The sequence below is a fragment of the Gossypium arboreum genome, chromosome 1 (genome assembly GCF_025698485.1).
Source record: "Gossypium arboreum isolate Shixiya-1 chromosome 1, ASM2569848v2, whole genome shotgun sequence".
Taxonomy (NCBI): Eukaryota; Viridiplantae; Streptophyta; class Magnoliopsida; order Malvales; family Malvaceae; genus Gossypium; species Gossypium arboreum.
This window is the reverse complement of record NC_069070.1, coordinates 105,138,420-105,282,598: the sequence shown is the minus strand read 5'-3', so window position 1 is coordinate 105,282,598 and position 144,179 is coordinate 105,138,420. Positions and strand designations below refer to the sequence as shown.

The 144,179-nt window shown below is 35.8% G+C and overlaps 4 protein-coding genes, 1 non-coding gene and 2 pseudogenes across 6 annotated transcripts; 2 read left to right on the top strand and 5 right to left on the bottom strand.

Moving 5' to 3' along the window:
• Nucleotides 1–55,111: 55,111 nt before the first annotated feature.
• Nucleotides 55,112–56,003, bottom strand: LOC128280682 (uncharacterized mitochondrial protein AtMg00810-like). The gene is made up of 3 exons (XM_053018909.1): nt 55,797–56,003; nt 55,539–55,686; nt 55,112–55,224 (listed from the first exon to the last, which is right to left on the bottom strand). The coding sequence occupies exons 1-3, from the start codon at nt 56,001–56,003 to the stop codon at nt 55,112–55,114; spliced, it is 468 nt and encodes a 155-aa protein (XP_052874869.1).
• A 28,960-nt stretch (nt 56,004–84,963) lies between these two features.
• On the bottom strand, nt 84,964–89,478 carry LOC108466605 (phosphate transporter PHO1 homolog 7-like). Of its 2 annotated transcripts, none has more exons than XM_017766990.2 (13): nt 88,745–89,478; nt 88,328–88,628; nt 88,042–88,090; nt 87,858–87,929; nt 87,550–87,679; nt 87,348–87,468; nt 86,762–87,020; nt 86,544–86,648; nt 86,398–86,442; nt 86,140–86,289; nt 85,777–86,055; nt 85,562–85,695; nt 84,964–85,430 (listed from the first exon to the last, which is right to left on the bottom strand). In XM_017766990.2, the coding sequence occupies exons 1-13, from the start codon at nt 89,256–89,258 to the stop codon at nt 85,331–85,333; spliced, it is 2,259 nt and encodes a 752-aa protein (XP_017622479.1). In that variant the 5' UTR covers nt 89,259–89,478; the 3' UTR covers nt 84,964–85,330. The 2 variants fall into 2 exon arrangements, with proteins under 2 accessions (XP_017622479.1, XP_052878385.1); XM_053022425.1 differs by having other exon boundaries at nt 88,328–88,637; nt 88,766–89,478.
• Nucleotides 89,479–91,102: 1,624 nt separating this feature from the next.
• LOC108466868 (uncharacterized) lies at nt 91,103–106,641 on the bottom strand. Its single transcript, XM_017767221.2, has 12 exons — nt 106,467–106,641; nt 104,789–106,246; nt 104,153–104,160; nt 103,224–103,399; nt 102,906–102,966; nt 102,693–102,791; nt 100,784–100,878; nt 100,534–100,647; nt 94,847–94,914; nt 93,162–93,272; nt 91,661–91,892; nt 91,103–91,304 (listed from the first exon to the last, which is right to left on the bottom strand). Exons 2-12 carry the CDS (start codon nt 106,162–106,164, stop codon nt 91,194–91,196), a joined length of 2,451 nt encoding a protein of 816 aa, XP_017622710.1. The 5' UTR covers nt 106,165–106,246; nt 106,467–106,641; the 3' UTR covers nt 91,103–91,193.
• Nucleotides 106,642–117,691: 11,050 nt separating this feature from the next.
• Nucleotides 117,692–123,064, bottom strand: LOC128280679 (uncharacterized; annotated as a pseudogene).
• Nucleotides 123,065–134,822: 11,758 nt separating this feature from the next.
• LOC128280678 (uncharacterized) lies at nt 134,823–136,062 on the top strand. The gene is made up of 2 exons (XM_053018898.1): nt 134,823–135,618; nt 135,890–136,062. The coding sequence occupies exons 1-2, from the start codon at nt 134,823–134,825 to the stop codon at nt 136,060–136,062; spliced, it is 969 nt and encodes a 322-aa protein (XP_052874858.1).
• A 979-nt stretch (nt 136,063–137,041) lies between these two features.
• TRNAR-CCG (transfer RNA arginine (anticodon CCG)) lies at nt 137,042–137,114 on the top strand. Its single transcript has one exon. It is a non-coding gene; the product is annotated as a tRNA-Arg (tRNA).
• A 710-nt stretch (nt 137,115–137,824) lies between these two features.
• LOC108465960 (putative receptor protein kinase ZmPK1) lies at nt 137,825–140,364 on the bottom strand (annotated as a pseudogene).
• Nucleotides 140,365–144,179: the final 3,815 nt, after the last annotated feature.

Genomic DNA, 144,179 nt, shown 5'->3' with positions numbered 1-144,179 from the left:
AGGAAGGAAAAAGCTTTTACTTCATAGAATTTCTACTTGTTCTGTTGTTAAACAAAACATAAGTGCCTTTATAAATTTATCCCTAAACTCAATCGAGTATGGGAATTACAGAGGTCTCTTCACTCTTTTTTACCACAAACAAGCATCAATCTATATAACCTAGATTTTATACACTCCATAATCATGCTTATACCTCTAGTGGCATAGCTCTAACAACTACAACTACAACAACCATCCAATTCTTTTAATCTTTACTAACCAACTAAATTCATTAAGAAGATATTTCTCTCTTGATGGTTACATGTACCTACTTATTTTACCACCAGCCTATGCAATCCTGGCTTCAGCTTCTTGTAAAAAGTAATTACTGCTCTTTTCTAGAGATATTAGTTACAGTGAAACAACTTTATTGAGCTCAAAACAGCATATATCCATTCAAATCACATAGAAAGAGAAAAAGAGAAACTCACAAGTGGCCATGGAGAAAGCAACGAATTTACAGAGTAACTAAAATACAATAACTTTGAAGAACAAAAATAATCAAAGTAAAAGATACTGATATACCTTGATAGGATTGGAAAGCTAGATTTTGGGGTTTCTTCAAAATGAAGACTTGGTAAGAACGACGAGATGACGAGACTCGGACAATAAATAGAGATGAGGAGGAGAGGCAGAGGCTGATGGACAGAGAGGAAGGAGAATGGCTGTTGTGAAGAGAGTGAAGGAGAACAATAATTTCACTTCAAAAAATCAAAGAAAAAAAAATCATACTAGAAAGGGTAATAGAAGAGCAAGCATAAACTTCAAAAATAAGACTTGATGAAGAGTGATGCAAAACCTAGTAACATAGATGCAAAATCCAAACAGATTCTTCAACAAAAAAAAGGAAGAAGAAGATTTATTAAAAAATTGAATGAAATAAAGGTAGATTAAATAAAGTATAAAAAAGTTACCTTGATTGAGATTCAGGAAGGGAAGTGGGTGAAGAAGGAGAAGGAAGATGAAGAATTGAAGGAGGAAATAATTTCTGGAAAATGTCTTACAGAAATAAAATCAGTAAGATGTTTTCCCTAAAAACCCATTTCATTTACCCATGTTTTAGAAAATGTTTTCCCATAGTAATTTATTTTCCATCAAAAAAACACCGTAAAATAGGGAAAATATTTTTCGAAAAATGTTTTATTGGCAAACAAACAGAGCCTAAGTTAATACCACAACAGCAATCATCAATATATTTAGTTATTTTTAAGCTAATATGCATGCTTGAATTGGTTTTAGCTTTGTTGATCGTTTTAATGTTTATTCTAGTTGTCTCAATAATTGTAAAGCCCTAAAACTTTAGAGTTTAATTGTGAAAATTTGCACTAATTAATCTTTGTATCTGTGGTTATGTACTCTATTCATGTGATTGAGTAAGGAGTTTGAGTTGTGTCATTAAGAGTTTTATCATTTTAGAATAGCTCCTATCCATGCATTACATAGTTAAGTGTAATTTTGTATGAATCTATGACAAGAATGAGTCTGTTGGTTCACTAGTTAACTATCTGTCTATATCTTGTCTAGTCTCCAGTTTGAATCCTAGCAAATGCGTTAAGAATATTTTTGCTAACTGTCAGATTTTTGCTTGAAAGTTAAACCAATTAAAATTATCGTACTCTCTCCTTTCTCTATTTTTTTCCTTTCTTTTTGCTTTATGTCCATTTTTTTTCTTCCTTCTACTTCTTTTCGCTTGTAATATTATCGATTCTATTATTTTTACTTCAGAGCACCTGCTTAGACCAATGTTTTTCCTATTACTGTGGTTAGTAAGTTGTTCCAAAAAAACTCCGTGAATTTAGTTGTAATTGCTAAACTTATTTGTTTTGTCAAGAAAATAGTTTTGTGATTAATGATAGAACCTATGTTTGTGTGTTTAATTTTTTTATTTAGGAAAGAATCTCGAGGCCAATGGTCCTTCTAACGCTTGTAATTCATCAACTTCATTGGACTGCGAAGGTAATAGTTATGTTGAATTGGGGTTTCGTGTTGACTTATGTCGATGAATTGTTAAATTTGATAGTTGTAATGATTTTGTGTTAATTGGTTATTGATCATCTATTTTAGGCCTCGGAAGGTCATTCCACTATTACTGCACAACTACTTTAGGTGCATGCCAAAAATCTTAATTTTTGCGAGTTTCGGGCTTGTTTCCAGGCTATGCAATTCGCTGTTTATGTTTCGAACCATATGAGCATGTGTCAAAGCCGTGTGAACCACACGGGCAAGGACACAAGCGTGTGTCCAGGCCATGTGGCATATAAATCAGGTCTGAATCTTGATTTTCTGAGGCCGTGTGTGTGGACTACACTAATCTTGACCTCTTTAATGTGTGAATGATCTGAATTTTATTGTATGAGAACTCTTTGATCCTCTATGATTGACATATGTATAGCATAAATATATGTGTGTTGTAATAACTATTTCTGATATTGAACCATACTCCATATATGTGGACATTTTTATACTACATATGAATAGGTTGGGATACTGTGAAAAAGGAAGTACTCTGATCCGAATTAGTGGCTAAGCGACTGTGCGGATATCTCTGAAACTGGCGCTTTGATGTATTCTGGTTTAGCAGCTGAGATGCGACTCTATAAAACGTGTTAGACAGACACTCTATGGTCTGTAGGGTTGGATAGGTAATGAACGCCCTAGCGGTGTGTTGGGACAGCCGAAGACAGTCTGTAGAGGTTGGGGGTAAGAAAACTTGCATATGAAACTGATATGTTTTGTAAATGAAACTGAAACTACTCTGCTTCTATAACTAAACTATTTTGTATCCGAACTGGAATGATTTTTGTTGGTTACTCGAATCTAGGGATTCAAAAATGCCCTTTTAATTGTGTTATACGTGAATGAACCTCTTTTATACAATGAGCTCATAAATCATTTAGTTTCTGTTTGAATTGCAAGTGGTTCACCAACTTGAATGGGTCAGCATTGTGGGAGCTAGGTCAAGCTTTAACTCTTTGTTTAATAATTACTATTAGGGTTTTTGGTATTTTATGATAATATGATGTTTTGGGAAATTGCATACTTAATTAACTGTGTGTTGGATTTTATATAGGGAATGCTTCTGTGTTATTGTGTGATAATTGTGAGTTTTAAGACTGATGATGTAATTCTCTAGACTTGGTCTAGACGTCTAGGTCAGATTTTGGGTGTTACAGTAATAGATGTGGCGTCTTGCATCCAATTAACTTCCAAGTTGGGTGTAGGATGTTCATTTATTAGTATAAAAATGTTGGTCGGGTTTAGTTACTTCTAGGCCCAAAATGTATCATTTTTGGTGTTTTGCCTAAGATACATGCCATTAGGTGCTTGAATTTAGTTTGTAGATAGTTTAGACTTGGATGTTGAATTTTCTTGTTTGTTATATGGTAGAGTTTGAATTGAATTTGAATGTTGAGGGAATCTGATAGGGATAATGCACCAGATTTAGTAGAGGTGTCGGTTGTAACACCCCTAACCTGTTTCTGTCACCGAATTAGAGTTACGGAGCGAGATTGATTCATGGGCCGTCTCGCGAAGATCTTCGATCCTTCGCCATCGCGAGAATATAGCGATCGAAGAGCTATCGCTCAGCTGCTTCGCGTATTACGAAAGTAGTATTGCCCGAAGGGGGCATGCTGCAAGAGCGTAGGTGACTGGTAAGCGTAGGAGGTGTGCCCGAAGGGCAGCGGCAGCAGTGTGGTTCCAGGTGCCGTCGCTAGATTGAGATCTGCAGGGTGGCGGGACTTACCGTACAATAAAAAATATTTAAACAACATAACATTCAATAATTTAAATATACCATAAACCACTCATTCTCATTCATTTTTTCTTTAAGTCGAGCCTTCAAGGCCCTAAAAATAGCTTGGATGTAATTCGGGACTAATTTGAAACAAACGGAAAGTTAAGGAAAAAGTTGCAAAAATTGGAAACAAGTGTCACACGACTGTGTGGCCAGGCCATGTGGAATCACCCTAGGCCATGTAACTTTTGAACAAGGGACACACGACCATATCCCAACCTATGTCCTCTCCCATGTAACTCACTGAGTAGGGTCACACGGCTATGTCACACGTCCGTATGCTACGCCGTATAACTTTTTGAGTTGCCCCACACGCCCGTGTATCAGGCCATGTGTTAGGCCGTATAACTTAGTAACTTGAACCCTAAGAAGATCCTCAAATCACACACAGTCGGGTGCCTCACACAACCGTGTGATACCCCGTGTCTCAAGCTGTGTGAACCCAAAATTCACCTAAAATCAAGCCATTTCATAACCTAACCATGCATAAACATTCAATCCAATTGTGCACACTTTCAATGGACCAAACCATCATCGAAGCACACATAAAATTTCTATTTCAAAGACCCTACTTCAACTAACCAATATGTCATTCAAAGGCACCACAATTAGCATCCAAAAATCACTTACCTAAACATGTTCATATACTACATTTCATGCATACAAACCTAGTTCAATTACTTACCAAAACATACAACAAATTTACCATTATCAATCCATTCTAAACATACCATAAAGAGCCTTGTTTACAAGCCTTAACAAGTGACTAAAAATGACAAGATTTGGTAAGCATTAAAGTGCACTAACCAAACATAATCTTCAAAACATAAACATGTCAAAGCACCATTACACAACATCCTATACATGCCATTATAAACCTTGGTCAAAATACTCGAAAACTATTGAATTGACTTTTGGATAGTGTGATAGATCTCCGACTAGTTTTCAAACCAATCAAGCTTTTGTAATCTATAACATAAAGGAAAGAAACTACGTAAGCAACGAGTGCTTAGTAAGCCTGTAAAAACCTTAAATATAACTTACCATTTCAACAATACAATATATAGATTAAACATAATTCAACACCAATGTCATAAGCTTAGCAAAGGTTAATCAACATCACCAACTCACAAGTTAGTATGTCTATCCATAACATAAATGAAATCAATCATAAAATATGTAAATTTCCATGTATACAACATCATTTAGTTCATCAATCCTTTCATTAAGTCATAATTCAATCTATTTGCATACTTACCATTTTGTTCCCTTTTCTTGCACATTGAACCATCTAGAATTACATCGAATACACGAGAAAGCTCACATGAAGTGTACCTTTACATATAACCATAACATTTCCTTTACATCAATGCTCACACGAGCTGTGAAATGGGCCTAATCATACAAGCTATAGGTCAAAATATAAGCTACACGATACTGCTCACACGAGCTATGGAGAATCCATAACAAATGTAAGACCTCAACCATCAGTAGGACATTCAAGACCAGCACCCGAAACATGAAATCTCTAATGACATGTCATTTGTATCCTAAGAATTCCTAAAGTTCAACCAAGACTAGGTATCCGTCAATTCATCATAGCATTGACACATTTGTATATTGATTCATTTATATCAAAACAACATAATAAATATTCAATTTAAACAACGTTTAAGCTATTATAGTTCATATGAAATTACCTCGATAACTAGGGAGTAGTGGTTAGATCGAACTAATCCAAAGCTTTAGTTTTTCCTCGATCTAAGTCTGAATGTGGTTTATCTTTATCTAAATAGGTAATTTCAATCAATTAAATACTTCTAGTATTCAATTTAATCCACATTTCATATATATGCAAATTTACCAATTTTCCCTTAACATTTTAACTTTTCACAATTTAGTCCTTAAGCTTATAACTTAAAATCTAACCATTTTAGTCTAAATCCATGTCAATCAAAGATGCAAAGGACCTTGAAACAACCCATATTTACCATAACTTTACAATAAAACCCAACAAATTAATCCCTATTTCTAGAATTCATCAAAAATTACTTAACAAAACTTATTTATTTTTCAACAAAGATTCATAATCTATAAACTAACATCAAAACTCATTCAAAAGCATTCATGGTAAGTCCCTCAACCTTTAATAGTTTTGCAAATTAACCCCCAGACTAGCTAGATTAAGCTAAAACGAACTCAAAAACATAAAAATCATTAAAAATAGGGTGAAAAACAAATACCATGCAAGAATTTATGCTAGCCGAAACTCCAAGCCCTAAAATGGCTACTTCTTTCTTCAAATTTCAGTGGTGATAACACTTAGGAAATATGATACTAACTTTACCTTATTTTAACAGTTAATTTATCAAATTGCCATTTTAACCTTAGTCATTAACTTTAAAATCACCTAAATCATGTCCATATTTTTCCCCTAACCTTAAGAATGATATAATTACCATTTAAGTCCATTAAATTCCCTTTCCAAAGCCATTTAGCCCTTTTTAATTAATAGAACTCAACTTTTACACTTTTTACGATTTAGTCCTTTTTACTTAACTAATTAAGTAAACTTCAAAATTTCTTGACAAAATTTTAATAAAACCTTAATATAATCTCATAAACATTAAAATAATAAAATAATAATTTACTCATCGAAATTGTGGTTCCAAAATCATTGTTTCCGACATCACTAAAAACGACTTGTTACATGGGTGGTTATTATCTTTTAGAAATTTCTTTTTTAAATTTTTTTTCAAAATTTCCCCAAAATTATTTCAAAAATTGACTTCCCACTTTTCCCTCTTTCCCATTTTTCCTTATTCTTGGTTTTTCACATTAGTTTTTCATTGAAAAATAAAATTCTTTGACTTTCTTTTTCCTAAAATTTCTCATTCTTCTTCTGTTCCTGTCTTTATTTCGATTTCCCATTTGTTCTGCACCATCAATCATTGTGCTCCGGTTGGTAAGTAGCTGCTATTTTGTTTTAATAGTGTATATATTTCTTCGAATCATTTGTATAAGTATACTTTTCGGGTTAGTTGTTAAATTGAGAATTGATCATTTTGGTTTTCCAATAGGAGAAGAAAGTGAGGCGTACAACGTCCCTTCAGCAACCTAGGCACCATTTTAGACTGTTGTTTTCTCAAGGGTAAGTGATTAATTTTCTATTTAAGGTCGAATCTCAGTGTTAGGATTGCATTATTGGTGTTTGTGACCAAGTTAAGGGCTCAGAATTTGGACTATCATTGTTAATTCTCACATTCTTAATGTCGATTTTAGGTACTGGAATTATGGTTGTAGTGTGGGCATTGAAAAATGATCAAGTGTGTAACGAAAACCTTGAAAAACAACAACGGCATGATACTGAAAAAGCCACTATCATCGCCACAAGGCCGTATGCTAGGCTGTGTGAGCCACACGAGTATGTGTTAGGCGATGTGGGCCATACAGGTGTGTTGGCCCATTTTTCGTAAAATTTAGTTATGGTCATATTTAAAGTGCAATTTGAGATTAGTCACTTCGTAGGTTCTAAAATGTGATATGTATGTATTAAGAACCTTTTTATTTATCTTTACAAAATTTAAACTTACTAAATTCATTTGTGAAAAGGGGTCCTAAAAGAATTTTATTGGATAAAATGATATATTTGATATATGATTAGTCATATAATCATGGTACATAGATATGTTTTATTCAATATCCTTAACAAAAGGTATAAGAGGATTGGCAGAACTAACTCATTTTTTTAATAGGTGAGTAATCAATGGAATTACAAATGGAGTAGGCATTATAAGTTTTTTTGTAGGAGAAAGTGTAAAATATCCAGGGGAAGTCGCATCTCGTTTTATCTATTATTGTATTTATTTTATGTATTAATTTTTTAGTAATTTACTACTTTATTTTATTTTAATTTTATGCAATTTATATATTAATATTTATATTTATAGATTTTCATTTTTTAGAATATTAAAAATTATTATTATATAATTTGAATAATAATATTTAATATTTAATTAAAATATTTTATCCGACCATAAAGATCGCATTGATTATCGTCATGTATAAGGATATTATGAAATCTGATAATTTGTCTCTGTTTATGTGATTTTTGAAAGCATGATATTATTATCTGATGTGTATAACATGTATAACATATGTGCATCTGATATCTATACAGTACTGCGTGTGCATTGGGGTGAGATAATGATATGACAGAGGAAGTGTTGGCAATTTAATGATCTGCATTATCTGGTGGTTTAAACCACATATTTGTTCTGGTGGCTTGGTCACACTTATCTGATTCTGGCATAATATCGTATTATTTCTGGCAACTTGACTGTACTATTCTGAAAAGTGGCATATGCTCACTTATAGGAGTGTGGGGTTAGATTGGTATTTATTATCCTAATTGGTCTGTAGGGATGGGGGTAGGATTTGACTTTGTATCTAAAATTGCATCTAATTTTGTATTTGAAAATTACATCTGTATCTGTATCTGCATCTGTTCTGTTCGATGGGTTGAGTTACACACTGAGTTCGTAAGCTCACCCATTTGTTTTCATCCTCTCAAGTAATTAGCAAACCTAGGCTGTCGGCATACAGGAACTCATGATTGGACTCTTTCAAAAAACAATTTAACATGAACTTTATGTTAATAATGGACTTTTGGGACTTTTAGACTGTAGCTTGTTTTGGACTTTTTTTTTTGTTTTGACTTTTTTCAAATTAAGTACTATTATATTTCTATCTGCAAAATTATTTTTTTACAATCAAGCCATGGTTTTCAAATTTTCAAAACTTAGAAAATTTAGCTGCAAGACGAAGATTTCACACAAATGTTTTCTATAACAAAACAAATAATCTTAATTAGTATTTTCCCTAAAAATTGGAAAACAATTTATCAAAAGTTAACATTGTTTTCTACATGATTAAAATTAAATTTATGAGTTTTAAACAAGTTATTGAAATTCCTCAAGATTCAGCCATAACGTCTAGGTTGAGCGTGGTGTGTTACACATCGAGTATTGCCTGGACATTGGAGAGTACCGACTTGATTTTTCCCTTTTCTAGTTTCAACCTCATCATTGTCAATCAACTATGCGATATGAGATGCCTCAATGGCTCTTAATTGATCATGTCGCTTGCTTGAAGAAGAAAACAAATTGATTATACCAATCATGTATGAAAAATATTGGCAAGTAGGAAAAACCTCCTTAGATGCAGCTAGTAAAGTTAACTAGAGATGATGAGCGAGGTAGTGAACAGAGTATGCAAATCGGATATTTGTAGCAAATAATGCTTGAAATTCATTCCATTCGCCACCCATATTACTTGCACCATCATATCCTTGACCATAAATATCATCCACATTAAGGCAATGACATAAAAGAACTTCACAGATTGCCTTCTCCAAAGCTAATGGTCTGGTCTCCTTCACATGAACCAAATCAAGAATCATTCATGTATAAATCATTCTTTATCAATAAACCGCATGATAATTGCCATTTGTTTTTCTTTGACTCATCACGAGTTGCATCCACCATAATACAAAACTTTGAATCTCCAATCTCTTCCCAAATGAATCCCTAGATTTTACTCGCCAAAATAGAAAGAATGTCCTTTTGAACAATCGAACTAACACTGTAACGCCCCAATTTTTGGGAATTCTGTAAAAGTCGTAAAATTTAAAATTCTGTGTTCTATTTGTTATGTGTAGGATTAATCATGTTGGTGGGCCTCTAGAAGGCCCAAGCTTAGGATAAAACCCGGTAGTTTAAATTAAATTTAATTCTATAAGAGAAAGGGGTTCTGATAAATTGGGCTTTTAAGAATTATTTGTGAAAAATGGATCACAAGGAAGCAAGTGGTAAAGTGGCATGTGACGCCACCGGGAAGGATGTAGTGGCGTGTGGAAGCTTGGGAGGACCTGTGTTCAAGTCACAATGACAACAAATTAAGTGATTAATTTTTATGTACAGAAAGGGAAGTAGTGGAACCGAAATAAAAGTCTGTCAGAAGAGTTTAAGAGGGTAAGGGATTGAATAAGGATAGAGATAAGGGAGGAAATCTAGGAGCTGATTAGGGTGAGCTGTGTTGGCCGAATTTTGGACTCTTGAGGAGCAAGAGGTGGCCGGCCAAGGAATTCTTTAAGGGGGAAAATTTCGGCTAGGTTAAGGAGCTAGTATAAATTCGGCACTTAGGGTAGTTGGTGCTGTTTCCTGACTTTTCTCCTCATCTTTTCTTTTCTCCTCTCCTCATCTACCTTTTTCTTCATCTCCTTTCCTCCATTGCCGAACCTTTCAAACCTCTTGTCCATCTCCACCCTACTCTACATCACTTTCCTCCATTAATTTTCTTAGACTAAAGCCGAACCTCAAATCTCAAAATCCCGAAAGCTATATTCTTGCGCCGTTTTTCCAAAGCCATATTCCTCAATATGTTTTCCTTTTTGACCAACATTCCTCTCACTAAACCCCTAGCATCTTTCGACAACATTACCCAGGGTTATAGCCTCAAATCATTATTTTCTATATCACCTAGAAAAGCCGAAACTACTATAGAGTTAGGGACTTGTAGTCGAAACTTCAAAGCTTCTAGATTCAAGTTTACCGTTGTTTAAAGGTTGAATCTGCATCAGATCTACGTGGAAAGTAGGAAGGAATAAGTGTTAAGTGCTCATCACTCCAAATCTAGTCTTATTTTTCAAGTTAGGAAAAAGTCGAAGTCCCTAAAATCTAGGGAGGCTATCGATTTGGGCATAGGGCATAAAGGGTCTTTAACCGATGATTTATTTTGATGATTAGTGTCTTCTCAAGGGTTGGATCAAGGCTTGGATCTTTGGAGTGATCGACTTGGATCTAACCATCGGATTTCGCAAGAAGGTAAAGTTTTAAAGGCTTTTAGGACGAGTCGAATATGGGTAAGTAATTATGGAGATTAGTGTTGTGATTTGCAATCTAAGAATTGTAGCAATGTAATTGTAGGCGCTTCGTGCGTGGATCTTGTCGAGAAGTTGTCACAAATCGGTGTGTAATCGACACCCTTTCATAGGCTAGATCGGAAAAGTCAAAAAGTCAAATCTTAAAAAAGCGGTATTTTGGGCGCTTACGAGTATGCGAATGCTCGTGAGACGTATGGGTAATTATTACTGGTAATCGGAAGTGATAAAACTGCAGTACGTGCGATTTCGTGTGTTTTGATATTTTGGGCTTAATGGGCCAAAACTGGGTTAATGGGCCAACGGGCCCAATTCGGTAAGAACACTCGGTAAGTGTTTCTGGCTAAAAATAATGGCTACGATATGCATGGAAACCTTAGAAATAGTTAGATGTGCTAATATACCCCTATGTATGCAAAATTACCATTATACCCCTATGTATGCAAAATGACCTTTATACCCCTAGGGTTAATTTTGTCTGAAAAGCATGATGAATTAAATCTGTATGATGTGTGCCATGAATGTATATCTGTTGCATGGGGGCATGGGCTATATTATGGAGGAAGCGTCCTGGTGGCTATGCCACAAATTATCTGTTCTGGTGGCCTTGCCACATATATCTGTTCTGGTGGCACTGCCACAAAATATTCAGATCTGTGACTCTGTCACATTTTCTCAGATCTGCACCATGCTACATATTTTTGTGGTGTGTAGCGGTTGGGTGGGTCGAGTAGTCTCCCCACATGGTGAAAGGATGGTATGGGGGTGTATGTGGTTGGATACGGTTGGGTTTCTGCATAAGCATGATATATCTGTTCGGTCATTACGGGCCTATGGGCTTTATTCGATATCTGCTCGGGCCGAGGCCAACTTATTCTGCTCTCGTGGTTTGAACTGATTTAGGCTATGGTTGGGTTGAATTACACACTGAGTTTCCCAAAACTCACCCCTTATTTTCATCCTCGCAGGTAATCCTCAACCATAGTGGGCTTGGAGCTGTGAGGGATTTGGACTGGCTACATGTTTCTACGAACCTGGTTTCTTTCTGGTGAACTGGACGTCCTTTTAAATTCATCTATGGTTTTGGGTTTTAAGTGTAATAAGGCCTTTTAATTGTTTTTTTATGGTTTTGTTTTACTTTTATTATTTTATTTTACTATGATGAAAAAACTATGATGACTAAGGAAAATGGGTTAGCTTTAGGACGCGTTTTCAAAAACATTAAGTGATTTCAAAATAACACGTTTACAAGTAAGACTTCCGCTAACAAACGTTTTCAAACTTAATCATTTTCTTAAGATAGACATAACCAAACGGTTTTCTCAAAATTACACGAGTCGTTAGGGTGTGGCAATGGTGGTGTGCATGTCTAGGATTGGATCCGAAGGAGCTTGGTACTTAAACAAATCCGACGGACTCACCTCCTCTTCTTCCGGTTTCCTACCGTGCATGACTTCTATTCACCTTAACTCGCTTTAAAAGTATCTTTACAACCCCAACTAAGTTTTCCAAACTAAGTAAACGGAACATTTTGAACGCATCGATGTGGCGCACGGATCCGGTCATAATGTCAGGCCGGTCCAGGGTGTTACATTTAGTGGTATCGAGCCAAGTTGCAACAACTCGGTACAGGAATGGGTTTACAAAACGAAGATTTTCAAAAAAATCGGTTTTAAATCGACTTCAAGGTGGCATTTGAATCTCCATTAAGCCCGTAAGTATTCTCAATTTTTCAATATATTCTAAATTATCTGTCTCAGATCAAACTTAACTAGAATACTCTAGATAGGATGCTACCGAAACCCTAAAAAAGCTTGCTAAAGGACTGAAACTATAGTTAAACGTCGATTCTACGAAAACAATCTCTGAATTACTATTTGAATCATAAAACATCTGTAATAATCACTGGAATGCTAAAATTAATGCATAAAATTCGTAATCAGATTATATGATATGAGTACACGAGCAGCTCGAGGTAGAGGCCGTGGACGAGGCCGAGGAAGAGCTCGAGCGAGATCTTCGTCTTCAGGACATATGCCAGCAGCAGAAGCACTGGTACCTTTGGCAACGAAAGTGGAATCTCATGATCATGGTGCCGGGGATGACGCCCTGTCGCAGGCAATGTTTCAAGTTCTGGAAAGTGTTGTCGGGGCAAGTTCGGGCAACGAAATTCGAGGGTCGATTTCTGAATGACTCCGGGCTAATGGAGCGGAGATCTTTAGGGGTGTATCTGGTGTAGCCCCAAATGTCACAGAATATTGGTTGGAGGCCACGGAACGAATTATGGATGACTTGGACTGTTCTGTGGAGCAAAAGCTGAAGGGGGCCGTATCGTTGCTGCGAGATGAGGCTTATCAGTGGTGGCTCACCGTGAGGGATGGAACCCCAGCTGATAGGGTTACTTGGGAGCTGTTTAAGACAGCCTTTAAAGGAAAGTACGTCGGGGCAAGTTATGTGGACGCCCGTAGGAAAGAATTCCTGAATCTGGTCCAAGGAGGCAAAACTGCTCTTTGAGTACGAGGTTTGAATTTCGAGGTGAGTAGGTATGTCGGGAATAGTTGCTACGGAGTATGAGCGTAGCATTCGCTTTGAGGATGGACTCGAGATGACCTTAAGGTGCTAATTGCTCCAGAGGGAGCGTGACTTCGCGGTTCGGTGGAAAAAGCTAAGATCGCGAGGAGGTAAAGCGTCTCGAGAGGCGTAACCGTGAGAAAGATCGAACCGCTTCCTAAGGATTCTCGACCTTCGTGGAGCAAACAAGAATGTCAAAAGGGCGAGAGTGGAGGAGCCGCTCGAGCCGTTCGATGAATGTGGTTAGACCGCCAATCTGTGGGGACTGTGGTAAGGTACACTGGTGAGTGTAGGAAACGCTCGGTGCTTGTTTCCGATGTGGATCTATGGAGCACGAGTTAAGGATCGCCCATAGAGAGCCGATCGGGCTCGTTCTTTGTCTGAGAGGTTGTTCAACCCATGAGAGGTAGACCACAACCACCGAGAGGACGTGGACAAGGTAGGGGTAGAAATGGGAATGGAAATGGTCGAGGTCGAGGAGCGCCTGGCAGGGGAGCCGGAAATGCTGAGGCTCGACAGCCAGCGTTGGTGTATGCAGCTCGTCGTCGAGAGGAGGCGACGCCTTTTGATGTCATAACTGATACGTTCTTAGTTTCTAATATGCCGTATACTTCCTTGGTGGATATTGGATCTACTCATTCTTATGTTGCGTGTGCCGTATCTGGGTCTTTGGGAGTGCATTCTGAGAAGATAGACAAGCTGTATAAGGATGTACCCTTAGAAACTCAAGGTAGGATCTTTCTTGGCGATCTAATGGAGTTGTCGTTTGGAGAGTTTGACATCATTCTGGGAATGGACTGGCTTGTTAAGCATAATGCGACTCTGGACTGTGCTGCTAAGCGAATGGTGCTAAGGACCATGGACGGGGATGAGGTTATGGTAATAGGTGAACGAAGGGACTATTTGTCTAATGTGATATCGGCATTGAGGGCTGAAAAGTGGATTCGGAAAGGTGGTGAGGCCTATTTGGCATTTGTAAGTCAAACAGATGTGGAGGGGCTGACGGTGGATAAGGTTAGAACTGTAAAAGATTCCAAGATGTCTTTCCGGAGGAGCTTCCAGGATTGCCTCCAAATCGAGAAGTCAAATTTGGAATCGACCTATTGCCTGGGACAGCACCAGTGTCCATTGCACCATATAGGATGGCACAAAAGGAGTTAGTGGAGTTAAAGGCGCAAATTCAAGAATTGTTGGATAGGGGCTTTATTAGGCCAAGTGTGTCTCCATGGGGAGCACCGGTGCTATTCGTGAAGAAGAAGGATGGGATGATCCATATGTGCATTGATTACCGCCAGTTGAACAAACTGACGATTAAGAATAAGTACCCTCTGCCAAGGATTGACGATCTGTTCGACCAGCTTAAAGGAACTTCTGTATTTTCCAAGATCGATATTCGATCTGGATATCATCAGTTAAGGGTCAAGGAGGCAGATATTCATAAGACAGCATTCAGGACTCGTTATGGTCATTATGAGTTTCTAGTTATGCCATTTGGACTAACAAACGCTCCTGCAGCGTTTATGGATCTGATGAATCGTGTGTTCCAACCATTTCTGGATCGGTTCGTGGTCGTCTTTATTGACGATATTCTGGTATATTCTGAGACCGAAGCAAAACATGATGAGCATCTCCGCACTATGTTACAAGTGTTAAGGGAGAAAGAACTTTATGCGAAGTTCAGCAAGTGTGAGTTCTGGTTGAGGGAGGTAACCTTTATGGGGCATGTGGTCTCTGCAGAGGGAATAGAATGAATCCTCAAAAGATTGAAGCAATTTTGGAATGGAAGACACCTAGGTCGGTTTCAGAAATTCGAAGTTTCCTAGGATTGGCAGGTTACTACAGAAGGTTTGTGGAAGGTTTTTCTGTGATGGCAACACCTCTCACAAAACTTATAAGGAAAAGAGTACCGCTTTGTTTGACGGAGAAGCGAAGAAGCTTTTGAGAGGTTGAAGAAAGTTCTGATCAAGCACTGTGTTAATTCAACCGTAGTCCGGAAAAGATTTTATCAGTATGCGATGATGCATCACACGTAGGTTTGGGTTGTGTGTTGATGCAAGAGGGTAAGGTGGTTGCTTATGCGTCTCGACAACTTAAGCCTCACGAAGGGAATTATCCTACTCATGACTTGGAGTTAGCAGCAGTGATCTTTGCGCTTAAAATCTAGAGACACTACTTGTATGGGGAAAGGTGTATTATATACACAGATCATAAGAGTCTCAAGTATTTGCTGACTTAGAAGGAACTGAACCTTAGGCAAAGGAGATGGATCGAGTTGCTTAAGGATTATGAGTGTTCAATCGAATATCACCCAGGCAAGGCTAATGTGGTGGCCGATGCTCTAAGTCGTAGAGCTGTATCTGATCTGAGAGCAATGTTTGCTCATCTAAGTCTGTTTGATGATGGAAGTCTGTTGGCTGAATTGCATGTAAGGCCAACCTGGGTGGATCAGATTAAAGAGAAGCAGTTGAAAGATGAGTCTTTGGTCCCTCGTTTTCAATAAGTTAAGGAAGGGGAAACTTTTGAGTTTGGGATAAATGATGAAGGGGTTCTGTGTTTCCGAGGAAGAATTTGTGTTCCGAAGGACTCTGACTTGAGACTGTCAATTTTGAAGGAAGCTCATGGGGGACTTTGTGCCATGCATCCTGGAGGGAATAAGTTGTACCATGACTTGTGAGAACTGTATTGGTGGCCTGGACTTAAGCGAGAGGTAATCGAATTTGTAGGAAATGTCGACATGCCAGCAGGTGAAAGCTGAGCATCAGTTACCTTTTGGATTATTGCAGCCAGTAAAAATACCACTTTGGAAGTGGGAGAGGGTAACCATGGACTTTGTAAGTGGGCTACCCTTGACACCATCGAAGAAAGATTCGATATGGGTGATTGTGGATAGGTTGACCAAGTCAGCTCATTTTATACCTGTTCGAACAGACTTTTCTCTTCAGAGGTTAGCCAAGTTGTATGTGGCAGAGATTGTGCGACTGCATGGAGTTCCGGTTTCGATTATCTCTGATCGGGATCCTAGATTCACATCTTGGTTTTGGCAAAAGTTGCATGAGGCGTTGGGAACGTGATTGAACTTTAGTACGACTTTCCATCCCCAAACTGATGGTCAATCGGAAAGAGTTATTTAGATTCTGGAAGACATGTTGAGGGGATGTGTTATTGATTTCCGAGGTAGTTGGGAGGATTACTTGCCTTTGGCAGAGTTTGCATACAACAATAGTTATCAGTCAAGTATTCGAATGGCACCTTATGAAGCACTGTATGGGCGAAGGTGTCGAACACCTAGTTGTTGGACTGAACTGGGGGAGCGACAAGTTCTTGGACCTGAGTTAGTGGCGGAATCGAGGATAAGGTCAAGTTAATTAGAGATCGCTTAAAGGAAGCGTCGATAGGCAAAAGTCGTATGCAGATCTGAAGCGTAAGGAGATTGAATACTCAGTGGGCGATATGGTCTTCTTGAAGGTTTCACCTTGGAAGAAGATACTAAGGTTTGGCAAGAAGGGCAAGTTGAGTCTGCGGTTCATTGGGCCTTATCGGGTTTTGAAGCGAGTAGGCCTAGTGGCTTATCAGTTGGAATTGCCTCCAGAGCTAGACAGGATTCACGATGTTTTTCACGTCTCCATGTTAAGGCGCTATCGTTCTGACCCTACTCATGTCGTGCCGGTTGCAGAAATTGAGGTGCGAGCTGATTTGACCTTTGAGGAAGAGCCTGTACAAATATTGGATCGAGACGTTAAGGTTCTGAGGAGGAAATCTGTACCATTAGTGAAAATGCTTTGGCATAACCATGGCAGAGAAGAAGCTACTTGGGAGCCAGAGGAGGCAATGCAACAACAATACCCTCATCTATTCGGATCAGGTAAATTTCAAGGACGAAATTTCTTTAAGGAGGGTAGAGTTGTAACGCCCCAATTTTCGAGAATTCTGTAAAAGTTGTAAAATTTAAAATTCTGTGTTCTGTTTGTTATGTGTAGGATTAATCATGTTGGTGGGCCTCTAGAAGGCCCAAGCTTAGGATAAAACCCGGTAGTTTTAAATAAATTTAATTTTATAAGAGAAAGGGGTTCTGATAAATTGGGCTTTTAGGAATTATTTGTGAAAAATGGATCACAAGGAAGCAAGTGGTAAAGTGGCATGTGGCGCCACTTGGGAAGGATGTAGTGGCGTGTGGAAGCTTGGGAGGACCTGTGTTCAAGTCACAATGACAAAGAAATTAAGTGATTAATTTTTATGTACAGAAAGGGAAGTAGTGGAACTGAAATAAAAGTCTGTCAGGAAGAGTTTAAGAGGGTAAGGGGATTGAATAAGGATAGAGATAAGGGAGGAAATCTAGGAGCTGATTGGGGTGAGCTGTGTTGGCCGAATTTTGGACTCTTGAGAAGCAAGAGGTGGCCGGCCAAGGAATTCTTTAAGGGGGCAAATTTCGGCTAGGTTAAGGAGCTAGTATAAATTCGGCACTTAGGGTAGTTGGTGCCGTTTCCTGACTTTTCACCTCATCTTTTCTTTTCTCCTCTCCTCATCTACCTTTTTCTTCATCTCCTTTCCTCCATTGCCGAACCTTTCAAACCTCTTGTCCATCTCCACCCTACTCTACATCACTTTCCTCCATTAATTTTCTTAGACTAAAGCCGAACCTCAAATCTCAAAATCCCGAAAGCTATATTCTTGTGCCATTTTTCCAAAGCCATATTCCTCAATATGTTTTCCTTTTTGACCAACATTCCTCTCCTCTAAACCCCTAGCATCTGTCGACAACATTACCCAGGGTTATAGCCTCAAATCATTATTTTCTATATCACCTAGAAAATTCGAAACTACTATAGAGTTAGGGACTTGTAGCCGAAACTTCAAAGCTTCTAGATTCAAGTTTACCATCATTTAAAGGTTGAATCCGCATCAGATCTACGTGGAAAGCAGGAAGGAATAAGTGGTAAGTGCTCATCACTCCAAATCTAGTCTTATTTTTCAAGTTAGGAAAAAGCCGAAGTCCCTAAAATCTAGGGAGGCTATCGATTTGGGCATAGGGCATAAAGGGTCTTTAACCGATGATTTATTTTGATGATTAGTGTCTTCTCAAGGGTTGGATCGAAGGCTTGGATCTTTGGAGCGATCAGACTTGGATCTAGCCATCGGATTTCGGCAAGAAGGTAAAGTTTTAAAGGCTTTTAGGGACAGAGTCGAATATGGGTAAGTAATTATGGAGATTAGTGTTGTGATTTGCAATATAAGAATTGTAGCAACGTAATTGTAGGCAGTTCGTGCGTGGATCTTGTCAGCAAGTTGTCACAAATCAGGTGTGTAACTGACACCCTTTTATAGGCTAGATCGGCAAAAGCCGAAAAGCCGAAATACTGAAAAACTGGTATTTTGGGCGCTTGCGAGTGTGCGAATGCTCGTGAGACGTATGGGTAATTATTACTGGTAATCGGAAGTGATAAAACTGCAGTACGCGCGATTTCGTGCATTTTGATATTTTGGGCTTAATGGGCCAACGGGCCCAATTCGGTAAGAACACTCGGTAAGTGTTTTTGGCTAAACGTAATGGCTACGATATGCATGGAAACCTTAGAAATAGTTAGATGTGCTAATATACCCCTATGTATGCAAAATTACCATTATACCCTATGTATGCAAAATGACCTTTATACCCCTAGGGTTAATTTTGTCTAAAAGCATGATGAATTAAATCAGTATGATGTGTGCCATGAATGTATATCTTGCATGGGGACATGGGCTATATTATGGAGGAAGCGTCCGGTGGCTATGCCACAAATTATCTGATCGTGGCCCCGCCACATATATTCTGCTTCAGTGGCACCGCCACAAAATATTCAGATCTGGTGACTCATCACATTTTCAGATCTGCCACCATGCTGCATATTTCGTGGCGTAGTAGCGTTGGGTGGGTCGAGTAGTCTCCCCACATGGTGAAAGGATGGTATGGGGGTGTATGTGGTTGGATACGGTTGGGTTTCGCATAAGCATGATATATCTGCTCGAGTCTGCTTCGGGCCTATGGGCTTTATTCGATATCTGCTACGAAATGAGGCCAACTTATTCATCTCGTGGTTTGAACCGATTTAGGCTATGGTTGGGTTGAATTACACTGAGTTTCCCAAAACTCACCCCTTATTTTCATCCTCGCGGTAATCCTCAACCATAGTGGGCTTGGAGTCGTGAGGATTTGGATCGCCACATGTTTCTCTGAACTGGTTTCTTTCTCGTGAACTCGGGCGTCCTTTTAATTTCATCTATGGTTTTGGGTTTTAATTGTAATAAGGCCTTTTAATTGTTTTTTATGGTTTTGTTTTACTTTTATTATTTTATTTTACTATGATGAAAAACTATGATGACTAAGGAAAATGGGTTAGCTTTAGGACGCGTTTTCAAAAACATTAAGGATTTCAAAATAATACGTTTACAAGTAAGACTTCCGCTAAACAAACGTTTTCAAACTTAATCATTTTCTTAAGATAGACATAACCAAACGGTTTTCTCAAAATTACACGAGTCGTTAGGGTGTGGCAATGGTGGTATGCATGTCAGGATTGGATCCGAAGGAGCTTGGTACTTAAGCAGTCCGACGGACTCACCTCCTCTTCTTCCCGGTTTCCTACCGGTGCATGACTTCTATTCACCTTAACCTGCTTTAAAAAGTATCTTTTACAACCCCAACTAAGTTTTCCAAACTAAGTAAAACGGAACGTTTTTAACGCATCGATGTGGCACACCGGATCCGGTCATAACGTCTAGGTCGGGTTTGGAGTGTTACAAACATGATGTGCAATTTAAGGGGCATTTTCTAAGACAATTTCCCCCACATCTTCAGTATAAAAAGTCAAGAGTTTTATTAGATCAAGAAAGTTACCTCGATTTCTTGAATCTTATGCTTCATTGCTTCCCCTAAAGGCACAACCTTGAAATACAAGCCACTTGACAACATTTACTTAGACCTTGAATTGTAGCCGATTTCTTGCAACTTGCTTAGAATTTTGTTTCTCAATAATCTTCTCAATATTTTGCAAGGAATTCTGAAGATTGAGATAATTTTTCATTGCATTCTTATGTAAAGAATTTGCATCCTTACCCACATAAGTAACAAAAGGAAATTTAGGTCCTTCATTGACCTTCTTCCATGATCGAAATTGATAGTCACTAAAGTAACTATACTTACAAAAAAGGCAAGCGCACCTATCGAACAATAGTATAGCTGTGGTGAGTAGGGAATATCGTATCAATAAGGACTAAAATTTCTAGTAATTACTATTTTTACATTATTTACCCGACAAGTTAATGGGATTGATTTTAATCTAAAATTAACTAAACTAAGAACGCAACAGAGAATGAATTGGGAAAATAAATGAATATAACCAATGAGATAGACAATAACCAGGAAAGAATCCACCTAGACTTCACCTATTATTTTAAATCTGAATTAAACGATTTATTCACTTGTGCCTTGATTGTGACACCCCTAATGTGACCCTAGTCGGAGAGTGGTTTCGGGACCACAAAACCGAGTCACAAGAATAATTAGGTGTTATATTCTGTGCTTATTGTATGTGGAATTTGTATGCGTAAATATTTCGTGCCTTGATTTTATTAATTAGGTGCTAATTCATAAGAAAGGACCCATGTGTTAGGACTTGAAAATGTGATAGGTGAATTTTAAGTGGCCAAATAATGCATGAAGTAAAGACATGAGGGATTTGCATGTCAATTTAGCCAACTATAGGAAGTGGCCGCCATGGTAATGAAGATGGGCAAAAGAAAACATGTCTTGAACATGTTTTGCTAATGGTGGATGTTAGAAATAATAAAATAAAGAGCATGGGCAAGGGAACATGTTTCAAACATGTCTAGTTAATGGATCATGTTAGAAAGAATAAAGAAATGGAGAAAAAGGGAAATGATGAACAAAAAAAAGAGTGTGGATGCCCCCTTGTTGCCGTGAGTTGAGGAAAAGAAAGGAAAAAAAATTTTGTTGTTCATCCTTTCTCATTTTGTTACAATTGCCATGGCTTGAGAAGAAGAAAAAAAAGTGTTCATGTTTTCTTTCTTTTGCTATAGCCAAACAAAGGGTGAAAAGAAGGAGATTTACTCAAGTCAATTCGCAAGTACCTTTGGCTACTAGGAGGTAAGCTTTGAGTTTGTTGATTTGGTTTTGTAATATGCTAAGTTGAATGGTGGATGCACTCTTGGTAAGGTCAAGGAAGTTGAGATTTCTTGTGTGTGTCTAGGCAAAATGCCGAATGATTTAGTGTTGGAGATAGGAGCTTACTTAGAATGATAAATTCTTCTCCTATGATTATTTTTCTTGCATGTTAAATGGCTCCTACTTAGCCATGCAAAAATTTGTAATTTGTATGGATGATTGGAGCATTCGGCTAGGGTATAAAGGAAGGATTTTGGTTGTTTCATCTAAGTATGGATGATGAATGTGCTATGGAAAGAAATCGGTCTTCCTATGAATATGATTCGTGAATGTTTATATTAGTAAAATAATTTATGTTCAAACACTTGAGGATTCGGCATTGTCCATGACTATTGTGTTTAGGAGGTGATTTTGATTATTTCAATATTGGAAAGTAAGAATAGGTGAGATCGGTCATGGGAATTTGAGATGTTGTACATTAGAATTGAAAATACTTGAGACTAGGTTACCTTAATAGTGATAATACATTCGCCTTGATGCATAAATTGAATGTTGGCTAAGGTTTTGATATTTTGAACAATGATAGTTGTGAATGGAGTGAAAACCATTAAATTATACACATAAGTATCCAGCAAGAAATTTAACTACTAAATGTATTTATACTAGGAGATCAAGACATCAAAAGGGGAGAATCAAACAAAGGCAAAGCAAAGATAATCGAGTAGTCGATTGGAAATCGTTTCATCCAATATAAGGTAAGTCATTAAGCATATATTTGGTATTGTTTTAAATGATCATAATATCTATGCAATTGTGTTTAATGAGATGATATGTAAATGAAAATGTATGTGTATGGAATGATGACATTGTTGAATGTAAAAGAAATAGTGAAATGTGTAGAAAGTTTGCTTTCGGCACTAAGTGTGCGGGCAATACGTGTGTACGGTGACGAGATTGGCACTAAGTGTGCATGCTGGAAATATATGGCACTAAGTGTGCATGCTGGAAATATACGGCACTGGGTGTGCGAGCTCGAAGGGTATGGCACTATGTGTGCGGGCTTAAATCACATGGCACTAAGTGTGCGAAATCGAGTATTAAGCACTGTGTGTGCGTACTCTATATATATATCTCCGATCGAACAATTATATGGAGGGTGTGTCTTCATCGAGTGGAGTATGGACAGCGGAAAGAGTAAGTACCTTGAGTTCGTGGCTAATAGATACTATGTTCATGCTCGGGGTTGAGTCGGTAAGTTTTAAATCTATGTGATGATTTCAATTGCATGATTGTTGCGAAATGAAATGATGAATGGAAATTGCTTCAAATATCCTATTGAATAGTATATGAAATGTAAATGTATGACTTGGTATGACATTGATCCGAAAGGTCTAAGGAACTATGGTAGTTCGGTATGGTGGAACAATGGGCCTTGTTTCATTATTTCATTTTATGATAATTTTAGTAACGGATGGTTGTGAAATGCTTATGACTTCTCGAGTTATAAACTCACTCGGTGTTTTCTTGTCACCCATTTTAGGTCTCTTGGACTCGTATTGTTTGCGTGCTCGGAACCGTCGTTGAAGGCATCACACCGGCTGGAAATCTTTTGGTATTGTCTTCGTAGTTGAACTAGGAGAACATTTGGCATGTATAGGCTATTTTGTTTTGTTGAATTTCGGTTGTAAACTTTAAGCCATGCGAAAATGGCCTATGTGGTCGGTTGAGTGTGAATCTAAAACCTATAGGCACGAGCCTTAGAAACCTTAATTTTGATAAGGTGGCCATAGTTTGTATTATGTATGATGAAATAGTTGGCCATGGAAGAATTATGAAATAGTCATTGTTTGCTTTAGTAACAGATGCTGCCAGCAGCAGTGAGGTGAGATGGAAAAATCACTAAAAATAGTAGAAGTAGAATTAAATAGTGAATAAATTATGAAATTGAACCATGATGAATCTATTTTCATATGGACGAAACGAAACGACCATATGAGCTGTATTTTAAGGGATAATCAGGTTTTCGCGAAACAGGGCCAGAACGGTTTCTGGATCCCCTGCTCCGACTTTGAAAATTTACTATAAATTAACCAGAGATAATTAGAAGTCATGCTCTATATGTACAGATTCCCTTGTGAGTCTAGTTTCTCTAGAAACAAACTGCATAAGTGTTGGAGCCCTTTACAGGAAGATATCCAAGTCGTAGTGCACAAAGGTCAATGTAGTCGAACCCTGAAACAGGGGAGACTTTAACTAATAAACTGTACTAATTGGCTTGACCAAAAATTCTAGAAAAAAATGTGTAGATGGGATTATGAGTCTAGTTTCAGGGAAAATTTACGAAACTGATTTTCGAGTTCTGGAACTTGAGATATGATTTTAAGAGGACAGTGATGCAGTTAGCTAGCTTTGCCTCGAATGTAAATTAAATATTTCCAAGAGAGAAATAAGGAAGTAAGCCCAGGTAACACCACGTGGTCAAATCCGGTGACGGTCACGGGTTTGGGGTGTTACATTTTATTGGTATCGAGAGATATGGTTTAGTCGGTTCTAGGACTACCATAAGCGCGTGAGTCTAGCTATACATGCCAAATTGTTAGTGCTTAAAAGGTGATGACTTCGACGGTTAAAGTTTTTGTTTTGATTAACAAATGGAACCCGGTAGAGAGACCCTTGGCGGATGACGTTGAAAGTGTAGCAGCTGCTCTGCGCAAGGGACGCCGCTGTTGAGCCTCGACCATCCGCGAATAATCAAAATGAAGGGCGAAACAAGCCTTCTTCACCATGATGAATGAGTGGGTCGCGCAATATGCCCGAACCAATCCGGCTGTCCAACCATTCCCGAATTTAAATATCGCACCCCAAGAGCCCGCAATGCCTCCGCCATCGATCCCGTGAGGCTGAGTAAACCACCAGAGACCTGATTAGGAAGCGCGGGTGAGGAGTTCAAGGCCATAGTTATTGATGATGCCGAAAAGGCCGAAGTTCGCTCGATAACACCATTCGAGTGTTAGATGAACTGCCATGCACACCGATGAATGTCTTAAGTGTGCTATATCCTTGTTAAGTAGACTCGACTTACTATTGGTGGAGGACTTTAATTTCCATAGTCCCAAACGAACGAGTTACTTAGGATTTCTTTCACTCGAAATTTGAAAGAAATACATTAGTCAACGGTTCATCGATCGAAGCGTAAGGAATTCTTGGAACTCAAGCAAGGCCGATGATCAGATCTGAATCTGAACATGAGTTCGTAAGACTTAGTCGGTATGCTCGGGAGTGTGTGGCTGATGAGGTTGCGATGTGCAAAAGACTTGAAGAAGGATTGAATGAAGAGTTAAAGTTACTAGTGGGAATTTTGGAGATAAAGGAGTTCGTGACACTAGTCGAACGAGCTCGCAAGGGAAGAACTTGGGAAGGAGAAGAAGAAGGCTGAATTTGAAGCAAGAGATTACCGTAAAAGATCGACGAGTAAAGCTCCGCTCTCGGTACAAAAAGAGGTTCGTGGAGGACACCAGTAAGTCGAGGACGACTGTGGGAATTTCCATTAGAGCCTGACCATTGACGGATTCCCGAGCTACTTCGGTAGCTAGTGTGGGCAATAATCATCAAGAGAGACCTGAATGCCCCCAATGTGGAAGACGGCACCTAGGTGAATGTTGGGGTAAGTCTGTTAATAAGGCTTGTTATGGATACGGTTCGAAGGACCACTTCATTAGAGATTGCACGGAGCTAGATGAGAGGAATAAGACGCAAGGTGCAAGACCTAGTGGAACGACGGCTGGAGGTAGGCCCCCGAGAATCTCTCGGAGGTAGGGGTGGTAATCGAGAGGAGCCTCTAATACGGCTGTCCGATCCGAGACCCGTGCTCTGTTAGAGCATATGCCATCCGCGCACGAGAGGAGGCATCCTCCCCTGACGTTATCACTGGTACTTTTACTCTCTTTGATACTAGTGTGATTGCATTGATTGACCCCGCTTTACTCACTCATATGTATGTGAAACCTTAGCATCCAAGAAGACTCTACCGTTGAGTCTCTTCGAGTTCGTAATTCGAGTGTCAAACCCTTTGGGTCAATACGTATTCGTTGATAAAGTGTGCAAGAGATGCCCCTAATAATTCGAGAATCCTGCTTTCCTACCGATCCGATGCTTCTACCATTTGATGAATTCGATGTTATTCTTGGTATGGATTGGTGATCAGACATGATGCAAGGGTGGATCGCAAAAGGAAAACCATTGATTTGAGGAGTGCAAATAATGAGGTAGTCCGAGTCGAGTCTCATCGATTTAAAAGGAGCGCCAATGATAATATCTTCTATGACCGCCGGAGGTATGTGAAAAGGGTGTGAAACATACCTTGCGTATGTGTTTGAAAGTAAAGAGATGGAAAGGAAACTCGAATTGGTACCAAAGGGTTTGTGAGTATTCAGATGTTTTTCACGAGGAGTTACCGGATTGCCACCGTTTGAGAAGTGGAATTCGCATCGGTTGTACCGGTACTACACCGATTTCAATAGCCCGTGTCGTATGGCATTAACGAATTAAAGGAATTAAAGGTTCAATTGCAAGAATTGACGGATAGAGGTTTCGCCGACCGAAGTTTTTCTCCATGGGGCGCACCAGTATTGTTTGTGAAGAAGAAGGATGGAATTATGAGATTGTGCATCGACTATCGCCGCTTGAATAAAGTGACGATAAAGAATAAATATCCGCTGCCACGAATTGACGATTTGTTTGATCAATTAAAGGAGCCTCGGTGTTTTCAAAGATAGATTTGAGGTCGGGTACTATCGGTTGAGGGTCCGAGAATCGGACATACCCAAAACCGCTTTTAGAACGAGGTACGGTCACTACGAATTCTTAGTGATGTCGTTTAGGCTCACTAATGCCCTACGGTATTTATGGATTTAATGAATAGAATTTTCAGCCATACTTGGATCGGTTCGTAGTTGTATTTATCGATGACATTTTGGTCTATTCGAGAGATGAAACCGAACATCTTTGAACACCGAGGCTAGTGTTGCAAATCTTATGAGATAAGCGATTATACGCAAAGTTCAAGAAATGTGAATTTTGGTTGAAAGAGGTTAGCTTTTGGGGCATGTGGTGTCCGCATCGGGTGTCAGGGTGGACCCGAACAAAATTTCGGCCATAGTCGATTAGAAACCTCCAAGGAATGTTGCCGAAGTTAGGAGCTTTTTGGTGCTTGCCGGATACTATCGACGATTTGTGAAAGGTTTTTCGGTGATAGCTGCACCGATGACGAAACTACTCCAAAAAGATGTTAAGTTCGAGTGGTCGGAACGCTATCAAGAAAGTTTCGATCGACTAAAAACCTGTTTAACCGAGGCCCCAGTGCTAGTACAGCCGGAGTCTGGTAAAGAGTTTGTCATATACAGTGACGTATCCTTGCTTGGGTTAGGTTGTGTGTTGTTGAAAGAAGGTCGAGTTGTGGCTTACGCGTCGAGACAACTAAAGCCGCATGAGAGAAACTATCCGACCCATGACCTTGAACTAGTAGCCATAGTGTTCGCCTTGAAGATATGGCGGCATTACTTGTTTGGAGAAAGGTGTCATATTTATTCGGACCATAAGAGTCTTAAATATCTGATGACTCAAGGAGATCTAAACTTGCGACAAAGATGTTGGCTTGAGTTGTTGAAGGACTATGAACTTGTCATTGATTATCACCCAGGAAAGGCCAACGTGGTGGTCGATGCTTTAAGTCGTAACGCACTGTCTGCTTTGAGAGCGATGGATGCTCATCTATCCGTTTCACCCGAGGAGGTGCTAGTAGTCGAATTAGAGGCCAAACCGTTATTGATTCATCAAATACTTGAATCTCGTAAGGTCGACGCTAAATTGGTCGCTAAACGAGTCGAATGTGTTTGAATGAGGAATCGAATTTCAGATTGACGACAATGATTGCTAGACGTTCAAGGGTCGATTATGTATTCCAAGGATTCAAACTTGTTTCGATGATTTTGAACGAGGCTCACAAGAGTCGAATGTCATCCACCCGGTAGTACTAAAATGTACAATGATCTCAAACGCCAATTTTGGTGGCCGGTATGAAACGAGACATTTCGAATTTGTTTCAAGTGTTTGACATGTCAACAAGTGAAAGCGAACATCAAGTACCATCGGATTACTTCAGCCAATCATGATACCCGAATGGAAATGGGATCGAGTAACAATGGACTTTGTGTCTGGGTTACCATTGACTTAGAATAAGAAAGACTCGGTCTGGGTCATTGTTGATAGATCCACCAAGTCCGCTCATTTTATTCGTGTCCGCACGGATTTTTCGCTGATAAATTGGCGAAATTATACGCCTCCCAAATTGTTCGATTGCATGGGGTACCTATTTCTATCGTGTCGGATAGAGACCCAAGATTTACATCGCGATTTTGGAAGAAATTGCAAGAGGCTTTGGGTACCAAGCTGCATTTTAGCACTACTTTTCACCCCCAAACCGATGGTCAATCCGAACGGATAATTCAAATACTCGAGGATATGTTGAGATGTTGCATCCTTGAGTTTAGTGGTTCATGGGAACGGTATTTACCTTTGGTTGAATTCGCACAATAATAGCTTTCAATCAAGTATTAAGATGGCGCCTACGAGGCTTTATACCGTCGTAAATGCCGTATCCCATTATTCGGACTGAACTTAGTGAAGGAAAAATCTTGAGGTTGATTTGGTTAAGGATGCCGAGCAAAAGTTCGAGTAATTCGTGAAAGTTTGAAAGTCGCTTGGATCGCCAAAAGTCGTATGCGGATTTGAAAAGAAAAGACATTGAATATCAGGTTGGAGACAAGGTCTTTCTCAAAGTTTCACCTTGGAAGAAGGTGCTTAGATTTGGTCGTAAGGGCAAGTTGAGTCCGAGGTTCATCGGGCCATATGAAGTATCCGAACGAGTTGGGCCAGTCGCATATCAATTAATTTTTCCCCTTGAGCTCGAAAAGATTCACAACGTTTTTCATGTCTCGATGCTTCGACGATATAGGTCTGACCCGTCGCACGTAATCACTCCATCTGAGATTGAGATTCAGCCTAACTTGAGCTATGAAGAAGAGCCGGTTCGCATTTTGATGCGTGATCAACTTATTTTTGCATGCATGATCAACTAGTCATCACACATTTCCCCATCATACTTTCAAAGTTCACTACTAGGTCCTTTCTAGTGAAATTCACATTTATAACACTAAATCGAAACATCAAAAATGTCACACACAAATTAACACATATCATAGGCATCAAAATAGATTTTAAATTATTTTTATGCCTCGGTTTTGTGGTCCCGAAACCACATTCCGACTAGGGTCAATTTTGGGCTGTCACAACTCTCCCCCACTTAAGAAATTTTCGTCCCCGAAAATCTTTCTGGTAAATAGGGTTGGGTATCGCTCTTTCATAGAGTTCTCGGTTTCCCAAGTAGCTTCTTCTATCCCGTGTTTGAGCCATAACACTTTCACTAGCGGAACCCGCTTGTTTCGCAACTCTTTCACTTCACGTGATAGGATACGAATCAGTTCTTCCTCATAACTCATATTGGCTTGAATTTCAACCTCCGATGGACTAATCACGTGCGATGGATTAGATCTATAGCGTCGAAGCATCGAAACATGAAAGACATCGTGAATCTTTTCGAGTTCGGGGGCAAAATCGCACGATATGCCACCGGATCGACTCACTTGGATATCTCATATGGCCCAATGAACCTCGGCTCAACTTGCCCTTACGGTAGAATCGAGTATCTTTTTCCAAGGTGAAACCTTGAGAAACACTTTATCTCCCACCGATGCTCGATGTCTTTATGCTTCAGATCCGCGCACGACTTCTCGACGATCGGAGGCTATCTTCGACTTTCACGGATTACTTTCACTTTCTGCTCAAAGATCTCTAATCAAATCCACCGAAAATTTTGCTTTCACCGAGCTCACCAAAACAATGGTGTACGGCATTTACGAATCGTACAAAGCCTCATAGGTGCTATCTTAATACTTGATTGAAAGTCGTTGTTGTGTTTAATTCAATCAAAGGCAAGTACCGCTCCCATGAACCATCGAACTCGAGGATGCAACATCTCAACATATCCTTAAGTATCTGAATTATCCGCCGGATTGACCATCGGTTTGGGGGTGAAAGACGGTCTTTGAAATGCAACTTAGTACCCAAAGCTTCTTGCAACTTTTTCCAAAATCGCGAGGTAAATCTCGGATCTCTATCCGACACGATGGAAATAGGCGCTCGTGTAATCTCACAACTGAAAACGTCATACAGCTAGTTTGTCCATTGAAAAGTCCATACGTCGGGACGAAGTGAGCCGACTTAGTCAATCTATCTACAACGACCCAAATCGCATCCTTCTTACTCATCGACAACGGCAATCCGGATCTGAAGTCCATTGTGACTCGATCCCATTTCCACTCGGTATCGTGATCGGTCAAGTAATCCTCAAGGCACTTGATGTTCCACTTTCACTTGTTGACATATTAAACACGTCGAAACAAAGTCGGAGATGTCTCGTTTCATACCATGCCACCAAAACCGACGCTTTCAAATCGTTGTACATCTTCGTACTCCGGTGGATTGCCATTCGGCTACAATGGGCTTCGCTCGAATTATCGAAATAAGTTCAATTCTTTGGAACACACGACGACTTTGGAACCTCAAACAATCGTCATCATCGATTTGAAACTCCGATTCCTTGTTCGGAACACACTCAGCCCGTTTTGCAACCAACTCATCGTCGACTTTCTTAGCTTCACAAATTTGATGTATCAATAATGGTTTGGCTTTCAATTCAGCTACTAACACATTGTCGGATCGAACGGACAAGTGCACGTTCATCGCTCGTAAAGCTAATAATGATTTACGACTCAAGGCATCCGCAACCACATTCGCCTTTCCCGGGTGATAGTCAAAGACCAGCTCATAATCCTTTAACAGCTCGAGCCAACGTCTTTATCGCAGATTTAAGTCTTCTTGAGTCATCAAATATTTGAGACTTTTATGATCCGAATACACATGGCACTTCTCACCAAATAAGTAATGTCGCCATATCTTTAAGGCGAATACGATGGCAGCCAATTCGAGACCATGGGTCGGATAATTTTTCTCATGTGGCTTTAATTGCCTCGACGCATAGGCCACAACTCGACCTTCTTGCATCAATACGCAACCTAACCCAAGTAGGGAGGCGTCACTATAGATGACAAACTCTTTGCCGATTCGGGTTGCACTAGAATTGGGGCTTCACCAAATAAGTTTTCGATTGATCGAAACTTTTCGACATTTCTCCGTCCATTCGAACTTAACATCCTTTTGGAGTAGCCGTCATTGGCATGGCTATCGTCGAGAAACCTTTTACAAATCGTCAGTAATAACCTAAGCAAGCCCCAAAAGCTCGAACCTCGGTAATATTTCTGAGGCTTCCTATTAAGTATGGCTGAAATTTTGTTCTGTCGACTCGAATACCGATGCAGATACCACATGTCCCAAGAAGCTAACCTCTCTAACCGTAACTCACACTTGTTTAACTTAGCATATAATTGCTTATCCCATAAGATTCGCAAGACTAACCTCGTGTGTTCAAAGATGTTCGGCCTCATTTCTTGAATAGACCAAGATGTCATCAATGAACACAACTACGAACCGATCCAAATATGGTCGAAGATTCGATTCATCAAATCCATAAATACCGCAGGGCATTAGTAAGCTGAACAAGATCACTAGGAACTCGTAGTGACCATATCTCGCTCAAGGCCGCTTTGGGTACGTCCGAATCTCAAATTCATGAATCGATAATAGCCCGATCTCAAATCTATTTTCGAGAACACCGAGGTTCCCTTCAGTTGATCGAACAAATCATCGATACGCGGTAACGGATATTTGTTCTTTATTGTCGCTTTATTAAGCTGACGATAGTCGATGCACAGCCTCATGGTTTCATCCTTCTTTTTCACAAACAACACTGGTGCACCCCAAGGTGAAAAACTCGGCGAGCAAAACCTTTATCCACCAATTCTTGCAACCGAGCTTTCAACTCCTTTAATTCGTTGGTGCCATACGATACGGTTATCGAAATTGGAGTGGTACCGGTACCAATTCGATGCCAAACTCTATTTCCGAACAGTGGTAAACCCAATCCTTCAGGGAAAACATCCGGTATTCACAAACCACCGCACAGATTCGGGTTTCTTTTCTAACTCCTTGTCATCTAGAACATGCGCAAGGTATGCTTCGCACCCTTTCTTACGTATTTCGGGCCAACATTGCGATATTACACCGGCAACCCTTTAAGTCCGTAGACTCATCCCGAATTATCTCGTTATTTAGCACCTCGGATCAATAGTCTTGCTTTTGCAATTTACAACCGCATCATGCATGGTCAACCAATCCAAACCAAGAATAACATCGAATTCGTCGAACGGCAAAAGCATCAAGTCCGCCGGAAAACAAGAACCTCGGAATACTAGGGACTTTTCTTACACACTTTGTTGACAAGCACGTAATGACCCAAGGGTTTGACACCGAATTACAAACTCGAGAGACTCAATGGGCAAAGTCTTACTTGGATGCTAAGGTTTCGCATATATAAGAATGAGTAGGACCGGGGTCAATCAAAGCAATCACATTAGTGTAAAGGAGAGTAAAAGTACCGGTAATAACATCTGACGAGGAAGCATCCTCACGTGCGCGTATGGCATAAGTCCTAGCAGGAGCACGAGCCTACCTCGAGTTGTGGTAGCACCCGGGTTCCCACTTTGATTTACGTTTTGTTCAGATAAACTCGGGCAATCCTTAATAAAATGATCGACTGATCCGCACTTGTAACCGGAGCGGTCACGAAATCTACAACTCCCAGAATTCCATTTGCCACAATATTGGCACTCCGTTCTGTCTCGTCGATCATTGCCAACACTGGCGATCGAAGTGACTCGCGTGCCCATAGGGGTCGATCGCGGTCTCGTCTAGAAAAGCTGAAGTGTCTCTAGACCGCCTAAGCCATCTCTAAATTTCTTTGATGATCGTGGGAAGGGCTTCCCAAGACCTCTTACTGAAACTCCCTTGCTCCCACTTCACTTTTCTTTTCTCCATCTTGAGCTCCTCGGCTTTGCACGCCGCTCGACAAGAGCCACAAACTCTCGATTTCCAAAATGCCAACATACAGACTTTATATCATCATTCAGTCCATCTTGAGCGTTTACATCACGACTTCAAGAAATGCATTCGCTGCAGCATCGCTAAGCCTCACAAATTTTCGTTCGTGAGTCGATGGCGACATAGAGCCTTGCTTAAGATCAAGAAATTCTTTTCACTTTTGGTCGATGAATCTCTGACTGATATACTTTTTTCGAAACTCGGTTTGAAAGAACTCCCAAGTCACTTGCTCTCTAGGCACCACAGATGTCAGAGTACTCCACCAATAGTAGGCAGAATCGCGTAGCAAGGAGATGGTACACTTTAAGCACTCATCGGGTGTACAAGATAGCTCATCGAGCACCCGGATAGTGTTGTCCAACCAAAATTCAGCTTGCTCGGCATCGTCATCATCCGTAGCTTTAAATTCAGTGGCCCCATGTTTTCAATCCTCGTCGATTGGGGCTTACTTGACCTTATTTGGTCGATTCTCGGAGGTATTGTAGGTCTGGGGTTGCATTTGTCGGGAATGGAGGTTGAGGAACAGTAGTGTTAGTTCGAATGTATTGGTTAAACCAATCATTCATCACACTATAAAAGGCTTGCCTAGCCTCATCATTCGGATTGTTGGCCATAGGTTGAGAGTCCACGGCACTGTCCCTTGCGCGGAGCAAAGCGACACACTCTCCACATCATCGCTATTGCTCGGTTGGGATCGGGATCCATTGCTATAAACAAACACAAAGTCAAATTGTCGAAATCACCACACTATCAATTCATCATTTAATGGCATGTATAGCTAGACCCCAAACATATCACGGTAGTCCTAGGATCGACTAAACCGTAGCTCGATACCAATAAATTGTAACACCCGAACCCGAGACCGTTGCGATTATTGACACGAGGTTAACAAGCCAAAACCACTTATGGCACCGACCAATTTAACATTCCCAGGCAAGCTGGAAAACTGCATCGCTGTCGCCTTAAAAAGCATATCTCGAGTTTCACAACTCGGAAACTGATTCCGTAAATTTTTCATGAATTTATACTCATATATCCATCCATGGATTTATTTCTAGAATTTTTGGTCGGTCAAATTGGTACAGTTTATTAGTTAAAGTCACCCATGTTACAGGGGTCGACTACACTGACCTTCGCGCGTTACAACTTGAATATCTCTCTGTAAAGGGTTTCAATACTGATGCGGTTTGTTTCTAATGAAACTAGACTCAAAAAGGAATCTGCACATATAAGGAATGACTTCTAATTCATTCTGGATAATTTATGGTAAATTTTCAAAGTCGCGACAGGGGACCCAGAAACTGTTCTGGTCCTGTCTCACGAGAACTTTAATATCTCTTGGTATACTGTTCATATGATCGTTTCGTTACTTTCATATGAAAATAGACTCGTCAAGGTTCGATCGTATAATTTATTCACTATTTAACACCATTCCTACAAATTTTGGTGATTTTCCACATCCACGTCACTGCAGCTGGCAGCATCTGTTTTTAAGGTAGGCTTTACCTATATTGTAGTTCCCATGGACCAACTATAGTCTAGTCATACTTAGGTCCAACATATGATCATATTTAGCCATTCCAATGGCTGATCATGTGACCAACTCTCTCATTCCAAACCATAATCACATCATGAAACCAAATATAATTACAAACCACATATGGTCAAATTCCATACTCCACTTTTACGAACCATTTTCGCATGGCCGTACACATATACATCACAAGTACTTAAAAATAACCGAGGGTAGTCCTATACATGCCATATCCAAAACTCAACTAAAGGAGTACCAAAAAGGGCTTTGATAGTGTGGTTGACTTCAACTTCTATGATCCCGAATCCGATCGCTAACGAGCAAAATCTATAAACAGAGAAACAAAGAAACGGAGTAAGCAATTTATGCTTAGTAAGTTTCGAGCCATAATATACACACAACCAAGGCATAGCATTCAAGTAGCTAAACAATAATTCATATGCACAATTTCTCAAAGACATGCTTACTTCACAATCCCAACTCTTATATTCATACACAAATAACGGCCTAGTTAATGCCGATAGCTCATTTATCATTAGAGCGAATATTCAGACGATTTACTCATAGTGTGCAAAGCACACACAAAACATACCTTGTTGGGAATTTCACAAATGCAATAACTGAAAATTTTCCAGCAGCTTATAAATTTCAAATCACATACCTTCGGAGTTTATCCGGATATAGTTACTCGTTCAAAACACCTTGGGACATAGCCCGGTTATGGTAACCCGCACAAATGCCTTCGGACTTAACCCGGATATCACAACTCGCACAATTGCCTTGGGCTTAGCCCGATATCATAGCTCGCACAATTGCCTTGGGCTTAGCCCGGATATCATAGCTCGCACAATTGCCTTGGCTTAGCCCGATATCACAATCGCACAATTGCCTTCGGGCTTAGCCCGGATATCACACTTCGCACAATTGCCTTCGCATCTTTGTTTCAATTTCATAACAAACTTTTATGCACATTTTACTTAATCAAAAATATCATTTCGGCTCAATGGCCATATACAAGGGCACAGTTTCGATTGCTTATTACTTCATTCAATCGAATCAAAATCTAAGTTTTGATACTCGAAAACTTACCTCGAATGTTGTCGAACGATTCCGATGGCTATTCGACTACTTTTTCCTTCCCTTTATCGGATTTGGTTCCCCTTTGCTCTTGAGCTTAATGTTAACAAATAAATTGATTTAATCGTTTTGAATATCGAAAAGAGGAACTCATGGCACTTAGCCCACATATATTCACTAGACATAATAGTCACATGCGTACGGAATTCATGAATCAAACTCAACACACAAAGCCTTCAACATGCTTACTCGTGGCCGAACAACACAACCTCTTAGGTACTCATTCATGGGCCGATTATGCATGTTGATGTTGAGGCCAATTACATGTTTAATACCACACATGAATGGCACACATTTTACTAGCTAATGCTTTACATATTGTGGCTCAATACACATCTATCATTTACCTCATAACCAAAACATAATCACAAGAAAATACATACTTTGAGATAGTATATATGTCATACCAACACATCATGTGAAAACATATATATACATATAGGTGCATGGCCGAATCTCAAGGTGTTCATAACCATCTAAAACACAAATTTTTACCAATCAAGTAACAAGCATAAATCATGCTCATGAATGCATCATGGCCGAATACATCACAATCATACCCCATTGAACTTCGGTCATGGTTAAACAAAGAACTCAATGTCTTACTCAAGATTGCTACAAAGAAATTTCAAGAGTAGTCAATCCATCATTGCATGCATCATTAGCAAGCTTCACATTTAGCATGCAATGGCTTTAATACAATAACAACCTTGGCCAAATACCATTTCCATGGCATAACAAGGATTTGAACCATGGCTAACATGAACATCAAGTTAGCAACTAAAACATGCATGAATCTCATGACACAACCTCATACATACCTTAATCTTGATGCAAGTATAGCCAAAATCTCCTTCTAGATCTCTTCCAAACCAAAAAAAATGGAGCAAAAATCCCTCCTTCTTCCTTAGTTTTGGCTCAAAGAAAGGATGAACAAATTTTTTTCTTTCTTTCTCTACAACTCACGACAATGGGGGGGGAATACCACACTCACACACATTTTTTTTTTCATTCTTTTCTTACCCATACACCTTTGTTTATTATTTCTCCCTAATGCACCAATAAAACATGTTTCATGACATGTTTTGCCCATCCTCTCTTGCCATGGCCGGCCACTTCATGTTGGGGGGGGGAAATTTGACATGCAAATCCCTTATTTTTGCATGCATGATCAACTAGTCATCACACATTTCCCCATCATACTTTCAAAGTTCACTACTAGGTCCTTTCTAGTGAAATTCACATTTATAACACTAAATCGAAACATCAAAAATTTCACACACAAATTAACACATATCATAGGCATCAAAATAGATTTTAAATTATTTTTATGCCTCGGTTTTGTGGTCCCGAAACCACATTCCGACTAGGGTCAATTTTGGGCTGTCACAATATGGATCTTGGAAATAGCTCTTTTTGTCTGATTTTGGCCCATTGTTTCACTCTTTTTGCTCCTCTATGCTCTCCTAAGTGTAGAAACATGAATTTAAAGGATTAGGAGCAACAAATTCACTAATTTACATAATAAATCATCCAAAAACACATCAAGAATGGGATTTAAAAAATGTTACTTTTATAGCGTATCAAAAATCTTTGGCTTGTAAAAGTATTTCCATGTTGCCCAAATGGTTTTTTGAAGAGAAAGCAAGGAAGGCAATATACAACATTCTTACTTAGTGAAAACTCAAGCCAATCAAGGAAAAACTTATACCAAGATGGGAGAAATCGACGTCTATTCTTATCAATATGCTGAAGAGATGTTAAAGCCTCACTTGGAGGAATTGATTGATATGGCCCAAACTTAATTTAAGCTCAACAGACTTCGTCCTATTGATTTGGAGGGCAATCCCAAATAGATTTTCGAAGTCTCGGGTCATGCTCTAAACTCCTTTGTTTCGACTCTTGGCACCTTACGAGGTTGTTCAAGAACTTGAGAAGACCCGATGTCTCGTTCAGGATCTTGGGAAGACTTGATATCGCATTCAGGAGCTTGGGATTAAGAAGACCTGATATCTCATTCAGGAGCATGTGAAGATCCACCATTGATTTTTCTCCACTATGAAGGTTGAAGAACTAGTTGATCATTATTCCTTTGTAACACCCTTTTCTTGAAAAAAGATTCGATTTTTTTGTTGACCATAATTGATCATAATTTTACTATTCATAGAGAATTTTACTATTCATCACAAAGAATCTTCACTGTTCATGTAACAACTTGAAAGTCAAAGGCATCAAGAAACATACCCTCGGGACTCTGTTTTTACGAGCTGGGATAGTAAATATTTACTATTATGTTTATTTTTTATTACATTAGAGTGAAATGAATGATAGCTAGATAATTTTAATTATTAATGTTTAAAATTAAGTATAAGGACTAAATTAAATGGGTGATAAAAATAGTAATTAATATTAAATTTCAAAGTGGGATTAGATTAATGGACTTATTTAATAAATAGACCAATATTTATATGGGTTTTGATAGTGGATGACTATTAGGGTATTATATATATTATATGTATGTTAATTATATTGAAACAATTAAGTTAGTAAATTATACTAGAATAAAATAAAATGATAATGATAATAAAATAAAAGAAAAAAATAGCTTAGTAGGGGAAGAGAAAAACAAATTTAAGCTTCATTATTTTTTGCCTGCCGAACTTGGGAGGGGGAAGAAGCATTTTCAGCCTTAATCTTCAACCTTGGAAATCAAATTGGTGAGTAAACTTTGGTCCTTTTTTGCATAAATTTTAGAATCTTGAGATCATAAGTTAGGATTGCCCATGTTGGAATTTTAAGAATTGTTAATGTTTTGGAAAAGGTTATCTTTGAGAAATTTAAGTTTTTGAAGTTGTTTTGATAGATTTTGCGGTTGGAAGTTAAGTGAGACCATCTTGTAGAGTGAATTTAGGAAATTTTGCATTAAGAACTAAGTTATATAAAAATTTGCTAATTGAGGGACTAAATGGATAAATTATGATAAATATATAGACTGTTTTGAGACTATTTATTTTGCTAGAAATTGTTGGTTGAGTTCTTAAGTTGTATGGTATGAGAAATTATTACTTTAAGTAGTGATTTAGTTTGTATTAGCTTTAAAGGAGTTAAGTGTTATAAATTAAAATGTCATGGTGTTAAATTACAAATTTAACAAAATTCAGGGATTAATAGTGAATTTAAATTACAAATTTAACAAAATTCAGGTATTGATAGTGAATTATATGTATATTCGATTAGCTATAGAAATTAAATGAGGATGAGATGACATTAATTTTTATGTTAAGAACTGAGTTGTGTAGTGACCAATTATTAAGGGTTAAATGTTGAAATGTGATTTTATAATTTATTGTTAACTTGAATTGTTGACGTTTTGAGTTAGTTAATTGAATTAGATTATTGTATTAAATCAAGAAAAGAGTAAAGTGATCGTTAGCCGAGGGAAGGAGAAAGTTGTTGATTAATCAACCTCGATCACCGGAAACTATCGTAAATTCAGTATGTTCGTAGTCTTTGAACTCAAACTCTATTTATTTAATTTAAATAACTATTTATTACTTTGATATCTTAATTGTATTTATATATATATATGCAAATGATTAAATTATGAAATGAGAAATTGTGAATTATATATATGAAATGTGGCATTATGGAATGAATCAATGAATGACTAGAATTTAAATTGCTTGAATGAAATATTATGGAATTATATTGAATGTTATGAAATTTGATCATGGGATATAGCATAGTTGATTAATACGAAAGATTGATTATGAATTGATGGAATGTGAAATTATGCAATCAAAATTGTCGATTTATCCAACTAGCATTGGGTGCAACTCATCATTGGTACATCCAACTAGTGCAGGGCACAACTATTATCGATTATCCAACTAGCGATGGGCACAATCTTTTTTTATTTATCCGACTAGTGCTGGGCACACCATTATACTTGTCAATTTATCCAACTAGCGTTGGGTGCAACCTTTTTCAGTTTATTTAACTAGTGCTAGGCACACCATTATATTTTTCGGTTTACCCGACTAGCGCTAGGCACATCTATCATTGGTTATCCAACTAGCGCTAGATGCAAATATCTGTTACGGTTTATCCATTAGGCACTGGGTGCCATCCACTAACTAACTCATACAAATCAGGTCTAATCAAATTGAAGAACATTGGTAAATGAGAATTATTAAGAAAGATATATAATTATGTATACTCGGGTTGAATTCAATAATAACCACATTGGATTAAGCTTTGTATGAATTAATTTATGAAATGATGGTTATTAAATGAAATTGTAGCTCTTTGAGTCAAGTAAAGTATTCGTTAATTGATCGTTACCTTATGTCAAGTTAGGTACCTACTTTTGATTGACATTTTGGCATCCAACATCAATCCCGAACTCAAGTATATATTTCTTTTGTATCTTGGCATGTACCTAGGTTGTCAATATTGAAACAATGATCTTTTAGTTATGGTTAATTCTAGTAAAGGTTACTTGTATTGAATGTAGTTCTATAAGTTGTGAATGATGTGTTGCTTTAAAACATAGTTACATATAGATGTTTGGAGTTATTTATGTAAATGCTTTGACATGGTGGTTATTCTAGTGAATTGGTCACTTTGGTAATTTATGCTATTAATGTGCTTGAATTAGTATTAGAAGAAAGTCTATATATATGTACTCAGTTATATATATATATTTGGTCATTGGGTTGATGTTAGAATGTGAGATCTTGGTTTGAGTTATGTGTCTACTTATCTTGCTTTATTGAATGTTAAAATCTTTTTGAGGTGCCTTTGAATGGCACATTGGTTAGGCACATGAATTGCAGGATTTTGATATGTATGTTTTTTTTCGAATTGTTTGAGGAGAATTTTGGTCATGGTTTTAATGTGGTTTTAGGTTTGGCTTAGGAACCAAGATAGATGTAAAAATTACTTGTTTTAGAAGTGAAATTTTGTGCACACAGCCTGGGATACGGGCTATCACACAAGCTGTCACACAGCCGTGTGTCTCACACAGTCTATCTACTCGGCCGTGTGTCGTAATGATTTAGCTGTAGATTTCACACGACCTGCGACACGGCCATGTGTCTTAAAACAGTTATTTACACAGTATGAGGCATGGCTTGCGACACGGCCGTGTGACCCAACATTGAATGCAGACACGGGCAGACACACGGGCTGGGACACGACCGTGTGTCCAAATTTTAAATGTCTACACGGTCTGGGTTGTGACACACGGCCGTGTGACCCGACATTGAATGCACACATGGGTGGACACACGGTCTGAGACACGACCGTGTGTTTGAATTTTAAATATCTACACGGTCTGGGCTGTGACACAGGGCCGTGTGTCCTCTATTTTCAAATGTTTCAACTTTTTTCCTAACTTTTCCGTTTTGTTTTGAATCAACCCCAGAATGTTTCCAAACTATTTTTAGGGCCCCATAAACTCGATTTAGGGCTCGTAAGTGTATTTTTTTATAATTTCAATGTGATTAATTGTTTATATTCATGGTTAGATATTTATGAGTAAGTAATGATAAAGGTTTAAATTGATGTCGTAATATTCTGTGACCCAACTTCGATTATGGAGACGGGTTAGAGGTGTACAGTTCATTCATCTTTTTCTTGTAGGGAATCTCCCCTGTTCATCTTTTGTCTTTGCTCAAAAATATTTTTTTTATTTTTTCTGGTTCTAGTGATAGTTACTGAAGTGGTATCGTATGCAAGATCAACTATTTTAATTGAAGACGTTGAGGATTTCTCGTCTTCTGATCCAAAATTCATTGAGATGAGCATTTCAGCAATGAGTTCTTTTAATTCCTTCTTGGTCTTGGCTTAAGCCAACATTGCACTAGCAATTAGTTTTGCTTGAAAGAATTTTGTTGTAGTTTGATCTGAGGCCATGAACTTACATAATTTTGGATTCTTGTTGAAAAAATTATCCAAGTACTTGGAATCATATTTTTCATCATTAAGTTTGTCCCACCATTTCATTCTAGAATTTCGAACTAATAATGGAATTCCAATACATGGATCCTATTCATAAGAGTAAATCTAGGAAAGAATCTAAGAAATGCACAATTTTGAGAAAAAATGCAAGTTTTATAGATGTGTTTTTGGTCCAATTCGGGCTAGAATGTGTCAAATAACTTGGGCCATAAATTTTGATTTTTTTTTGGTAAGATATGTAACATCCCTCACCCGTACCCGATGCCGGGATAGGGTTCGAGGCATTACCAGGACTTTACATTTTGAAACGTACCAAATTCAGTTACCAAGTTTTTCTCAAATTTTAAGCTTTTCGTCCATGAACAACTCACCCCTTATATAGGCCTTCGAGGCCTATAACATACCTAGAGGCAGTGCGGGACAAATTCGGGTATGCTCAATAAAACTTGGCTCCTTAGGAATTTTTTTCCATATCATAAAGTGTCACACACCCATGTGGGTGGGCCGTGTGGACTCACACCCCCGTGTGGCTTGGGGCACGTCCATGCCCTTCAGCCATGGGTAACACTGACTTATCAACACGATCACGGTACACATCCTTGTTGTCTGCCCGTGGACGACACTGACATTTTAACACGGCCATGGCGCACGCCCGTGTGGGTTACCCATGTACAACTTTGAGCTAAAATTTTAAGTACTGGGGACACACGGCCATAGCACACGCCCATGGGAGAGAACCGTGTGTCACACACGGCCTAGACGCATGCTTGTGTGTCTAACCATGTGGACTCTAATAGGCTATTTTCCAAGCCTTTAGTCACCCCTTTCCATTACTTGTGCTTAGTGATTGCCAAGTTTGAAGGAAAACATGATTATACACTTGTAAATAATCTTAATAAAACTAGTTGTATGGAAACCTCATATCATTGGTTACATACATGAAAGGTTATGTTCCATATAGTTTTTATGGGTTTCCATGTCACTTTAATTCGTCCGAAATTGGCTCGTTCATGTGATTCATCGCCAATTGGTAACAACCCATCACTTGTAAATAAAATCATGCATAAATTCGTAGGTCGTAGCCTACTTCAATTAAGCCAATTTTCGTGGCTATATACAAAAAGATAAACATATTTTTACTTGCCTTCATTTGGCAAATCAGATGATACTTATAAAAATAATACTCAAAAATACTATACATGCCATTGAACAAAATAAACAAAGTCTTTATACCAAAGCTTGTCTAGTTGACAGAGTGTTGACTCTCCAATCGTCTTCCAGTTCTTATGAGTCCTTGAGCTCTATGAGACACAGAAAAAGAGAGGGGTAAGCATTTTCATGCTTAGTAAGCTCGAATAACTGGAAAGTAAACTTACTGAGTAACTGGCATACATCCATATTTAAATCATGAAATCATCAATTATGAAATGATTCCCTATCACATGCACTCAATCAATAAGTCAGTCATATAATAAAGCATCATGTAATTTATGTAGATGAGCTCATCATTCATCATCTTATTGACATACTTCATATTAATCCCGTTGACTTTCTAGGAAATCCCGATGGAATACCCATAATCCGTCAATTCTTACGAATGATCATTTTACATACATGCACTCCTGCGAACCTCACATCTTATGGCAGGATTACCAGTACAGGCTAAATCCCCCATATCATGAACTCATAAGGTGATGTCGGGATTACCAGTCCAGGCTAAATCCCTTATAGCAACAAACACCCTTAATGAGCTCGGATCTGAATTACCAGTTCAGGCTAAATTCAGACCCTAATCGGATTACCCGTCCGGGCTAAATCCATAATGCACACATATTCTTCGATAGGCTTGATCATTCAATGTGACAGCCTTAAATTGACCCTAGTCAGAAAGTGGTTTCGGGACCACGAAACCGAGTCTTATAAATAATTAAAGGTTATATTCTGTGTTTATGATGTGCGTAAATGCTTGTGTGATAGTTCCATACTTTAATTTGGTCAGTGTATGTGAAATTTATTAGTAGGGACTTATGTGAGACAATTTAGAAATATGCTAGGCAAGTGTTAAAGTGGCCTATTAATATATGTGGGAAAGTGCTTGTCCTTGCATGTCAAATTAGCCAAATTAAAGCATAGTGGCCGGCCATGCTATGGGTGGAAACATGTCAAAAACATGTTATGTTAGTGATGTATGTTAGGAAAAATAAAATAAGGAGCATGGTAATAAAATAATGAAAGGGAATATGATGAAAACAAAGAAAAAAAGTGTCCATCCTTTTCATTTCTTTTGGCCGAAAGTTCTAAGGAAGAAGGAAGGAGCTCTTGCTTCATGTTCGGCTTGGAAGAGGATTAGGAAGAGGTTCAGCCATACTTGTATCTAGGTTAAGGTAAGTTTGATGTTGTGCCATGAGATTCATGCTTGTTTTAGTTGTTAGCTTGAGTTCTAACTAGCCTATGGTTTAAATCTTTGCTATGTGAGGAGATGATACTCGGCCATGGGTGTTGTCTTCTTGGTGGATGTTTGATGTTGTGTTGGTGAGGTATGAAGATGATAGAGTGTGTGTGAGAATTTGAAAAGGGTAGGTCTTAGCAACTTCATGAAGCAATCGGCCATGGTATATCCATAAGTATGATTTATGCTTGTTATGTTACTCATGGTTAAAATGATTCGGCTATGCTTCATGTAAAAATAAAATATACATGTGAATTCGGATATATGTTTATATTTGGTTAATGATTTATCCTTGTGAAGCATAAATTTGTAACATGATTTGAGTTGGAAGTTATTATAATGTATTTGTACATTCGGGTATATGATGAAAATATATGAAATGGTTATAATCGACCTTATGATTTGGCTCTTGCATATATATATATATATATATATATATATATATATATATGTTTGCACATGATGTATTGGTATGCCATTTATGGGTGGTATTAAGTATATAATTGGCCTCAACATATACATGCATACTCGGCCACATGAGAAGATTAGTGTTGCATGTATTCGGTTAGAGGCAAGCATATTGATGCCTTTATCTTGGTTTAGACAATCGGCTAAAAGGGAGTGTGGGTTAATATGTTGAGTTGATGCATGATTTCACATGTATGTGACTTTAATGTCTAACGTATATATATGGGCTAAGTACCTTGAGTTCTTCTTTTCGATGCTCAAATGATTAAATCAATTTATTTGTTAAATTAAGCTCAAGAGCAAAGGGGAACTAAATCCGATAAAGGAAAGGAAAAAGTGGTCGAATAGCCATCGAAATCATTCGACAACATCCGAGGTAAGTTTTCGAGTAACGAGACTTAGTTACCGATTTGATTAAGTCATGATGTATGAGCATAACAAATATACGGTGATATGATGATTCTACTTGAATCATATGTTGAGTTAATTAGTCTATACGTATGACGGGTAGCCGTATGTGCATAGAGATAGTGTCATAAAGCAAATTAAACCATGCTATTTGTATGTGGCTAGTGAGCCGAAAATGGGATTGCTTAATACGTGACGTGTGTTTGAACTCCAATTATGAAAATGAAATATAGATGTGTCATGATTTATTGATATGTGTATGAATATTTGGATGATAACCGGGCTAAGTCCCGAAGGCATCTGCGCTAGTGTCTAGTTCCGGGCAAGTCCCGAAGGCATTTGTGCGAGTTACTAAATTCGGGCTAAGTCCCGAAGGCATTTGTGCGAGTTACTAAATCCGGGCTAAGTCCCGAAGGCAATTGTGCGAGTTACTCTAACCGGGCTATGTCGCGAAGGCATTTGAGCGAGTAGCTATATCCGGTTAAATTCCGAAGGTACGTGATTTGGGATTGAGCGATCTGCTGTAATAATTTCAATTAATACGCTCGTAAAAACTCAACAACGAGGTATGTGTTGTACATGCATTGGATTAATTGATTCCTGTTAAATAGTATTCGCTCGATCGATTAAGGAGCTTAGGTTTTGGTTAAGTTGATCCCTTATGTATGAATATAAGGGTTGGAAATGTAAGTAGGACTGATTTTTGAGAATATATGTGTATATGAAATTATCCGTTTAGTTATATGAATCCTATACTTCAGTTGAGCCTAATTCCGTTGCTCAAAACTTACTAAGCATTAAATGCTTACTCCGTTCTTTGAATCTCTGTTTTATAGATTTTGGTTCGACAGCTATCAGACTCGGGATTATTGAAGTCGAAGTCTCCCACACTATCAAAGCCCCTTTTAGTACACTTTTGGTTGAACTTTGAAATGGCATGTATAGAACTACCCTTTTTGTTGTTGGTCATGGACCCTTTGGTTTTGTATAAATTTGGATAGCCATGCGAAAATGGCTTATATACACTTTGAGCTTAGTATTATAATCGTCTTGTATGATGTTCATTAAGTGGTATGGAAATGTTTGGGAACGATTAGCCATTGGAATGGTTAATCATGATCATATCTTGTGCAATATATGCTAAAAGGGCTAGTTGAATCATGGAAACTATGTAATAGGTAAAGTTTACCTTAAAAATAGATGCTGATAGCAGCAGTGACGTGAATGTGAAAAATCACTAAAAATATTAGGAATGGAATTAAATAGTGAATAAATTATGTAATCGAACCTTGATGAATATATTTTCATAGGAAAGTAACGAAATGATCATATGAATAGTATATTATGAGATATTTAAGTTTTCGCGAAACAGGGCCAGAACGGTTTCTAGATTCCCTATTCCGACTTTGGAAATTCATTATAAATTAACCAGAGATAATTAGAAGTCATGCCATATATGTACAGATTCCTTTTCGAGTCTAGTTTCTATAGAAATAAATGGCATTAGTATTGAAGTCGTAATGCAAAGGTCGGGGGTAGTCGAATCACGAAATAGGGAGACTTTAACTAATAAATCAGTACTAATTGGCTCGTCCAAAATTCTAGAAAAATTTTAAGATGGACATATGAGTCTAGTTTCAGAAAAATTTACTGAATGTTTTTCGAGTTTTGGAACTCGAGATATGATTTTAAGGTGACGGTGATGCGCTTAGCCACTCGTCTCGAAATTTCAAAATGGATCATGCAAATAAGTGATTTAAGTCCGCAAACCCCTCGTGTCCGACTCCGGCAACGGTCTCGGGTACGGGGTGTTACATTCAAGGAACACCCGTCTGGGCTAGATTCCTTTTCATACTTGAGATCACGGATTACCCGTCCCGGCTAAATCCTACTACAACACATGCAGGATCTCAGTTTACCTGTCAAAAAGGGTTTGTCCATCGAATTCTCTTTTTCAACCTCAACCGAGACATTTTTCACATGTTATCATCAAATATGCATTTCTATGATATTTCATGCCAATAATAAATACAATCATCATGCATTCATAAATCATACAATTTACATATTAGGGGTTTACTTTAAGTTATCCGAACTTACCTGGTATTCGTTTCAGAGTTGTGTTTCGGTCATTCCGAAACCTTGCGTTTACCTCGATCGACCTTCGGAATTTGTTCCTCAGGGTCTATATCAATAAAATTAACTCATTAATACACTACATTATGCATTTCAAGTTTAATATCTACCTCCGGTCCAAATAACCGTTTTGCCCCTAACCTTTCACATTTTTACGATTTAGTCCCTAGGCTTGTATAATGAAACACTTGCACTCTTTATCTTACCCAAGCCTAGCACTATTCCTTCTTATGGTAGCCCAAATTTCCCATTGTTTTCTCATTTCTACCACACATTTTACAATATTTGCAAAATTGTCCCTATAAGGGTTTTGCATGAAAATCAACTAGGAAAAGATGTGTAATACACATTCATCTTTCATATCGCTCCATAATCCATCAAAATACAAGCAACTCATGCATGGGTAAATTTTTAAACATGAACCCTAGCATGAAATATGGGTAGAAATGGAGAGAGCAAGCTACCGGGATTTCAAAAATACAAAAAGCATGAAAAACGAGGCTTGGGAGCACTTACTATTGAGCTTAGAAAGCTTGAAAACCCTACTTGAAAACCATAGCTATGGTATCCCTTCAATTTTTGGTAGCCGTGGAGAAGAAAATGGTTGATTTTTGCCTTTCTTTTCCCATTTTATTTGATTAAAACACCAAATAACCAAAATACCCTCATGCCCTTTCTTTAAAATTTCAACCATGCAAGCCCATTTTTGTTCCAAAACTTAGAAATTGGGAAAATTTCACTCCAAGACCTTCTAATTCATAACCCAAAGCAATTTCATACAAATTGCTTCTAGAAATCAAGTTTTGCAATTTATTCAATTTAGTCCCTAATTTCCAATTGAACACCTTACTCAAAGAATTTCTTCATGAAACTCTAACACATACATATACGCATATTCTAGGCCTCATAATAATCATAAAATAACTATTTTGATGTCAGATTTGTGGTCCCGAAACCACTATTCCGACTAGGCCCTATTTCGGGATGTTACAAGATATGGAAAGATGATGGTCCATACTAGTTCCACCGTTCTTGAAACCAATTTGGGAATTTGAATTGGATACCATATTTGAAATATATAAGCCAGGAATGCCTCATATGTTGATTTTTCATTAAGAAGGCATTGTACCAGGCCGTTTGGTAATCTCAATAAGTGAAATATGGGTGGTGGTCTATTTTGGTGGTAAATTTGGCTGGAAATTTCTTTGAAGAACTTGGGTTTTCACTCCAATCTCTTGGTCAAAAAATTTTAACTATTTGGACTATTGAATGGGTGACAAAATTTGGATCTTTTGAGTTTGTATAGTGTTTGAACAATGCTGATCCAATTTGAACTGGAATGTTTTCATAATACTATAGAGGATTTTTAGAATATAATAGCTTAAAATGTCATCTATTGAAAAGTTCTGTTACAAGAATATGGGGAGGTTTTTCTGAAAATTCTTCCTCTATAATAATTTTTTTTGAAACACTTATATAGAAAAAATTGTGAGGATTTTTAAGTAACAGTATGTGAAAACACTACTACTTCTTTTGGGAAAACATCCTGGAGAGATGTTTCTGTTCAAATATTTTTAAAATAACAACATAAAAAATTACAGTTTTTTAGTTTGGATTTAAGTGACCCATTTTCATTGGTAACTGTTTTGAGGTTGAGAGTCATGGTAGTCATCTCGAGGAACTTAAGCAATGTGCTAGGGAGTTACTTGCTAGCGTGAAAGAGGCACGTTGCCAATTAGATTTGATGCAACGACTAGGAGTGGCTTACCTTTTTGAAAATTAAATCCATGATATTTTTGCTAAACTTACCCATCTGTAGCTATGCAATTCACGATTTTACGTCCGAATCATTTATTCATTTCCACAGGTTAATTGTGTTAAGCATTGGAGCTGAACCAAATGAAGCAGAATCATTTTGTTTATTTGTAACTTGATTTGGTTGCTTTGTAATTTAACTTTTAAGTTAGTAGGATTTGGTCAAGATTTGAATGTGATAGCTGGTATGTCAGCTACATTTTGTTTGTAATTTTAGCTAAGCTTTTGAGAAGCATTTGTGGGAGCAGTTATGTTAGGTAACTGTCAATTTTATTGTAACATATATACTTTTGTTAGATGAAATGAAAACTAAGAAAAATTCATTTTCTTCCTCAAGAATTTGTTTTTACTTCTATTTTAGTTGTTCTCTCTTGCAATTCTTAAGTCTTTAAAGCTCAAGCTTCTTTCATACTTTATCTGGGTTTATTACTTTATTGCTCTATTTTCATACAGAGCCTCATATTTCATCTGGATTACTTGGTTCTATTTTTCTTTCTGTGTAAAAAACCCAACAAATGGTATTAAGAGCCTGTCATCTTTGATGGCTTCTGTTATTGGTATCTTTCTTTGTGGAGAAAACTTAAAGAAAAAAGAAGCAGAAGCTATTTTTTGTTTGTCTGTTTGTTTACTGTAAGGATGAGCTTTACACCACCACCTGTGTTTGCTGGAGAAAACTACCACATATGGGTAGTAAAGATGAAGACATATCTCCAAGCACACGACTTGTGGAATGCTGTAGAAAATGATGTTGAACCACCTCCATTGAGGGCCAATCCTACCATTGCACAGATAAGGCAACATAGTGAAGATTGTGCCAAGAAGCATAACGCTATGGCTTGCTTACAAAATGGAGTATCCGATGTGATTTTTACTAGAATAATGGCTTGTGACTCACCAAAGTAAGCATGGGAGAAGCTAAAGGAGGAGTTTATGGGGTCAGACAAAATAAGACAGCAGCAACTAATCAACCTTAGGAGAGACTTTGGGAACTTGAAGATGAAAGACTCAGAGACTATCAAGTAGTACTCTGATAGGATAATGGTCATAGTCAACAACATTAGGCTCCTTGGTGATGATTTTAGTGAGAGCAGAGTTGTTGAAAAGGTCATTACAACTATCCCTGAAAAATTTGAGTTAAAGATATCTTTATTGGAGGACTCGAGGGATTTATCAGTCATCTCACTGTTTGAGTTGGTAAATCCTTGTATGCACTTAAGCAAATGAGGGCCAATAGGAAGAAAGAGCATCCTGAAGGAGCTTTTCAAGAAAAGGTCAAAGAAGGCTCAGGTTCAAGTCAAAAAAGGAAGAAACCTTGGCTTGATAAAAGGGAGAAATCCAAGAGAGATGCTGGTAAGAAGAGGTTTCCACCATGCATTCACTGCAAGAAGACCACACACTTGGAGAAGTTTTGCTGGTACAGGCCAGATGTCCAGTGCAGGAAATGTAAACAATTTGGTCTTGTTGAGAAAATGTGTAAGACCAAAGGAATGGCTCAAACTCAGCAGCAAAACCAAGCTTAAGCTGCTGAGGATGTTCAAGCTCAGGAGGAGCATGTTTACTCTATATCTTGTTATGCAACCTCAAGCAAAATTAGCAAGAACTGGTTAGTTGACAGTGGTTGTTCTCACCATATGGCTTCAGATGAAAGGTTGTTCAAGAATCCTAACAGAAGATTTACTTCCAAAGTAAGAGATGGAAATGGCAACCTTATTAATGCAGAGGCAAAGGAGATGCAGTGATTAGTACACATTCAGGTAACAAAGTTATTTCTAATGTACTTTATGTACCTGACATAGATCAAAACCTGCTTAGTGTTGGTCAGCTAATCAAGAAGGGTTATTCACTAGTTTTCAAGAATAACTCTTGTGTTGTTGAGGATTCATTTAGTCAAGTACCGGTTACAGTGCCTATGACTGATAGATGTTTCATGTTAGATGTAAATCAGTTAGAGAAGAAGGCCTATACTAGTGCTACTGACTGAGCTAGTTTATGGTAGAAGAGGTTAGGCCATGTCAGTTACAAATCACTTGGTTTGCTGTATAGTTGAATTTGGTTGAAGACATTCCAAAATTGAAGTCAGTGATGATGTTTGTGAAGTTTGCTAGCTTGGTAAGCAGGCAAGACTGCCTTTTTCCAAGTCAATAAGGCATGGAGAGGTCGAGGCAAGCTCGAATTAGTTCACACTGACATTTGTGGACCAATAAGGTCTTCCTCCTTAAATGACAGCAAGTATTTTGTGCTTTTCATTGATGATTTCAGTAGATTTTGATGGGTTCATTTTTTAAAGAAAAATTCAGAAGTATTTGAGGCATTTAGCAAATTTAAAGCCTTAGTTGAGAATCAATCAGGCTGTAAGATCAAGGCTTTGAGATCAGATAATGGTGCTGAGTATTTTTCTGAGAAGTTTTAAAAGCTGTATGAGCAAGATGGAATTCATCATCAGCTAACAACAGTCTATACTCCTCAGATAATTGGAGTATGTGAGAGGAAAAATCGAACAGTGCTTGATATGGCTAGATGCTTACTGTTTGAGAGCAAGCTACCAAGCAAATTCTGGGCTGAGGCTGTCAATACCTCAGTATATCTGCTCAACAAGCTTCTTACTACTGCTGTGAAGGAAAAGACTCCTTTTAAAGCTTGGCATGATCTCAAACCAATAGTGTCACACCTAAAGGTGTTTGGTTGTATCTGCTACACTCTTATTCCAGTTGAAAAGAGAACCAAACTAGACAAAAGATTTGTGCCTAGGATCTTTGCTGGTTACAGCAGCACCAATAAGGGCTACAGGGTATATGATCCCTCGACAAAGAAGATTTTGGTGAGTAGGGATGTTAGATTTGATGAAGAGAAGGTTTGGACCTGAAATGATGTAGATGCAAGGTTGATTGAAGAAGATCAGCTGGACAGCAGTTTGGAACGAGCTGAAGAAGGGCCAGTTGATGATAATTTTGATAAAGCACCTGTGAGAGGGACAAGGACTATTGCTGATATCTACCAAAGATGTGATGTTGCAATAGTTGAACCTTCAGATTTTGAAGAGGCTGCCAGGGACAAATGCTGAAAGAAGGCCATGTAAGCTGAATTGGAAATGATCCACAAGAATGACAATTGGGAATTGGTTAACAGACCTGATCATAAGAAAGTCATAGGTGCCAAGTGGTTTTTTAGAGCCAAATACAATGTTGATGGTTCATTAAATAAGTATAAGGCAAGGCTTGTGGTGAAAGGCTACAGTCAGTAATATGGCATTGATTTAATGGAGACATTTGCTCCAGTAGTGAGGTTAGACACAATTAAGTTTGCCTTAACTGCACAGAAACAATGGAGAATTCACCAGCTCGATGTCAAGTCAGCATTCTTAAATGGCTTCCTCAAGGAAGAGATTTTTATTGAACAACCAGAATGTTCAAGGTTCATAGTGAAGAGGACAAAGTCTACAGGCTAAAAAAGGCCTTGTATGGTCTGAACTAGGCACCAAGGGCCTGGTATGACAGGGTTGGTGAATACCTATCTAGGCTCGGGTTCGAGAAAAGTGTTAATAAACCTACACTTTTTATAAAGAAGTCAAAAAATGAAACTCTTCTGATTGGCTCACCTTATGTAGATGACTTACTTGTAACTAGAAGCAAGGAAGAGCTGATCAATGAGTTCAAAGTGCAAATGCAAGAAGTTTTTGAAATGACAGATTTGAGAGTTATGACATACTTCCTTGGAATAGAAGTGAACCAATCTGACCAAGGCATCTTTATTAGCCAACATGCCTTTGCTTTGAAGATTCTCAATAGATTTTGCATGACAAAATGTAAAACAGTCAGCACACCAATGGCTCAAAGAGAGAACCTGACTAGTAGTGGGAATCAAGAGAGGGTTGATGAGAAGGAGTATCGAAGCTTGGTAGGTTGTTTGCTTTACTTAACAGCTACTAGGCCTGATATCATGTATGTTGTTACTCTCCTATCCAGATTTATGCATTGCTGCGATATTCTTCATATTAAAGTAGCAAAGAGAGTTCTCAGATATGTGAAGGGAACTTTGAATCATGGTGTGAAGTTTGAGAAGGCAAAACAGCTCAAACTAATAGGGTATTCAGATAGTGATTGGGCAGGGTCCATTGATGACATGAAAAGCACCTCTAGATACTTTTTTACTCTTGGCTCAGGGGTTTTCTATTGAAGCTTAAAGAAGCAACAAACTATTGCTCAATCAACAGCTAAAGCAGAGTATATTGCAGCTACTGCAACTGTTAATCAAGCCATTTGGCTTAGAAAGTTGTTGTGTGATTTAAATAAAGAATAGACTCAAGCTACTGAGATCAGAGTTGATAATTAGTCAGCAGTTGCTATAGCTAAAAATCGTGTTTTTCTTGGCAAGACCAAACATTTTAAGATTAAATTCCATTTTGTTCGAGAGGCTGAACAATCAAAGGAGGTAAATCTAGTTAATTGTAGCTCAGAAAATCAATTTGCTGATATTTTAACCAAGTCTCTCAGTGCTACATGATTTGATACTTTAAGAAGAAAGATTGGAGTTTGTTGCATACAGTCCAAGGAGTAGTGTTAAGCTTTGGCCTGCAATGCAACATCAGGCCAGCATGGAAACCAGCATTGGAGCTTAACCAAATGAAGCAGAATCATTTTCTTTATTTGTAACTTGATTTGGTTGCTTTGTAATTTAACTTTTAAGTTAGTAGGATTTGGTCAAGATTTGAATGTGATAGTTGGTATGTCAGCTACATTTTGTTTGTAATTTTAGCAACGCTTTTGACAAGCATTTATGGGAGCAATTATGTTAGGTAACTGTTAATTTTATTGTAACATATATACTTTTGCTGGATGAAATGAAAAGTAATAAAAAAATTTTTTCTTCCTCAACAATTTGTTTTTTCTTCTGTTTTAGTTGTTCTCTCTTGCAATTCTCAAGTCTTTGAAGCTCAAGCTTCTTTCATACTTTATTCGAGTTTATTACTTTGTTGCTCTATTTTTAGACAGAGCTTCATATTTCATCCGGATTACTTGGTTCTATTTTTCTTCCTATGTAAAGAACCTAACAAATTGCTTACCTACACATTATATGCTATGTTTTTAACAAGTTTTATATCAATTTTGAGGACCGAAATGTGATATTCTTATGAAAGGTGAAAATGTAAATGCAGATGTGTTTAACAAGTTCATGAATAGAAATGGAAAATTGATGGATAGCTTAAGAGAAGATGTTGCAGGGCTTTTAAGTTTACACGAAGCATCGTACCTTGGGATGCCAGAAGAAGATGTTTTAGATGGGGCTCTGAACTTCAGTGCTAAACATCTGTCAGTACTAAAGAAAAAGATGGAGAGGAGAATGGGTGAGCAAATACAACAGTCAATGGAATACTCACAACACTGGAGAATGGTATGGACCGAAGCACGAGACTTCATTGGTAACTACCAAAACCAGAGAGATGATGATAATGATAGGATGAATTCGGTTTTGTAGAGTTAACTAAGTTGTACTACAACATCTTGCAATCCATTTATCTCAAGGAGCTACAAGAGCTAGTGAAGTAAGATCATTTTTTTTTCTTTTCTTTTGTTCTTTTTTGCTTTTAAATTTGAGTAAGATCATGCTCTAGGGAAAAAAAAGGAGGTTTTTTCATAAAAAATGATAAATTGTCCTACATGTATGGGCAGGTGGTGGAAGGACTTGAATGTTAAGGAAAGGCTTCCTTTTGTTCAAGATAGGCTAATTGAGTGTTACTTTTTGGGCAACGAAAATTTCTCCTTCGGGTCCCCAATTTTCCAAGTGTAGGAGGAATGTCACAAAATTTGGATCCCTAGAAACTCCATTAGATGGTATATTTGACACATATGGATTACTGGATGAGCTTGAGAAATACAAAAATGCAGTAAATCGGTAATGTATATATAAAAATCTAAATATGTGTAATGACTTGTTGTGATAAAAGTATTTCCATATTGCAGATGGGATCTTAAGGCAATGGAGGAACTTCCAGAGTATATGAAATTTCTCTACGAAGCCATCTACAACCATGTGTTAGTGTTAGAACAAAGCTTAGCAGGCAGAGTTGAAAGCTTGTGCAGCAAGCCTCATGCCTTGATAAAGAAACAAAAGCAGAAATTTGCTTAAGAACAAAAACAGAACTAAAAGCAAGAAATATAATGGAGCATATGGGAACAAAATCTGATAATTTCATTCAAAAAAGAAACTTTGGCATAAAGCCATTATATATACAAGACATAGTCTGATCATTACAAGTCAAACTTACCTAAACATCTACCTAACTCCACTAAAAATTACATTGAAACTTGTTAAACTAACTTGTTCATATAAACAAAACTGATTTTCAACTCAATCACTACCTAAACACATCAAATACATCAGCAACAAGTTGAAATCAAACCAAATTACATAACAAATACTTAGAGTAACAAAATAAACAAAATAAAGCAGTTTCTTCAGCTGTATCTACTAAGCTCGAGCTTCATAGTCTGTTGCTTGCTGGTCTTGGTGCCACATGCTGGCCAACTTCAACTCTCCTCCTTGGCTAGCATGTTGCATACTCCCATTTCAGCTCTCAAATGAAGGAATCGTGTCAAACTAAGGGCTTTTGTAAAAAATATCCGCCAGTTTCTCTTCTGAACTGCAATGAATCAGTTTCACTTCATGTGCTTGCTCCATTTCTCTCACAACATGAAGCTAAATGCTAAAATATTTTGTCCTACCATGAAAAACTGGATTCTTTGCAATTGCAACAGCAGATTGGTTGTCACAATAAATTTTTGTTGCTCCCTCTTGGTATAAATTTAAATCTGTTAAGATTTTTCTCAGCCATATGGCTTGATTTACTGACCCAAAGAGCTACTACATATTCAAATTTCAGTTGCTTGATCAGCAACCACATTTTGCTTCTTCGAACTTCAACATAAAATAGCTGAGCCTAGGGTGAAAGCATACCTGAAGTGCTCTTCATGTCATCTTTTGAGCCTGCCCAGTCACTATCAGTATAGCCAACTAGCCTTAGCCTATCAGTCTTGCTATACAACAGGCCATAACTCAGGGTACCTTTGATGTACCTAAGTACTCTTTTTGCTGCTCGAAAATGCTCCTCATTGCAACAATTCATAAACCTTGAGAGCAAACTGACAGAATGCATAATGTGGCAGTCAAATATAACAAACAACCTATTAAGCTTCTGTAGAGGTTCTCACTAACCTTTTCATTATCCACTTGACTTGATAACTTTGTTCCAACAACCACAGGTGTACTTACTGGCTTGCAATTCTCCATAGAGAACTTGCTTAGGATCTTTGCAGCAAAAGTTTTCTGTCCTAAGAAGATTCCATTTTCAGTTTGAAACACTTCCATTCCTAGGAAATATGTCATTTGGCCTAAGTCAGACATCTCAAACATGTTCTCCATTTTGGCTTTAAAATTAGCCACCATCTTTTGGTCTCCTCCTGTGACCAAAATATCATCAACATACAGAGACACAATAAGTTGTGTCACAGCTCCTTCCTTCTTAACATACAAAATTGGCTCGCTGAAGCTTCTTAGAAATCCCAGGCTGAGCAGGTAGCTACCAATTCTGCTATACTAGGCCCTTGGTGCCTATTTTAAGCCATATAAGGCTTTCTTGAGCCTGTAGACCATGTCTTCCTTGTCTGACACTTTGAAACCTTGAGGTTGCTCCACATAAATTTTCTCTTCAAGAAAACCATTGAGAAAAGCAGACTTCACATCGAGCTGGTGGATTTTCTACTCCATCTGAGCTGCTAAGGCAACCAGCAATCTGATGGTGTCTAGTCTGGCTACTGATGCAAAAGTTTCAAGGTAGTCCAGGCCATACTTTTGGCTAAAACCCTTCACAACTAGCCTAGCCTTCAACTTTTTCAAACTCTCATCTGCGTTGTGTTTGGCTCGATAGACCCATTTTACCCTAATGACCTTCCTATTGGTTGGTCTTGCAACTAACTCCCATGTCTGGTTCTTTTCAATCATGGCAATCTCATCAGCCATATCCTGTTTCCAGCCTTCATGTGCTTCAGCATCTTCAAAATAGCTAGGTTCTTCTTTGCAACATGAGCTCTCTCATATATTTCAGCCAAAGTCCTTGTACCTCTGACTAGTTCATCATCAATGTCCATTTTAGGACCATGTTGATCAGCATCAGTCTGATCAGCCATAAGTTCTTCAGAAATAGACTCTGGTTCATTTTTTTCATAGTTCCAACATGCCTTTTCATCAAAACCACATCTCTGCTCACATGGACTTTGTTTGTTAAAGGATCTAAGATCCTATAGCCCTTCTTGACCATGTTCCACCAAGATGCCAGATTGAGCCTTTTTGGACAATTTGTCCCTTTTTATATCTGGTATATGGCTGTAACATAGGCAACCAAACACCTTTAAATGAGCCAAAGATGGCTTGAACTTGAACCATGCTTCAAATGGAGTCTTGTGTTCAAGTGCTTTGGTTAGAAGCCTGTTCTGAAGGTACACATCAGTGTTAACTACTTCAGCCCACAAGGTCTTGGGTAAATTCTTCTCAAACAGAAGGCATCTGGCCATGTTCATTAAACTTCTGCTTTTTTCTTTCACTGGCCCCATTTTGCTGAGGTGTGTAGACATTGGTCAACTGATGTTTGATGCCAGCATCATTGCAGAGAGCTTCAAATTGAGTTGAAGTGTATTTAGCTCCATTATCTGATCTGATGGCCTTTAGTTTGCATCATGTTTTCGTTTCTGTTTCAACTGCAACTTTAAACTTCAAGAACACTTGAGCTACCTCAGACTTGTGTTTCAAAAAGAAAATCCAGCAATATCTGGCACAATCATCAATGAAAAGAATGAAGTAGTTGTTACCATTGAGTGATTCAGTTTTCATAGTGCCACACATATCAGTATGGATGAGCTGGAGCTTCTCTGAGGCTCTCCAGGCCTTGTTTGAAGGAAATGGCAGACTGGCCTGCTTTTCTAGCTGACACACTTTACAAACTTGATACTTTTCAACTGAACCAATGAAATTTTTAGCCAAATCTTCTCTGACCATCTGAGCCATTGCTCTAAAGTTTGCATGACCAAGTCTTTGATGCCAAAGCTTGGATTCATCAATAGAAGCTGTATAAGCTGAGTTTGAGGCTTTTTTATAGTCAACAACAAAGCTTTTATCTGTCATGGATACTGTCATGAGCATGGATCCAATTGGATCACAGATTTTGCACTCACTGCCTTTGAAAACAACTGAATAGCCCTTCTCCAGCAGTTGTGTTATACTCAGCAAGTTTCTATCAATTTCAGGAACTAACAAGACATTTGAGATGAGCTTGTTACCTGTGAGAGTCCAAATCAGGACATCTCCTTTGCCTTCAACCTTGATACAGTAACCATTTCCAACTTTAACTTTGGTTTTGTAGCTTTTATCCAATGACTTAAAAAAGGCAGCATCTGGTGTCATGTGGTTGGTGCAGCCACTGTCTATGAGCCACCCATTTGAGACCTTCTCTTGAGCAGTTGAGCAATGAAGACTTGCTCCTCATGGTCACTGCCTTTTTCAGCTATCCGAGCTTCAGCCCTTGGTTGCTGTTGGTTCTGCCTTGGTCTTCCCTTCTTTTTGCAAACCTTTTCAACATGGCCAATCTTTTTGCAGTATTAACACTCCACATCTAGCCTAAACCAGCATTTGGCCTCTGGATGACCAGGCTTCTTACAATGCCTGCATGGTCTATCCCATCTTCTTGAAGAATCTAACTTTGGTTTGTCTCTCTAAGTTTTCTTGCCCTTGTTGACAGAAGAACTTGAAACAGACTTTATTTTGGCTTGAAAGGCACCTTCTTAGTGCTCCTCGAGTCTACTAGCTCTTCTCTGCTCTTGTGCATAGAGAGCATTAATCAGCTTTATCAAAGAGATGCTGGTTAGGTCCCTTGAATCTTCCAAGGATGATATTTTTGCCTCATACCTTTCTGGTAAGGTAGAGATCACTTTCTCCACTATCCTTACTTCACTGAATTGCTCTCCAAGGAGCTTTATGTTGTTTACAATAGCCATAATTCTGTCTAAGTACTGCTTGATAGTTTCTTCTTCCTTCATTTTCAAGTTCTCAAAGTCCCTTCTCAAGTTCAAAAGCTATTGTTGCCTTGTTCTCTCAGTCCCTTGAAACTCCTCCTTCAGTCTATCCCAGGCCTGTTTTTGTGTCTCACAGTCCATGATCCTTGTGAATATCACATCTGAGACATAGTTCTGAATGCAGGACATAGCTTTATGCCTTTTGGTCCTTTCATCAGCATGTTGCCTGATCTAAGCCACCGTTGGATTGGCTCTAAGTGGAGCTAGCTCAGCATCAGTTTTCACAACTTCCCACAGATCGAGGGCCTACAGGTAAGTCCTCATCTTGACAACCCATATGTGAAACCCTTCACCATTAAAGACTGGTGGTGGTGCAGGAGAAAAGCCTGATGAAGCCATCGATTTTGTAGGTATATAATGGCAGGTCCACTAAGACAAAAGCTCTAGATACCAATTGTTGGTGTTAGAACAAAGCTTAGTAGGCAGAGTCGAAAGCTTGTGCAGCAAGCCTCGTGACTTGGTGAAGAAACAAAAGTAGAAATTTGCTTAAGAACAAAAACAGAATTGAAAGCAAGAAATATAATGGAGCATATGGGAACAAAATCTGATGATTTCATTCAAAAAAGAAACTTTGGCATAAAACCATTACATATACAAGACATAGTCTGATCATTACAAGTCAAATTTACCTAAACATCTACCTAACTCCACTAAAAATTACATTGAAACTTGTTAAACTAATTTGTTCATATAAACAAAACTGATTTTCAACTCAATCACTACCTAAACACATCAAATACATCAGCAACAAGTTGAAATCAAACCAAATTACATAACAAATACTTAGAGTAACAAAATTAACAAAATGAAGTAGTTTCTTCAGCTGCATCTGCTAAGCTCGAGCTGCATGGTCTGCTGCTTGCTGGTCTTGGTGCCACATGCTGGCCAACTTCAACACCATGTTAGTGAAGTGGCTCGAGATGCTTTGCTAGATAACAGCATCGATACTCTACCCTACCTTAAAGAACAGGCGCGACTCAATTAAACGGCAAATCCTAAAAATTTATGAAGTATATATATATACATGTATCCGTCTCCCCACTTTTATGAAGTATATATATTACACTTACATATTAATTGTAACTTATATGAATTAATAATTTACAATAAACATTTTTCTTTTTTGTAGTGGCAGTATTATATTAGAGCATATCTTAATGAAGCTCGATGGCTTCACAATGGATACAATCCAAGTGCAGAAGAATATCTAAAGAACGCATGGATCTCCATTGGGATAGTTTTAGCCATGGTATATGTCATTTTTGGAATGGTAAGACAATCCATAAATCAATATTTGCCAGAATTTGTGGAGAACTGGTTTCATTCTGACTTGGTTTGTATCCCTGCTTACTTTGTTCGATTCCTTGATGATTTAGAAACTTCCAAGGTTTGTGCTATAATTTGCTCGAAACAATTGCTTCTTCTTCTTTTTTACTTAGATTCTTTTAATTTCGTATTGAAAACTCTCGTTTTTTTTAATTTATTATTTCATTAATACATGTCATTTTGCTATGGCGTAGATCAAACACAAGTTTGTTGGGTTTTGCTCCAAAAAAATTTTAATTAAATTAGAAGCTAAGCTGGAGCGACCAAAATTCAACTATCCAAATATTCGACTTCAGTTGTTTGTAGAATTAATCAAAATTTTTATTTTAATTGGTTTTTGAAGTCAAACATATTTTATACCCAATAAAAAATACTAATCCAGCAATCTTAAACAACTCTATTTACACATCTGATTGAGCTTAGCATTTAAAAGTGAATCAAAGTTGAATACATCTTCAAATTCTAAAAGTCAAGTTTGAGCTCAACTCCCGGATTTCATTAATTATCTTCCTTATTAAATTTTAAAAACTACGCTAATAAAAGTACAAAGTTAGAATTTGAGTGTTAATTCTTTAAACATTATAAAGTGCAATTTATGAAATTTAAACTAATTGCATATACTAAAAATGTTGCAGACCACCATGATACAAAGATATTGATTTCAGTCCCAAAATGACCCCGAAAATCACATCACAGCCTTTTCTTCAAGTTACTGATCTCTCCACTTTAAATCCATATTGTTACATAGATATGGCATAAATCTAATGCGGTACGGTGATTATGTAGCAATTATGTTATGTTTTGGTATGGAAACAAGTTAATTGATAATTGGATAAATATGCACAAGTATAAGTGTTTTTGGTTGATGTTTTAGCCATTATGTTTTGACTTGTAAATTTGGTATTTTGACTATTTGAAATGGTTGATATGTGGATATATGTACATTATTGATGGTATTTTCCATGATTGATGTTGTGAAGTATTAGAATTAACTGACCCGAATTCTTATTTAATAAAATACGATGAAAATAAAATAAAAGTAAAATCCATATAGAACTAGACTTCTTTTATTTTATTTTAGAATAAGGTTTTTAAACCTTATTAAACTCCATCTATTTTATATTGATTAGGATAAGGTGTTCCAATCCTACTAGAATATGGCTTTACAAGCCTATAAATAGACATAGTCTATTCCTCTTGTATTGCTTCAAAATTTTCGACATAGTGAATTTTCTTCTCCTCTGCCCGTGGTTTTTCCCGAAAGGGTTTCCACGTAAAATTTGTGTGTTCTTTATTTTATTTTTTTATTTTTATTTTATTTTTCACAAATTGATATCAGAGCTTCCGGGTTGTTCATCTCAATCACAGTAATGGCGTCTTTGAAGTATGAAATTCTGCTGTTGGATCGCAACACCAGATTTGCATTGTGGCAGATTAAGATGCAAGCAGTTCTTGCGTAGATGGATCTGGAGGATGCCCTGCTAGGGATAGATAAGATGCCTTCGACATTAACAGATGAAGAGAAGAAGCGTAAGGATCAAAAGGCGTTAACAGAATTACATCTGCATTTTTCCAACAAAATTTTGCAGGATGTAATGAAAGAGAAGACTGTCGCTGCATTATGGAAGAGGCTAGAACAAATATGTATGTTGAAAACTCTAACAAGCAAGTTGCATATGAAGCAGCATCTTTATGCTCATTGTTTGGAAGAAAGTGCGTCTGTACACGAACACTTAACAGTATTTACAGAAATTCTCTTAAACTTGGAGGCCATGGAGGTTCAGTATGATAAGGAAGATCTAGGGTTGATTCTACTTTGTTCGTTGCCCCCGTCTTATTCAACCTTTAGAGACACGATTTTATATAGCCACGAGTCTCTCACAGTTGATGAGGTTTATGATTCTTTAACCTCTTATGATAAGATGAAGCATCTTGTGGTTAAACCCAACTCTCAGGGAGAAGGTCTCATTGTTCGTGGGAGACAAGATCAGAATGCTGATGATAATCGTGGTAGGACACAGGAACGGAATCCTCATGGTAAATCTAAGGGTAGATCGAAGTCTTCAAACAGGGGTAAAACTTGTAACTTCTGCAAGAAAAAAGGGCACATTAAATCTTAGTGCTATAAGCTACAAAATAAGATTAAAAGGGACGCCATTCTGAATCAAAAGGAAAACAACCGTAAAATTCGGTGAAGTCGATGTTCTAGAAGACTACAGCGATGGTGAACTTCTAGTCGCTTCTGTCAATGATTCTAAAGTAAGCAAGGAGTGGATACTTGATTCAGGCTGCACCTTCCACATAAGTCCCAATCGGGATTGGTTTGCAACTTACGAAATAGTGTCTGAAGGTGTTGTTTTGATGGGAAATAATGCTTCGTGTAAAATCGCAGGTGTTGGAACAATTAAATTTAATATGTTTGATGGAGTTGGCAGAACACTTAGTGACGTACGGTATGTTCCAGAATTGAAAAGAAATTTAATTTTGTTGAGTACTCTTGATTCAAAAGGGTACAGATACACAGCTGAAAGTGGGGTTTTAAAGATTTCCAAAGGGTCCTTTGTTGTGATGAAAGGGCAGAGAAAGATTACCAAGTTATATGTTTTACAGGGTTCTACTGTTACTGGTGATGCAGTTGTCACTTCCTCTTCCTTGTCAGATGATGATATTACTAAACTTTGGCATATGCGCCTAGGGCATATGAGTGAGAATGGCATGGCAGAATTGAGCAAAAGAGGACTTCTTGATGGGCAAGGAATTTGTAAACTGAATTTCTGTGAGCACTGTGTTTTTGGGAATCAAAAGAGAGTTCGATTCACTAAAGGAATCAATAACATGAAGGGAACGTTGGAGTATATTCATTCTGATCTGTGGGGGCCATCCAGAGTGCCTTCGAGAGGTGGAGCTAATTATATGCTAACCTTTATTGATGATTTTTCCAAAAAAGTTTGGGCGTTCTTCCTGAAGCAAAAAAGTGATGTGTTTTCCGCATTTAAGTCTTGGAAAATTATGATTGAAAAACAAACGAGAAAATAGATAAAATGCCTCCGCACAGACAATGGCTTAGAATTCTATTCTGATGAGTTTAATAGATTGTGCAAGTCAGAAGGGATCATGAGACACTTGATAGTTTGTCATACTCCACAGCAGAACGAATGAACAGAACGATCATGGAGAAGTTTGATGTATGTTGTCAAATGCCAACTTACCGAAGTCATTTTGGGCAAAAGCAGCCTCTACTGCATGTTTTTTTATCAATCGATCTCTATCCGTTGCCATTGAGAAAAACACTCCACAAGAGCTATGCTCTGGTAATCCTGCTAATTATTCTGATTTAAAGATTTTTGGGTGTCCTGCGTATGCTCATATTGATAATGGAAATTTGGAACCGAGATCTATTAAATGCGTTTTTCTTGGTTATAAAGCTGGTTTAAAAGGGTATAAGTTATGGTGTCCTGAAAATAGAAAAGTTGTGATTAGCAGAGATGTTGTTTTTGATGAAACTGTTATGCTACCTAACTTATCTCTAAAAGACTCTTCCAATAAAGAAAATCAAAAACAGGTGGAGCATCAGATTAATACAGAGTCAACTCCTCAAGCCAGAACAAAAATTGAGAATAGAGTTGCTTCTTCACCACAATACTCTATCGCCAAAAACAGAACTAGAAGAGAAATTAAACCTCCAAAGAAGTATGCTGAGGCTGATCTAGTTGCTTATGCTTTAAATGTGGCTGAAGATATAGATGCGAATCTAGAGCCATCTAATTATTCTGAGGTGGTTAGCTGTAAAGACTCAGAAAAGTGGATGTTTGCTATGCAAGAAAAGATTGAATCACTCCACAAAAACAGAACATGAGACCTTGTGAAACTTCCTAAAGGTAAAAAGGCTGTCCTTTGTAAATGGGTGTTTAAAAAGAAAGAAGGGACTTCAGGAGTTGAAGAACCCAGGTATAAAGCAAGGCTTGTTGCAAAGGGTTACAGTCAAATTCCAAGAGTGGACTTCACAAATGTGTTCTCTCCAGTTGTTAAGCATAGTTCGATTCGAGCTTTGCTTGGTATTGTGGCCATGCATGATTTGGAGCTTGAGTAGTTAGATGTAAAAACTGTTTTTCTGCATGGAGAACTTAAGGAGGATTTTTACATGCAACAACCAGAGGGTTTTATAGTCTCAGAAAAAGAGAACTATGTTTGCTTGCTGAAAAAGTCCCTTTACGGTTTGAAACAGTCACCAAGACAGTGGTGCAAGAAGTTTGATTCCTTTTTGACTTCTCATGATTTCAAAAGAAGTAGTTTTGACAGTTGTGTTTACTTTAAGAAAAACAGTGATGGTTCTTTTGTGTATCTACTTCTTTATGTTGATGACATGTTGATAACAGCAAAAGATAAAGGAGAGATAAGAAAGGTCAAAGCCCAACTAAGTGAGGAATTTGAGATGAAAGATTTAGGACTAGCAAAGAAGATACTTGGTATAGAGATTCTCAAAGATATAAAAGCAAGTAAATTGTACCTAATTCAGAAGGGGTACATTGAGAACGTTCTTTGTAGGTTCAATATGCAGAGTGCTAAGCCTGTTAGTACTCCTTTAGCAGCCCATTTCAGACTTTCATCGGCTTCGTCTCCACAATCAGATGATGAGATTGAGTACATGTCACATGTTCCATACTCTATTGCAGTGGGATCTCTCATGTATGCTATGGTTTGTTCACGTCCAGATTTATCATATGCAGTCAGTGCAGTTAGTAGATACATGGCAAATCCCAGTAAAGAACATTGGAAAGCAGTTTAGTGGATTTTAAGATACTTACGAGGCACTACTGATGTTTGCTTATAGTTTGGAAGAACTAAAGATGGAGTCATAGGGTATGTTGATGCTAATTTTGCTGGAGACCTTGATAGAAGAAGATCCCTCACAGGTTACGTCTTTACAATCGGAGGTTGTGCAATTAGTTGGAAAGCCACTTTGCAAACTACAGTCGCTTTGTCTACCACTGAAGCTGAGTACATGGCGATTACTGAGGCTTGTAAAGAAGTTATTTGGTTGAAGGTACTATTTAGTGAACTCAATGAAGACCATCAAATCAGTACAGTATTTTGTGACAGTCAAAGTGCCATCTTCCTTACAAAAGATCAAATGTTTCATGAGAGAAAAAAACATATTGATGTTCGGTATCATTTTGTTCGTAATATTATTGCTCGTGGTGATATTGTTGTGAGCAAAATTAGTACTCATGAAAATCCTGTAGATATGATGACTAAGTCACTTCCTGTAGATATTACTTAGACTTGGTTGGTGTTCATTGTTGAAGTTAAACCCTTAAGGGGTTTTATGGAAGAGGTGGAGAACTTGTTCATTGAAAGTTCGTGATGAAGAACTTGTTCATTGAGAATTTGTGTCAAGGTGGAGATTGTTAGAATTAAGTGACTCGAATTCTTATTTAATAAAATACGATGGAAAATAAAATAAAAGTAAAATCCATATAGAACTAGACTTCTTTTATTTTATTTTAGAATAAGGTTTTTAAACCTTATTAAACTCCATCTATTTTATATTGATTAGGATAAGGTGTTTCAGTCCTACTAGAATATGGCTTTACAAGCCTATAAATAGACATAGTCTATTCCTCTTGTATTGATTCAAAATTTTTGACATAGTGAATTTTCTTCTCCTCTGCTCATGGTTTTTTCCCGAAAGGGTTTCCACGTAAAATTTGTGTGTTCTTTATTTTATTTTTTTATTTTTATTTTATTTTTCACATGAAGTAAATGAGTTTATATTTTTGATAGTTTTGAAATGTAAACTCCGATAATGCTCCATAACCCTATTTCAGCAACGGATACAGGTTAGAAGTATTACACGTTTGTAATTCAAGACCTCGGCAGCCTTGCATTCTGAATAACCCAACTCAAATTAATGGCCTCAACCGCATTATACGTTTAAATCCGATCACTATTTCCCTTGACGAAAATCCCACTAGTATGACTCCACCAGGACATGCCAATTTGTTTACGAAAATCCAAATACATACGGCCAACTCTTCTTCACAACTGTACGCCAAAATGACTCCAACCTGAACACCCTTACCCGTTATACGTCGTTTAACAGATATAAGGTATTACCGTAACATAACACATACCATTAAACATAATCGAGATGTAAATATGTCATCCAATTTGATAGTGCATCGTATAACATATGTCTTGAACAATATTAGCCCACTTTAATGGCTTGTACAAAGTATCTGGTCGAGTACTGAAACTAATATTTTAACCTAGACAAATATGACACGTAACAAAATAATTAAGCCTACTATACATGCCATAATTCAAAACGTTTAGTTCAAATACCCTAAAGTATGATAGTGCGGATAGATCTTCACGATCCTTAACTCCTGAGCAAGCCGAAGAACACTATAAGACAAAAGAGAGAAACAAAGTAAGCTTATAGCTTAGTAAGTATGTAAATACTAATTAAAGAATCTAACATGTTTACACAACAATTCAAGTTTATCTACTTTAACTTCACTATTCATTCCACTTTGATTTAGCTGTCTCTACTGCATCATATTCACTAAATAAATCATAACTCGGGTTAAAAACTCGAAATTCAAATCCGTAAAATTTCCTGAATCTAGACTCATAAAGCTTTTTGCTAATTTTTTCTATAATTTTGGTTCAGCCGATTAGTACAGTTTATTAGTTAAAGTTCCCTGTTACACAGCTCGACTGATCTGACCTCTGTTCACTACGAATTGAATATCTCTCAGTACACAATTCAAACAACCCTGAGATCTGTTTCATTTAAAACTAGTCTCAATAAGGAATTTAGGCATGTAAACTATATTTCTTAATTTTCCTTGTACAATTTTTAATGATTTTTCAAAGTTGGAACAGGGGATCACGTATTCATCCTGAGCAAGTCACATACAATTGTAAATATCTCAAAATATAGAATTCCTTTGCTTGCTCTGTTTCTTTTATATGAAAGTAGACTCATTAAAATTTAATTTCACATCTCATTAAACCTCTAATTATATTCCTCCTATTTTTGGTGATTTTTCAAAGTCACGTCACTGCTACCATCTAAAAATAGTTTTAATGCTAATTTCACTCTTTCACACATTCTTTATGCTAACCTCATTTTATCTTATATATGTATATACCACAAATCATTTTCACCACATTTCATTCACCATAAGTGTAGGTCCAAACCACAATATCACCACAAAACCATCCTGTTGAACAATTCGGATCAATCCTCGATATTTAATGGTTTCAAAGACACACTCCACCATCATACTTCGCTTAGTTCGGCTCTCTTGTACACATGGTGAACACTTAGTACCACTCATGCGACCCAACCGATTTGTCTCGTAGCTCTCTTGTCTACATGGTGTCCTTCACTTGGAATCACGCATGCGACCTAGCTACATTTATCTTTCACGTAGCTCTCTTGTCTACATGGTGTCCTTCACTTGGAATCACGCATGCACCTAGCTACATTTATCTTTCACGTAGCTCTCTTGTCTACATGGGATACATCTCGTATCACACATGTGACCTAGCTACTACAGGGTATCTCGTAGTTTTCTTGTACACATGATGTGCACTCAAGATCATACATGTGACCTAGCTACGCCCTCTATTTCATTCGATCTCTCCAATGTTCAACCGGATCTCTCTCTATATTTATTTCCATTCTTCCAATAGTCGATTTATATTTTAACATCAGCTAGTATATTTATATAATAGGCTGAAATATAAGAATGTACATGAAATTATTGTAATATTTACATACAAACTTACCTTGGTGCAAAATGTGGAAATTTTGCAATTTAGTCAAAAACTTTTTCCTTCCCTGCTCGAGATCAATTCCGTCTTTCTTGATCTATAATAACACATTTAGCTCATTTAATACTCATACTATTTATTTCAATCCAAAATCACATCATGGAAAAATTACATTTTGCCCCTAACTTTTCAAAATTACAATTTTGCCCCTAGGCTCGGAATTTAATTTCAGCCCTTATTCTTATATTTTATGATATGCTGAACATTTTCTCTTCTACAACAACATCAAATTCTCACTCTATCATATAGTTATGAACAATAGGTATTTTTACCGATTATGTCGTTTTACTCGCTTTCACTTAAAACCGAGTAGCACAAGTTATTTAACATAATTTAAAACCTCATATTCTATCGTAAAACATCAAAATACACAAATTTCACCTATGGGTATTTTTCCAAATGTGAACCCTAGGTTAAATTATTACTAGCATAAGCTTAATCGAGCTTCCGGATTCCAAAACGTAAAGAACAAGAAAAGCGGGCTTGGAATCACTTACTATGGAGCTTGAAAGTTGAAGAAACCCTAGCTATGGAGAGAGGAGAATTCGCAGCAACTAAGGAGGATGATGACCAATTTTGTGTTATTTTTCCCATTTTATTTCATTTAATATCCAAATGACCAAAATGCCCTCCTTACTAAACTTTCAAAAATTCCTTCCATGTCCTAATTTTGTCCATGAACTTAAAATTGGTCAAATTGCTATTTAAGACCTCCTAATTAATATTCCAAAACAATTTCCTACTAAAACTTCGGGATGCAAATTTTGCAACTTATTCGATTTAGTCCCTACTTTCAATTTAAGCACTTTAGGCATAGAATTTCATCACGAAATTTTCACACAATCATGCAATCATATCATAAACCCCAAAATAATTATAAAACAATTATTTCTATCTCGGATTTGTGGTCACGAAACCACTATTCCGATTAGGCCCTAATTCGGGTTGTCACAATTCTCCCCCTTTTGAGATTTTCGTCCCGAAAATCTTACCTAGAAAGAGGTTTGGGTACTGTTTCCTCATAGCTTCCTCAGTTCCCACGTAGCCTCTTCTATCCCATGTCTGTGCCACAATACTTTCACTAAAGCTATACTTTTATTTCTTAACTGCTTAACCTCTCGAGCCAAAATCTTTATTGGTTCCTCCTCATAGGTCATATCCGATCGAATCTCAATTTCGTTGGAGAAATCACATGTGAAGGATCGAACGATAACGTCGCAACATTGATACATGAAACACGTTATGAATTCTTTCTAACTCTACCGGTAAGGCCAACCGATATGCCATCGGTCCAATTCTCTCAAGAATCTCAGACGCCCAATAAAACGCGGACTCAACTTGCCTTTCCGACTAAATCTCGAATCTTTTTCCATGGTGACACCTTCAAGAACACTTTATCACCCACCGAAATTCAATCTCTTTTCTTTTTAAATCAGATATGACTTTTGTCGATCTGAAGCGACTTTTAAGCAATCCCAATTACTTTTATTTTCTCTTCGGTTTCTTTAACTAGATCAACTCCATGAATCTGCTTCTCACTAAGCTCGGTCCAATATAAAGGAGTCCGACACTTACGACCATACAAGGCTTCAGACGGTGCCATTTGTATACTTGATTGATAACTGTTATTGTAGGCAAACTCAATCAAAGATAGATATTTCTCCCAACTACCTCCAAATTCTAAAACACAAGATCTAAGCATATCTTCGAGTACCGGATTACTCTTTCTGCTTGACCATCTGCTTGTGGATGAAATGCGGTACTAAAGTTCAATTTTGTACCCAAAGCTTCTTGTAACTTTTTCCAAAATCTCGAGGTAAATCTTGGATCTCTATCGATATTATAGACATAGGTACTCGTGCAACTTCACAATTTCAGCAACATATAATTCGCTAATTTATCAAGTGAGTAATCAGTGCGTCTTGGTATAAAGTGGGCTGACTTTGTTAATCTATCAACCACTACCCAAACAAAGATCCTTCTTTTTAGGAGTTAAAGGCAAACCGTTACAAAATCCATGGTAATCTTGTCCCATTTCCACTCGTGCACCATTATCTTGGTTGAAGTAATCCTCAAGGCACTTGATGTTCAACTTTTACTTGTTGATGATCAAACACTTGGTTACAAATTCGAAATGTCCTTTTCATACCGCCACCAATACACTTCTTTAAATCATTATACATTTTGTGCTACCAGATGAACCGATAAATGCCATTGTGCGCCTCATGTAATATTTTCTCAATCAATTTATCGCTTTTTCGACACATATCCTGTCTCGAAACATCAAACAATCATCCGGTCCAACTCGAAAATCTGAGTCGTAACTCGATTCGCATTGAGTTCTCTTGATCCGCAACTCACTATCATTCTTTTGAGCATCACAAATTAATCGGAGAAATAACGGTTTAGCTCTCATTTCGCTAAGATTGACCCATCATCGACAATGCTAACCCCGTGTTCATGGCTCTCAAAGTAAAAAGAAATTTTCGCTCAAGGCGTCAAGAATTACATTTGCTTTTCCCGGATGATAATCAATCACTAGATCATAATCCTTTAATAATTCAAGCCATCTTCGCCGTCAGCAGATTCAGATCCTTTTGATTCATCAAGTACTTCAAACTTTTGTGATCAAGAAAATTCGCATTTTTCACCGCACAAATAATGTCGCCAAATCTTCAAGGCAAAAACAACAATGCCGCCCAAATCATGTGTAGGATAGTTCTTCTCATGCGGTTTTAACTGCCTCAAGCATAAGCTACCACTTTACCCTCTTGCATCAACACACATCCAAGGCCTCATCAATGATGCATCACTATAAATTACTTAACTCTTTTCCGACTCGGGCTGTACTAAAATTGGTGCTTCATCAATCGTGCTTTCAATTTTTCAAAACTTTGTTGACATTTATCATCCATTCAAACTTAACATTCTTTTGCAACAACTTAGTCATAGGAGAGGCAATCATCGAAAATCCTTCAACAAAACGTCTATAATACCCGCTAAGCCTAAAAGCTTCTAACCTCGGATACATTCTTGGCGGTTTTCAATCAACGATCGCAGAAATCTTGCTTGGATCCACCGAATACCATCACCGAGACTATATGCCCCAAAAATCCGACTTCACGAAGCCGAACTCACTTTTACTAAACTTGGCAAACAGTTTCTTTTCTCTCAAGATTTGCAATATAGTTCTCAAGTGTTCGCATGTTCAGACTCATCTCGAGAATAAATTAAAATGTCATCTATAAACACTACTACAAACTTATCCAAATATGGCCTAAGATCCGATTCATTAAGTCCATAAATATAGTTGGAGCATTTGTTGTCGAAAGGCATCACAAGAAACTTATAATGTCCATACCTTGTCCTAAAGGCGGTTTTCGACATCGACTCCTTAACTCTCAATTGGTAGTAACCGCACCTCAAATCAATCTTTGAAAACACTGTGGCCCCTTTAACCGATCGAATAAATCATCAATCCTCGCAACGGTACTTGTTCTTTATAGTCACCTTATTGTCGACGGTAATCAATGCAAAGTCTCATTGAACCATCTTTCTTCTTTACGAATAATACAGAGCACCCAGGGAGAGAAACTCGGTCTCACAAATCCTTTGTCTGTTAACTCCTCAAATCGAGCCTTCAATTCTTTTAATTCAATGAGCCATTCTATATGGAGCAATCGAGATCGGTGCAAAGGCGGCAAACAAATCAATGGCAAAATCTATCTCTCTGTTCGAGGCAACCTGCAATTCCTCAGAAATACATCCGAAACTCACGACTATCGAGACAGTTCAAATTTCAGTTGAGGCAACTCAATATTCATTACATAAGCGATAAGCTTCACACCCTTTTCTCATGTATTTCGTGCAGACATGTGCGAAATCACCATAGGCAATTTATTTGATTCATCTGTTTCAACCCACGAATTTCTCCATTTTCACATTTCAACTCTAGTGTCTTTTGTTTACAATCTACCTTAGCATCATACAATGTTAACCATCCATTCCCAAGATAACGTCAAACTCACCAAATTGTAACAAAGATCAAGTTGGCCGGAAAAGCAGGACCTTGAATCATTAATGGGCAATTCGCAAACCTTGTCAACTAGCACATATTGGCCTAAGGGTTCGACACTTTAATCGTAAACTCAAGAATTCAACAGCAACTTTTTATTGGATACTAAATTCATGCAAATATAGGAATGAGTGGACCCGGATCAATTAATGCAATAACAATAGTATCATAGAGAAAATGTACCAAGAATAACATCGGAGATGATGCATCTTCTCGAACACGATAGCATAAGCTCTAGCAGTGCTCTAGCTTCGATCTTGCCGTTAAATCTTTCATCACAGCTTTACTACTAGTCCCACCTTCAAGATTTCTCGGTGGTCTACCTCTACTAGCGGTGGTATTCTCGCCTAGCGCTCGACATCTTTCTTCTTTAACTTTCTCCGGACAATCTCTAATAAAATGCTCATGAGAACCGCTTTTGAAATAAGCTCGCTCGGTCCCCAACACTCACCATAATGTTGCTCGCCACATTGTCGACACTCGGGCTTTCTAGGTCGCACATTACCCACACTTGCCACAAGTAGCTTGAGCTTTAGACCCGAATATGCTCTACCACGATCTCTGTGTGAATCCCCAATTGAAACTGTCATTCGAGGGTTTGTCTCTTTGGACCTCTTTGGTTGAGATTGAAATGGCTTGCTTATCTGTCTTTTTCGACATCTCGGGCCTCAATAGCGACTTTTCTTCTTTCTTTGTTCAATTCTTGACTTTAAGAGCTCGATCAACCAATACTACAAATTCTTTCAACTCCAAAATTCCTACAAGCACTTTAATGTCCTCATTCAGCCCATCTTCAAATCTTCTACACATAATGGCCTCGGTGGACACACATTCTCGGGCATACTTGCTGAGTCTTACAAATTCGCGTTCATACTCTTCTACAGACATTTTCCCTGCTTCAATTCAAGGAACTCCTTCCGCTTTTGATCAATAAATCGCCGACTTATGTATTTCTTTCTAAATTCTTCCGGAAGAAATCCCAAGTAACTTTTCTTTTGGCACCACTGCAACCAAAGTCTTCCACCAGTGGTAAGTCAATCTCTCAAAAGTGATACAAAGACACTTTAAGCATTCCTCGGTGTACATGAGAGCTCATCAAATACACGGGTAGAATTTTCAAGCCGAATTCCGCTTTCTCGGGATCATCATCGACCTTTGCTCTAAACTCTTCGACCCCTTGTTTTCGAATCTTGTCAACCGGAGGCTTGTTCATTCTTACCAAATCTATACCTTGAGCAGCTTCTGAGAATCGTCCGAGGTATAGGAGGGGTGGAGGAGGTTGAGCATTTGGATTTGCTCGAATAAATTCAAGATACCAATTGTTCATCATTTGGAGAAAGGCATCCCGAGCCTCATCTCCTTGTCTCAATGTCTCAGTCTACTTTTCCACAGCGCGGTCCCTTGTGCGGGAGCCACGATTACTAGCAAAGATCATCACCGCAGCCTTCTTCAGGATCCATTACTATATTAAAACAAGACACGCTTTAGAATAATCAGAGTCACCACACTATCACAATATTTTTATGGCATGTATAGCTAGACCTTTACACACACTTTATTAGTCCGAGAACCGACTAAACCATAGCTCGATACCACTAAATGTAACACCCTTACCCGCTACATCACACCGAAGCAGGATATAAGGTATTACCGTAACATAACACATACCATTAAACATAATCGAGATGTAAATATGTCATCCAATTTGATAGTGCATCGTATAACATATGTCTTGAACAATATTAGCCCACTTTAATGGCTTGTACAAAGTATCCGGTCGAGTATGAAACTAATATTTTAACCTAGACAAATATGACACGTAACAAAATAATTAAGCCTACTATACATGCCATAATTCAAAACGTTTAGTTCAAATACCCTAAAGTATGATAGTGCGGATAGATCTTCACGATCCTTAACTCCCGAGCAAGTCAAGAACACTATAAGACAAAAGAGAGAAACAAAGTAAGCTTATAGCTTAGTAAGTAAGTATGTAAATACTAATTAAAGAATCTAACATGTTTACACAACAATTCAAGTTTATCTACTTTAACTTCACTATTCATTCCACTTTGATTTAGCTGTCTCTACTGCATCATATTCACTAAATAAATCATAACTCGGGTTACAAAACTCGAAATTCAAATCCGTAAAATTTCCCTGAATCTAGACTCATAAAGCTTTTTGCTAATTTTTTCTATAATTTTGGTTCAGCCGATTAGTACAGTTTATTAGTTAAAGTTCCCTGTTACACAGCTCGACTGATCTGACCTCTGTTCACTACGAATTGAATATCTCTCAGTACACAATTCAAACAACCCTGAGATCTGTTTCATTTAAAACTAGTCTCAATAAGGAATTTAGGCATGTAAACTATATTTCTTAATTTTCCTTGTACAATTTTTAATGATTTTTCAAAGTTGGAACAGGGATCACGTATTCATCCTGAGCAAGTCACATACAATTGTAAATATCTCAAAATATAGAATTCCTTTGCTTGCTCTGTTTCTTTTATATGAAAGTAGACTCATTAAACTTTAATTTCACATCCCATTCAACCTCTAATTATATTCCTCCTATTTTTGGTGATTTTTCAAAATCACGTCACTGCTACCATCTAAAAACAGTTTTAATGCTAATTTCACTCTTTCACACATTCTTTATGCTAACCTCATTTTATCTTATATATGTATATACCACAAATCATTTTCACCACATTTCATTCACCATAAGTGTAGGTCCAAACCACAATATCACCACAAAACCATCCCGTTGAACAATTCGGATCAATCCTCAATATTTAATGGTTTCAAACACAGCTCCACCATCATACTTCGCTTAGTTCGGCTCTCTTGTACACATGGTGAACACTTAGTACCACTCATGCGACCCAACCGATTTGTCTCGTAGCTCTCTTGTCTACATGGTGTCCTTCACTTGGAATCACGCATGCGACCTAGCTACATTTATCTTTCACGTAGCTCTCTTGTCTACATGGTGTCCTTCACTTGGAATCACGCATGCGACCTAGCTACATTTATCTTTCACGTAGCTCTCTTGTCTACATGGGATACATCTCGTATCACACATGTGACCTAGCTACTACAGGTATCTCGTAGCTTTCTTGTACACATGATGTGCACTCAAGATCATACATGTGACCTAGCTACGCCCTCTATTTCATTCGATCTCTCAAATGTTCAACCGGATCTCTCTATATTTATTTCCATTCTTCCAATAGTCGATTTATATTTTAACATCAGCTAGTATATTTATATAATAGGCTGAAATATAAGAATGTACATGAAATTATTGTAATATTTACATACAAACTTACCTTGGTGCAAAATGTGGAAATTTTGCAATTTAGTCAAAAACTTTTTCCTTCCCCGCTCGAGATCAATTCCGCGTCTTTCTTGATCTATAATAACACATTTAGCTCATTTAATACTCATACTATTTATTTCAATCCAAAATCACATCATGGAAAAATTACATTTTTGCCCCTAACTTTTCAAAATTACAATTTTGCCCCTAGGCTCGGAATTTAATTTCAGCCCTTATTCTTATATTTTATGATATGCTGAACATTTTCTCTTCTACAACAACATCAAATTCTCACTCTATCATATAGTTATGAACAATAGGTATTTTTACCGATTATGCTGCTTTTACTCGTTTTCACTTAAAACCGAGTAGCACAAGTTATTTAACATAATTTAAAACCTCATATTCTATCGTAAAACATCAAAATACACAAATTTCACCTATGGGTATTTTTCCAAATGTGAACCCTAGGTTAAATTATTACTAGCATAAGCTTAATCGAGCTTCCGGATTCCAAAACGTAAAACGGTAAAAGCGGGCTTGGAATCACTTACTATGGAGCTTGAAAGTTGAAGAAACCCTAGCTATGGAGAGAGGGAGAATTCGGCAGCAACTAAGGAGGATGATGACCAATTTTGTGTTATTTTTCCCATTTTATTTCATTTAATATCCAAATGACCAAAATGCCCCTCCTTACTAAACTTTCAAAAATTCCTTCCATGTCCTAATTTTGTCCATGAACTTAAAATTGGTCAAATTTCTATTTAAGACCTCCTAATTAATATTCCAAAACAATTTCATACTAAAAACTTCTGGGATGCAAATTTTGCAACTTATTCGATTTAGTCCCTACTTTCAATTTAAGCACTTTAGGCATAGAATTTCATCACGAAATTTTCACACAATCATGCAATCATATCATAAACCCCAAAATAATTATAAAACAATTATTTCTATCTCGGATTTGTGGTCACGAAACCACTATTCCGATTAGGCCCTAATTCGGGTTGTCACAAACCCAACATGCACTTTGTGTTGAAATCGAACTAACTTTAAGGGATGAATTTGTATTATCCCATATTCTAGAGGTAAATACAATTATGAAAGATTTTTAGTGCGGATTCATTTCTCACTGTTCTTGATAGGAAAGAATACCAGCCTAAAGCTAAGTTAGAAATTTAGTGAAGCATGAAATTAATCATGCTTGATTGCTGTATGGAAATGGTTTAAATGAAAATGGTGGAAAATGGAAAGGAAAAGGGACTTGGGAAGCAATTAAGCGAAAATATTGAAATGGAAATAAAAGTTGGTAGAATGCTTGTACTTCAACTTCACGCATGAAAAGAAATGAAATGAATTGATTTTCTATTCAATTTCAAGGTATTCAATGTGTCTTTCAAATGCCACTATACACCTTATTTATACACAAACCATATACTAAAATTAGGCTAACCCACCTACCCACTAATTACATGAAATAAAATATTAGATTTTCTTTTCTAAATATGGCTTTTACAAAGTCAAAAATCTGATCAGCCCTTAAATGTCTCCAAATTTCTAATTCGGCCCCTCTTCTATTGCTCATGGTCCAATTTAATCCTTTTCTTCGTGCTTTGAATTAAAACATCCAAATTTCGTTCTTGAAAAAATTTAAACATAAAATCACCAATTTAGTAAGAATTATTTCAAGAATTAATTGATTTGAACACGTAAAATATGCAAAATAAACATACTATCACTGACTCCTAAACAACTAGAGGGATTTAGTAAAAGAGCGGCTATCTTGTTAAAAAAGGTGGTTGAAATGGTCAAGTTCAACCTTGGGCTATTGGTATTTGATGAAATTGTTAAGAATGCTAAGTAAGTTCATCCAAGATACATGTTGTCGTTTCCCTCTCTCATTTTCCAAATCTTGCATAATGCTCGAATTGTTAGAGCTACTGAACAGTTCAAGAAACCAATGCCAAAATTGAAGTCTTCCCATAAATGGTTGGAAGGGAAACATGCTATCAAACACCAAGAGAAAGAAGCCACTGATTCTTATAGTGATGATATAGAGAAGGAAGAAGCATCTTAGACTCAGAAAGTGCCCACTGTTTCAAGCCCCAAGGTTATTCTTACATGCATTCGCCAAAGAATGATTGATGAATCTCTTCCTAGTTTGAGTTGAATGAGAGGCAAGTTATCAAATTATGAGTAGAGACCAAGGTTGTAAAGAAGGTTACAGACAAGCAGAAGGCCCTGCGTGTTGATCTATTAGCTTTCTTTTATGAAGATTAGTTTGACAATTGTGTTGATCGAAAAGGGGGAGTAATGATGGTGGGTGTTGTTGAAGGGGAGAGGTTAAGATAAAGATGTTGCTAAAGAGGAGTGATTCTGATGATGATTTTTTATGATGATATGTTGATTTTTTAGGGGGGGTTAGTCTAGATTATTGTAATCCTTAAATCGTTACTTGTGATGCTGCTACTAATGAATTTTATTTTGATGAGTGCATGGGTATTATTATTTTTGCATTATCTTCCTTGTTTCATTGTTGATTATTAAATTTTAAACTTTCCATTGATGATTAATTTACTTAATTATTTTTAAATTATGTTTTTGAAATTAAGGGCAATGTACTAAGGAGGAGTTAAAATTATTTGATGATATTGTTTATGTTGTATGAGTGTTATTCAAGAAATTACAAAAAAGAGAGATTGTTGAAAAATATGGAATGGTCGAAATGTGTTTGAGGAAGTGTAAACTTGCCTACCCACTATGACAAATAAACAACTTTTCATATTTAAATTATTGGAAATTTATTAAACTATATCTTTAGCTTGTGCTAAGATCATGAATTATATCTAGTCCATCAATGAAGATCATATTACTAGGAGAAATATATTTGGAGCATCTAATCAAGTCTATCTAATCCTTTGGATCGAGGAAGTTGGATCTAATTAGAACGTTGAATTTTTAACTACTAATAGTCGTGTTTACCTTGTTTGTTATTATTATATTATTTTTAGTTAGTTTAGCTATTGCTTATAGAGATTGTGGTAGATCTTTATTGTATTAGCAAATCTCCAAATTTCTATACAATTGAGAGACTTATATAGATTGATGTACTTATTTTGAGAGTACTTAACATGTTCAAGGGAGGAAATTATTTGTGTGAGTGCAGTTGGTTGTAAAACCTTTGTTTCGCGGTTTTACAAGCTAAGTTCTCAATGGAGAATTTAGTGGTGAGAGTTCTAGTATTCAAAGGTGCAAGAGTTGTTAGTAAAAATATCTGGTGAGGAAAATCTCGAACACACGAACGGAACTCGAATAGAAGAAGAAATAGGACAAGGCTCCAAGGCGTGTATCAAGCCACTATCTTTAAGGTTATATTTGCCCTCACCTATCTTCAATGTGCAAACGAGTTCCAAGCAATTTAATCTCGAGGATACAATGAAGCCAATTACTATTTGCGTTTTGCACTAACGAGAATAGCCCACTACACACTGAGCAATGTATGACAAGAAATTCAATTTCTATAAAAGATTTCTGCAGTAATACTTTATAGAATAATCTAATAATATTAGAAAATGAAGGAAGGAAAGAAAGAATAGTAGAATTTGTTGGTATGATTTCCAAATGAAATTTCATTCCTATTTATAGGAATTTTCATGTCTCTTCATAGAGACATCTTTCATCAATAGGTGTCTCTCGAATAATAATATCTTTAAATTAAACACATAATTATTCATTTAATATTATAACTATTCAAATAATTTTATTTAAATAGTTATAATTCTTTTCAAAAATAAAATAACATAATCTTTTGATTAATTACACCCATTCATTTATAGTTATTAGAACACTATAAATATTTAAAAATATTCCAACAATCTCCCCCCATTTTCAAAATATTTTAGATTTTGATATTCTCGGAAATCAATTTTCATAAATAAAGGTATCTTACGATTGAACCTTCACTTAGTGAAAACATATTAAAGTTAATTGAAATTGCATGGTAGACTAAGCTTTGAACCAACTAGTTCATTTGATTAACCGAACATATCTCCCACAATGATTTCAACATCGGTCAATTCATAGTATCTAGGGACACTATTATGGCCATGTGTCTGTGTCCTCTTTCCATGAGTGCTGTCAGAGCCAAGCCCTTGAGCTCCTAGAAGCGGCCACACTTCCACTCACATAGGTAGATCCCATCAAGAGTGTTCCTATAATTATAACACTCTAACATGTTTATGTTATGGGTCCATTAAGAGTACATTACTTATCCTTCCCTTATCATTACGGGTACCTAACACTTTAATCTTCGAATAGATTTATTTATAGTGCTAACAGTTACATACTAATGATGTACTTTGTCTCACTGAACTCAAGACTTGACGTTATGCCAAGTGTTGAGTCGAGTTTCCATCATGGGTGACTCTAATTAATGGGCTTGAGTCCCATCCCTTTTGAGGTCCTTTTTACTGCATCTCTAGCAAGACTTTTTGTCAAAGGATCCGCTAAATTTTCACTTGACCTCACATAATTAATAGTGATCACTCCTTTAGAGATTAATTGTCAGACATAACTATGTCATAATCCAATATGTCTAGACTTTTCATTATATACTTGGCTATATGCCTTTGCTAGATAACTTTACTATCACAATTGATAGAAATAGGTGAAATTGGCTTAGGCCATAAAGGTACATCATAAAGCAAATTTTTTAATCATTCTGCTTCTTTAGATGCAGTGGCTAATGGAATAAATTCTGCTGCCATGGTGGAATCAGTAAAACATGTTTGTTTCTTGGAACCCCAAGAAATGGCTCCTCCACCAAGAATGAAAATTCATCCACTAATAGATGCATGATCTTCCAAACTTGTAACCTAACTAGCATCCGAATACAAATTATAAAACTAGAGGATATCTATTATAACACAATCCATAATTAATAATTTTCTTTAAGTACTTAAGTACTCTATTCAAAGCTTGCCAATGCAAATTACTTGGATTACTTGTGTACCTACTCAATTTCCTAACAACATATGCAATATCTGGTCTTGTAAAAGCCATTATGTACATAAGGCAACCAATTAGACTTGCATATTTTAATTGATCAATTTTCCTACCAGCATTAGATACTAATTTTATTTGAGGATCCATGGGTGTAGATGCTAGTATACAGTTGAAAAGATCAAACTTTTTGAGCACCTTTTCAATGTAATGTGATTGTGGTAAAGCTATAGTGCTTTCATCTTGGGTTATTTTAATCCCAAGAATAACATCTGCTACACTCATATCCTTCAGAGCAAAGTTGTTTGACAAGAATTTCTTTGTGTTTTCTATTTGTTCCAAATCCGTGCCAAAAATGAGCATGTCATCTACATATAAGCAAATTATGACACCTTTTCCATTTTCAAATTTGCTATACATACACTTATCAGATTCATTTATTTTATAGCCATTAGCTAAAACAACATTGTCAAACTTTTGGTGCCATTATTTTGGTGCTTGTTTAAGTCCATATAAAGATTTAACAAGCTTACAAACGTTATGCTCTTGTCCTGGAACAACAAATCCTTCCAGTGTTCCATGTACACTTCCTCTTCCAATTCACCATTTAAAAATGCAGTTTTAGCATCCATTTGGTGAACAACCAAATTATATATAGAGGTAAGTGATATTAAGAGTCTAATTATAGCAATTCTTGCTACTGGAGCATAGGTATCAAAGCAATCAATACATTGTTTTTGTGTAAAACCTTTGGCTACCAACCTTGCTTTAAACTTATCAATGGTTCCATCGACCTTCATTTTCTTTTTGAATATCCATTTATAACCTATTGGTTTGGGACCCAGTGGAAGATCAACTAAGATCCAAGTTTGATTTCCCTTTATTAAATCCATCTCATCATTTATTGCTTCTTTCCAAAAAATAGAGTCTTGAGACTTCATTTCCTCTTCAAATGTAATAGGATCAGATTTCGTATTATAACAATAAGGTATCTTATTGCATATACTTTCACATTTTCCTTCTACAAGAAACATAATGAAATTTGGTCCAAAATCTTTGACCTTTTTCATCCTCTTACTTCTTCTTAATTCTTAACAAGATTCATCATTATTATCAATTTGTTCCAATGGAATCTCATTCTCATTTGAAGAATGAATCAATTGTTCTTGATATAGAATTAAATCTATTTTCATCAAAAATAGCATCTCTTGATTCAATAACAGTATTAATTGAAATTGAATCATTTGGTTCAATTACCATGAACCTATATGCCTTGCTATTATGTGCATATCCTATAAATATGCATTCAATTCCTCTTTCACCTAACTTTTTACGTTTAGGTGTTGGAACTTTGAGAATAGCTCTAGAACCCCAAACCTTCAAATAATTAAGGTTTGGTTTCCTTTCTTCCATTGTTCATAGGGGGTTATTTTAGTTTCTTTATTAGGAACTTTATTCAATATATGACAAGCTGTTAGAATAGCTTCTCCCCAAAAACCTCGCCCAAGACCTGAATATGATAACATTGAATTTACCATTTCAGTCAAGACTATTTTTCCTTTCAACTACACCATTTTGTTGTGGTGTGTAAAGGGCTGAAACTTGATGGACAATCCCAATGGATTCAAAATAACTTGTATTATACTATTCTCCACCTCTATCCGATCTTAAGCACTTGATAAATGATTCACACTGAATTTCAACTTCAAATTTATAAACTTTAAATTTATCAAGCGCTTCATATTTTGAATGCAATCAATATACATAACAATATCTAGAACAATCATCAATAAAAGTAACAAAATATTTCTTTCCACCTAATGTAGGAGTATTATGCATGTCACATAAATCACTATGTATCAAATCAAGCAATTTTGTTTTCCTTTTAACCTTAGGGAAAGGGTTTCTTGTAATTTTAGTCAACATACATGTATTGCATTTTCAATATTATTATTAAAAATAGGAATTAAATCTAACTTATACATGTCATTCAATTTCCTATAATTCAAATGACCTAATCTATAATGCCATAAACAAAAAAATTCAACCATATAAGCAGAAATAGTATTTTTATTCTTATTAATAATATTCAGTTTGAACATACTCTCATACATATACCCTTTCCCTACAAAAATTCCTCCCCTAGACAAAATAAACTTATCTGCCTCAAAAACAAGTTTGAAACCAAACTTATTTAACAGACTTCTAGACACTAAATTCTTTCTTACTTCTGGTACATAATATACATCATGTAAGGCTAAAACCTTTCCAGAAGTGAATTATAGTTCAACAAACCCTTTGTCTTTAATTGCTGTAGTGGAAGAATTTCTCATGTACAAGACATTGTCATTTTCATATTGTGTGAACTTTGTGAACATGCTTTTGTCTTTGCATACATGTTTGGTTGCTCCAGTATCAATCTACCATATATTATTATCTTGTGCCATATTAATTTCAGATATCATTGCAATGAACTTTTTGTTATTATCAACTTTAAAAGATGATTTCTTCTTTAAAAATCGACATTCATTCTTGAAATGTCCCAGCTTACCACAATGATAGCATGAGCCCTTTTGTTTCTTTTTGAACTTAAGTGCTCTCTCAATCTGTTTGAACTTTCTCTTGAATGGTTTAGTAGTTTGTACTTCCTTCGTAACATGCACTTTGGCATTTTCAGAATTTAGATTCTGATCTTGCTTTCGTTATTCTTCTTCAATACGAAGATGATTTGCCAAAGCCTCAAGAGATATTTCCTCTTTCTTATGTTTTAGACTTCTTTTAAAATCTTTCCAAGATGGAGGAAGTTTGTCTATTATGGAGGATACAACAATCATTTCATCCATTTTCATATCATATTGCTTGAATTGATTCAGCATCTTTTCAATATCACGAAATTGTTCCATAACAGAACGACCATCAACCATTTGATAATTATTAAGACTGACAAGAAATTTCTTACTTGTAACATCTTCGATCATGTATCTTGTCTCCAGTTTGTCCCATAATTCTTTAGTGGTGACTTCATTTTGGTAGGTGCCAAACAAACCATTAGATAAATCATTCAGTATATGGCCTATGCACATGTAATCAGCATTGTCCCATTTTTGTCTTTCTTGGGTTGCAGCAACAGATTCGTTTTCAATCTCGTCAGTTCTTGGAGTATCCAAAACATAAGCAATCTTCAAAGTTGATAATAAGAAGTGTATCTTTTTCTGCCATCATCGAAAATTGCCTCCATCAAACCTATCAAGTTTGACAAAATTGGAAGCCAACTCCCTTAGTGTTCCACTTTCATGAGTTGTGGTAGTCATCATGAAATATAACCTTAAAATTGTTAGTACAAATCTCCAGTAAGGAAAATCTTGAACACACGAACGGAACTCAAATAGAAGAAGAAATAGGACAAGGCTCCAAGGCGTGTATCAAGCCACTATCTTTAAGGTTATATTCGCCCTCACCTATCTTCGGTGTGCAAACGAGTTCTAAGCAAATTAACCTCGAGGATACAATGAAGCCAATGGCTATTTGCATTTTGCACTGACGAGAATAACCCACTACACACTGAGCAATGTATGACAAGAAACTCAATTTCTATAAAGGATTTCTGTAGTAATACTTTATAGAATAATCTGATAATATTAGAAAATGAAGGAAGGAAAGAAAGAATAGTAGAATTTGTTGGTATGATTTCCAAATGAAATATCATTCCTATTTATAAGAATTTTCATGTCTCTTCATAGAGACATCGTTCATCAATAGGTGTCTCTCTAAATAATAATGTCTTTAAATTAAACACATAATTATTCATTTAATATTATAACTATTCAAATAATTTTATTTAAATAGTTATAATTTTTTCAAAAATCAAATAACATAATCTTTTGATTAATTACATCCATTCATTTATAGTTATTGGAACACTATAAATATTTGAAAATGTTCCAACAAGAGTGAGGAAATTGTCACTGGGGTCTGATAGATTTAGGTTAACTTGTTGTAAGTGTTTGAAGATAGTGGAAAATTCTCTTTGAGCCAAGCTCCGCAAAAGTGTCAACTTTTTAGTCACTTCTGCCAGCACTTAGCTTGTTATTTAGCAACTACTTCAGGTCAACAAATTGAATCGAGTGAGATAAAATCCAAGTTGAGTTGAATAAATTTGTCCAAGTTAAATTTAAAAAATTAAACAAATTAAAATTAAAATCTTGTTCACAATATGAGTAAATTCCAAGCTAGACCATATAAATTTGAGGTTATGTATGGTTGAAAACTCTCTCAAATGTATGGCAAAAAACTCTTTCAAAGCAAAATAAGAGGGAAAAAAAGGATAATTAGTATGATAAACTTAATTTGGTAATTTAATTGTTTAAGGCTTCAAATTTATGATTTTAGAATATTCAAAAAATTATTATTTTAGATAATATTTTTAAATTTTTATAATTTAAATAATATTTTTAAATTTTTATAATTTAACACTTATATATATATTTTTAAAATTTCACATTATGTTTATCTTTTTATATTTTTTACAAAATATTTTTAAAATAGTTGAATTTTTGAAGTTTATTTTAAATTTCTGTAATTTTTCAATAGAAACAATCTGCAAACAAATGAATATTTTAAAATATTACATCAACAAATTTAATAAAAATATTACAACAAATTAAATTTGGATTTTAAAATATTAAAAATAAAATTCTAAGAACTTCCATTCAAGCACTTTGTTTTTTTAAGCAATCAATAACTTATTGATTCAACAAAATTATACACAAATAAAGACAATTACGATTCAACAACACTCTTAACATAGGTGATATAAAAAGAATGAAGCAATCTAATGAACTAATCCAACCTAGCAAAGAGTTTAAAAAATCCACAGTATAAAGCTAAATGAAATATACATCTATATGCTTATGATTCAATTTGGGTGCAAATGATTTCAGAACTTCCTCCACTCGACACCGAAACAATTGCATTGCTAATTGTTTCTCTTACAACTTTTTTTCCATCTTTCCTATCTGCTTCCCATATTTCTTTTTTTTTGCAGCAGGCTAAACATCCCTATCTTCATCATCTTCATAGTTGAAAGGCAAAGGTACTGACTTAAATGCTCGGAACTTGCCAACATTGTTCAAATGTTCATTCTCCAACCTGCTCATTTTCAATAGGAAATGGCTATCACAATGTTCAAAGGCTTCAAATTCTTATACAGAATCTTTATATTGGTCTGAAAACATAAATGGTTGTAATTGAATAAACACAAGGCTGATTTAAAGGTTAACCTGAAGAAATTCCAGATGCCGCGACGAATGATCTCTAGACCGGCAACAATAGCAGCTAATGTTTCTCTGTGTAAAGACACCTTAAAATTCAACACTGTTTGCATCCATGCAAATCTCAGCAATATATTTAATGCCTGCATCCACAAATTTAATTACTTACTCAATGCTGCAAAGTCTCACTATCAATTAGAACTAGCACATGTTTTTCCTCTTACCATGGCCCCAAAATATACACCTTTGTAAGGGACAAGCAATTTATCTCTCAACCAACGGTTTTTAGAGCGGCGTTGAAGAAGCCCCCAGTCGGCAACAAGGTCCCAGTACGTACCATAGATAGCTGCTATGGCTGAACAGATCCAAGCTACAATTCTCCACCCAGTTCCTGCATTCAGGCTATAAGCAGTCCTTGTGCAAACAGCAATAATTGTGAAAAAGTACTTCAATCCGTTGTATGCTTGCATTGGATCTTTCTCTTCATGTAGGCGTCTGAGGCACTGATATTACATAAGGAAGTTAAGTTTTTAAGTCTCCAAGGCTGATAAGAAGCTTAATAATTTTATCCAAGTTGGAAGAAATACCTGAAGTAAACGGGACCAATATGGAACTACTGCAACAACGAAGTAGAAAGTGTTGAAAGCATCGTTCATTTTGCAAGTGTTCTGTCTATGTTTATAGTCTCCCCAACCATAATAGCAAATATAGAATTGCAGGCTTCTCAAGGCTTGCACCTACAATAAAACAGTCATCGATACATTTCCTATAACCCTTTTTCCATCTAAAGATGGTAAGTTGTAATTGTAGAAGATTCATGCTTAGATCAGACCACACTCCTTTACCTGACTAGTTAACTGATCTGCCAAGAAGAAATCTTGGAATTTGACCTGCAACAAAGAGATATGCACCCATGAATATGTATATTTGTTTGGTTCTTAAATTCCAGCCATTTCTTTGAGCTTTAGTGATTTGTCCTTCAGTAATTTACCTTGTAAAGAGGAGCACAAATACAGTGGAACAGAGTTGTGAGAAAAAATAAGCGACTTGAACAGTATAGGATGTTGAATGGGAAGATTAATATAACAAGTGCAAGCTGCAGAGACAAAAAAAAAAAAAAAAAAAGGGGAGCATGCTGAGTTTCAAGAAAGGTTTAAAATAAGAAGATTGATCAAGGAATGTACATCAGTTTAGTTCAGTAAGTCTTACTGTGACCAAGATTAGGGGAAGCAGTTCAGTTAGTGCTTTGTAATCTCCTGTTTTAGGGTCCATTTCCATATCAAGATTTGAGATGACACTGGCCAGTGCTAAAGCTGCAAGACCGAAACTCAGGAGCAAAACTTCTCGATAACCAAGCTCGGTCCCTTGTTTGTAGCCAAATATGAAGGTGTAGTTAATTCGATACTGCCGCCAAAAGAATATGTTGGCAGCATACAAAATCATGTGCAAAACAATGAATGCAAACAAGCTGCAAGAAAAATGAAGTATCTTTTGTCAGATACATAGTAGTCCAATACATTGAATGAACAGCTATGATTATTTTATCACAAAATAGTAAAAACTTCAGAGCAATATGAATTCAGATCATCCAAAAACATGGAAAGAATGTTAAATCGAAGAAGGTTATGTACCAACAGTGAATTCAAGATATAAGGCATTACTAAGTAGGAAGATGGTTTAAAATTTAAATCATTAGGTACCAAGGCTGACAGAATATGCATAAGACTTTGAAGTATACTAATGAAACATTTTCATGGTCTGATATAATTGTTGACGTTAATTCAGTTATTATTACCTATAAAGGGGAAACATGTTTTCCATGTACTGAGCCTTTCCTTGCTTATCGAGGATATTCCGCGCATGTATGATCAATATAAGAGCAAGTATCAGAGCTGCTGTGAAACCAACAAAGAGGCCTGCAAATTCATGTTTGCTCGTTCAATACAACCAACCTCAATGAATTCTCTACTTGTAAGATCTCAAGTGAGCTTCTTTACCTGTACAAAACGATATTCTATGCCTTTCTTTCTTAGTTTTCAGCCTTAGCTTATTCATTCCTTTACCATGGTTTGAATTCGAGAAATGCTTGATGAATGTAGCTTCAACCCTCTCCATTAGCTTGGTTACCTTCAATTCAAAACAAGTAATACAGATGAGGACTCAAAAAAGTTACCTGAACCATTTTAAGTGAAAAGATTGTGTAGAAAAATGCATATTCGATTTTAGATTACTAAAAGTTCACAATTTTGTACTGTATATGAGGTTGCCATTCTTGTACATTATATTTTATCAGTGAGGCACTTACTTCATCAGAACTGCCAAGATAAGAATTATCCACTATTCTCATATAATTTCTTGATGCCCTTCTAGAACTGATCTGTAGCAATCATAAAAATGAAAATTGAGTTGGATATCTTGCTTTCATGTAGTATTTGATCAATTATCATGGTCAACAAAATGAAGCAAATGGCAAAAATGTATCTTTGTACCTTATCATATTTCTTCATGATTTTAGAGAACGCCAAAATATTCATGAAGCTGTTTTCAAAGACAAAGAAACCAAAAACAAGAATAACTTTTATGTCAGATTCAACAGTAAATTTCATATACGAACCTATATCTATAATGTTCAATTTAATCCGAGTTCTTTCATATATTTGGAAGATGATACTAACAGTTATGTTTGTCAGATATAAACGTGGATTACTTTAGAAAAAAAAAATGAAAAGTTTGAATAAGATAGACCAAAACTGGGGGGTAATTGCCAATGTTCACCTGTATTTCTTGAGAAGCCTAAGCTTGTGGTAAAATTCAATAAACGCCTGCTTAAGTTGTTTTTCGATTCTCTTCAAGTTTTCTTTACTAAAGTTGAGCTCTGTTTGTTTAATAGTTGGAAAATGAGTCTGAATAGCTTCATTCAACTTCACGTGGTTCAGTATGTTTAATGAAGCAATGTCACTACTCATCATATGCTTGGAATTTTCTTCTTCAATCTCTAGGCTAATGTGCTTCTCATTATCTTCGATCGAATCATTCGATTGGGCTTCGCCATTAAATACATTCATACCAACCATTCCTGCACATAGTTTAAAGATTTCTTTCAGTTATCTGAAAAACAAAAAACAAATATATATATATATATATATATATATCCAAACAGATTGTGAAAAATTTTACAGCAAATTTGCTTACTAGGAGATGGATGAATATGATCAAATTTTGCAGCTACTTTGTCAACTTTTATTCTAAAAGCAATGAGAGCTTTCATTTGTTTGCTCAATGTTTGAGCTTCCTCCATCACTTCTTTCACTTTAGACCTATAAAACTTGTCAACTTTATTCAACTCATTATCAAGCCTTCTAAAGAATTGCTGCTCACATTCCCCTCCTTCTTCTGCAGCCATTAGAAAGGTTGTCTCATACTTGCCAGACCCTTTTCTTCCAGTGCAAAAATTCACAAGAATGGGTTGGTTTTCTGTGTCTTCACCATTGAAAGAGTTCAAACGTTGATTTTGTCTCTGTATTAAACCGCTAAATGCTCTATAAAGAGTTAAGGCTCGTGGAAGACGAGGTGGAGTATCAGGTTGGGTGGTCTTTTGCTTCCAATGTTGGATTTGCTTCAAAAGGATCTTCAAGCAAGCGTAATCCAAGTAAGCTGCCTGCCATTCAGGCACCATTTGAGAAGCAAATTCCTTGCCAAACTTCATCTCCAGACAATGGCCGCTAAAGCAGATATGGATGAGAAAGATGGAACAAATAGTAATTTGGGGTGAAGCAAAGGAAAGGCAAGGGCTCAAGTATAAAAAGGAACGAGGATTACTCCTTTTGACATTCCAAGTTGATGTCTAAGTGAGGAATCAAATATAAAACAGACCTTCCTGCCTGTTTCTTTGTGATAGTAGTATATGTTGATTAAGTGTCTTAATCCCCTTCTTTTCATAATATAATAATTATATTGCCTACTGAATTTTGAATTCTAAATTGCCCCGGGGGGGGGGGGGGGAATAAAGCAAACCCACTACCCCACCTTTATATTTGAAATATAGTAGTAGGATAGCCATCTTTAGTTGAATTCTAGCATCTGTGTGGTAGTTTAAACTAATGGCATCTGACTCAAGGATGGGTCCGTCCGTACATCCTTTTCAACCTCCCGTTGACTGACCCCCACAAGAAGTTATAGTTGCATTTGCTGACCCCCAACATCATAAGAAACCCAAACCGGCATGTCAAAAGGAAAGCAAATCAATAGCTGCACCTGCACGCATCATTTATCCTATTAACAAAGTGAACCAGGCTCTAAGGGCTACATTAGCCCAGTTCAAATCAATGTTTTTGAAATCAAATCGGTAGTTAAATCGGTTAGACTATCATTTTTTCATTCAATTGGTCCAGATAATTTAAAACAAATAAATTATTTAAAAAAACTATAAAAATTGGTTCAACCACTCGTTCAACTAATTTTTAACCCCAATTAATTAATTTTTACCGGTTCACGAATCAATCGATTTTTTACCTTTGATTGAACCAATCTGATTGACTAGTTCAAACAATCCTAGTTCAAATATGAGAGACTTCGGCCCAAAAAAATTGAAATTAGACAAAAACTATGGATATATTACATGAAAATATATAATAAGAAATTTATGTTTGAAATTTTAATGGAAGGAAAAATTAAGGGTAGTAAAATATGTCTATACTTATCTGAATAATATATATAATTACTCAATATATAATAAAATATATATAGATGAGCCTAAATAAGTGTCATTTACAAACATTGATTGGTTTAAGCAAAAAATGATCAAATTTGGGCAAATATGTATGGTACCCATATCATGAGTCCAAAAAAATTCTTACTCAACACATCAATACCTAATTTTAATTTTTAAAATATTTTCTTCCTAAATAAATTGTTGAAATGGCAAATGATTTGAGCGAAAATTTAGAGAAAATAAAGTTTTAAATTAACGCCAAGTTAGTTTATAGAGAAAATCAAGTCTTAAAGTTCAGTACAAAATTTGTTTATAGCGGGGAGGGGGCTAAATATTTGAGAAACGACGACGACCATAGTACATTAATTTCAACATTATTTGGCTTAATAAAGATGCAATGAATTCAAATGCATTTAATTATTGATTTCAATTTTTCTTTTTAGATAATTTATATCTGACCCATCTTCATTTCACTTTTTTTTACAATCGGCTTTGACCAAGTTTCTGGTCAAACTTACGTTTCGGTATGGACCCAATTCTTTTGGAATAAAATTGATCTTTATGCAAAAAATAAAAAAAAATTAAAAAAAAAATTGGTGGCAAAATAAACGAAATAATTCTTTTTTCAAAAACACATGAAGCAATGGGATATAGATTCTGTCGTGCGTGCATTAGACAATCTGACATTATTTATATGCATTAATTTAGACTACTAATGGATGACAACAAATTAATATCTATTGATGGGTATAGGGTTACACTAAATGAGTAACTTGGGTTGACTAAATTGTAATAAACACTAAAACACTAGAATGTAGAATTCAACACTTCAAAATATATTATTTCATAACACTTGACTTTTTATTCCTCCATAAGAACATGACAAAGGGTCTCTGTGCATGTGAAGATACCAAACTCGAAAAATAACAGCTAATTTGGAGATAGAAAATGCACTCGAGCAAGTGTGTACTCTTTTCCAGCTATCCAAACCCCTGTTTGCGACCACTGCACATCTTCCCAGTCAACATTCTCCACCAATACCTGTTTCATCACAACAATCTCCGTCACTAAATTTTCATGCCATTACTTACATTAGATGGACCAATCTGGCAGACTGAAAAGGAGAATAAACAGATTATTTATGCCTTAACAGCATCTAATGTAGGAGAACTAAGAATATGTGCTCTGGGAGTTGCCTAAGCTTTCAATATCCGTCATCTAAAACGTACCGATGGTCTTCCGAGCTTATTCTATCATATTATCATGTGCTTCTACTGCAAATTCGAGCATTTTATTCCTATTGGCTTTATGGTAATATCTCAAAGGATAATTTACAATGGGAAATGCTGCAAAGAAACATGAGTTGCCAAGGAAGTAAATTCTGAAACGGGAAGTACCTCTACATGCTCGAGTGGCAAGGGAATTCCAATTGAACGCATGACTTTCTGGGGAAGGGGCTTCTTACACCGAGACCATCTGAAAACATCTATCAGGGTGTTCTCAGAGTCGTTCTTTTCACCATTTGAGGAATGTGCGTGGTGATTTTGAGACTTCTCTGTATCTGCTTCATGTGCTTGAGACGCTGCTGTAGCTTTCACCATTTTCTCTCCAGTAAAACATAGCTCATACCTTCACATTAATTTAAAATATTTAAGGGGAAAAAAAAAGGAAAAGAAAATGCCAATAGTTAGCACATCAACTATTATGAGTTTGTGGGCACTCAGCTCTTCTAAATAGGTTAGAACACTCTTAAACCAGAACAATTTAACTATAATGATCAAATCACTGAGAAAACCAATTAATATTATAATCCATCAGTCCATTAACTCAGTTTGTTCCACGGGATTTTCATAATAATGTGAGACAATTCCTGAAAGAATTGAACTGTTTTCAGAATCAATCAAATGAATAACTGATTAAGCATTTAAATTGTTTGGTTAATTTGGTTTAAAGCTTCCCATACTGATCTTCTGAAACTTAAGGCTTCCAGAGATGTTTTTTCATGGACGTAATTGAACTTAAATAATTTGCAAACAATCCAAGTAATAGTGTATAGTAATTGAGGTACAAAAATAAAAAATATTAGCAGATACGCAACATCAAAAATGGTATTTAGCAAATCGCTGAAAATTTTAATGCAGAATATCAAGCACTGGTAGAAATAAGGAAAGGGGAAGAGAAGAGAAGCAACTAATCCAACTTGGCAAAACCACTAGTCAGCCTTTTTCATCAAAAATCAGTCGTTGAATAGTATTAGTAGTAGAAAGAACTTAAGAAACTTGTGCAAAGGTAAAGGCAGGGCCAAGAGAAAAGAGTAAGTGGAGGTAGAACATCTTGCTCTCAACTTTGTTACCCTTCCATTCAACAGTCAGATAGCATCCAAAGCTTGTAACCTATCTGATATTTTAAGACTACTTTTTAATTGGAATGTTCTTAGGTGATATTCAATTACATTTGTAATATTTCAATATTTGAATTATCAGTTTGAATGCATAAACATCCCATCAAATATTTACAAGCCAATAGAGTGAGTGTTTATTCAATAACTGCTCAGAGAGCTTTGCTCACGAATATAAATGAGCAAAGAAAATAATGAGCCAAGCAGCACCAAGCTCAAGCTCAACTAATTGTTAGAATCCGAGTAGCTCATAACAAGCCCACAAGTGGATAAATTAACTTTCATCACTAACCACGAGAGAGACTTGATATGATATTAGGTTCTTTCCATGCTTCTTGTCAATGTTATATACTAGTTAAATCAAATTAGATTTAAGAAATTAAGCTAGCAGCAATTAGAAAATGTAATTAATAAATTAAAAAGGGAAGAAGAAAAGCCAAAATAAGTAATGCAACCATCAATCTTGTTGCATAAACGACAGTTTATACAAATAATAATACCTGCACGAATGTGTCTCCAAGTACAGAACTTCACCCTTCTTCAAACGAGCAGATGTATAAAGGGGTTTCTTCAGACCCTTGTCAGCAACTATACTGATACTATACTTAATCCTGTGGAATTGGCAACAACATTCATGGAAGAACGAAAGTTAAGGAACAGCATAACAAGCAATTAAACAAAAGACAATTATGACATTCCATACTCAATGTCCTTAAAACTTCAGGTTCTGTAACAGAGATAGATACAGAAAACCGGACACTGAAATCCAACAAATCAGAATGGATATACTTTTTTGCACCATTAAGAATTTCTTTTATTAATACTTCAACTGCTGAACTAGTACTAGACTTAAATATTGAAAAAACAAAAAAAGAACTAGGATTATAGTTCTGATCACCCCCATTGCACCATCGTTTCTTTAATTCTTGATTTACTCTCATCTTCATCTTTTCTTCTTTTTTTTCATCTCTATTCAATGTAACTTCACTCCCATTTACTCAGATTTGTGTGAGAGTGCCGGATAATGGTATGTCTTGGACATAGGTATGTCCAAGTTTTTCCATGCATTGGAAGAGTCTTGGAGGGTCATATCTCCATACTTATGTCCGCATATGCATTGGACGAGAATACTTAAAGAAAAATAAAGAGAGAAAGCAACATTGTTTCACTCTCTATTCTCAACTCTTTCCTTCTTGTATCATATCATATGATCTTAAAATGATTATATGATACTAATGTGACAAGAACATTTTCTAGTTTGGCCCAGCTTCTAGAGTCTGTACATCAAAAAGCTCAACTAACAAAAAGATAGGGTTGATTCTACGGGAGAGAAAGAAAAAGAAGAGCCATTGAGCTTCAGTAAAAGTTAAAAATTGGCTTTCCAAGCATAAAAGCAGAAACTTGAAATCAAAATGTCCGAAAAATGCTGAGCACTTTTTTTAAACTCTATTTCAAAGTACTATTGATCCATCCTTTTCAAATAGTTCTATAAATGACTAATTAATTAAGTATATCATCAAAGCGCCTACTCTTTTTACTACAATAAATTGACCTCCTTAAAAGTTATTTATATCCAATTAAAGCCCTTAGCTGGATGAAAAATGCCATGTGGTTTAACACGTCGCATCTCTTTGCCAACTATGGTAAGATGGTACATAGAACTGATGGAGTGGGATAACATAGCATTAGTAGATGTGCAAAATATTTAAAACATATATTTTATTCCTTATTTTTCTTTTTCATTAACACCATATGCCAAAAATTAAGTGTATGAAATTATTTTGTAATGTTCCCAAAACAAAATAAAATCTAGGTGGTGTAGAACTCAACCTAGCTAACCTAACTCCCTAAATAAAAAGGCATTGTAGAATAAATTCAGAGGCTTCTAGAAGATCATAGCTGAATCTGCAGATTAACTTAAAAGTAATTAGTCAACTCATTACCAAACATACTGAAATATAGTGTTCAAATCCGACACAAGGTTTCTGGAAGAATCAGTAACTTGTACAACTACAGAAAATTAAGAATCTTAAATTTAAATCTAAAATTTCGATTCTAAAATATGATTGTAAAGTAACTTGTACAACTACAGTAATTTGTGCATTAAAAATCTCCATATATCTATAATCAAAATGCAAATTTGAAAAACTCAAAACAGGAAATCTTAAATAAGTCTTGAAGGTACCAAGGCTCATTGCATAGGTTGTACTGTATCGTAACTTCCCGTACAAATCTTTGCTGTCGTAAGGCGTTCTGAGAATTGAAAAGCATCACAAGAGCTTATTTCTATTAAATAAACAGAAATATAACATATTAGATGATACTAATAGCAATAAAAGAAAGACTTCAAGAACACAAAGTATGAAGCTTTGCATTTCTTGACTATATATGAATCATTACTCTTAACGAACTGCTGCCAGAATAATACGCAGATACCATGTAAACCAATACCAAACTTAAGAAGAAAAAGGTGTAGGAATATTCTGTAAATATTTTAGGAATATTTTGTAGATATTTTTTTTATTAAAATCCCTTATTTTAAGGGATCATATCTCCTATTTAGTATCTTTCCTAACTTAGAGTTTCCTAAAGTAGTGTCATAGGTTGTATATAAAAACTCTGATTTATGTTCTATTTAGTATAAAAAAAATACTCTGATTTCTACATGGTATCAGCTTAGGTTATGATTTCTTTTTCAACCTAGACCATGTCCGAAACTCCTTCTCCTACTTCGGAGATTACTTCAAATCCAGAAATTTTTCTAGTTCCGATGCTCCATCAGATTCGTCTGGTCTGACTATCACCTGCCATCGATTGAATGGCAACAATTTTCTTGAATGGTCCCAATCGGTTAAGATTTTTCTCTTGGGCAGAGAAAGATTGGACTACGTTACTGGTGAAATCAAGAAGCCTGCTGTGACTGATGCTGGTTTTGCTAAGTGGATGCGTGACAATGGTCAGGTTATGACTTGGCTCCTTAATTCCATGACCCCGAGTATAAGCAGAAACTTTCTTCTTTACACCACAGCCGCTGAAATTTGGAGTGCAGTCCGCGAAACCTACTCTAGCACGGATAACATTGCTGAATTATATCATGTTGAAGATCAAGCAGCCACTCTTAAACAAGGAACCATGCCTGTTACTCTCTACTACAATACCCTTATTGCTCTTTGGCAACAATTAGATTTGTATGCACATTATGATTGGGTAGATCCAAGAGATGCTGCTCTTTATCAGCAAATTGTTACTCAACGAAGACTTTTCAATTTCTCCAAGGCTTAAATAAGAACACGGACGAGGTTCGCGGCGAGTCTGGCTATTTCTCCTCTTCCCTCCTTCGAGAGGCTTTCTCTATGGTCAAGAAGGAAGAAAGCCGAAGGTGTGTGATGTTGTCGATGAACCATCTTCCACTTCGAAAGATCGCCTTATTGACCCATCAATCATCTCCTCTTCCAAACGGGGAGACCTTGGTGTGATCATTGCAAAAGCCCGCCACTCTAAGGAGAAGTGTTGGAAGCTTCATGGTAAGCCTCGGATGGAAGTCCAAGCACTCTCGAGATAATAAATCAAGCCTTGTTGCCACCTCTCACTAGTTTCACTAAAGAACAGATTGCTGAACTTCAAAAACTATTTAGAAAGTTTCAAGGGTCTTGTGAGGTAATCTGGTCATAAAAGATCCGAAGGTAACCTTTCTTCTCTGCATTTTTCTCCTCCCGTTGACTCCTAATTGGATCCTCGATTCGGTGCTACTGGAACATATGATCGGTAACAAGGCATTGTTTCACAATTTTTCCATACCTTTGGTAAAGTCACAAAACGGTGATGGTACCTTGTGCAAAATAGAGGACATGGCATCGTTATTCTCAATGAACAGATTGCACTTAAAAATGTTCTCTTTGTACCAAATCGGCGTGCAATCTCATCTCTGTTAGTAAATTGTCCACAGACTTGCATTTGCTCTGTAATTTTTAATGATCGTGATTGTACTTTGCGAGCCTTGAACTCAAGAAGATGATTGGTAAGGCCACTTGCATAATGGTCTCTACATCCTCCCTACCTCTCCTAAAATCGAGATCTCCAAGTCATTTACCGCTTTAGGAAAAGTTGATCTTGTTATGTTATGGCACTTTCGTTTAGGCCATCCTAGTTTCCAATACCTTGCAAAATTGTTTCTGCTCTATTCATTAATAAAAGGCCTAATTCTTTTTCTTGCAAAGTTTGCTCTCTTGCCAAACATACTAAATCATCTTATTTTCCTTCTACATACAAGCCTTCTTACCCTTTTGCTTTGATCCATAGTGATATTTGGGGCCCTTCTCGGGTGAAGAATGCTGATAATTGTAAGTGGTTTATCACTTTTATTGATGATCACAGTAGGATAACTTGGACTTATTTGCTGAAAGATAAATCTGAAACTGCTAGTGTTTTTGTGCAATTTTATAACATGGTTCTCACTCAATTTGGGTCTAAAATCCAGCTCTTTAAATCTGATAATGGCAGTGAATTTTTTGCTAGGTCTTTAGGTGATTTTTTTAAGGAAAAGGCATAGTTCAGATTAGTTCTTGTGTTGGAACCCCACAAAGCAACAAGCCTTCCGAAAAGAAAAAATAGGCACCTTCTTGAAGTTACTCGTTCTCTTCTATTTACCACTAATGTTCCTAAATATTTGTGGGGAAGCCTTATTAATCGCCACATATTTAATCAACCGGATGCCTAGTAAGGTTTTAAAATTTCAAACGCCTCAATCTATATTTTTGCAGACTTTCCTCATTTTAAGCCTATCTCCTCCATTCGCCACTTAAAATTTTTGGTGACTGTTTTTATCCTAAGTCTTTAAAATGTGTATTGGTTGGGTATTCTTCACTTAAGAAGGGTTATAAATGCTATCATCCTCCTTCTAAACGATTTTTCACCACTATGGATATAACATTTAATGAGCAGATTCCTATTTCACTCAGCTGAAATTGGGGAAACATGGAGTGATTTTCACCACAACAGTATCTCCTCCTAATCTTCATTCTCAACCTTGAATTGCCATCTTGTTCGCCATTACTGCAGATCATCACTGTGAATGCTCCCATTGATTCTCTTGTAGTACCTATGACTAATTCACCTACACCCACTTTAAACACTCTTCCCGAAAATACACCTACTCCAATTGATGTCTTCAAAAACACCACCACCCAAACAACTTCGTGTCTACACAAGAAAAGAAGACATATCCACGAGACTGTTTTTGCAATCTGATTCTTGCCGAGAATTGGATTTGGGTCCATTGTGAATGCTCCCATTGATTCTCTTGTAGTACCTATGACTAATTCACCTACACCCACTTTAAACACTCTTCCGAAAATACACCTACTCCAATTGATGTCTTCAAAAACACCACCACCCAAACAACTTCGTGTCTACACAAGAAAAGAAGACATATCCACGAGACTGTTTTGCAATCGATTCTTGCCGAGAATTGGATTTGGGTCCAATTTTAGAAATGGAAGAAGAAATCAAGAAGTCCACTACTCTAGATGACTTTCCTATTGCTATTAGAAAAGGGGTTAGACAAAGGCACCAAGCATCCTATTGAAAAATTCTTGGTTATAATTCATTGATGCCGTCTTTTCAAGCATTTACAGAACTTTGGATAAAGAACAGTTCCCACAAGCATAACTGAAGCTCTAAAGGATCCAAAATGGAGAAGGGTCATTGAAGAGGAAATTTGTGCACTAGAGAAAATGCTACTTGGACCATTACGGACCTTCCTCAAGGAAAAAAGGTCATCGGTCAGTAAATGGATCTTTGCTGTAAAGTATAACTCCAATGGCGGTATCCAACGATACAAAGCTAGACTAGTGGCCGAGGTTTCACGCAAACATATGGGATAGACTTCACGAAACTTTTGCACTGTGGCAAAGCTTAACACTATTCGAGTACTCCTAAGTTTGGCTGTAAATTGCGATTGGAAATTACACCAACTTGATGTAAAAACGATTTCTTAATGGCAAGCTTGAGGAAGAAGTCTATATGCAATTGCCACCGCTCAAAGTCTATTGAAGGTAGCAACAAGGTTTGCAAGCTCAACAAGTCTCTATACTGGGTTAAAACAATCACCCGAGCTTGGTTCGAGAGGTTCACTAAAGTCATTCTTCAAAATGGCTACAAGCGTCCTTGCCGATCATACGCTTTTCATCAAGGTAACTTCTACAAATAAGAAAGCTATCCTAATTGTGTATGTGGATGACATCATTCTTCTTGGAGATGATGAGGAAGAGATTAGCAATTTGAAGAAGTTGTTAAACAGGAATTGAAACCAAGGACTTGGGAAAGCTAAGGTATTTCCTAGGAATGGAGGTGGCAAGATCAAAGAAGGACTTGTGATCAACCGGAGAAAGTATGTACTTGATTTACTCAAAGAAACTGGTTTTCTTGGTCGTAAGCCACTGATACACCAATGGAGGCAAACTTGAGATTCAATAAAGAAGATGAGTCCTTAGTAGACAGAGAGAAATTTCAAAGGTTAGTTGGGAAACTAATCTACTTATCCTTGACAAGGCCGGATATAGCTTTTCCGTAAATGTGATAAGTCAACACATGACTAATCCTCTCAAGAGCATATGGCAAGAAGAAATAGAATTCTCAAGTACTTGAAGAAAACTCCGGACACGGCTTAATGTTTAAGAAGACACAAGATGTAATGTTAAGATTTTTACAGACTCTAGTTGGGTGGAGATCTCACCGAAAGAAGATCCACTAGTGGGTCTGCACTTTTGTTTGGGGTAACCTTACAACTTGGAGAAGTAAGAAACAATCATTGTTTCAAGAAGTAGTGCTAAAGCTGAATTTAGAGCACTAGCTTTGGGGATATCTGAAGGAATTTGGCTACTTAAATTACTAAAAGAACTTGGCACAAATCGGAGGATCACTTTGAAGTTTTGTGTGATAATCAATCGCCATTCAGATTGCCAAGAACCCAGTTCAACATGACCGAACAAAGCATGTTGAAATTGATAGGCATTTTATTGTTGATCAAGTCAACAAAAGACAGCCACTCTTTCTTACATTCCTTCGTAAGACAGATTGCGACATTCTTACCAAGGCTTTGCCAAAACACATGTTCAATAAATTCCTATTCAAGCCGGGATTATACAATGTATATTCTCCACTTGAGGGGAGTGTAGGAATATTCTAAAATATTTTAGGAATATTTTGTAGATATTTTTTATTAAAATCCCTTATTTTAAGAGATCATATCTCCTATTTAGTATCTTTCCTAACTTAGAGTTTCCTAAAGTAGTGTCATAGGTTGTATATAAAACTCGATTTATGTTCTATTTAGTATAAAAAAAAAAAATACTCTGATTTCTACAAAAGGCAACATATCTAACTTATGGGGCAAATGGTTCCGCCTTTGCCTCATACTTGTAGCATGCAGATTTTTGCAACACCCTGCATTGTGCACAATAATTTATTCCTGACTAAAAAAGGCTCGCACGAATACACATGCATGTGGTTCAAACTGTTGACATAGTAAATGGTCATGTTTCCAAACAGTTGTAAACCTATTTCCCAATTCTAACATAATTTATTCCTGACTAAAAAAGGCTCACACGAATACACATGCATGTGGTTTGAACTGTATGACATAGTAAATGGTCATGTTTCCAAACAGTTGTAAACCTATTTCCCAATTCTAACCAGGGTTACAAGCTATTGATGCCAAAAGATATGAGATATAATAGTCTACCAAGGCAAAAGCATTGCATGTCACATAAAGCAATACAAACAACAATTTAAAACAACAGCTCCTTTAGAAAACACAAGATAAACTAAAAGTAGAACTTCAAAAATTAGATGAACAAAGGAGGCAGGAAATACAGAAGCTGCTGCCCTAGTAGTAATTGTCCGTTCTACAGCAACTGGAGCAAGGGTGGGCTCCACTGTTGATGAATGTGTAAGGCATGGCTCCAAATCAATGGTTCCGCCTCCTTTCTGAAATATAATATAGCAAGAAAACACAATATTTAAGAAACAAAGGATATTATAATCATTTATCTTAAATATCAGCTTTCCACAACCTTATTAAAAACTAATGGAATAAAGGGAAAAAAGACCAGAAACTTGTAACCTTAACAATGCAGCATCGTTCAACACGATAACTACAACTGATTCCAGCTCCCCAAGCACGGGAACGAACATTGTTCCTAAGTTTAGAGGTGTAGCCTAGCAAATATTGGTCCTATAATGTCAGAATGTTGCATAAAAACATAATTCCAACAAATAATAGAAATAAATAGAGTACCTGAGATAAAGAATATCTAAGAGCTAATCAAACAAAACCACCAAAGAAACCAAAAAATAAAATCAAACCATGACAATGGTTCAGCTCAAGTCAACTTTGGTCCATCTCATTGTTTTGGGTTGAGCTAATAGAAAACGTAATTATTACGTAATAAACTTTACTAATTTTTAATCAATTTTAAATGCTTATCTTTAAATGTTTCCTTATTAAAGCAACAAGCAGGATTTTAAAATGCGGTTGCGGTTGCATTTTTGGTAGCATCGCATTTATCGTGATTGTGGATGTAACGGGGGTCATTGCAGACTTTGCAGTCACCACGGTCGTGAAATTTTTTTTGTTTCGCACAATTTATTTTTATAATATGGCTATTTATAAGTCTAATCATATAATCTTATTTTAAATCATTTTTAAAGCATTTTATTGCAATTTATAATTTTATGTACAAAAAAAAGTAAAATTTGTACTTTATAAAGTATTATAGCAAACTATTCAATATTCATGGGAAATTCTAGCATGAGCTCCACTAAAAATGGCTTAGAAAAAGCTTTTACTAATATTTCTAACGATTTACCAATATTGGCTTTTCCAATATTTCTAAGGATTTACCAATATCGTTAGATATTTTGGTAAAAGCTTTTCATAAGCTTTTTTCAGTGAAGCTCATGTTAGAAGTGCCCCATATTCATAACATCAAAATAAATTTATAATTTATAATACTTCTTTAGTTATTAAAAGTTTAAATCTAATTAAAGTTTTTAGTTTTTAATTTTAAGAATGGTTCTAAGTTTAAGATTTTTAATTTTAAGAATAGTAAATTATGAAATATTTAACTTTCTTTTAACTTTTACTATCATAAATTAATATTAGTTTATAATAAACTAGATGTCATTTTAATTATTATTTAAATAAATAATAAAACAAAACAACTTTAGATGCTTCTCGAACAAGCTTCGTTCATTTGGACCGTTATAATTAAATTAAAGTTTAGTATATAACATTTATTATTCTCTCGTGTGAAATAATATTAATAACTTTCCTCTTTCCAAAATAAGAACAGAACAATTCAAATATAAACTATCAAACTAATTTAATTTATGAAACCAGCTTCTTTCTCTACTCTTTGGCCTCTGCTTTAGTTTTCGTCCCTTCTCATCTCTCTCTATCTACTATCTTAGAGTTTAGTAAAAAATCTGAACTTTCTGCTCTCAACTCTCTTCTCAAGAACTAACTCTTATAAAACACAATCCTCAACTATTTTTGTCTTCACCCCATTCTCACCCATACCCGACATGTTACGAAAATAAGAAAAAAACCCTGTGCTGTGTGAATTGATGAGTGAATGTTCGTTTATTACTCTTAAAAACTATTTCCAGTGGTTTTCACTCTCTCTTTCTCTGTAGTTTTCATTTTTCTCCTAAGGTATGGCAAGTTAGCGCAAATGGCACCCTGTTTTTCCTTGCTATCCTGCTTTTTTGCAGCCACTATTGGTCAATAACAGTGTGAAATATTTTCACACCGCTATTGAAGAGATTAGTGGTGGTGGCTGGCAGCGCTACCACGAAGGCCACTATACCGCTATTGCGCCGCTTTTTGAAACCCAGGCATTGATGCACAAAGTAGAGCTCATACGTGCTTTATTTTTAGTGACTATGTTTAATTTTAATGGAGTTAAGCTGCTGAGGCATATGTTACTGGAATTATTGGAAAAATAAAATACAGCTGAATTTGGACTTACAATCTTGTGGTGGCAGCACACGGATAGTAGCACGTAGCTCTTGGATAGCTGGTGGAGGTGGAGAAGCAGTTGGACGGCAGTAACCAGTATGCATAAGAACTATAAAGAAACATCACAACATCAATGCAGAAAATGTGTTAAAGGATAACAGTTCTATGATTCACATGGCCAACGAAAGGTTAGTACTGATTTCATGTTGCCATTACAACATACCAGCAACAAGGTCAGAGTCATCTGTGTATATATCAGTCCCCCATAGCTGACCACCCCTGACCTGCACAGAATGCACTTATTTATTTTTTATTTTTTCAAAAAAAAAAAAAACAGATAATGTCTTTGACAACTTTCATCCAATTTCAAGACCATCAAGTTCGCATTATAAGGATCTCTCAAGGTAGAAAAAAAAAAAAAAAAAGGCAATCAAAACAATGAGAAAATATCGCGATTAATAAAAGTTTTCAGCTTTTGCAAATTGCACAAGAAAAAGAACAAAATCCTCAAAAGAAGGAAAAAATATCTCTTGGGTCTTACCTGACGATTTGTGGCAGTAACATGCTCAGCAGGGATTTGAATTTCAAGAGTAGGGCCATTTTGAGAGCTTTCACCATTTTTATCAGCTTGAGAGGCTTCATATTCTTTCCACAACTTAATCAGCTCTTGCATGCATTCACCAACTTTATAAACAACAGTAGACACTTCAGGTTTACCTGAAACACAAAAAACATCAGTAGATTACAAAGAGAATGTAACCCCCAGAAAAATGCCTAAAACCTTTCTGTTCAATCAATGACCACAAACCCACTTCACAGTTGCATTTAACAAGCAACATATAATAGGTAGGAAAAAGAAGAAGCAACAATAATTATTCATTGCTCACAAGACCTACTTAGGTAACCATGTTATAAACAAGACAACGCTTATAACAACTGTAACACAGTTCCTCCACTCATGAGGCTCTAATACATTGGAGCTTCTGTCATCTCTAACTCACCCAACTTCCTTCTAAGCATCCATGAATCCTAAAAGTAATTATAACCTTTAGTATTTAGAAACTTGACTATAGAAATTATCATCTATCTTGATGTCACTGATTTAACTATTCCCTAGCCTTGTCCCTTCTAAGTTAAAGACTTGAGTGAATTAATGTAGAACAACCTAATATACATCCTAATACAACCTGCAAATCAAAAATAGAGAAAATTTCATCGGTTCCAGTCTTCATCTACCAAATCAACGTGCAAGGTCAAGCCTAAACTACCACCATAAATGACACTTCAAACATACAAAACGTAAATGTCCACATGTTAAGCACAGGCCAAGAGAAGCTTTGCAACTAGGATAGGTTCTTTCAGATCAGTCTAACTTCACTTCACCAGATCATAATGTCCCCTTCAATCAAATATGAAAACAAAATTGCAGCTAAAATGTTGAAATCCAGAATGCACTAAACCACATCTCACCCTGAGATCTGCAATGTAAAATAAACACTATGGTTAGAGAGCAAAAATAACAAGGGCAAAATACCAAAGTAAAACTTGTTGAAAATGAAAATGTAGCTACCAAAGCTTCAACCAATAGAACTTTTAAACTCACTTAAAAAGAACTTGTATAATAGCTAATTAATATGAATTTCACTTTGTGTAATGACTGAAAGACAGGAAATACCCTCAGAACAAAAAAAAAAATTGTAATTAGTTAAGCATCAATTACATTGCATACAAACTGAGAAAGTACGATGCCATAGAACAAATATCAGCAACATTATTTTTTCACAATAAGACCAATAGCATCACGAATACTTCTAAAGACTTTCAAAACATCACTGAAAATAGCCAATACAAATAGGCAACTCAATTAATTTGCAAACAATGGTAAAACCAATGCCAATCAGAAGGCTGGAACAAGGATTATATAGAAAGTGGCTGCATATTGAAGGAGGTGGAGACAAAAGGAAAGTACTAGAGAGAGGGAATGCATATTACAAAGGCTAGAATGCATGGAGATTTTAAAGAGAATAATTTCATATAACATGTAAGCCGCAGTAAGGTAAATATGCTTGAAATTAAAACAAACACTACAAAAATAGGAAGACACACCCTTCATTGTCTTGAGGTCGGGATCTAAAAGAAGGCTCACGGCTAGCCACTTGAGGGCTGCCTCTTGGACGAAGCATCCTTTTACGCTGCTGGACTCCAGAATTAAAACCTTCCTTTTCCCTTTCCGTAGCCCCTTCACCATCTGCACACCCATCATCAGATTCTTTATCAGAGCACTTGCTGCGCTTCTCAGGTCTGTCTCCTTCTGTGTCACCATCTCTTTCTCTTCTCCTATCTCTAGCTTCTCTATCAACATTTTTCCAGCTATCCAACTCTTTTTGTTTTTTCTGCTCAGATGCCTGATTTTCCTGCTCTTGAATTCTAACAGATCCATCTCCTAATTCCTTCTCATTGTTTAATCCTTCTTTCTCTGCTCCATTCAGTGGCTCTCTCTTGATATGATCCTTCTCCCTCTCTTTTGGCCTTTCTTTTTCCTTCAAATCCTTCCTTTCTCTTTCCCATCTCTCTGCTTCTCTCTCCTCTCTTGCAGATTCTTTTACCTCTCCGCTACTATTACCAACATGTGTGTTGTTCCTACGATCACTTCTTTCCTTATCTCTATCTCCCCAATCCCGGTGTTTCCCATCTTTTCTTTTTCTATCCTTGTCTTTAAACCTATCATCACCTTTTGAATCAAACTTGTTCTCACCAACAGCCTCGTGACCTTCAGCATAATCTCTTTCTTCAGTAGCAGGACCTTCCTTTACAACTTCAACTGTTCCTTGTGAATTAGCACGTTGGATATGCCATGGATCTATGTTTCCACCTGGGGGCTCTGAATACCTTTTTCCTCTAAGGTAATCCCTTGGATCCTTCCAACTCGAATGAATACTAGCCCCACCATAGAGATCCTTTTCCACCTTCAAATCACTCTTCGGACCACTATAATTGTCTCTATCATGTTTCAATTCTTTACTCTCATCCCCCCTACTCTCAAACCTACCATCTTTTTCACCTTTCCCACTTTGATACTCCCTCTTTGCAGCCTCAGCATAGAACTCCCTTGGTTCCACTCTCTGTTCTCGACTCTCAACCCTAACCTCTCGGTTGTCCTTGGCCTCCCGCAACTCCATCCTACTCTCAGAACAACCCTGATGAGAATCCATATGCGAATCATTCAAAGCAATAGTCGAAGGCATTCTATACATGGAGTGCTGTAGAGGTGACCTTCTACCTGAATCACGAAGCTCGGTTCTAGGAATCCTAGGCATTCTAGCATCTTGCCCCATGTCATAAGGAGCAGGATGATGGTACTCAGTGGGTACTGAAGACGAAGGCATTTTAGGATAATTAGCAGTATCCTCATGAGCGTATTTGGAGGCAGAAGAAGATTGAGCACCACCTTCTTCATGAGATCTCTTTGGAGCACCACTCATATTTTCAAATCCCCTTCAAAACAATCACTTAATACCTAGATGAATTAAAGCAAAGCAAAAAAAAAAAAAGTATCTTGTTTTCCTGCAAAAGGAAAAGAAAGAAACCCAAATGTTATATTCAAAATAAAAAACCGAAATCAGAAGAAGGTGTGAAAAGAATGTTGTAAGAGAAAAGGCATAACGCAAAAACCTAGTAACATGTGTTTGAGTCGCAGAAGAAAATATATCAAGAAAAAGATATAGGAGTGAATAAGAAGAAGAGAAAGAAAATCGAGAAAATGTGAGGAGAAAGGAGAGCTCACCTTGGATTTTGGGAGTGAATTGATGAAAAAGTAGGGATCGAAGACGAAGCTGATGTGTTGTGGTTCGGGAGGTTTTTCTATTTCAGTTTTAATAGAAAGACAAATTGCTGAATGTTAGAATTGGATGCACCAAACCCAAACCCAAACCCTGTCTTACAATGGGTAGGGCACATCAAATATCCAATCCACCATGTGAATAAATAAATATATTAAAATTATCTTTTTCTTTCCGTTTAAAATAAATAATATTATTTCACATTATCTTAGTTTTCTATTGTTTGAAGTATAATTATTTTTATTTTTATTTTTTTAAAACTAAAACATCAGTACCAAACGAAACAAGGAATCAATTTATAATCCAAGCCAACACGTTTATCTTGTACACCTTAATTTAAGATTCTTAGAATCTAACGAGTTCATATAGTGGTTACAAGATGAAAATAAGAAATTAGAACTATATGCAATAGATAAAATTACCCAGCAAGGTGGTGAGCTGCCTTATTTACAGTTCGACGCGTCCACTAGAAAGACAAATGTTGGAATAGAAGCCCCAACAAAAAATAACAGAATAAAATCAGGCCGAAGGAGCCAAACTGTCACGAAGTTCAAACATTGATGACTTCTAAATAGTCTAACGCCAACATATTATTGTCGGAACCCGAAGCTTTTAACCAAGACAAAACCTCGCGAATGGACATAGCCTCGAATAAGTGCAACTAAACTAGTCAGCAAAGCTAAATATATATATATATATTAAGGGGTTGAAATTAAATTGTAATTTTTATGATAATAAAAATATAATTTTACTATTTTAATAGTTAATATATTTATAATTTTAAATGATTAAATTAATTTTTATTATTTTTAAGAGGGTAAAATATAATTTTACTTTTATTAATAAAAATTTTAAATAATCTAAATAAAAACTTTCTATTTAATGGTGATTTGGCCCTACTAGCAGCCCTAGCTACGCCCCTAAAACTAGCCAAGTTTGAAGGCAAAAAAACAAGCGGCGTCGACATTAAATTTCAACATACCATGCGATGGCTTGGCCTACAAATGCACACTCAACATTTCAGCCGTATCTCGAACGTGCATAGCCTCAAACAAACATTTGGCATAATCCCAAACATACAATAAAATTATCAACAGAGGCTACAACCTACGCTATTGTTAACAATTTCAACTGCCAGCAACAGAGATTGTGGGCAAACCAGAGACACTAAAAAATGACCAACATTCTTTCGATGTAACTAGGATTGTGTGTGTATATATATATTCAATATATATTTTCAAGAGCATTGAATTGTTTCATATATTAAGAAAAATAAAATTATGAGTAATACTGCATTAGAATTAGAGTTGCATATGGGTCGGACTCTAAAAAAATTTTAGGTTCAATTGATAGGCCCGACCTAACTCAGCCTGAAAAATGGGTTTAAATTTTTGCTCAAATTCGACCCAAATAAAAAAAATGCTAAAATTGGGGTCTGATTCGACAGTATTAATTTTTTTAAATTTATTTTTTATATAAAAATTAAAATATATAATACATCAAAAACACTAAAAACGTTAAAATAAATGTTTCCCAACAAATTGAAAATAAATTTAAAAAACTCTTTATATATAAATCAGACTAAGATAAGTGTAGCTTAACAAGCAAATGCATCTAAAATAATAACAAGATTAACAATAAAATAAAAATTATACAATATCTAAAAATAATAATAAAATAATAACAATATAATAATGAAATGATAGCAAAACAGTGGGAAAACAGTAGCAAAACTAGATTACTTTTTTTTGCAAATTCGAGCCAAGCTAGTGCAAAAAAATGTTACTTGAGGCCTGGCTCATTTAAAAAATAGTTTTTTTTTCCCAAGCTCATTTTTCAACCTATATTTTTACTCAAATCCTTCTACTTTTTAAACGACCCGATAGTCTCTCTCATGGACAAGTCTAATTAGAATAATATTTATAAAGAGATTAAAACGCAAAACCTTTAAATAATGTAGAATAAATTAAAAATAGTTGAGAAAACCCAATTATAATAATAATTTGTAGATATTTAACTTCCATAAACGGAATAATTAAAAGAAAAATTGATTACACAAAAGTTATTAGCAATAATTTTAAAATTACAAAAAGTAAAATTAAAAGCGAACATATAAAATTACAAAGTGATTTTAATTAGCATAGAGAAAACCTTTAAAACTGAAATGAAAGAAAAATTAAAAGATTATAAACTATTCCTTACAATTCTTTGGTGCAAAACTTTGTTTAGTAAACTGATATTTTGTGTTTCAAGAAGCCGACGATATTTATATGAGAATAAAAGTTGGTCAAAGCTTAGAATATTTTATTTAATGTAATCAATTTAATGGTATCTAATTTTACACATTCTCAAATTAAGGCAATAATTTTATTTTCAATTTTTATTAAATTCCTATTGTAGTATATGTTGTTTGTAACTATATTAATTATTGCAATTACAATACTTTTTATTAGTATTCGTTGGTATATGTTGTAATTTATTTGTTTAACTGTTTTGAATTCAACTTTAAATGTTTTGTTTTGCTTTGACAACAAATAAAGGTTAGGGGTGTTACAACAAATAACACTTCACATCCTCGAACGAGAGTTTATCTATGTTATAAATTAAGGTCTCCTTAAAAGACTTGTATGATGAGGGTAAAGAGCACAATAATAGTATAGCCTGATCTTAATCATCAATCTTAACCTCAACATTCTTTAAATCATTTAAAAGAGTAATAAATTGACTAATGTGAGCTCTAATGTGATCTCTAAGAAGCTCACATTCGTTCATGCGAAACATAAATAGACAATGTTTTAACACTAAATGGTTAACTAGAGACTTAGTCGCATAAAGAGTTTCTAACTTTTTACACAAGGTAGATGAGGTTTTTTCCATCAATATCTTCTGCAATACCATATTCATGAGGTACAACTTGGATTGCAGACAGGGCATTTTCATCATGCTCTTCCCATTCTATCTGATCTAAATTCTCATGTTTTTTTTTTTCTGGTAACGACCTTTTTTAGGCCGGTCTGAACTAAAATTGTCATTATTTGAACTTGCCACAGATTGAAATTTATGACACCATTGAACTTCTCAATGTCAAACCTTGTTGCTGATATCTCTGAACATGCTGATTTACAAAAATTAGACTAACACTGATACCACTTGTTGAAATCGACCCGATTAAGCAACGAACAAGTAAAAATAGCAGAAGAAATTGAGAAATTGAACACACAAATTTAACGTAGAAAAACCCTCCAAAGAGAATAAAAAACCACAGACAAAGATAATTTTACTATAATTATAAATCTATGTGTTCAATTTCTCAATTTCTTCCACTATTTTTTACTTGTTTGTTGCTTTATCGAGTTGATCCCCAACATTTATTATATATTTCATATTTTTATGATTAAATATTTGATGCTAATACTTTATGTATATAAAATTTCTAACTAATAATAAAACAAAATAATACAACATATTAATAATTAATAAAGTAAGACCATACGAACTTACCTAACCAAACTAGCAACAAATAGGGGTGAGCAAAATTTGATTCGATTCGAAAAAATTAAAAAAAATTCGAATTTCGAGTTAAACGAATCGAGTTATTCGAGTTAATTGAATTATTCGAGTCAACTCAAATTTTTTTTCGAATTACGAGTTCAAATCGAGTTGAGTTTTCGAATTCGAATAACTCGAATAATTCGAATAACAAACTATAATATTTTACATTTTTATCCCAAACTCTCAAACATTTTTACTTTTCTCTCAAAACTTTTACTTCTTCCCACTTTCCCCGAAAAACTTTTACTCCCCTCCTATCCCAACCCCCAATCTACCAAAATCCATTTTCCACCAAAACTTTACTCTCCCATTTACTTTTTCTTAAAATTTTACTCCAAAAAACCCTCAAAACTTTTTATTTTTTCCCAAAACTTTTACTCCTTCCCACTTTTCCCCTAAAACTTTTACTCCCTTCCCATCCCACCTCCCATCTACCCCAAACCCATCCCCCCCAATTTTTTTTTAATATTTTTCCTCCAAAATTTTACTCCCCCATTTACTTTCCCTCAAACTTTTATCTCTCAAAACTTTTTATTTTCCTCCTAAACATTTACTTCTCATACTTTACTCTCAAATAAAAAATCAAAATTATCCAAAAAATATCATAAATATAAATAGTAATAATTTTATTTATATAAACTATTTATATTATTAAATTAAATTTCACATTTTATATTATTTATATTATTAAATTGTTTAGTCATATTGAATATTTATATTAAAATTGAATTATTAATTATGCCATAAAATATTCGTGCTAAAACTTTATATTGGTATCAATTTCACATTTTATATTTAAAATAACTTTTATTAAAAAATCACATTTTAAATTTAATATATTTTTAATTCCAAAATATATAGTGACAAGAATCTAAAATAATTGAAACAACTAAGCAATCAAATAAGCTAACCCGTATATAAAAGATTAATAAATAAATTATGAGGTGATGAAAGTTAATAAATAATTTGATTAAGGTGGACAAAGTTTATTATGATAGGTGACAGTGGTTATAAGGACCCAAAATTATTTTTTAAAATTTAACTCGAATAAATATATTCGATTCGATTCTATTTGAATTCTATCTCACTCGACTCGATTCGAGAAAATTTCAAATCAAATTAGGATAATAAAATATGATTCGTCAACTTGATTAACTCGAAATTTTTTCATTCAATTCGATCGAACGCTCACCCCTAGTGTAGCGACGTAAAAAAAAAATTTTAGTTTTGCTTGGTCGCTAATTGTGGCGATTTATTAAACATTTGAAAACCAACTTTCGATTTTATTAACAAAGGGAGTCGCCACCGATCCTTTTTTATAGGTGTGATCGGACACCTAATAAAATTATTTTAAAACAAAAAGAAGGCCAAATTTAGGTCTACATGAAAGTCCAAAGAAAATTTGGGGTTCGGGAGTCAGTTACGCGTGAGGAAGGTATTAGCACCCTCGCGACGCCCAAAATTGGTATCTCATAAACATGTGTTGACTTGATTTTCAAAAATATGAGTTCAATATAATATTTAATCGTGATCCGATTGAAAAATGTGAATTTTTAGTTTTCGATTTTTTTTTTTAGAAAGGGTGTCCTGTTTTTTAACACAAGCCAATGAATTTCACCCAACATAGCGATGAAATCGATGGCTTAATATTAAATCGGTACATTGCCTTATTTTTGAAATTAATTAAAACATGAGAAAAAATATTCCTAAAGTGAGAAATTAAAATAGATAAAGGACGCAAAAAATGATATCATTAATGAAAAATATTAACATGGAATACTAGAATATTAGAATAACAATAATAATGATATTTACAAAATAAAAACAAATCATGTACTAATAATAAAATAGGAAAAATGATATATTTGGTAATAATAATATAAAATAATAATATGTACATAAAAATACATATATATATGCATATAATAAAAGTATGTAATAATAATAATATCTACAATAAAAGAAAATATTAGGAAGCGTACATAAAAAATATATACATAAAAATTTACAACAATAATATAAAATAATGATATGTGCAAAAAATATATATATACATATGTACATTAAATATACACTAATATAATAATAGTTATAATAATATTAGCAATAGTAATAATTTGTAATAATAATATATACACAATATGGTATTTAAAATATATATATATATATATATATATATGTATATAATAGTATTTAAGAATATATACATAAGAAATATATAACTAATGGCATTAAAAATATATACATAATATATATAAAATACCTAAAAAAAAAGGAGAAAGAAGAGAGAAGGGAGGGGGGAAAGGAAATCCGGCCAAGGGGGGCCCGTCACCGGTCGATCGTCGGTTGTCATTGTCAAATAAAACCACCACTCACGTGTGGCGGAAAAGGTAAAATTTTTTAACAATATATGTATATATAAAGAAAGAAAAAAAACAACACAAAAAAATAAAAAAAAAAGATTCGAAAGAAGAGGAAAAAAGAAAAAAATGCAACCTTTTTATTGATGTTTCTTTTGTGTTCAAAATTTGAAGGGATTTTTGTGTTTTTTTTTTTCAATCTTTTTAAAATCCTCCCTCTTTCCTTTTTTACATGATTTTTGAATGGCTTTTTATAGCCATTTTTTACATGATTTTCTATTATTTCTTTTTCTATTTTGTAGGTGGTGGTGGTAGACAATGGATATCAAAAATGGGAGGAAAAATGGGGCAAGTGGGAAAGTAGTTAGGTGGCTAGGGTTTTTTTAGTTTTTTTTTTTGGGTTAGGTTTTTCTTTTTTCTTCTTTTTTTTTTTGGGGTTAGGTTTTTTTTTAGGGGGGTTAATGGGCTTTTGAATTGGGTTTAATATTTGGGTTTTGTAATGGGTTTGGGTAGATGTAAATGGGTCATGGGTTAAGGGTTTTAGTGGGTTTAGAGGTTTGGTTGGGTTTTGATGAAATCAGGCCCTGGCAATTTGGGCTTCTACAGCTGCCCCTCTTTGCTCATTGTCGTGCAACAGGAATAGAGCAAAGACTTTCAAGGAAGACCAAATTTGCCCGGTTTTGCTAGGTCTTGACTTACTTTAGAACTCTTCTTGTTTAGTTAGTCCCTTTTCAGTCCACCGTATCTTGTAGCTTTGGTTCACTCCACTGCATCTTATGATATACGCCTTGTAGCTTCAATCTATTCCAATGTAACTTCAAGGATATGAAATTTATGGCTTCGATCTACTTCACTGTAACTTCAGAAAGGTGAGATCTACAACTTCAATCTTCTCTTCTATCGCTTCAGTGAGATAAGGTTTGTGGTCTTTTCTTCTGCGACTTTAGAAAGGCAAGATCTGATGCCCTCGATCAACTCCATTGCAACTTTAAGGAGACAGAATCTGACGTCTTCAATCAGCTTCAATCTTTATTCTCTACTCGGCATGTGATCCCGAGCTCAACTCATTTTTCGCAATATGAATTGACTCTCTAAAATGACATTAAAAACAGAAATTGAAAATAGCTCAGCGTGTGAGCCAAGGCTCAACTCACCTCTCGCAATATGAGTTGATTTTTGAAACTTATCTTGAAAAGTAGATTTTGAAAATACCTCGACATGTGACTCGAGGCTCAACTCACCTCTCGCAGAAATTAAAAAGCTCAACTCACCTTTCGCAATATAAATTGAAAAAAATACCACAGTGTGTGATCTGAAGCTCAACTCACCTCTCGCAATATGAGTTGATTTTTTTGAAAGACAGAAATTGAAAATACCTCAGCATGTGAACCGAGGCTCAACTCACCTCTCGCAATATAAGTTGATTTTTTGAAAACAGAAATTGAAAATACCTCAACGTGTCTTGAGGCTCAACTCATTTCTCGCAATATGAGTTGAATTTTGAAAACAGAAATTGAAATTACCTCAACGTGTCTTGAGGTTCAACTCATTTCTCGCAATATGAGTTGAATTTTGAAAACAGAAATTGAAATTACCTCAGCGTGTCTTGAGGCTCAACTCATTTCTCGCAATATGAGTTGAATTTTAAAAACAGATTGAAATTACCTCAGCGTGTCCCGAGGCTCAACTCACCTCTCGCAATATGAATTGATTTTTGAAAACAGAAATTGAAATTACCTCAGCGTGTCCCGAGGCTCAACTCACCTCTCGCAATATGAGTTGATTTTTGAAAAATATAAATTGAAAAAAAATACCTCAGTGTGTGATCTGAAGCTCAAATCATTTTGAACAGAAATTGAAATTACCTCAACGTGTCTTGAGGCTCAACTCATTTCTCGTAATATGAGTTGAATTTTGAAAACAGAAATTGAAATTACCTCAACGTGTCTTGAGGCTCAACTCATTTCTCGCAATATGAGTTGAATTTTTTTTTTTGAAAGACGGAAATTGAAAATACCTCAGCATGTGAACCGAGGCTCAACTCACCTCTCGCAATATGAGCTGATTTTGAAAAAGTAGAAATTAAAAGGTTCAACCCACTTCTAATATGAGTTGATTCTTGAACAACATAAATTGAAAATGAATTGAAAATACCTCAAGATGACACGAGGCTCAACTCACCTCTCGCAATATGAGCTGATTTTGAAAAAGTAGAAATTAAAAGGTTCAACCCACTTCTCAATATGAGTTGATTCTTGAACAGTAGTAAATTGAAAACAGAATTGTAAATACCTCAACGTGACCTGAGGCTCAACTCACCTCTCGCAATATGAGCTGATTTTGAAAAAGTAGAAATTAAAAGGTTCAACCCACTTTTCGCAATATGAGTTGATTCTTGAACAACGTAAATTGAAAACAGAAATTGAAAATACCTTAGCGTGACCTGAGGCTTAACTCACCTATCGCAATATGAGCTGATTTTGAAAAAGTAGAAATTAAAAGGTTCAACCCACCTCTCGCAATATGAGTTGATTCTTGAACAACGTAAATTGAAAACAGAATTGAAAATACCTCAACAGTGACTGAGGCTCAACTCACCTCTCGCAATATGAGCTGATTTTGAAAAAGTAGAAATTAAAAGGTTCAACCCACCTCTCGCAATATGAGTTGATTCTTGAACAACGTAAATTGAAAACAGAATTGAAAATACCTCAACGTGACACGAGGCTCAACTCACCTCTCGCAATATGAGTTGAAATTAAAACACAAAATTGAAAATACCTCAACAGCGTGCTCGAGGCTCAACTCACCTCTAGCAATATGAGTTGATTTTGAAAAACAAAAATTAAAAGGCTTAACTCACCTCTCGCAATATGAGTCAATTTAAAACATAAACTAAAAATACCTCAGCGTGCCCCGAGGCTCAACTCACTTCTCGCAATATGAGTTGATTTTGAAAAAAAAAATTAAAAATACCTCAACGTGTCTTGAGGCTCAACTCATCTCTCGCAATATGAGTTGATTTCCCTTGAAAAGCATGAATTAAAAACATCAAAATACCAAAACCTGTCCTTTGGTAGAACTCGTGTGTCTTTTCCTTTGATTCAGTGCAACTTTCATTCAAGATTTCTTGCTCTGCTGGGGTACCTGTATATGCCATGTATGATGTTATCATGATATGCACATGTTTGTCTTAAATGCTTTTATGCCTACATGATTATGCAGTGCTCCTTAAGCATGTTTGTCGGATGTCCATTTAGCCACGATTGTTGAGGATCTGTGTTCATTGCTTTGATTCTCGACTTTCTCTTCAGGCCTTATACTTGTCTTCAAGCTTCACGAGTAATCGACGTTTCTCAGATATCACTCTTCTGCCCCCGATTGAACTTTGTTCTTACTTTAAGACTCTTGTGCTTATCAAATTTTCATCCAGGTAATGCTTAACATTTCTTTTGTTTAGAGTATGTCATTTCACCATTTATCATGTAAATAAACACATAATGAGATGCATGAAAAAGGTCAGATAGGGACAAAAATGATATTTCATATTCATCTATTTTAAATGTGGCAAACAAAGCAAGTTAACCAATGAGAGTAAAAAAATGTCAAAAAAAAAGAAAGGATCGTATTCAATGGATACAAATGCTCTAGATATTCAACACATGAACTCTTCCTCGCTCCTCAATCAAAATCTTTTCGAGCGGCTTCTTGCGTAGAAGATTTCGAGCTTTAAAATGCTTCAAATCAGTAGCCTCACCGCTTGACCTATCGTTCGACCGCCAGTTTGTTTCATTAGGACGCCTCTCGGTTTTCATCCTAATCTTTTGTACTAATCAAGACGCCTTTTCGGTTTTCGCCTTGATCCCTCCTTTTTTTTTTAAGATGCCTTTTTCGGTTTTCATCTTAAGCATAATATTTCTTCACAAAGATCCGAGTTCACCGGATTCGACAACTCTTTCCCATCCATCTCGGTAAGGATCAAAGCTCCTCCCGAGAATGCCTTCTTTACGCTGTCACGGTCCTTCCCGTTTGGTGCCCATTTCCTCGCAGATCTTTTTGTATTGGGAGAATTTTTCTCAGCACGAGTTCTCCTTCATGGAATTCTCTTGGTTGTACCTTTTTGTCATGGGCTGCTATCATTCTTTTTTGGTACATCTGCCTGTGACAAATTGCCCTGAGACGCTTTTCTTCAATGAGGTTCAGCTGATCATATCGAGCTTGTACCCATTCTGCTTCTTCTAACTTTGATTCCATTAAGACTCATAGAGAAGGGATCTCAACCTCGATAGGTAGCACAGCTTCCATTCCATAAACCAGAGAGAAAGGAGTTGCTCCCGTAGATGTTCGTACAGATGTGCGATATGCAAACAAAGCAAATGGAAGCTTCTCGTGCCAATCTTTAAACGTCTCAGTCATTTTCCCAATGATCCTCTTAATATTTTTATTGGCTGCTTCAACAGCCCCGTTTATCTTTGGGCGATAGGGCGAGGAGTTATGATGCTTTATTTGGAATTACCCGCATACTTCCTTCATCATCTTGTTATTCACATTCATGGCGTTATCTGAAATGATTCTTTCAGGCAAACCATATCGACAAATGATTTCCTTCTTCAAAACTCAAAAACCGCAGCCTTGGTCACATTGGCAAACGAAGCGGCTTCTATCCATTTTGTGAAGTAATCAATGACCACAAAAATGAATCGATGTCCATTAGAAGCTTTCGGGAAAATAGGCCCTATGACATCCATGCCCCACATAGAAAAAGGCCACGGAGAAGTCATGACGTGAAGGGGCAAATGGGCTACATGAATTTTATCACCATAAATTTGACATTTGTGGCATTTTCGTGTGAAATTAATGTAGTCGCTTTCCATCGTCAGCCAGTAATATCCGAGTCTCATAATCTTCCTGGCCATAGTGAAACCATTGGCATGCGTTCCGCAAATTCTCTCATGGACCTCTTCAAGTATTTTTCTGGCTTCAACATCATCCACACATCTCAAAAGCATCTGATCTTTTCCTCTTTTATACAGGATGTCCCCATCAAGAACGAATCTTGCTGCCATTCTTCTGATTGTTCTTTTGTCGTTTTCGTTTGCTTGTTCGGGATACTTTTGATTCTTGATATATTCTAAGACATCATGGAACCATGGCTGTCCATCTGTCTCTTTCTCGATGCTGAAACAATGTGAAGGGGCTTCATATATGCTCATTTGAAGGGGCATTATTTCTGTTTCCCAATTTGCTTTGAACATTGAAGCCAAAGTGGCCAAGGCATCAGCCAATTGGTTTTCTTTTCGTGGGAGGTAATTAAAAGTTATTTCTTCGAATTCTTTAATCAACTCTGCCACTAGATCTCTGTATTTAACCAGTTTCGAGTCTCTCACTTCCCAATCTTCACGGATTTGGTAAATTACCAAGGCTGAGTCTCTGTATACCTCTAAAGCTTCGATGTTTCGTTCAATAGCTGCACGAAGTCCCATGATACATGCCTCATATTCCGCTATGTTATTGGTACGAAGAAATTCACTGGCGGTGAGTGGGTAATGATTCCTTCGGCGATATTAAGATCGCTCCAATCCCATGCCCCAATGCGTTCGATGCACCATCAAAACTCATCTTCCATGACTTCTCTTTTGGTGACTCACATTCTTTTTCCGTAATGCACATCAAGTCTTCATCTGGGAAATCAAATCTCAATGGCTCGTAATCCTCCGTTGTTCGAGTTGCTAAGAAGTCAGCTATTGCGCTCCCTTTTATCGACTTCTGACTTACATAGACAATGTCATATTCTGAAAGGAGGATCTGTCATCGTGCCATTCTTCCTGATAGTGCCGGCGATTCCATCATGTATTTTATTGGGTCCAGCTTTGAAATTAGCCATGTCGTGTGATACAACATATATTGTCTGAGTCTCCGAGTTACCCAAACCAGAGCGCAACAGTATTTTTCAATGGATGAATACTTTGCCTCATATTCAGTGAACTTTTTACTGAGGTAGTAGATCGCCTTTTCTTTCTTCCCTGACTCGTCGTGTTGCCCCAGTACGCAACCCATTGAATTTTCGAACACGGTCAAATACAATATCAATGGTCTCCCCGGAGTTGCCGGTACTAGCACTGGAGGACTAGAAAAATATTGCTTTATCTTATCAAAGGCCACCTGAAATTCCTCATTCCAATTTCTCGGGTTATGTTTTCGAAGAAGCCGAAAGATTGGGTCGCATTGGTTGGTAAGTTGAGCGATGAATCGGGAGATGTAGTTTAATCTCCCTAAAAATCCTCTGACTTCATTTTGCGTGCGTGGAGGTGGTAACTCTTGAATGGCTTTTACTTTATCTGGATCAACCTCGATACCTCTTTCACTGACAATGAAGCCTAGCAACTTCCCCGAGGTAGCCCCAAACGTACATTTGGCTGGATTAAGCTTTAATGAAACTTTCTCGACCTTTCGAACAACTTCTTGAGGTTCACTACATGCTCTTCTTCTCCTCGAGATTTAGCAATCATATCATCGACGTAGACCTCTATTTCTTTATGCATCATGTCATGGAATAATGTCACTATAGCCCTCTGATATGTTGCCCCAGTATTCTTTAACCCGAATGGCATCACCTTGTAGCAGAACGTTCCCCACATTGTTATGAAGGTAGTTTTATCCATATCCTCAGGGGCCATCTTAATCTGATTATACCCCGAGAATCCATCCATGAAAGAAAACAATGAATGTTTTGCTGTGTTGTCCACCAACGTATCAATATGTGGCAAGGGAAAATTATCTTTTGGGCTTGCTCGGTTCAGGTCACAGTAATCCACGCACATTCGTACTTTGCCATCTTTCTTTGGTACTGGGATTATGTTAGCCACCCATTCTGGATATTTGGAGGCTTGTAGGAAGCCGGCATCAAATTGTTTCTTGACTTCCTATTTTATTTTCAACAGCATTTCAGGTCTCATCCGTCTTAATTTTTGCTGGATAGGCTTGCATTCTGGCTTTAATGGGAGGTTATGGACCACTAAATCTTCATCTAGCCCTGGCATGTCCTGGTATGACCATGCGAAAACATCTTTGTATTCGTGGAGTAAAGTGATCAAATTATGCTTGGTACTCTCTGAAATAGAAGTCCCAATCTTCACTTCTTGTTTCCTCTCTTCAGTGCCCAAATTTATTGTTTCCACAGATTCTTCGTGAGGCAAAATCTGTTTATCCTCTTGTGCCACAATTCTTAACAATTCAGGATATGAGACGTAATCTTCAGCATTTTCTTTGGCTTCAAATTCTCCTAAGCAAACAGCCTTCTCAAAATCAATTTCAAGATTCGTGACGGGCTTATTCATGTCGTCAATATCTGAGCACCTGAAAGTTGAATGAAAAAGGAAGCTATAGAGGGGCATCCAAGTATTGGAAATAACAAACAAAATGTTATGTCATGGCAATGAGGCAAATGTAAGGATAGGCTATGAAATGAGAAAATGATTATGAAATTAGTGATAATGCGAAAAATCGTGACAAAATGCATCTTCATTGATATTCATTTAAATGATAAAGAGCGAATGCAAGCTCTTACAAAAGAATTCTATTATATCTAATAACATAATAGAAGGTTAATGTTTAGCATTACTCTGAAGACTTATAAACTACAAGAAACTCATCGGCAGTCCAATTGTTCATCATGAAACCAGGAAGGCAAGGGCGTATCCTCGAGACATCTTTACTTCCACCAGCCCCTTTGTCAATGACATTTATACTGACATTCTAAAAACCCTTTTCAATTAACCCCAGTATGTTTCGTGGATCATCTTGTCCAGGGTATATCATTCCGGCAGATGTAAATGTTTTTGATAAAGGAGGGTATTCTATGGGCTCCCATTCTGGTTCTCGGCCCAAAGTTCTTGCGATTCTTCTTTCCTGATCTTTCTTCCACTGTCTTATTCTTTGACGCATGTCTGGCTGGAACCCCAAATCGTATCGGGCTTTGTGGTGCACTTACTTTAAAGCCTTGACTATTCCTTGCAGATATCTCCCTAAACCTCTTCTCGCTCGAGCTCCCTTTCCTACGGTCAATTTGACACCCATTCTAGTATTTCTCGACAGTTTTAGCACCGAAATTCTATTTCCCTCAACAACAAAAGTGGCATTGACGAATTCAAGGGATCGGAAGGAACATTCTAATGCGTCTTTGTTCACTTCCAAGTACGGTGTATCGGCAGAGACAGATGCGACAATGTCTTCTTCTCCCTCGACAGTGACCAAACAACCGTCCATGATAAATTTCACCTTTTGATGGAGGGATGATGGGACTGCTCCAGCAGAATGGATCCAGGGTCTTCCCAAAAGGCAGTTAAAAGAGGGCGTAATGTCCATGACTTGGAACTCGACATCATAAATGTAAGGGCCCACTTCCAAAGGGATTTCGATCTTTCCCATGACTTCGCGCCTCGTCCCGTCGAATGCCCTTACCGTGGAATGACAGGGCCTTAAGTAGGACAAATCTATCGGTATTCTGGAAAACGTGGCCAATGGCATAACATTTAACGCTGACCCATTATCGATGAGCACGTTCGGTATTATGTAGCCCTTGCAGCGAGTCGTGATATGCAGCGCTTTCACCGAGCCTCTACCATTTGGTGGTATCTCATCATCACTAAAAGAGATGAAATTGTCCGCATTCAGATTGTTTACCCACCTATCAAGCTTCTCAACGGATATGTTGTTAGCTACGTAAGCTTGATTTAACACTTTCAGCAAAGCGTTCCGATGTGGCTCTAAATTTAAGAGTAGAGATAAACCGAGATTCTTCTTTGGTCGCTTGCTTAATTGTTCCACCACACTATACTTACTGTACTTGATAAATTTCAAGAATTCCTGAGCTTTTTCCTCGTTCACAGGCTTTTTAGTTTCTTGCACGGGTGGAATTTCTTGCTCGACTTCGACTTCGTGCATCACTGCTTTCCCTTTTTACTTCGAGTCACTATTTTTCTTTACCGGTTCAATTTCTTTAGAATAGCACCGCCCACTTCGGGTAAAATGACCTACCTCTCCCACATATTCAGTTATGGCTTTGAATTTCCAACTTCTGGTGTAAAAATATTAACATCGTATCTCCACGGTACTGTTTTATTGTTCTTATAAGGGAAAGGAGATGGTACTTCGATTATCATTTTTCGCTTCACCGGCTCTTTCTTCACGTCATAATAAATTATTAACGGTCGGTCGGTGCTATATGGGAAACCTGATGATTGATTGTCAGAAGCGCATATTTCTCCACTATCGGCCTCTTTGGCTTTACAAAAAATCCCAATCTCCTTGTTATCCATCATATTTTGCAGTAAATTTCTGAATTCCTCGCAGGACTGAATGTCGTGCCCTTCAATGCCATGGAACTTACAAAAACTGTGACCTTTTGCATATTTTCCTTCAAATATTCCGTTAAAACGACAGAGCAACCCTTTTTCAACTAGTACCTCCCAGATTCTCTGCAGAGGTGTTTTTATTTCAGTAACCCATCTTCTACTTTGTCGTTTGTCCTCCTCTCCCATCAAGCTCATATTCCCTTTCTGTGGTTTGGGAATGGATTCCGCCGCATCGCCAAGATTATCAAATCACAAAATGCCTGCATCAATGAGCCCTTGAACTCTCCTCTAGAAAGCAAGACAGTTCTCAGTAGAATGCCCTTGGTTTCCGGCATGGTATGCACAACTAGCGTTTGGATCGTACCATTTCGGGTATGGAGGTTTAAGGGGTGCAATGTAATGGGGAGAAATCAGTTGTTTCTCCAAAAGTTTTGGGTACAATTCCCCATACGACACAGGGATGGGAGTAAACTGCGGTCTCTCGGGATTAGGCCTTGCTGGTCTTGGTTCATTTCTGGTTTAGCTTTGAGCGGGTACCGTGTTTTGTGGGAATGAGGTGACGGGTCTTTGATTGTTCGTGGCGTAAACGGGATAGGAATGAGGTGGTGCTTGGTAATAAGGGGTTTGAGGAGGATAATAGAAATTTAGAGGTGGATAATTTCGAGGTTGGGGTTGATTTGGATATAGATTAGGGGCATAACGGTTTCCCATTCCCACCATATATGCTTCTGGTTCTTTCTTCTTCATAGGCGCTGCCCTTTTTGAACCTTCTGAACCTTCCATTCTACCGCTCTTGACGGCATTCTCTATGAGCTCACCAGATATTACAATATCCGCAAACTCCTTCGTGGCACTTCCCACTAGTTTGTCATAAAACGGCGCATTTAAGGTGTTGATAAAGAGAACGGTTATTTCCGTTTTTGTTAGTGGGGGTTCCACTCGGGCCTAGACGTCTCTCCATCTCTGCGCATACTGTCTGAAGGTCTCTGATGGCTTTTTCTCCATCATTTGCAAGGTCATCCGGTCTGGCACCATGTCTGATACATGCTTGTACTGCTCGCAGAATGCAGACGCCATGTCCTTCCAGGATCGAATCTTTTCTCTACTAAGTTGGTTGTACCACCGAAGAGCTGACCCTGTTAGACTATCTTGAAAGCAATGTATGAGTAGCTTATCTTCGTTCACATAACCGGTCATTTTTCGGTAAAACATGACAAGATGCGCCTTTGGACATCTCGTGCCATCGTATTTTTCGAAATCAGGCACCTTGAACTTCGGAGGCAGAACTAGATCGGGCACCAAACTGAGCTCTTTGGCACTTAATGCAGAGAAGGCTTCAGTACCCTCTATTGCTTTGAGTCTTTCCTCTAAGCTCCTATACTTCTCTTGAACCTCACGATCGTCCGTTCTCAACCTGGCTACTTCCGCTAGATCGTCCGAATATGGAATAATTGGATTGGCAGGATTAGCCCCAGAATTTGATATGAATATTCCTTGCCCTAAATGAGTATGTGGCACCGGCCGTTGCTCTGGGTCTGTGGGTTCTCCTTGGGTGTACCCTCTTTGTGCTGCGTGGGCGTGTGGTGGAGTGAATCAGGGGGGATAGAGTGGGTCTTGATTGTGATTAACTCTTGATCGATATTTCTCAATGTTAGGGCTCTGCATGAGTCCCTTTCCTTTAACTAAAGCTGACATCATCTCCATCATCTTGGCCATTTGATCTTTCTGTTCGAGCGATTCTTCTCGTGATCTCACCATTAAGTCTCTCGTCTCTTGCTGTGACCTAGCCAACTGCTCTTGTAATTCCTTTTGAATTCTTTCCATCCTTTCAATCCTTTCATTGAATTCGGCCTCCATTACTCTAGTTTGTCAGCGCATTCTATACGAATGACGTGGTTCCAGTCTTGTGGTTTTACAACTGCGAATTGTATGTTTTAACCTTAGCGAACGAGTATGGGATATGCAATGAATGAATGGATGCATGAATGAATGCATGAATGTCAAATGAATGTCAGTCATGAATAAATATGCAAAAATTTGGTGTTAATTTCAAGATAGCCCCTATTTAGGCATTTCCTTAATCAAATGAGTCTATTACACAATGTTTCGGTCACTCGTATAATTGACTCCTCCATTAGAAACCCGTTTTTGGCAACCAATCTCTAATCAACACCTTCCTAACAAGATGCCTTCGATGCATGATGAAAAATAGAAATACAGACAAACGACCTTGGTTAGCGCAACACATATAAACAGAGAAAAACTGTGGAAAATCTAACAAATTAAGCTACTTGGTCCAGTGGACTCGATTCCCTTGCTTAGAAAGCACAAATGTAAAAGAAATAGAAGGTAAGATGTGCTTTTCCCGTGTACTTATCTCGGTGACTACTAAACGAGCGGAGGTTCGGCATGGCTCTAGTTGGGTGGCTCGTATGGTTCACTATATGTGGTTTTGGTTCTAGATGGGTACTCGAATCGTCTGCACTGTCATCTACTAAAATTAGTACAGAGCCTTGGTCATGGCCCATCATAGGCTTACGAGATCAATTCGAGGGATTACATTTACTTATGCCTATGCGGAGGGACAAGTTAACTCACGAAAGCATAAGTCATATGTAACCCGAAAGTATTCACTAGCCTATGCGGAGGGACGAGTTAACTCACGAAGGCATAGCGTTTACTTTCACTTAAACGGACAGAGCCCGGGTAGGGAGCTTATGTTATGCAAAATGCAAGTGCACGGTGTGTGGGAGAAACTTGCAATCCTTCCATTTATTTTAAAACTACAAAATTAAAACGAAAGATAAAACAAATTAGGAGATACGTATGTATGATTTTTTCGAAAACAAAACTTAAGGATCATGATTAAATATTAATTTGAACACGGAAATTTGAAAATTTTGACAACACGCGTTTAATTCAACTCGACTCTCAAAAATGGAGGTCCCCAGTGGAGTCGCCAACTGTAGCGACGTAAAAAAAAAAATTTTAGTTTTGCTTGGTCGCTAATTGTGGCGATTTATTAAACATTTGAAAACCAACTTTCGATTTTATTAACAAAGGGAGTCGCCATCGATCCTTTTTTATAGGTGTGATCGGACACCTAATAAAATTATTTTAAAACAAAAGAAGGCCAAATTTAGGTCTACATGAAAGTCCGAGCAAAATTGGGGTTCGGAGTCGATTCTGCGTGAGGAAGGTATTAGCACCTCGCGACGCCCAAAATTGGTATCTCATAAACATGTGTTGACTTGATTTTCAAAATACGAGTTCAATATAATATTTAATCGTGATCCGATTGAAAATGTGAATTTTAGTTTTCGATTTTTTTTAGAAAGGGTGTCCTGTTTTTAACACAAGCCGATGAATTTCACCCAACATAGCGATGAAATCGATGGCTTAATATTAAATCGGTACATTGACTTATTTTGAAATTAATTAAAACATGAGAAAAATATTCCTAAAGTGAGAAATTAAAATAGATAAAGGACGAAAAAAATGATATCATTAATGAAAAATATTAACATGGAATACTAGAATATTAGAATAACAATAATAATGATATTTACAAAATAAAAACAAATCATGTACTAATAATAAAATAGGAAAAATGATATATTTGGTAATAATAATATAAAATAATAATATGTACATAAAAATACATATATATATATGCATATAATAAAAGTATGTAATAATAATAATAATATCTACAATAAAAGAAAATATTAGGAAACGTACATAAAAAATATATACATAAAAATTTACAACAATAATATAAAATAATGATATGTGCAAAAAAAATATATATATATATATATATACATATGTACATAAAATATACACTAATATAATAATAGTTATAATAATATTAGCAATAGTAATAATTTGTAATAATAATATATACACAATATGGTATTTAAAATATATATATATATATGTATATAATAATATTTAAGAATATATACATAAGAAATATATAACTAATGGCATTAAAAATATATACATAATATATATAAAATACCTAAAAAAGAAGGGGAAAGAAGAGAGAAGGAGGGAGAAAGGAAATCCGGCCAAGGGGGCGGTCATCGTCGATCGTCGGTCGCCGCCTCGTCGTCGATCACGCCACCGCCACTATGCAGTGGCGAAAAGGTAAAATTTTTTAACAATATATGTATATATAAAGAAAGAAAAAAACAACACAAAAAATGAAAAAAAGATTCAAAAAGAGGAAAAAGAAAAAGATGCAACCTTTTTATTGATGTTTCTTTTGTGTTCAAAATTTGAAGAGATTTTTGTGTTTTTTTTTCAATCTTTTTAAAATCCTCCCTCTTTCCTTTTTTACATGATTTTTGAATGGCTTTTTATAGCCATTTTTTACATGATTTTCTATTATTTCTTTTTTTATTTTGTAGGTGGTGGTGGTAGACAATGGATATCAAAAATGGGAGGAAAAATGGGGCAAGTGGGAAAGTGGTTAGGTGGCTAGGGTTTTTTTAGTTTTTTTTTTTTGGGTTAGGTTTTTCTTTTTTCTTCTTTTTTTTTTGGGTTAGGTTAATCTTTTTTTTCTTTTTTTTGTGTTGTTTTTTTTCTTTCTTTATATATACATATATTGTTAAAATTTTTTTTACCTTTTCCGGCCACCGCCTACGGTGGCGTGGTGTGTATTTACGACGACGGCGACCGATGATCGACCGGCTCCCCCTTGGCGGATTTCCTTTCCCCTCCCTTCTCTCTCTTTCCCACTTCTTTTTTTAGGTATTTTATATATATTATGTATATATTTTTAATGCCATTAGTTATATATTTCTTATGTATATATTCTTAAATACTATTATATATATATATATATATATATTTTAAATACCATATTGTGTATATATTATTATTACAAATTATTACTATTGCTAGTATTATTATAACTATTATTATATTAGTGTATATTTTATGTACATATGTATATATATATATATATTTTGCACATATCATTATTTTATATTATTGTTGTAAATTTTTATGTATATATTTTTATGTACGCTTCCTAATATTTTCTTTTATTGTAGATATTATTATTATTATTACATACTTTTATTATATGCATATATATATATGTATTTTATGTACATATTATTATTTTATATTATTATTACCAAATATATCATTTTTCCTATTTTATTATTAGTACATGATTTGTTTTATTTTGTAAATATCATTATTATTGTTATTCTAATATTCTACTATTTCATGTTAATATTTTTCATTAATGATATCATTTTTTAAGTCCTTTATCTATTTTTAATTTCTTACTTTAAGAATATTTTTCTCATGTTTTAATTAATTTAAAAATAAGGCAATGTACTTGATTTAATATTAAGCCATCGATTTCATCGCTATGTTGGGTGAAATTCGCTGGCTTGTGTTAAAAAACGAGACACCATTTCTAGAAAAAAAATCGAAAACTAAAAATTCTCATTTTTCAATCGGATCACGATTAAATATTATATTGAACTCGTATTTTTGAAAATCAAGTCAACACATGTTTATGAGATACCAATTTTGGGCGTCGCGAGGGTGCTAATACCTTCCTCATGCGTAACTGACTCCCGAACCCCAATTTTTCTCTGGACTTTCATGTAGACCTAAATTTAGCCTTCTTTTTGTTTTAAAATAATTTTATTAGGTGTCCGATCACACCTATAAAAAAGGATCGGTGGCGACTCCTTTTGTTAATAAAATCGAAAGTTGGTTTTCAAATGTTTAATAAATCGCCACAATTAGCGACCAAGCGAAACTAAATTTTTTTTACGTCGCTACACCTAGCAACAAATACGTCACCGAAGACTATTTCACAATTTTTCCTTTTTTCTGCAATTATGCTCCTATTGGTTCAATCCTTGATCTATATGATAATTAAGTTTAATTTATGAATTCAAATATTTTACAACACTCAAATACATGCATACGATTTATTAATTTCATTTTACAATTTTTTTCTAAACTTTTATATTTTATTCAATTTAGTTCATAAAATCGAAATAACTATATCTTTAAAATTTAAGCTTCATTTTTCAATACAATTTCAATTTCATCCCTATACAGCCCTCTAAATTCAAAAATTACAAAATTTCATGTTAATTTTAAAATATTTTCATTTTAGTTCCTAAGTTCAAAATTAACAAAATTCACTTTACAATTTAGTCCATAATCAAATCTAAGCTTATAACCAAGCTATTTAATAGCAAAAACATCAAAAACCATAAATGACAACATTTCAAAATTTTAACAGTTTTACGATTTAGTACTCAGACTAGCTAGATCTAGCTACAAAGATACCAAAAACATAAAAATTACGAAAAACAGACTAAAATATCATACCCATGCAAAGCTTGAAAGCTTGACCGAATGGTTGAAGGTTAACCATGGCTTCCTAATTCTCTTTGGCATCCACAGTTGAAGAAGAAAGAAATAATAATGGTGTCCACTTTTGTTTGTTTAAATTGTAACATATAATATAAAATTTTAATTATAATATTAACATATTTTAACTTTAAACATAGCACTAACCATCCAACTCACTTAATTTTTGGCTAAATTGCCACTTAAATCCCTTTAGATTTATTAATCGGTAAAATTGTTAATCCAAAATTCAATTCGAGTATACAATAACTTTGTAAATATTTAATAAAAATATTTACGGACTCAATTTACTGAAATGAGGTCCTGAAACTTCAATTTCCAAAACCGCTGACTTTTGAACTGATACACTTGTACCTTAACTAACTGTAATGCCCCAAGTTTTTATTTATTGAGTGCTAAAATATGTCAAGAAAATTGATTTGGTTCAGTGGTTAAGTGTCTGGTTATGTGCTTAAAATCTTGTGTTCAATTCCCTTTCTTTAAAATTTTTTATTAATATTTTGATCCTATATTTGATTTGGCACGTTTGGGTTATCTCTTATTTTGTATGTTTATCAACAAGAATGAATCTATTGGTTTAATGGTTAAGCATTCTCTTTCCCTTTGCAACTCAAGTTCAAATTTCGTTGTGCTCAAAGTGGAAATTGTTTTTGCTCTTAAATTTAAATTCTCTTTCCCTTTATCTTCTATTTTGTTGTTATTTTGACTAGTGTTGTCACCTTTTCTGGATTCATTGCTGGCCATACGTGATAGGGGAATTTTGGTGAAGACTGTATAACACGTATTCCTCCTACGAGTTAAGTTCAACAATTTTCTTTTTAAGGAACTCGAGTTGCTGCTATAGTGTCGACATCCCAAAAACAATTAGGTGTGTGTCTCTAACTCAAAAACCTGTGGATTTGTGAAAAACCGAAAGTGACAGTCAATGGCACATGGGCATGTGCCTTACCATGTCAGCTACACGGGTTGGCCAGGTAAGGTGTGTGGGTCATACAAGCATGTGGGCCCATTTCAAACAGTTTTGTAGGGTCGTATTTTGGGTCTACTGCATGAAGTTAGCAATATTGTAGTATCTACTATGTGATTACATACAATGTTCGATAAACACTATCTGTTATATAAGTTGTATGTAATTTTCTGAAAGCATGTTGAATCACGCAAAATTGTATATTCGATTGTATGTTGTCGTGTACGAGCATGACTATATTCAATAACTTTGAGTAAGTTTTTATGCATGCTGCTGATCTGGTAATTTATATGTTCTGTTGGCATGTTTCTGATCTGTTATGTTCATAAATGAGCATGATTAGTTTGGGTACATCTAAACATGCGTTAAATTGTTTGCATGTGCATTGGGGTGGGTTATGAATAATATGGAGGAAGTTTTGACAGACTATGTTCTGTGATTCTAGCGGTTTACTTGCAAAATATGTTTTTGGTAGTTTAACTGCAATATTCGTTTCTGGCGATTTTTTGCATTATATCTGGCAGCTTGACTGCATGATTTTCAGTGGTACATGACCACTAATTTGGTGTGTTGGTTGGATGGGTACTTAAAAACCCTAATTGGTGTGTTGGATAGACGAAGATGGTGTGTAGCGGTTAGGGGTAAAAATTATTCTGTATGACATTGCAAGGCTAAGTATGCCTTGTATTCGATTTTCTACTTTGATATGTATGGTCTGTGCATCATTTGACTGTCTGTTATGTTTTGGGCCATACACACACTGGGCTTTTAGCTCACTTAATTATTTTATCTTCACATGTAACCCTCAAGACTAGGATTGGGCGTCATTCGAAAACTTTGATACAGATTCTCATAAACAAATTGGGTTTCAAAGGTTTATTTTGATTTTAAAACATGAACTTTTTTTCTAACTGTTGATAATATTTGGGACTTCACTTTTGGTTTTGAGCTTTTGTAGGGCTTTGGTAAGGTAGTTCAATTAAACTGCAAGTTTTCTCTAGTAACTAAACTGGTTGCACCTTTGTTTTCAAAATTGAGTAATTATGAATTTTTACTGTTGCAAACCAAGATAAGTTAACGATTTTTCTGTTGGATGACTAAGTTAATAAGGTAATAATTGTTAAATAACAAATGTGTTGAGAAAGGTTCGCATAACAACAGTAAAGATTTCTAAAAGTAAATAAATTGGATTTTTAAAAAATTATTTCTACAAGATTCGACCGAAACATCTAGACCGAGTTTAGGGTGTTACACTAACTTTTCAAATAACCAAAATTGTTAGACCAGAATTCAATATAATAATGTAATGACCTCGTAATTATTAATAAATAATATTTACTGACTCAATCAACAAAAAATGAAGTTCCAAAACTACCATTATTAATCTTGCTAAAAATCGAATTGTTACAACTAGTAAAATTAAGAAAAATATATATTGATATTAGTGAATAGCTACTCTCTTCAAATTACCCTAATAAGTTTATTTAATGATTTCTAACTTGTTAAAGATATCAAGGCTATGTACTCATAATGGAATATAATATTAAAAAAAAAGTGAAACAGTCAATTGTTGAAATTGTTAATTACATGAGTTTAGTCTATTAGAATCCATTCTCAGCTCAAGTTTTATTAGATATATATATATATATATATATATATATATATATTAATGTTTTAACACATAGCTTAATACAAACCATACCAAAATTACCTTTTTACTCAATTTTCTTTCCAACCAGAAAACCAAGTATCCAATCAACTTTTATGCTTAAAATTTAAAAATAAAATAAAAGAGCTTTACATTATTTGTGGTTTAATATGACAAATTTGAGTGGCTTGATTAAGATGAACAAAAGCAAGTTTAATGAATGTACCTTAGAAAAAAATCAAATAATTGCAAAATTAAATAATAAGATAAACAATGTAATAAAATAAATGAATGAGAGAAAGAAGAAGAAGAAAAAAAAACAGCTTCTTTTTAGAATAAAATTTATAAATAAAAATATTAAAAAAAAAAGAAAAGAAAGAGATGATATGCTTAAGGTCTAGAAAAGTAGAGGTGACTCTACAAACCTATTTTTCTTTTTGTACTACTAATAGAGGCATTTATGTAAAATTTAAAGTTGCAACTGTAAGACATTCAAACGTATAATTATCAATACGTTTTATGTAAAAACAAAAAGTTGAATATATATATTTATATAGATAATATTTTTGATCAAGTGATAGAAATATTAAATTAATATAAAAATTTATATGCATAATAAGTATAAATATATTAATAAATTTAACGATTAAATTATTAAATATTAATCGTATAAATAAAACATGGTAAAACATTACAAATGTTTAAAAAATTAATTGGATATAAAGGATAAAATAGAAAAACAAAAAGATAATTTTAACCTAATAAATTTATTAAAACCTAATATAAAATTAATATTGTAAACACTGAAATATTTAATTGAATAAAAATAACAAAGTAAAAAAGACATTTTTAATCTTATTTACCATATCCAATAAAAACAATAAAACGAAAAGACAATTTTGATCCTATGTACTTATAGTTAATTTTAAGCTATTTACTTCTATATGACTCGCTTAATAACTGGTTTTATATAATAAATAAACCTGTGTAAGACTATTGACAAATATATACTGTATTTCTTTAATACCAATTTACATCCGCATAATTCCTTTTTGAAATTTAAGAATAAAATTTAAATCTTTTTATTTCCAGCATTAAATATTGGCTGTACATTGAAGGGTTAAAATTAGATTTGGTCATGGGTCGAGTCACTCAACTTGATTTAAAAGTCTACTTGAAAAGAGAGAGGGTTTAGACAAAAGTATGGGTTCGAAAAATAGATTTGGGCAAAAAAACGAGAACTATTTTTTAAACGAAACGAGCCTCAGGTAACCTTTTTTTGTCTTGGCCTCAGCTTAGCTTGGCTCAAATTTGCAAAAAAAAATTGTTGTTGTTTTCACTGTTTTATTGTCATTTCGCTATTATATTCTTTCTAGTTTGTTATTATTGTTTGGATATTGTATAATTATTGTTTTACTGTTAATTTTACTATTATTTTAGAGGCATTTACTTACTAAGTAACACCCATCTTAGTGTTATGTAAGCATAAATATTAAATACTATTTTAAAATTATTTTCAATTTTTGAAAATAGATATTTTAATGTATTTGATGTATTATATTTTTAAATTTATTTTTATGTAAAACTAATAATATAAAAATTTAATACAAACAGATGAGTTTAAATTTAATATTTTTATCCAAGTCGAGATTGAACAAAATTTTAAGCCCAATTTTTTAGCTCAAACTTAAAAAACCAAACCTAAAATATTCATGATCACCTCTATTGGTAAAATATTCAAATTTAAATTGGGGGTTAAAATTTTTTTAATAAAAGATTATTCTACCAGTTTCGCGTGGGGTGTCTACTCATTCAGTACCACTGGTTTGTTCATTGCGATGGGGTTCATGATCTTGGTATTTGGATGGTTTTAGTCACTAAGACTAAATAGCTAGAAAATTTGATCTCTCGAGTTTAAGTTCATGAGTGTTTTTGTTTATATATTATTTTAGATTAAATCTAAGTTTTTTCATTATTAATCCAATAAATGATTTTTAAAGTTTATTAATTATAATTATAATTGTATTTGTTTGAAAAATAAGTAAATGTTAATTTGTAAAGGTAAAAGATCTCAAGTGTGGTACACCTTAATAACACTTGAAAGCATATTCTGTTGCGGATGCGCTTCTTTTACCTTAACAAATTAACCTCTACCGTCATGTACTTGTCTCTTGTCTTTTGCTTAATTTGCTGGTTGAGGAAAAGGTAATTTTCAGAACTGAAGAAGAGAGATTGCTGAATAGAATAATGGCATTTTGAAAATGAAATGAATTACAAAATGCAATACAAACACACCCATCAAAGCATGAATATTTGATACAATATACATGTTAAAACAAAATAAACAAAGCTCAACTACAGACACTACAGATAAAAAAATAAAAGAGTTATTTCAGTCATTGGAAGGTAAAGATCATAAAAGGCGAGTGAGTTCATGAGAGAGTGGAGGTTTAAAAAGGGTTGTCAAAGAGATAACCACATCCTTCCGTACCAAGCACTTATCTTCCATGTAAAGCTTCTCCTGTACCTTGGGACTTGTTACCATTTCCATTTTCCCATCCCAACTCCTCTTCTCATTTTCCTGCATTTGTTTTCAACTTTAAATTTAACTCCTCTGCTTACCAACATTTTCATTTACTTATCAAAAGAAGAAGAATTACCGGAAAGGAGTCCATAACTTGAAGGATCCCAGCTTGGGCTTGCAAATACTTGATATATTTGAATGCAGATTGAAGCATTTCAGCAGTGTTCATCTTACTCCCCCCAGGCACAAGCTTCCCTAGCTCTCGAGTCTTTTTAGTAATCTTCCTTCTCCTCTCTCTTGCTGCAATGCTTTGCACTGACACACACTTTTCCTCGCTAATCTTGTTGCAGTTTCCCACTGTTTTCATTCCTTCCAAGTTAATCTGATGATCTTCAAGCACTGGACATGGACTTACAGCAACCCCATCAAAGACACCAGGCATCAAGTCTGAGTAGTAATGATCTTCAATGAGTTTGTGACGTTTGGGCCATGGGTAGGAGCTCAAAGTTTCATATGGGGTGACTTCAGGTGGAATGGAATATAATGTAAGTAATGAAGTGTAGTGATGAGGGTCAAGGTAAGAAGCAGGAAAAGTATAAGGCAGCTCAAATGCATTCCAGTAGCATTCAAGACCATCTGCAGCGGCAAGCTGAGTCTCACTCTCAGCTTCAACTGTTTTTCTTTCATACATTGGCACATCAGTTTGCCAGTCGAAATATGAACTCAAAACCATGGTACGTAGCTGTTGAAAATGCTGCAAAAAAAGAAAAAGAAAAGAAAGAAATTTATATTACAGGAGACCCAAAGTAGCAACAGATTACAGAAAATAAAAAAAGGGTAAAAGAGAAGCTTAACATACCTGAAATAGAAGAAGAAAACTGTCAAAAATCAGTTTTGGTGCTTATTGACTACCTGTTGAGTTTGAGACAGGAAAGATTTTTAGAAGACCAACCTTTATACAAAAAAGAAACTAAAAAAAGGAAAAACTGAATCCGAGAAGAGAGTGGTGGGTTGCGATAAAATAGGGAAGACTTGATAAGAAACGGTTAGAGGTAGTTACATGCGGCAACTCAATTCCCGCTATCACCTCTATTGCAGGTGTCCAATATATTGCTGTATGCCTTACAACTGATATCTGTTTGGATCTTAGGACGTATATTACAACTGATGCCTTACCGTCTGATCAACTGCCAATGTTGGATGGCAGTCGAGGATCGATCCTTTTTCGCTAACTTATGCCACACTTTTGGTGAAAACATTTTCCTGTAAAAATTATATAAAAAGCTAATAAAATTTTAGCTAAAATTAAAACTTCAATATTTTAATATTTTAGATTCAAGTATATAGTTTGTTTTTCTAAACTTATTTAGGTTGTGTTTTTAAAATTTTAAATTTAAAGGTAACATAAAAATATGAAAATAAAAATAAAAATATCAATTATCATTTGATTGATTCAAAGATCTCAAAAGTTGAATCCAAAATGGATGACAACACAAAAATGATCAGAGATCTGATCCAGTTATTACAAAAAAGACGGGATGAAGTAGCAAAGCAACCAGCAGCACCTGGACAAGATTTCTTTTCTCACCTGGCACAAAGAGAAAAAGAAATTCAGAAACTCAAAGACCGAATCAAGACTCTCCAAGAGACGGGAAAGATTCCTGAACCTGCACCAAGACGAGAAACAATTGAATTGTTTCCTTCCGTCAGAAAACAAAATCTACTCCCCACAGAAGGTGTACAGATTACTTTCCCAGAACCTCCCAAACGTACTAAACCAAGTACGTATGAAATCTTCCTAGAAATCAAAAAGCAGCAAGCAAAAAAGAAAGAAAAGGTGATTGCGGAGCAAATGGTTACTGAACCTAGTGACCAGAAGGAAGAACAAACCCAGAAAAAACTGGGAAAAAGACCAGTTTCTGAAGAAAAGACGCCACCAACTTCTCCACCAAAACAAACTCCAAAATCTTTGATGATCCAAGAAGATGAAAAACAAAATCCTTTATCAAAACTCTTAAAGGATTATGTAAAATCTTCGACTCCAAAGATTTCGGTCATCCAAGATCAAGAATCCAGTGATGAATCTGATGAATCTGACAAAAGCTCAAGTTCAAAAGAAACCAGATCTGAGTCTGAAGAATCTGAGGAATTATCATCCCAATCGGAAAATGAAAATTTGGGAAAAATACTACAGACCACCGCAAAAGTAGAAGAACCAAGTGATGATGAAATGCAAGAAGAAGGTTCATCTTCGACACAAAGACACCCTCCAAAGAGTTGGTTGTACTTTGTCTTCTTCATTTAAGTACTCTATTTTGTACAAGGAGGAAATCTTTTTTGAGGAGTGAGATTTGAAGGGAAATTCTGGTAATGTAACTAAGGAAGAAGAGGTTGAAGGTTTCGTTGTCATATTTGAAAGATGATTTTCTCTAAATCCGTATCATGATTATTCAAGAAGAAGAAAGAAGATCAAACCCCGTTGGAGATACCTTAGAAAAAAAAAGAAACCTACAAAGTCAGACCGTTGCTACATTTGCAATCAAAAAGGGCACTTCTCGAAGAATTGTCCAAGGAACCAAAAAGGCAAAAAGATTGCTCAGATAATGGAGAAGTCTGGAATAAAGATTCAAGACGATGATGATATCGAATCTGTTTGCTCTATTGAAGATCAACCATCAGAGAAAACAATTTGTGCTATCCCGCCATTTACTTTCGGCTAGTTACTCGAATCGATTACTCGATTCTCGATGATACAAGCTAAGGTACAAAGCGAACCATTGATGATCCATTGGTGAAGCAATTTCATTTCACACATACCGGTAAAAATCTATTTAGACAAATATAGTAAACCCATTACTATAATTGCCTTCATAGACACTGGAGCAGCTGAAACAATCATGAATCCAGACGTCTTGCCAACAAATTGGTGGAAGCCTCACACAAGAATCTTCGAATCAGCCTCAAATGTTCTTTTGATCACCCGCATAATCAGCAAGCCCATTACCATACAGTTTTTCCCAAACTGTAGTATCACCACTACAGTATTAGGATCGAAGCTCCCTGGAAAAGACATTGTAATAGGCTTTGACCTTTACAAAAAGGCCCAATACCTTAGAATCCTGCCTCAAGGTATTAGGTACAAAAACCTGTTCCAGCCCTTTGTAAAAATCCCAAAACTGTTCCTCATCAAGCTTGAAAAAATCATCCCCATTATCCAAAATCTGAAAGCCCAATCCTGTGCAAAATCCCATTCAGAATTCTTGAAAAAATGCCCAAATCCTTTATGGAAAAATCCGGATTTCTTTATCCAACTTCCATTCAAAAAGAATGAAGACATCAATCACACAAAATGGGTCAAGAATTTTATAAGCAGTATAGATATTACTAAATTTGAAGGTAAAATTGATGCCTACATCTAAATAAATATTTACTTCTAAATTCAAAAGCCGAAAAAAAAACATAAAATAAAATATGAGTAAAGACTATAAACAGATATTTGGGGACAAAAAAGATGAAAGAGTCGAATGGATAGTGAGGAATAGGAGGATACGTTAGGTAGCTGCCCAACATATGTTTAAAGATTTAGTTAATTAATTATTATGCAGCTATATCAGGATACGAATTGCCAATCAATCAGAAGAGTTCATAAAGGAATAACACAATGTTTAAATATATTTTATTTAACTGACCAAACTAAAGGATCGCGTGGCCTAATGGATAAGGCGCTCGCCTCCGGAGCGGGAGATTGTGGGTTCGAGTCCCATCGCGATCGTTTTTGCATTTATTTTACAAATTTGAAATTTAGCTATTCTATTTTCAATTCTTGAAATTTAGTCCCTCAGTTCTTTTTTTTTTTTTTGTGAATATACCTCTTAAAAAAAAAAAAACTCAAGAAAAATATATCTTAAATCTCAACTCTCCTTTCAAACCAGTAAAGAACCCCAAAAACCATTTGTCTAACTAAATATGTGAATTTAAACTATTTTTTGTATGAGATTAATGTTAAGGGTATATAATTTTTGTTTGAAGTTGATAAGGGTATGTAATTGATAAAAGGAGTCAGATAAAATTTCATCACTAATTTTTGAATTGGTAACTTGATATTTTCTTTATTCAATTAAAAAATAAAATCTATGATTATTGTAATTTCTAGAAGTAATCACAAATTGTCACACAATTGAAGTCTTTTTCTTTCTATTTTTAAAATATTTATTGATTGACTTGCAAGTAATCAAGAAAATTACAAACTTCAATTCATACATATTTTGAGTTATTCACAAATTAGCATGAAGAAGAGTTGAGACTTTGGGATTTTTTCCTTAATAAAAATTTTACATAATCTAATTTAATGGAAATCCTTTTGATGATGTTATGCATTATATCTTGATTTTTAAATAAAAAAATAGAAAGCTAAATTCTTGAAATTAAAAGTTGAAGGATTAAATTTTAATTATGCTAAAAGTAGAAGAACTGAGAACAAAATTAGACCTAATATTTACTATGCATAAAGTTTTGCGAGTATCACATTTATACAACTAACTGATACAACGATTTGTCGCAAAGAAAAGAAAAATAGTAAAAGCATAGTGGTTACAAAGCATGAGTCAAACTTCTAGCAATTGAAAGTGCCTTAGCAGCAAAATTATTTTCACAGCACGCAAGCATTTCAACTACTTGTCCCATGGTGGGTCTATCATCTTTGTCTTCTTGCACACATTTTAGGGTTATGGTTACCAAAATTAACATCTCATCAATGTCACATTTGCCGTCCAATGTAGGGTCTAACATGTCTTTGCACCCTGTCCATGTTTCAGCCTCCGTTGATCTTTTCATCTGCTCTTTCACCCATTTCACCAATGATGTCTGGTCTTCTCCCCCTTCACCATCTTCACTTGAGTGAGCTCCCATTCCAGGGTTTCTTCCTGTCACCAACACCAACACAACAATTCTGTACCTGTAAACATCCACCTTGGAGGTGATGGGATGATTTGAAACCCACTCCGGTGCCATGTAACCTCTGGTTCCTCGTATCCTTGAGAATCCTGAGTACTTAACGGCACCCCTGTTTAGAAGCCATGAAAGGCCAAAATCTGTCACTCTGGAGTCTAAGAGGATGTTTTCAAGCTTTATATCGTAATGGAGAACCCACTCTAGACATTCTTCATGTAAATAAGCTAGTCCTTTCGCTGTTCCTATAGCAATTTCCAATCTGTTTCTCCAATCAATTGATTGAAATGATAAGCTTTTTGCTAACGATCCGTGTTCCATGTACTCGTAAATCAAAAGCCGGTGCTTTCCTTCCATACAGTAACTCCACATCTCTATCACATTCATGTGATGAAGCCTTCCTATGTTGTCTACTTCAACTAAAAACTCAGCTTCCTCTTGGTGATTGGCATCGATAAGTCACTTGATTGCGGCAATTCGTCCATCGGACAACTTACCTTTGTATACAACTCCTATACCTCTCCCTATCTCTTCTGTGAAACTTTTTGTAGCCTTTTTCAGCTCTGCATAAGTGAACCTTCTGATGCTTGATGTAGCTAAAAAGTAGCCCTGCACCGGACCCGAATGCTGGCGAGTTCTTATCAAGAGCCACAGCACAAAGAAAATGCTTAATATCTCGACGATTCCGATAGCTCCTGCAGACCAAAGAGCAAGCTTCAAAGACTCACTTTCATGGCTTTTTGGATATTCTCGACCCAGTTCCTCAAATTTCGTGGAGCAGTCTAGCTTGTAATCTTGATCACCGGCCTTGTTGAAGGAGGAGAGGCTAACCTTTGGCAGTTTCAAGTACATATCGCCTTCTAAATTGTCGGACCCACGTCCATTCAGTAACTGTGCTTTGGGATAACAGTATATGCCATCCGAACGGTGCACTTCAAAGTGTTTGAATTGAAACCCTTTGCAGTCACACATGCTCAAGCATAAGTCCTCACACATCTTTATGGTATAATTAGGGTACAAACCAAAATCATAGCCATAAAATTCAACATGACTGAGTTTCAAGAAAGCAAATTCATCAGCTTGGTTACATGGAAGATCAAATTTTGGTTCACAACCAAAGGTCCAATCTGTAGGATTCATCATCTTATATCCTGGAATGCAAGAACATTGTCTACCAAGATTAGGAACATAACTACATGCACTCTTTGGTCCACAACTTCCATGAATCCGGCATGGTCGCGAGAAGGCTTGCCATGATACAACCCAATTTTCTCTTCCTTTTCGACTATACAATCGAAGATTTCCATCAAAATCGAGCTTCAACATTCTTTGAATCATCGAGCCAAAATCAGAAGGGAAGAAATTAACACCGTTGTCGAACTAAAATCGCCAAACGAACATACAACCGCGATTCCACTAGTGTTGTACATGGATCTTCCAGCTTCTCAACTCAATAGCGAGGGGTCTGGCCAATAAACACTTGAAACCTCTGGACTTTGGTATACAAGGTTAAGGACGTTATTAGGATCAAAATAAAGAGTAAAGAAACCTAAAGAAAAGTTGTTTCTGCTTCTAGACGAGACAAGCTTTGTGTTTTTGTTGAGAGGCTGAAGAGGAAGAAGGGTATCAGTAGGTCAATCAAAGCTTTGCCAAATCCTACTACCATCCGAATAATGCAACACGAGTAGTTCTATATACAAAGACGATGTCAGATTCGAAACAGTATCAGCCTTCCATACAATTACATGTCCGGCATCTTTTAGAACAAGATTACCAGATCTCAAAATGGTGAGCTTTGAGTGTTTGCCATTGACAGGGAAGTCACGGTTCGCCATCCATACAATGGTGCAATTGTGAGTGGTGCAAGGAGGTTTGTTGAACCATATTGCAAAGCAATAAGCATTGTTTCCAACAGGGTGAAAACCGGCACTGAAAGTGCCATCGGCTGAAGTGAAAACATCATTTGGTTGCTCTACTGAGATCGATGATCCCTCTTTTAAACCACGAGAAAGTGAAGATACTGCAGATGAACAGCTTAAAAGCAAAGAAAAGATCAAGATATGTGGTGAGGCCATGAATGAAATTTTTGTAAGATGTGAGTTTTCAAATTGAGCAGAAATTAGGGTAAAATGTGAATAAAACTGTATATAGTGGAGAGTAAGTAAGGACTAAGTTCAACCATTGCTTCCACCAATGCACGTTGCTTTCTTAAACCTAAACCCGACTTTTTTTTGACATTTCGTGGTATTTAAGATTTAGGGTTAATCAACATTTGATTTTAAAATAATTTTTTTCTCACTGTACTACAAAATCATTGATTATATTATATAATTTTTTTATTAATTTGTTAATATTTACAGGGAGTTGATTCACTTTCATCAATGTAAAGCTTGGTGATTTTAATAATCCCATAGTTGAATTTATCAAGAATTTGTAAGGGTCATGCATGAAAATTTTTAAATCTATCTATTATCTCTATCATATTAATTTAAAATATTATCTATATTAATATAAATTTAATGGTTAAAAGTTAATTTTCTTTTACATAGATGAATAGATAGAAATTTTAAATTTATACCAAATTTGAAATGCATGATTTATATAAACAAAGTATCAAATAGGACAATTAGATTATTAAACTATTGGTATAAAAAGTTCTGAAAAGGTATAAACCACTTAAGTTTTATATAGGCGTAAATGAATCATCATCGGCGTATGTGAATCCTCTCATATTGATGAAGTTTAAGTACAATCATCCCTTTTTTATAGTAGCCACCTGCACTATAACAGTTAAGTTTCTAGAAGAAGCAATTTTAATATTTTATTTTAACCCTGTATAACAACACCATACATATTATGAAGTATTCTCTTTATTAAAATAATTTCCTATAACAAAATTAAATGTAATTAATCATAATTACATAAAAGGTGTAATACAAAGTATAAAATAATGTTTAAGTTACAAAGACATTTCGAATAAATATTATTTTAATTGTTCAAGGATTTTAATATTAAAATATAAAACACTTCATATATAAATAATTGATAAATATTAAAGATAGTAATTGCTTTAAAAATAACATAAAAATTAAAAATCTAATCCATTTAATAAGAAAATTAAAAATACTTAATATGTTTTAAGTAACTTAATTGTATTGTTCTCCATGCCTTGCTCTTTCCATCTATTTGTTGATCAGTGGCTTAATTAGATGGGATTCACAATTAAAATTATTATTATTATTATTTTAATTTTCTACTTCATCCTGTTATTGATTTTATGCATTTATATGCATTGTAAATTTCTTTTCGAGCTCCACTCGATGTGAAAGATGTAAAATTTCAATTTATTCAGAGTATAATTGCCAGCATTGACTTTTTACTTTTATTGTTGCCTAAAAGTACTCTACATTTTGGTAGAATAGAAGCAGCATCCAACGAAAAAACTTAAGTTTATTAAAAATAATAATGTTAGTTAGTATAAAAAACAGTTCACGTAGTAGTAATAATATTGATGGACTATTAATAGGATATAAGTTATGGTCGATAGAATTCACGAGAATATGCTTAGTTTGATTAGTATAGATATTGTTATCAATGCAGGAGAACGTGAGTTCGAGTGCGTTAAAACACATTATCCTTCTATTTATGGGTTGGTGAGAGATTATAAATAATTCTAAATATTGTGTAAAAAGAACAGATATAATTAAAATTTATAATGAAATTATTAAAAAATTACGAAAATATGAATTTAGTTTTGATATAATTTTAAAAAAATCATTAGCAATGTAAAAGAATTGAATGATACATAAGTACATTAAATTTCCAAAAATATGAAGTATTAATAGGATATAAGTCTATAGCTTTTGATTTCTAATTTAGTGATAATAAAATATAGACAGAGAATTTAAGCGAGTTTCTAGTGAAATGCCTAAGTTTAGTGGTAATATTTGATTCTGCATCACAATCCTTACAATTTATATATGCATATACTAATATGATAGCTTCACGTTAGGTTAAATAATTTTTAACTAAATTATAAAATAAAATTTGAAATTTAAAATATACTTTTAAGTTTCTATACTCTTCGTGTATACATAATTTAGTTTTCATATTTTTATTTTTAAAAATTTAATCTTTTTACTTTTTAAATTTAAAATTCACTTCCAATTATGAGCACCATTAAAATTTTCTTTTAAATTTGTTAGAGTGACAATTTGAAATTTTTTAAAAAATATTCACATGATAACCATATAACAAAAAAAAATGAAGACATTGCAATGGATATGAATTTAATAAATAATTTTAATGGTGTTAACAACTCTTAAAAATTACATGGTCATTTTAATAAAAATAAAGATTAAATATCAAATGTGAGCATAGTAGAAAAATCAAAACTGTAATTTTACCATTATCTTATAATAACTAAAAAGAGGAAAAATCATCATTAGCTAGTCTAAATAATTAACATTCTTAATAATTTTGGTAGCTAATGTGGATTTTTAAAAGTTTTATTTCAACTCATCATGCCAATTTTTTTGTTAGAATAATATTTTTAAAAAAGTTCATGTCAAGAAAATTGTCGAGTAATCAACAAAGATTAAGTATTTAGACTAAACATTATAGAAAAATAGAGACCAAATTATTCAGAGATTTAAGTGTAAAGATTAAATCTTAATTTTAGGCATAGTAGAGGGACCAAAAGTGATATTTGACCAATTTTCTATCAAATGCAAAAAAATAAAAAATAAAAAATAGAAAGACTGAACATGTGTCAAGTAGAGGGACCAAATGTGATATTTGACCAATTTTATATAAATTGCAAAAACAAAAAGAAAAATATTGAACATGTGTCGAGTAGGAAGATAAAGATTAAATCTTAATTTTAGGCCTAGGGACAAAAAGTGATATTTGACCATTTTCTATTAAATGTAAAAAAATAGCATGTATCAAGTAGGGGAGCAAAAGTGATATTTAACTAATTTTCGATACAATACAAAAAAAAAAAAACAACTACAACAACAAGAAGAAGAAGAAGAAGAAGAAAAATACCGAACACGTGTAAGTGCCACAGGGCTAGAACTTTAGTTTGAAAAATTGGGCAACATTAGGTGATTACCTTGCTTCAAATCTGCCTAAGTCAATCTAAAACTCAAAGAGTGAGAATTCTTCCGGAAATTCTCTAAAGCACCGAGAAATATAGCGGAAGCAACTTAAAATGAGAGAACTGAAATAGGAAAGTGATGCACACAAGATGTTTGAGTAAATACTCTCAATATATTCTTTAACTTTGAAAACATGAAGTATAATGGAATGATACAAATGAAGGGGAAGGCCTCTATTTATAGTTGAGCTCCCTCCAAACCGACGGTACAGATTAAGTTACATCAACAGTTGAGATTAGAACCTATCTACAATTGAGAGTTATAAGGGATTTAAACTTCATACAATCTTATCCTTTTAGGATTTACAGTTTTTACCCTAGTAACTCTAGTTTTATTAGAGTGTTTCACTAGGCCACCAAGGCTTCAAGTAGATGGGCTTTTCTATGGGTTTTACGAGTCAGGCCAGTTCAAGGAGGTCAAATGAGCCCCATTTAATAAGTTGACCTCTATAGGACGTTCTATACACAATGGTCATGGGCTTTGATCCGCAGCCCGTGACATTCTCTTCTACCTATTCTTGCAACGCCTTCGTTGCGTCCTGAGAATGACACTAGTTGGACTCGTCTTAGAACTGCCTCAATGTTTCGGCTAATTCTCGATCATTCTCTCTAGTGGGTAGTTTTGTCCTGCCTTGGCTTAAGTCACTGTCATCGCTTAACTCGACATGTTTCTCTCTTTTATACATCTCGATTGCAAGAGTCCACTTCTTTTACTTGCCCACATCGTGA

What these genes read in the sequence shown, in the direction of transcription:
- LOC128280682 (XM_053018909.1), bottom strand. Translation starts at nt 56,003, where the DNA reads ATGGAGAACATGTTTGAGATGTCTGACTTAGGCCAAATGACATATTTC. An exon ending in GTCAAGTGGATAATGAAAAG is followed by an intron (nt 55,687 to 55,796) that starts GTTAGTGAGAAC and finishes TGCAATGAGGAG; the next exon opens with CATTTTCGAGCAGCAAAAAG. An exon ending in TGACATGAAGAGCACTTCAG is followed by an intron (nt 55,225 to 55,538) that starts GTATGCTTTCAC and finishes GATTCATTGCAG; the next exon opens with TTCAGAAGAGAAACTGGCGG.
- LOC108466605 (XM_017766990.2), bottom strand. Translation starts at nt 89,258, where the DNA reads ATGAAGTTTGGCAAGGAATTTGCTTCTCAAATGGTGCCTGAATGGCAG. An exon ending in TCATGAAGAAATATGATAAG is followed by an intron (nt 87,930 to 88,041) that starts GTACAAAGATAC and finishes TGATTGCTACAG; the next exon opens with ATCAGTTCTAGAAGGGCATC. An exon ending in AACATGTTTCCCCTTTATAG is followed by an intron (nt 87,021 to 87,347) that starts GTAATAATAACT and finishes TTTTTCTTGCAG; the next exon opens with CTTGTTTGCATTCATTGTTT.
- LOC108466868 (XM_017767221.2), bottom strand. Translation starts at nt 106,164, where the DNA reads ATGAGTGGTGCTCCAAAGAGATCTCATGAAGAAGGTGGTGCTCAATCT. An exon ending in TTACTGCCACAAATCGTCAG is followed by an intron (nt 102,967 to 103,223) that starts GTAAGACCCAAG and finishes CATTCTGTGCAG; the next exon opens with GTCAGGGGTGGTCAGCTATG. An exon ending in AACCTATGCAATGAGCCTTG is followed by an intron (nt 93,273 to 94,846) that starts GTACCTTCAAGA and finishes CCAATTCCACAG; the next exon opens with GATTAAGTATAGTATCAGTA.
- LOC128280678 (XM_053018898.1), top strand. Translation starts at nt 134,823, where the DNA reads ATGGATGACAACACAAAAATGATCAGAGATCTGATCCAGTTATTACAA. An exon ending in ACAAAGACACCCTCCAAAGA is followed by an intron (nt 135,619 to 135,889) that starts GTTGGTTGTACT and finishes GCAATCAAAAAG; the next exon opens with GGCACTTCTCGAAGAATTGT.